The following is a 144,179-nucleotide window of genomic DNA, read 5'->3' on the forward strand; positions in this document are numbered from 1 at the left end:
CAGCAAGCAATTAGGAAGGCAAACGGTATGTTAGCCTTTAATGCGAGGGGAGTTGGAGTATAAGAATAAGGAGGTCTTACTGCAATTATATAGAGCTTAGGTGAGACCACATCTGGAGTACTGTGTAAAATATTTGGTCTCCTTACCTAAGGAAGGATATTCTTGCCATCGAGGGAGTACAACAAAGGTTCACTAGATTGATTCCTGGGATGAGAGGAGTGTCCTATGAGGAGAGATTGAGTAGAATGGGCCTATATTTTCTGGACTTTAGATGAATGAGAGATGATCTCATTGAAGTGTATAAAATTCTTAGATGGCTTGACAGAATAGATGCTGAGAGGCTGTTTCCCCTGGTTGGAGAGTCTAGAACCAGGGGCCATAGTCTCAGGATAAGGGGTCAGCCATTTAAGACTGAGATGAGGAGAAATGTCTTCACTCAGAGGGTTGTGAATCTTTGAAACTGGACATATCTATTCACAACACCAAATTTCTGATTGGTCCCCTTGGATGACAAGATCTGATTGCTGATTGGTCCCCTTGGAGGACAAAACACACCAGCAGTTTTCTGAAATGTGTAATTAGATCCTTCCTGCATAGCTAATCAGTTACTTTGCAAAGTATAATTCAAGCCATTCTGACTGCCTACACTAGGCAGAACAGAGCTCACTTGGAACAGACAGGGCTCACCCTCACCGGTTAAGACCTTCTCCTACACATCCAAACAGGTTTGCGCCCCCACCATCCAAGTTCCTGACCACCCGCAAGTTTCTGACATTCTCCCTTGCTCAAGTGCCTACCCCCACCACCCACCAAGTTCCTGACCCTTCCCCCACCCAAGTTCCTGACCTTCTACCCCCGCCCAAGTTCCTGACGCACCCCCCTACCCAAGTTCCTGACCTTCCCCCCGATTCCCCCCCACCCCCGGGTTCCTAACCTTCTCCCCCTGCCCAAGTTCCTCCCCCGCCCCACCAGGTTCCTGACCTTCCCCCATGCCACCCCTCCATAGACGGGGCATTGTGCATGGGTCACAGATTGTTAACAAGTTTATTGGGTATGAATTCAATAGTGATAGCTTTCCACGAAATCTACCAGATCTAGGGGGAGGAGAGGGAGAACGTGTTGCGGGTGTAAATGTGAGATGGAAGAATGTGATTTGTCTTACCACCTGGATCACATCCTTGCTCTCATCCTCCGCACCCTTTAGACCTGGATCATGTTCTTCACACATCCCCACTGTGCTCTCCATGCTCTTTAATGCCCCCCACCCCGCCCTGCCCCGCCCCAAGTTCCTGACCTCTCCCCTCCCATTCTCTCTCTCTTCGATCCTCTCTCCCCCTCCTTGCTCTCTTTCCTCCTTTCTCTCTCACCCTCTCTCTCTTCCCCTCTCTGATTACCTCTCTCTCCCCCTTTGATCCCCTCTCTCTTCCCCCTCCAATCCCCTCTCTCTTCCCCCCTCTGATCCCCTCTCTCTCTCCCCTCTAATCCCCTCTCTCTCCCCTCTCTGATTCCCTCTCTCTCCCCCCTCCAATCCCTTCTCTCTTCCACCCAACAATGCCCTCTCTCTCCTCCCTCTGATACCTGCTCTCTTCCCTCGGATTCCCTCTTTCTCCCCCTCCAATCCCCTCTTGCACCCCTTCGATTCTTTCTCTCTCCTCCCTCGAATCCCCTCTCTCTCTCTCCCCCTCCGATCCTCTCTTTCTCTCTCCCCTCCAATCCCCTCTTTCTCCCCCTCCAATCCCCTCTTGCTCCCCCCTCCAATTCCCTCTCCCCCCTCCAATCTCCTCTCTCTTTCCCCTCCAATCCCCTATCTCACCCACCTCCAATTTCCTGACTCTCTCTGAAGGCCGTAAAAATGTTTGTATAGATAATAATAGTAATATTCTATGCAAAATATCAAGAGGGTCCTTTGGTATAGTCAGTGATTTTTTAAACGATAACCCTAGTAGCAGGCTCAGGCTCGAGCAGCAGACAAGGCAGGCAACAATGGCAGCAGCTCGAGGCTCGGCAACGTGGTGCGGCAGGCTCCACTTCCGACTTCCTCATATATCGTACTGTGAATGCATGACTAGATCGAGTGTGCATACGCAGAGGGGGACAAAAAGCACTATGCAAATAGTCACTCTATTTGGAATTCTTGGAGGGCTTTGGATGCTTACTCGATGAGTATATTCAAGACTGAGATCGATAGGTTTTTGGGCACAAAGGGAATCAAAGGATATGGGGATAGGGCAGGCAAGTGGAGTTGATGTAAAAGTTCTGCCATGAGGGGCCGTATCATCTACGCCTGCTCCTATTTCTTATATTCTTATTTTCTGCTCTGCTCTAGAGTTTGTTTTACCAAAGTCCTGAGATTTATTTTAGAAATTATGCTTCAGGTTGAACCTCCCTTATCCGGAACCCTCGGGACCTGGCCTGTTCTGGATAAGGGATTTTTCTGGATGAAAGGTGGTCACGTTAAATTGGATGGTACAGATACTGAGTAAGGGGATATCGGGGCTGGCTGGCTTGATGCTGGGAGTGCAGCAGCGAGATCATGGGCCGGGCGCGCGGTGGATCGCGGGGTCACACCAGCGATTGCGGGAGTCGGCAGCGAGGAAGGTCTTCAATTTGTTCATGTCGGAGTTCTGCGCTTGCGCCACCCGGTGGCCAGGGATGGTTCTGGACGAGGGCTGGTTCCGGATAAGGGAGTTCTGGATAAGGGTGGTTCAACCTGTATTAATTAATACAGGTAGCATGTTACTGGACTAGTAATCCAGAGGCATAGACTAATGATCCAGAGGCATGAGTTCAAATCCCACCACAGTAGCTGGAGAATTTAAATTTAATTAATTAAATACATTTCGAATATGAAGCTAGTATAAGTAATAGTGACCATGAAGCTATTGGATTGTCATAAAAACCCATCTGGTTCACTAATGTCCTTCAGGGAAGGAAATCTGCTGTCCTTACCTGGTTTGGGCCTATATGTGACTCCAGACCCACAGCAATGGGGTTGACTCTTAACTGCCCTCTGAAATGGCCCAGCAAGCCACTTATTCATTAAGGTGATTCATCACCTCCTTCTTGAGGGCATTTAGGGACGGGAAATAAATGCTGACCTTGCTGGCGACGCCCACATCCCATGAATGAATTTAAAAAATGACTTTTTATGTAATTTTTAAGACTTTATGTTGTCTTACAGAGCATTAGATTCTTTGGGAGTTTATATTGTTTGCTGCTGTGACCTGTTGAAAGGTGGTATCATTGAATGATCCTCGGCTGTTATTACAGGTCCGACTCTTTACCCAAATAAGTTGCATAAAATGGAACTGGAGTACAGAGCAATGACAGGGAAGAATGGGAGATTAAACAGATGGGTAAAAATGAGAATAGGATGGACCAGAAGAAGAAAGCATGCAGGAAAGAAAAACATCAAGAAGACAGGGAACAGCCAGCAGAAAGTATGTCAGGGAGGGGATACAGCAGGCATGGTGGAGTTGGAAGATAATTATAAAATGTAATTGTTTACCTAGTTGTAGATCAATTATTATTTAAGCATCTCATTACTCATCATCCCTCATCAGATTACTCTGTCAGATAAAGCAGATCTCTCACTTATACCTGCCAAATTTGGCTACTGAATTTAACCTGTATTTTTGAAGAAAATGTCATTTTGGAAGCTGCTGTCAGGCTGCGATCCTCACAGGTAGAAACTGTACCTTTTGGTAGCTGTTGACAGCTCCAGAACTAATGACACATCTGAAATATTAACATTCAAGTACTGACTGGCCGACTGAATTTCTAATATTTGTGTATTTACTTCAGGTTTGATTTATTTTCTTTTGATCTGTTTTTGTGTGAATTTGGGACCTGTTAATTGATGCCAGAAAAGATGTTTTGCTACCTGAATTTGCCTTTTCAGATTCTTACCTTTCAGTGCAAAAGTAACTGGATGAAATTAAATCAGCTAAGAAACATTAAGTTTCAAGTTGGAGTGAAGAAAGATACTTCACAAAAAAATTATGGCTGTAACAGAATTCCTTACAGGACACAAATGAATCACATAAATGTCCTGCGGCTTTACAGTAACAGAGGTTCGTGGAGGTTTACAGTAACAGGATCGTGGAACTGTAAGTCATTTTATGGTGGCTTTACCTGGGGATAGCATTTCTCTATCAGGAGTCTGTTATTCTATCTAATTTCTTTATTATCTGAATTTACCTTTAGGCATTCTGACAAGGCAACTGTCAATCGAGCTACAATGTTTGTTACAAGCCAGTCTCAGGTGGTGCAGAATTGTGAACAGAACTGTCAGCATTACAGAATCTGGAGTATGTTCAATTAACATTCCTTGATTATTTCAGCGAGTTGTTCTTAAGAGTATATAAAGTTATCAGGTAAGGCATAAATTATCTGCCTTCAGCAAAACAAGCAGCTGAAATACAAGCTGAACCTGACAGTGCTTGTCAGTCTTTTATTAGCCACTTTAACCACATACTTGTGAATGCATGCCACTGTTTGCTGAGACTCCAACAACTCATTACCTTTGTGAAACTTCATAGTCAGGACACCTGAGGTAAAAGGTAGTGTGAGAAAAAGACCAAGTTTCCCATCATTAGGCTAGGTGTGAAAATAATAAGCGTCCTTCACTGGTTCATGTTTCAGTTTCTTTATGAAAGAATACGGCATAGAGTTGCAGTGATGTCCAGCATAAAAAGAAAACACACAATACATTAGAGACAGTGTTTAGTGAAATTGGTAAGGGCTCAGATGTCTGGTCCGTGTGTGCATTCCTGTTTGTATAAGGATATATAACCTAGACATTATTGTTGATGACATTAATGGATGAGCACTTAGTGCATTCATGGGATATTCGGCTGTACACTATTTTGAGAAGGTGCGAACCCATCTAAAGTAAATTGATCAATGCTTCCATTAAAATAATGAATAGAGGAGGACAAGCACATAAGTATTTGTCCACTGATATTGAGCAGGAGAGCAGGAGAAACCTTTTTACACAGAGGGCTGTGAGGCTGAGGAACGCGCTACCAGAAATAATGGTTGAAACAGAGACCATGTCAACATTTAAGAATAGGTTAGATAGGTGGTTGAAAGAAAGGTAACTCACTGGTTATGGGACCAGGTGAGCATAAGAGATTAAGTACTGTTTATTTGGAGGTTAATCCCAGTATAGACTGGTTGGGCTGAATGATCTGTGTTGTATATGTAAACTATGGATATACTCTCTGTGTAGTCATTGTGTGGTTGCATAAGATGGAGACTTGTTTACCTGATGTACTATCAATACGGTTTACACTGTGTATATACATACTGGCACCACTATAGGGTACAACTGGTGGAGATCGGGGGTTTCCTGCCCTGATGGAAAGACTGCACATTATGGTGTTTGGAATAAAGGACCAAGGTCACTACAGTTTGAGTACAACACATTGCCTCATGGAGTCATTCATAAGTACATTACAGACATAACAACTGGCGACGAAAATACAGACTTTCACGTGACTATGGCTACCTTTGGCACACTAAAAGACTTTGCAGAGGGTAACAATTGGGATGTTTTCACGGAACGACTCGAGCTATATTTAGTGGCAAACGACCTGGCAGGGGAGATGGATGCATAGGTGGAGAAGCGCAAGGCTATACTGCTGACCAGTTGTGGGCCCGAGATCTACCGCCTCGTCAGGGACTTGCTGGCACCCATGAAGGCCAAGGATAAGACATACGATAAGCTAACTGAGCTAATTCGCGACCAACTAAAACCAAAAGAGAGCATCCTCATGGCCAGGCACAGATTCTACACTCACCACAGACCTGAGGGCCAGGCGATTGCAAAATATGCTGCCGACCTCAGGAGACTTGCGGCACCGTGTGATTTTAGCACGCACCTCAACGAAGCATTGTGAGACATCATCGTTATAGGAATTGGCCACGAGGGCCTCCTTCACAAGCTATTATCTGCCAACACCACAGTCAACCTGCAGAAGGCCATCAGCATCGGTCAGGTTTTCATGACCTCGACCTGCAGCACCAAGCAAATTATTTATTCTGTGGCCTCAAACCCAGCAAGTACTGTACACAAAATGGTGCCTTTCACAGGCAAGACTGTAGAATGTGGCTCTGGTCAGGGCAGAGAGCACAGGCCTCAGGGTCCCAGAACTCAGAGTCCGCCGAGGGGTGCTAATCGAGTAGTACCATGCTGGCATTGTGGAGGAAACAATAGGGCTCACCAGTGTCGGTTTGTTGAGTACGTATGCAAAGCCTGTAACACGAAGGGCCAGCTCCAGCATATGTATAAAAGTAATATGACTCACTGTCTAACAGAGGAATCGGTAGATGACTTTGAATCCAGTGGGGAGTATGATGATTTGGCCAGAGAGGCAGCTCAGCCCCAAGAAGAAGTGTATGGAGTGTATACCTGCACCACCGATTGTCCTCCAGTAAAGATGGAAGTTGAGATAAACGGCGTTCCAGTCTTCATGGAAGTGGACACAGGAGTGAGCCAGTCAGGGATGAGCCAGGATGCCTTTGAAAGGCTATGGAACGAAAAATGACCCGAGCTGGTTCCAGTACAGGAAAAGTTGCGCACCTACATCAAGGAACTGATTCCAGTCCTTGGTAGTGCGGATGTAAGTGTAATCCATAAAGGCGTGGTGCACAAGCTACCTCTGTGGATTGTTGCAGGTGATGGTCCAACGCTACTCGGAAGAAGGTGGATGGGGACGATCCAGTGGAAATGGGAAGACCTCTTCACTCCAGCAATCGATGTCCCCCGTGCTCAGAGGCAGAGCAAAACCTCACCTTCGCTTGGGCCAGGCACAATAGAACAGACCAGCGTAGCACCTGAGACACAGACCATCCATCACGACTGCGTGGCAATGATCTGACCAGAACGACCTACAAGTATCTTCCCGGCTCCAGTGGCAGGACTCCTGGGGAGGAAGATCGAATTCACAGGCACTCTTCCAGCTTTTGTGGCAGAATCGCGGGAGAGAAGGATCAAGGCAGTCGACCACGAGAACAGAGGCAAGATGGCGTCCGTGATGCTGCGAGGGGCAGCGTGGCTGAAAAAAAAGATGGCTGCGGAACTATAACGAGGTGCAACGCTGAGGAACCAACACGTGGTGTCTAACAAAGGATTTGACTGGGGTAAAGCCAGCAGGGTTCTCTTAAAGGAGACCTGCAACCAACTGAACTTAAAGAGACATTGTATGCATGGCAATCAATGTAACGAATCAATTAAGATTGTGAACAAAATGTTGTTGCGAATTGTCGGTACTATTCCTAATGTAAAGAACAAAATGTTGTTGCGAGATGTCGGGAATAGAGCAAATGTAGCAAGCGAACGACCTCAACAGGGTGACACACTGATCTTGATACCATGCCTCAGGTCTATCCCACGCTGCAGGAACCCGATGGCACAATTCGCCATGGACCTGGAAATGAAAATCACGCCAATGCGCGCGTTCGGCCGCCGTTGCCCGCCACAGCGCAGCCCCCAGACCCAGTCGCTACCTCGGCCATGTCCGGGAGTGGAAGGTAAGAACCAACGAGTTCCCCAAACGGGACCTGGAACAGCCAGGTTCCCAACACCGTTAGAGAGCAGGCAGAAGACTCTGCAGCCCTCAAAGGAGGACAGAGAGGCTACACACATCTGTGGCTCTGCCCACCACTAGGCAATGGCAAAGGCCCTGAGTCCTGGCCAGGTAAGCAAATCAAGCCCACCCCGCTAGCAGGGAGCGCAGCATCGCCATCAGACGACTAGGACCCCATCCGGTTGTTCTGGAACTAACGTCCTCGCATACCTGTACTGCTACCTCAGTACTGACCATGACTGAAACATGAATGCAATCCTGGCGCACGACCTTAAAATGTAACGAATGTAAGTCACTAAACCAAGGTGTCACGATACAAACTGAAAAAAAAAAGTTTTTTTCTTCCTTTCTTTGCACTTGTACTGTGTCCGATCCTGCATGTTAATGTAACGGGCCAGCTGTGTGATCTCGCTGTGGGGGGGCGGGATGGAGGGAGGGGGGCGGGTGGCGGGTGGGGAATGGATGTATATAGCCATAGACAAATACATGGATCACACCCTCTGGAACCTCCACTGCATCATCGAACCATCGAATCTGGTAACCACAACCCAACCTTGTGGCAAAAGGACTTGGGGGTTATCAGGAAGAGAGCCAAGTCAAAGCACAGCCAAGGTGCAAGGGCTATTGGCACTTAAGTCTGGGGAGAGCTAAGCCAGAGCACATTGTGCAAAGGTATTTGGCACAAAGGACTTGGGGGAGAGTGATGTTGTATATGCAGATTATGGATGTACTCTCTGTGTAGTCACTATGTGGTTGCATAAGATGGAGACTTGTTTACCTAATGTACTATCGATAAGGTTTACACTGTGTATATACATGCTAGCACCATTAGAGGGTGCAACTGGTGGAGACCGGTGGTTTCCTGCCCAGGTGGCAGGGCCCAGTATAAAAGGCTGCACACCATGCTTGTGCCTCACTCTAGAGTTTGGAATAAAGGACCAAGGTCACTACAGTTTGAGTACAACACATTGCCTCGTGGAGTCATTCATAAGTACATTACGGACACAATAGTCTGTTTTCATGTTGTAATTTCTAGCTTACAGTTCCACAATTCTATTTCTGTAAACCTTCACAAACCTCTGCTACTGTAAAGTCGCAGGACATTTGTGTGATTCAGTTGTGTCCTGTAAGGAATTTTGTTACAGTCACAATTTTTTGTGAAGTATATTTCTTCACTCCAGTTTGAAACTTAAAAGCCATGCTTCTTAGCTTATTTATTTCATCCATTTACTTTTGCACTAAATGATAAAAGTCTTAAAGGGCATAATCACGTAGCAAAACATCTTTCCTGGCATCAGGTAACTGGTTCCAAATTTACAAATAAAAACAAATTAAAAGAAAAAAATCAAACCTGCAATAAATACAGAAAATGTTGGAAATTCACAATCGAGCAGTCAGTAATTCTACGCAATTATTGATAGTTTTGGGTTCAGGTAAATAATTAATACTGATAGAGAATGGGTAAAGGGCTTCACAAACATTTATTGCGTGATTCTCAGATGTTTTAACTAAATGCTAAAATGAGTCCAGGGCAGAATATATGATGCATAGGCTAGTCAGACAATTGTGGAATACTGGGTGATGGAGTGAGAATGTACATTGTTACTTCCTCCCTGCTATATAGGTTGAAATCAAGTCCAGACTGATGGGATAGAGATGTAATGCCTAACAACCAGGGCAGAGGTTGCTGCCCCTGCAGCCTTTCTGCTGCTTTTCTGGCTTCTTGCAACCATGTTTATTCTGAAGAAGCCTCTCTTCAAAGTGTAGCAGAGATCAAAGAAATTTGACAACACCAAGGTGCTGGAATGACCAGATATTGTCAACTAATGGTCAATTGTTTGGGAGCTCTTCGAAACAACCGCCCATCCCTGATTTAAAACACCTTTCGATTGACATTTGATTGACAACTCAGTCTGGAGCAGCTAACCAACTTTAGATAAGTTTCTGTTCAAAATGCATTTTAAAACAGCTCAAGCTTGCATCTGCTTCATGCAAAAAAAACCTATAGAATCCCAAGCCATGACATCATTATAGTTCCTAGTTCCTCCACCATTGGTTCCACATGGTTATTGCCCTTTTTCTGCAAAATGTTGCCTGAATTCTCTAATTTACTCTATAAAACTTAATTTGAATATAAAAATGTTGTGCACAGCAGAAACACTCCCCCAAGCCCGTCATAATTCTAAATCCTGACTCAGATAATATTCACAGCCAATATCATTTTTTTTTTAAATAGGAAGACCAAAACTGCACACAGTGCTCCAAATGTAGTCTCACCAAGACTAGATATAATTAATAACTTATAATCGATACTCCTAACTAAATATTTCTGCTCTCACCTCTTCCCCTCACTCTCAGAACCATGATAGGGTTCCCCTTGTCCTCACCTTCCACCCCACCAGCCTTCACATTTAATGGATCATCCTCTGCCATTTCCACCACCTCCAGTGTGATGCCACCACCAACACATCTCCCCTCCCCTTTCAGCATTCCAAAGGGACAGTTCCCTCCACGACACCCTGGTCCATTTATCAATCACCCCTACTACTCCCTCCCCTTCCCACAGCACCTTCCCGTGCAAGTGCAGAGGATGCATCACCTGCCTTTTTACCTCCTCCCTTCCAGGTGATAAAGCGATTTACGTACTTCTTTTAATTTAGTATATTGTATTCGCCGCTCACGATGTGATCTCCTCTGCATTAGGGAGACCATACACAGATTGGGTGATCGCTTTGTGGAACACCTTCATTCAGTCCGCAAGTGTGACCCTGAGCTTCCTGTCGCTTCTCATTTTGATTCTCCACCCCACTACACTCTGACTCCACCGTTCTCGGCCTCCCCCACTGTTCCAATGAAGCTCAACGGAAGCACGAGGAACAGCATCTCATTTTTCAATTAGGTACTTTGCAACCTTCCAGACTCAACATTGAATTCAACAATTTCAGATCATAACCACTGCTCCTATTTTTTTGGTCAGCAGGCATTGGTAAAGATTCTATTATTGTCATTTACAGCTCCTCTAGATCCACCTTTTGTTTCTTATGTTGTTCCATTACCAACCTTTTACCTGGCATCGTCGTCCCTTTTGTCGTTGTGGCCTAGAAATTGGATATAGCCATGAAACGGGCAGTGTTAAGGTTTAACGATGCTGAGCTCCACCACCTCAAAATGGTTTAGGTAGCATGCCAAATTCGTGCTCACTCCTCATTAACATGATCATAATCTTGATTTCAGCACTACAATTGCTGCTCATTGGCTTACTGCTCAACAGGTGTACCAATATTGGGCCCAATCTAATTCCCAGTCATGTGTGGCACAAGGCTTTATTCAGGGGAAGTGCTAGAACATAAGAACACAAGAAATAGGAGCAGCAGTAGGCCACACAGCCCCTCGAGCCTGCTCCGCCATTCAATACGATCATGGCTGATCCAATTATGGACTCGGGTCCACTTCCCTGCCTGCTCCCCATAACCTCTTATTTCCTTATCGGTTAAGAAACAGTCTAGCTCTGTCTTAAATTTACCCAATGACCCAGCTTCCACAGCTCTCTGAGGCAGCAAATTCCAGAGATTTACAACCGTCTGAGAGAAGAAATTGCTCCTCATCTCAGTTTTAATGGGTGGCCCCTTATTCTAAGATTATGCACCCTAGTTCTAGTCTCCCCTATCAGTGAAAACATCCTCTCTGCATCCACCTTGTCAAGCCCCCTCATAATCTTATACGTTTCAATAAGATCACCTCTCATTCTTCTGAATTCCTATGAGTATAGGCCCAACCTACTCAACCTTTCCTCATAAGTAAACCCCCTCATCTCCAGAACCAACCCAGTGAACCTTCTCTGAACTGCCTCCAAAGCAAATAGATCCTTTCTTAAATATGGAATTATCATTCTTGTTCTTCTTGACCACTCTGCAGCCTTTGACACAGTTGGCCACACAATCTTCCTTGAAGGCCTGTCCTCCAATGTTCAGCTCAGCAGGATTGTCCTCACTTGGTTCCACTCTGCGTTAAGTGATCATAGCCAGAGCATGTCCAGCAATGGTTATTCTTTCCAGCCCTGCATCGTCATCTCGGGAGTCCCTCAAAGAACCATCCTTGGCTCCTTCCTCTAATTGATCTATGTTGGCAACATCAACCACAGACATAGACAATGGAACTTTCAACTTCAGCAGGGTGAAAAACTGGCTGCTGAATCAGCTGCCCTTTACATACCCCGCCCGATTTTTCTTCCATTGAAGTTAATGGGACTACTGTGTATTACCCCTCCACCTAAGTTGAAAGTTCCACCTTGGGTCAGCTCCAAAATGGACACTGATGATACACAGTTCTATCTCTCCACCACCTCTCCGTACCCATCAGCTGTCTCTGTGATAGCAGACTGCTGGTCCAACATCCATTCATGGATGAGCTGTAATTTCCTCAAGCTAAGCATTAGGAAGACTGAAGCTATCATCTGCAGACCCCACCATAAACTTTGTACCTTCACCATTAACTGCCCGTTCTGCCTGGTCGTTGGATGCGGGCTTGAACGGGGCATTTGTGACGTGCTTGATCCCATTGCGGGTCATGAATTCCTTGAATTCAGCACTGGTGAAACACGGACCATTGTCGCTGACTAGGAATCAGGCAGGCTGTGCGTGGCAAACATGAGGTGTAGGCTTTCAATGGTGGCCATGGACGTGCTTACAAACATTATTGCATATTCAATCCATTTTGAGTAAGCATCCAAGACAACCTAGAACATTTTGCCTAGAAATGGGCCCACATAGTCCACGTGGATCCTCGACCACGGTTTGGAGGGCCACGACCACAAACTTAGCGGTGCCTCTCTGGGTGCATTGCTCAGCTGAGAGTAAGTGTTGCACTGGCGCACGCATGACTCTAAATCTGAGTCGATGCCGGGCCACCACACATGGGATCTGGCTATGGCTTTCATCATTACAATGCCTGGGTGGGCGCTGTGCATTTCACAAATGAATATATCTCTGCCTTTCTTGGGCAAGATCACGCGATTACCCGACAACAGACAGTCCACCTGCAGGGACATTTCGTCTTTGCGACTGTGGAACGGCTTAATTGCCTCCTGCATCTCTGCTGGGATGCTGGACCAGCTCCCATGGAGGACACAGTTTTTTTTTACCAAGGACAGTAAAGGATCCTGGCTGGTCCAAGTCCTGATCTGGAGGGCCATTACGGGGGACTTTTCATTTTAGAATGCATCAATTACCATGAGCAAGTCCGCAGGCTGTGCCATTGGTGGGCAATGGTAGCTGACTGAGAGCATCAGCGCAGTTCTCTGTGCCCGATCTGTGGTGGATTACATAGTTGTATGCCGACAACGTGAGTGCCCATCTTTGGATGTGGGCAGAGGCATTGGTGTTAATCCCTTTGCTCTCAGAGAACAGTGATATGAGCAGCTTGTGGTCAGTTTCAAGCTTAAGCTTGAGGCCAAACAAGTATTGGTGCATTTTTTTTACCTTGTAAATGCACGCCAGAGCCTTTTTTTCAAACATGCTGTAGGCCCTTTCGGCCTTGGACAAACTCCTGGATGCATAACCTCCAATTCGTTAGCCTGTTGTAACACACACCCGACCCCGTATGATGACGCATCGCAAGCTATCACTGATCTTTTACAAGGGTTATACAGAACAAGCAGTTTGTTTGAACATAACAGATTTCTGGCTTTCTCAAAGGCAGCCTCTTGTGAATTCTCCCATACCCAGTCATCTCCCTTGCGCAGTAACACATGTAGGGGTTCCAGCAGGGTGCTTAACCAATGTCCTAGGGGGAGTGTTTGCTAGTGCTGTTGGGGAGGAGTTAAACTAATATGCCAGGGGGATGGGAACCAATGCAGGGAGACAGAGGGAAACAAAATGGAGACAAAAGCAAAAGACAGAAAGGAGATGAGTAAAAGTGGAGGGCAGAGAAACCCAAGGCAAAAAACAAAAAGGGCCACTGTACAGCAAAATTCTAAAGGGTCAAAGTGTAATAAAAAGGCAAGCATGAAAGCTCGGTGCCTCAATGCAAGGAGTATTCGGAACCCAGGAGAGGGCTCTGAGCTAGTTAGAGTGGGTGAGAGCTCAGATGAACAGGACCCCAAGAAAGAATGCAAAAGGCAGGAGGCAACAGAGCAGAGTAGCACTGGGGTAAGTGTAAACCATAAGGTGATAGGAAGGGACAATATGTATGAATATAAAGGGGCTGCAGGAGGGGTCAAAGCTAAAAATCATGGTTTAAAAACTAGTATTAAAACACTCTACCTAAACGCACGCAGCATTCGAAATAAAGGAAATGAATTGACGGCACAAATCATTACAAATGGGTATGATTTGGTGGCCATTACAGAAACGTGGTTGCAGGGTGGCCAAGACTGGGAATTAAACATACAGGGGTATCTGACAAATCGGAAAGATAGACAAGAAAGGAAAGGCGGTGGAGTAGCTCTGTTAATATTGGCTCTAATGAACAAAATGTTGAATCATTGTGGGTGGAGATTAGAGATAGTCAGGGGAAAAAGTCACTGGTGGGCGTAGTTTATAGGCCCCCAAAATAATAACTTCACGGTGGGGCGGACAATAATCAAGGGAATGATGGAGGCATGTGAAAAAGGAATGGCAGTAATCATGGGGGATTTTAACCTACATATCGATTGGTCAAATCAAATCGCACGGGGTAGCCTTGAGGAGGAATTCATAGAATGCATACGGGATTGTTTCTTAGAACAGTATGTTACAGAATCTACAAGGGAGCAAGCTATCTTAGATCTGGTCCTGTGTAATGAGACAGGAATAATAAACGATCTCCTAGTAAAAGATCCTCTCGGAATGAGTGATCACAGTATGGTTGAATTTGTAATACAGATTGAGGGTGAGGAAGTAGTGTCTCAAACGAGCGTACTATGCTTAAACAAAGGGGACTACAGTGGAATGAGGGCAGAGTTGGCTAAAGTAGACTGGAAACACAGACTAAACGGTGGCACAATTGAGGAACAGTGGAGGACTTTTAAGGAGCTCTTTCATAGTGCTCAACAAAAATATATTCCAGTGAAAAAGAAGGGCGGTAAGAGAAGGGATAACCAGCCATGGATAACCAAGGAAATAAAGGAGAGTATCAAATTAAAAACCAATGCGTATAAGGTGGCCAAGGTTAGTGGGAAACTAGCAGATTGGGAACATTTTAAACGACAGCAAAGAATGACTAAGAAAGCAATAAAGAAAGGAAAGATAGATTACGAAAGTAAACTTGCGCAAAACATAAAAACAGATAGTAAAAGCTTTTACCAATATATAAAACAGAAAAGAGTGACTAAAGTAAATGTTGGTCCCTTAGAAATGAGAAGGGGGATTTAATAATGGGAAATGTGGAAATGGCTGAGACCTTAAACAATTATTTTGCTTCGGTCTTCACAGTGGAAGACACAAAAACCATGCCAAAAATCGCTGGTCACAGGAATGTGGGAAGGGAGGACCTTGAGATAATCATTATCACTAGGGGGGTAGTGCTGGACAGGCTAATGGGACTCAAGGTAGACAAGTCCCCTGGTCCTGATGAAATGCATCCCAGGATATTAAAAGAGATGGCGGAAGTTATAGCAGATGCATTCGTTATAATCTACCAAAATTCTCTGGACTCTGGGGAGGTACCAGCGGATTGGAAAGCAGCTAATGTAACGCCTCTGTTTAAAAAAGGGGGCAGACAAAAGGCAGGTAACTATAGGCCAGTTAGTTTAACATCTGCAGTGGGGAAAATGCTTGAAGCTATCATTAAGGAAGAAATAGCGGGACATCTAGATAGGAATAGTGCAATCAAACAGACGCAACATGGATTCATGAAGGGGAAATCATGTTTAACTAATTTACTGGAATTCTTTGAGGATATAATGAGCATGGTGGATAGAGGTGTACCGATGGATGTGGTGCATTTAGATTTCCAAAAGGCATTCGATAAGATGCCACACAAAAGGTTACTGCAGAAGATAAAGGTACACGGAGTCAGAGGTAATGTATTAGCATGGATAGAGAATTGGCTGGCTAACAGAAAGCAGAGAGTTGGGATAACTGGGTCCTTTTCTAGTTGGAAATCGGTGGTTCGTGGTGTGCCACAGGGATTGGTGCTGGGACCACAACTGTTTACAATATACATAGATAACCTGGAAGAGGGGACAGAGTGTAGTGTAACAAAATTTGCAGATGACACAAAGATTAGTGGGAAAGCGGGTTGTGTAGAGGAAACAGAGAGGCTGCAAAAAGATTTAGATAGGTTAAGCGAATGGGCTAAGGTTTGGCAGATGGAATACAATGTCAGAAAATGTGAGGTCATCCACCTTGGAAAAAAAAACAGTAAAAGGGAATATTATTTGAATGGGGAGAAATTACAACATGCTGCGGTGCAGAGGGACCTGGGGGTCCTTGTGCATGAATCCCAAAAAGTTAGTTTGCAGGTGCAGCAGGTAATCAGGAAGGCGAATGGAATGTTGGCCTTCATTGCGAGAGGGATGGAGTACAAAAGCAGGGAGGTCCTGCTGCAGCTGTACAGGGTATTGGTGAGGCCGCACCTGGAGTACTGCATGCAGTTTTGGTCACCTTACTAAAGGAAGGATATACTAGCTTTGGAGTGGGTACAGAGACGATTCACTCAGCTGATTCCGGAGATGAGGGGGTTACCTTATGATGATAGATTGAGTAGATTGGGTCTTTACTCGTTGGAGTTCAGAAGGATGAGGGATGATCTTATAGAAACATTTAAAATAATGAAAGGGATAGAGAAGATAGAGGCAGAGAGGTTGTTTCCACTGGTCGGGGAGACTAGAACTAGGGGGCACAGCCTCAAAATACGGGGGAGCCAATTTAAAACTGAGTTGAGAAGGAATTTCTTCTCCCAGAGGGTTGTGAATCTGTGGAATTCTCTGCCCAGGGAAGCAGTTGAGGCTAGCTCATTGAATGTATTCAAATCACAGATAGATAGATTTTTAACCAATAAGGGAATTAAGGGTTATGAGGAGCGGGCGGGTAAGTGGAGCTGAGTCCACGGCCAGATCAGCCATGATCTTGTTGAATGGCGGAGCAGGCTCGAGGGGCTAGATGGCCTACTCCTGTTCCTAATTCTTATGTTCTTACGTAAACTTTTTTACCCAGAGAATTGTGAACCTATGGAATTCTCGACCACAGAAAGTTGTTGAGTCCAGTTTGTTGGATATATTCAAAAGAGTTAGATGTGGCCCTTATGGCTAAAGGGATCAGGGATTATGAAGAGAAGGCAGGAGTGGGGTACTGAAGTTTCATGATCAGCCATAATCATATTGAATGGTGGTGTAGGCTCGAAGGGCAGAATGGCCTGCTCCTGCACCTATTTTCTATGTTTCTGTGTTTCTATGTTTTCCTCACTGGAATATATTTTTCGTTTGAGTTATGAAATATTTCCTTAAATATACATCACTGTTCATCAACCGTCCTACACTTTAATCCATCTTCCCAGTCCACTTTAGCCAAATCTGCCCTCATACCTTTATAGTCTCCTTTATTTAAGCTTAGTACGCTGGTTTGAGATCCAACTTTCTCACCCTCCATCTGAATTTGAAATTCAACTATGCCATTGTCACTCGTTCCAAGGGGATCCTTTACTAGAAGATTGTTTATTAATCCTGTCTCATTACACAGGACCAGATTTAACATAGCCTGCCCCTTGGTTGGTTCCGTTACATACTGCTCAAGGAACCCATCCCTTACTCACTGTATGAACTCTTCCTCAAGTCTACCCTGACCAATTTGATTTGTCCAATCAATATGAAGGTTAAAATCATCCATGATTATTGTTGTTCCATTTTTACAAGGCCCCACTATTTCCTGGTTTATACGCCGACCAACAGAGTTGCTACTGTTAGGGGACCTATAGACTACACCCACCAGTGACTTTTTCCGCCTTATTATTCCTTATCTCCACCCAAACTGTTTCAACATCCTGATCATTTGAGCCAATATCGTTTCTCACTATTGCCTTGATTCCATCCTTTATCAATAGAGCTACCCCACCTCCTTTTCCTTTCTGTCTGTCCTTCAGAATTGTCAAGTACCCCTGAATGTTTAGTTCCCAGTCTTGGTCACCTTGCAACCACGTCTCTGTTATGGTTATCAAATCATACACATTTGTAACTATTTGTGCCGACAGTTCATCTAATTTGTTATGAATGGTGCATGCATTCAGATAAAGAGCTTTTAAAATGTTTTCTTCCCATTTTCTCCTGCTCTGGCCCCACTTTCTGATTCACCTTTATGTTAATACATTCTGTCCCTTCCAGTCACGCTCTGGTTTTCGTTTCCCCCAATTCTACCCTGCTCTATTGCTTTCACTTTGTTTTTTGAGTGTTTAGATTTCTGCTCACCTGACCCCTCCCCCCACCCCTCACTAATTAGTTTAAAGTTCTCGCTGCAGCCCTCGTTATTCAGTTCGCCAGGACCCTAGCCCCAGCACGTTACAAGTGGAGTCCATCCCGATGGAACAGCTCCCTCTTAGCCCAGTACTGGTGTCAGTGCCCCAGGAACCAAATCCCATTTCTACCACATCAGTCTTTGAGCCATGAGTTTAGCTCTCTGATTTTATTTAACCTATGTAAATTTCCTCGTGGCTCAGTTCGTAATCCAGAGATTATTACCATTCTGGTTTTGCTTTTTAATTTGGCTCCTAGCTGCTCATAATCCCTTAGCAGAACCTTTTTGTCTGTCCTATCTATGTCGTTGGTACCCACGTGGACCATGATAACTGGATCTGCCCCCTCCCACTCCAAGTTCCTCTCCAGCCTTGAGGAGATGTCCTTAACCCTGCCACCGGGCAGGCAACACAGCCTTTGGGACTCACGCTCATGGCTGCAGAGAACTGTATCTATCCCCCTAATGATACTGTCCCCTACTACTACAATGTTTCCTTTTACTTCCCCCCGCTTGAATGGCCTCCCGTACCATAGTGCTGTTGTCGGTTTGATCATCCTCCCTGCAGTCCCTGCTCTCGTCCACACAGGGAGTAAGAGCCTCGAACCTGTTGGACAAGAGCAAGGGCCGTGGCTCCTCCATCATTACCTCTTGGATCCCCATACCTTCCTCACTTGTAGTCACACCCTCCTGTCCTTGACCAAGCCAAATCTGAGTTAGTTAACCTAAGGCTGTGACTACCCCCTGGATCACAGTGTCCAGGTAACTCTCCCCCTCCCTGATGTGTCGCAGTGTCTGCAGCTCAGACTCAAACTCATCAATGCGGAACCGAGGTTCCTCGAGCTGCAGACACTTATTGCAGATGTGGTCACTATGGACCTCAATGGTGTCCACCAGCTCCCACACATTGCATCACTGACACATCACCCGTCCTGCCATCTTAATGTATTCTTCTTAGGCTGTCCCTCATATTGAGGATGACTTGCTTCCACCAAAAAGGGATGAGTTCACAGGTGTTTCAATGGACCTAATATTCCAGTCCTGAACTGCATATTGAAGGGTGGAAAATGCCTGTGCGTGGATTTTTTTAACATGTGGTGGCCGTTGCACAGCAGCCACCACACGGTCTTGACAGAGCTAGGTCTTGGTCCAGTGGCAAGGATTAACTAAGACGACTGGAGACCAGCTCTGCTGCATGGACCTATCGCTGTGTGGGCTGGCCCGTGCTGCCCCTGGGTCCTCACCTCTTCTGGGCCCCGAACTCATGCCTTTAATGGGCCCCGATCATGTCACTCTACAATCTCTCACTGCTCCTTCGCCCCTACCTCACCGCTCCTGCTATACCTGCCTACGCTCCAATCAGCGACCTGGATTTTGGTTACATGCAATCCAGTCGCCCTCTTCACAGCCATCGCCCTCCCGGACTGGCTCGCGCTGTACGCTCCTTTTATGCATTGATTCTACAGCACCTCATTGTCAAGGAAGGAGGAAGGAGGAATGACATTTTCTGATGCAGCTCTGGAGGCACTGGTTCTGACTGGGGAGAGGAGATGCTGTCCTCTTTCCACAGACTGCAAGGAAGCCCATGCCACACACCTACCGAAGGATGTGGCAGGAGATTGCCACCATGTGACGGCCAGTACTGTGGTGCCAAAGTCATCCTTCCAGTGCTGAAAGAAGTTTAATGACCATACGAGTAGTCAAGGTGAGTGAAGGATTCAGCAAATGCCACATCCCACCATCTGTACCACAAACCTCACACACTGATCAATGCACCACACCCCCAGCACTCACCTACCAAAAATCTCTATCTATCACCAGCCATAAATCACAATCGTAGCTTCACTTCACCTTCACAACCTTACCACTGCTGCAACCTTGCACACACTGACAGCTATTCAACCAAAACTCACCGAGAGCAGCGGCGAGAGCGGACTTTGTTGGGGACGGAGTGGAGCCAACAAAATAAAGAGCCGAGGAGAGAGAAAATAAAATCGAGGAGTGACATCATAAGACAGCAGGTGATTGGTTGGTGAGTATTACAGCTCCTTTGTTCTCTAGGTTAGGTAAGTGGATTAAATTCAGAACTGGGAGAGTATTAACTATTGGGCCAAAATTGTGGCCTCGCCAAGTGCGTACGACGTCCGCACACACCCAGCGAGGCCTCACAAAAAACGATTCTCAGGACGCGATGCGCATGCGCCGAGAACCGGCTTTTCCGATCTTTCAAAACAGATTCTACGCATCCGCGAAAGAAGGACATCTGCATGGCAGCGATTTGGGCTATTTGTCCAACTCATGCCCATTAAATGTCCTTCAAACTTTTATGTCTGGTAAAAGCAGGCATATAGCTTACTTTTACCAGCGTAACGCTTTTAAAACATAGAAAAATTAAACTTAATCATTCATTTTTATATTAAAAATGCTGTCCATTAAAATAAGTTTATTTTTAACCCTATTAAAACACATTAAAAAAAATTCCAAAAAATATTTTTCTTTCTAAACATTTAATTGCACTTAATTTCAATTAATTTTAAATATGTGAGGTGTTTTTTTTAAATTTATTGTGCTGTGCTTCTTTTTTTTGGGGAGTATTCTCATTGATAGTAATGGGAGCCTGTACAAACGGATAGGCTGGGGGTGGGAGGATTCAGAAAAGAGTAAATTTAAAAGCAGCAAGAGAAATGCCAAGGCTCTGGAGCAGACTAAAGATTTGCATAAAAATAAGCAGAGTGGGTCAGGAAGGGACAAAGAGAGTAACAAAGGTAATAAGGCATCAGTGACTAAGATGACATCAGGGAAGAATATAAATAAATCAAAGCTAAAGGAACCTTCATATCTGAATGTGCGAAGCATTCGCAACAAAATAGATGAATTAATAGCGCAGATAGAAATGAATAGGTTTGATCTAATAGTCATTTCGGAGACATGGTTGCAAAGTGGCCAAGGTTGGGAACTAAATATTCCAGGATACTTAACTTTTAGAACAGATAGGCAAAATGGAAAAGGAGGAGGGATAACCCTGATAATAAAGGGTGGAATAAAGACAGACGAGAGAAAGGCTCTTAGCTCTGAAAATCAAGAAGTAGAATCAGTTTGGGTGGAGCTAAGAAACAGCAAAGGGCAGAAAACATTGGTGGGAGTTGTTTATAGGCTCCCAAACAGTAGTTGTAATGTAAGGCAGAGTATAAATCAGGAAATTAGAAACACATGTAATAAGGGTAATATGGTAATCATGGGGATTTTAATCTACATAAAGACTGGGCAAACCAAATTTGCAGCAATAGGGTAGAGGACGAATCATGGCATGTATACAAGATAGTTTTCGAGATCAGTATGTTGAGGAACCAACTAGGGAATAGGCTATTTTGGATCCAGTATTGTGCAATGAGAAAAGGTTAATTAATAACCTTGTCGTAAAGGGGCCTTTAGGGAAGAGTGGCAATAATATATTGAGTTTGAAAATGATATAGTTGAATCCGAAACTAGGGTCTTAAATCTAAATCAAGGGAACTATGCAGGTAGGAGGGGTGAGTTGGCTAAGGTAGATTGTGAAACTACATTAAAAGGTATGACAGTGGACAAGCAGTAGATAGCATTTAAAGAATTAATACATCATTTACAACAAATATACATTCCTTTTAAGGCACAAACATCCCACAGAAAAAGTGGTCCAACCATGGCTAACAAGAGAAGTTAAAACTAGTATTAGATCGAAGGAAGAGTTTTATGTAACCAAAAAGAGTAGTAAGTCTGAGGATTGGGAGGATTTTAGAATTCAGCAAAGGAAGACCAAGAAATTGAGAAAGAAAGGGAAAATAGAATATGAACATAAAAACAGATTGTAAAAGCTTCTATAGGTATGTTAAAAGGAAAAGATTAGCGAAAATAAATGTGGGTCCCTTACAGTTTGAGACAGGAAAAATTATAATGGGGAATACGGAAATGGCAGAGAAATTAAACACATACTTTGTGTCTGCCTTCACGGAAGAAGATGCAAAAAACTTGCTAGAAATAGTAGAGAACCAAGGTTCTAGCAAGAATGAGGAACTGAAAGAAATTAGTATTAGTAAAAAAATGGTACTGGAGAAATTAATGGGACTGAAAGCCAATAAATCCCATGGACTTGATGGCCTACATCCTAGGATTTTGAAAGAGGTGGCTATAGAAATAGTGGCTTCCAAAATTTAATAGATTCTAGAACGGTTATCGCGGATTGGAAGGTATCAAAAGTAACCCCACAATTTAAGAAAGGAGGGAGAGAGAAATTGGGGAACTACAGACCAGTTAGCCTGACACCAGTAGTAGAGAAAATGCTAGAATCTATTATTAAGGACATGGTAACAGAGCACTTAGTAAAGAATAATAAGATTGGGCAGTGTCAACACGGATTTATGAAAAGGAAATCATGTTTGGCAAATCTGTCCGAGTTTTTTCAGGTTGTAACTAGCAGAATAGATAATAGGGAACGAGTGGATGTGGTGTGTTTGGATTTTCAGAAGGCATTTCATAAGGTGCCACACAAGAGATTATTAAACAACATTAGAGCTCATGGGATTGGGGGTAATATACTAGCATGGATTGTTTAATGGACAGAAAACAGAGTAGGAATAAACGGGTAATTTTCAGGTTGGCAGGCTGTAAGGGGTAACAAGGATCGGTGCTTGGGCCTCAGTTAGTCAAAATATATATCAATGATTTGGATGAGGGGACCAAATGTAATATATCCAAGTTTACTGATGATACAAAGCTAGGTGGGAATGTAAGTTGTGAGGAGGATGCAAAGAGGCTTCAAGGTGATATAGACAGGCTAAGTGAGTGGGCAAGAACATGGCAAATGGAATATAATGTGGAGAAATGTGAAGTTTTGTAGGAAAAATAGAAAAGCAGTGTATTTTATAAATGGTGAGAGATTGGGAAATGTTGGTGTTCAGCGGGACCTGAATGTCCTTGTACACAAGTCACTGAAAGTTAAAATGCAGGTACAGCAAACAATTAAGAATGCAAATGGTATGTTGGCCTTTATTACAAGAGGATTTGAGTATAAGAGTAAAGGCATCTTATTGCAATTATATAGGGCCATGGTGAGACCACACCTGGAGAATTGTGTACAGTTTTGGTCTCTTTGCCTAAGGAAGGATATACTTGCCACAGAGGGAGTGCAAAGAAGGTTCATCAGACTGATTCCTTGGATGGAGGGATTGTCCTATGAGGAGAGATTGAGTAGACTAGGCCGATATTCTCTAGAGTTTAAAGGAATGAGGGGTGATCTCATTGAAATATACAAAATTCTTACAGAGCTTGACAGGATAGATGCAGGGAGGATGTTTCCCCTGGCTGTGGAGTCTAGAACTAGAGTCATAGTCTCAGAATAAGGTGTTGGCCATTTAGGCTAGAGTAGAACAGTAGGCACACACCTGCCATTAGTAGGCAACAGCCATGCAGGGTGGAAGGGACACCATACGTATCACCTTGCCGGGTTGCAAGGTCGCATACTAGTTCTGCTGTAGAGGAGTCAGATAAGGACCTCGCAGGGCCAAGCATCAGAAAAAGGCTGATGGATTTGACAAACCAAATGCTTGGTGCAATTGTCAGCCTGCCTGTAATTTTACAGGATGTGGCTAGGGGATGGAGGAGTCCACCTCCACCTCCATGGCACATGGCTGGTTGCAGAACCTGGAACCCATTCTCTTCAGTGTGGAGAGGCTGGTCAATTCCAGCTAGCAACCTGTGGAGCCTGACATCTGGCAGCGTCTGATGACTGAGGTCGCAGCTTCTACTGCAGTCATTGCAGCTTGCGTGGAACGGCACAGTTTCCATGGAATGACAAAGTGCTGCAATGGAAGTCTAAACAGCTTCCATTACATTATTAGCATCTTCCATGGAATGACAAAGTGTTGCAATAGAAGCTCAGGCAGCTGCCATTGTGGCTTTGGGCTCCTCGGTTGAAAAGGGCTTGCAGAGTGTCTTACCTGCCCAGAGATCACTGGGCAGGCTGAACAGAGGCCCCGAAGTAGTGGCGTGGGAATCACAGAGTAGGTACCTGCTGCCTCTCTCTGGATGCCAGCATTGCTGCTCCATCCCCCACCACCCCACCATTGCCCTTGCAGTTGCCTGACATCCAGCCAGCCCAGACATCACAAGCCCATACTGTGATGGTGCAGTCTGAGGTAAGGCTATCATGGCCGACAGCTTCTCAAGGGCATCGCAGGAGGACATCTAAACTGCCCTCTTCAGATTCTCAGCAGCCATCCAACTCACCTGCAGCTGCCACTCAGGATGCACTTTGTAGAATCATCAGAGTAGGTAAGAGCACTTATAGGATTGCCTGTAAGGGTAAGCACCGGGGTGAATAGTTTAATATTTGTAAGTGCTGTTGGTTGTGTCATGTTTTCATTGTTTTTTTTTGCTCTAGATAAAGATAGGTTATGGTAAGTGGGTAGTGGTTGAATTAATTATCTTTTTTATTGTGTTCTTTATGAGGAAGGATTGAGTGCAGATGATAGACTTCCTGATGGATCCTCAGTCCTCACCGGGCATCCCACAGCACTTTACAGCCAATGAAGCACTTTTTGAAGTGTGGTCACTGTTGTAATGTGGGAAACGTGGCAGCCAATTTGCGCACAGCAAGTTCCCACAAACAGAAATGTGGCAATAGTGCTCCGAAGTTTGATGTTGGAGCACGACTCTCAAAAGCAGTCTTCAATCAGATGGCACCAAGCGTCCCTACCAGCTGCAGGCCATCTACTTGGAACCCTTTGATGCTTCCCCCTGGCTCCCATTATCTTCCTCCTCCTCCTCCTCCTCCTCCTTCGCTTCCTCCTCCTCTTGTGCCTCCTGAGCTGAACCTTCTGACACAATTGCTAGTAGTAATGGCTGGTCTCTCATGGTCACAAGATTGTGGAGTATGCAGCAAGTCAGCACGAATCTGGACACCTTCTCAGCCGAGTATTGCAGGGCATCTTTGGACCGGTGAAGACATGCAAGCCTCTGCTTGAGGACACTAATGGTTTTCTCAATGATATTCCTGGTGGCTGAGTGGCTCTCATTGTATGAGTGCTAAACTGGTGTCTGGAGCTTTCTCAGGGGAGTGATGAGCCATGGCATTAGAAGGTATCCCTTGTCACCAAGTAGCCAGCCATGCACATTGCGTTGAGGCTCAAAGATCTGTGGGACATATGACTGTCTCATTATAAACGCATCCTGGCAACTCCCTGGACAGCAGGCATTCACCTGCCTGATGCACTGCTCGTGGTTGCACATGGAGGGAATGGAATCCCTTCCTGATCCTGAACACCTTTGATTTGCTCGCATGGCCACAGGTGTCCATCAATGGCTCCCTCGACGATGGGAGATCCCGCAATCCTGTTGAATACTAAGGGGGAAAAATTGGTCTCCTTTGCACCTCCCATCAGCAGCTCCGAGGGGCGATAACAGGGTGCTAACGGCTTACCATCTGGGTACGGCAAAATTACTGACGCCCATGAACTTCCATGGTGGGTTAGCGCCGGCACTAAAACTTATTGCCTAGATCTCCTGCGCCCGGAGATCGTGACGTCATCCGGTGCGCAGCACCCCGTTATCGCCCCGGATGTAAAATTTGCTTCCGCCCCTTGCAGCATCGACGGGCATCAACAACGACAGCTGCAGGAGGTATTCTCACCTCAGCTGGCTGCTTGTGGAGCGCTAATTAAAGGTAGGCCAAAATTCTATTATCACCCCAATGTGCTGTTTTTTGAAGTTGGCGATACTGTGATTGAGCAGCCCTACACTTTGTTAGAGTGTTTGGGGCTGCTCTGTGTGTATCACAGATGCCATCGGCGACCATTCCCAGCCATAGCCTCCAATGAGCGCAGCATTGATCCTTCCCTTTAAGGGAAGGAAGGAGCCTGTAAAACCGGCAGCACTGCACAGGACATTGTGCAGTGCTCAGCCGCTACCACTTGCTCCCTTTAGCACGCTACGGGATGTGGTGGCGCTGGATTTAGCGCTCCACTTCCCTCTTGGATCGCTAAACCGGAAGTTCACGCAAAAGTTATCGCCCCCAAATGGGGCGCAACAATTTATAGCCCTAAAGCTCTCTGCCTCTGATCTTCTCTGACAATAGGAAATAATATGTAATCATTCCTCTGAGCGTATAGAGACTCAGTGACCTCTCTTATACTGAAGTACATAGACGATTGTGATATGTGACTGATATCACCTGGCAGTCTGGCAGGTTCCAATAGCATAAAAATGAAGTGTTATTGTGACCTTGACTGCCACAGGCAAGGCAGTCATGACTGTGCTGCGAGGTCTGAGTCTTCCTTCCTCAGGACCAAGAGCTCTGTAACAACCTCCTTGGTAAAGTGCAGCCTCCTCATGCGCTGGTCTTGGGTCATGTGAATGTAGGAGTAGTGCTGTCTGAAGACAGGTGGATAGGGCCTCCTGCTGAGAGCCCTTCTCGACCTCCCTCCTCCAGCAACAGCTCCTCTGCCTGGCCTCATATCCTCCTCCCATTTCTCCTCCAGGCCAAGGGGGACCCCGAGCATGATGCCCATGATCAACCAATCCCTTTCTGCTGGTGACTCCTATAAACTCTCCAGTAAGATGTAGTAGCACAGCACTGATTCTTTTTAGGTGAAGTCCTCAGAGAATTTCAGGAAAAAATGTTGATAGAGTTGGTGAAGTCTTGCCACAGTATCCCAGAAAGTCTCCCGATGTGTATCAAAATTCCTCTTCAAATTCAGTCTCGTCAGTCGATCTCAATCAGCAAGTGAATAGTGAAAGCTGAGCATGGCTTTATGTCGTGCTTTCAATTCTCATCAATGACATCTTTACTCCTGTTCAGCTTGTCGCTGTTAGGAGATGTTGTTAATTGCAGCACTAGTCAGCAAAATGACGTGCAACCTCTTTAATGAGCATTAGGGGCCAACTTACTTGGTAATCAGAGGCTGACTCATCCTTGGCATCCATTCTTAGCGCTTGCTTAAATTCTTTTATCAAGATGGAGTCTTGCGCGAAAGGCGGGCTAACCAGGCGATGAAGCTCAAAATCCCACCTTAGCCACTAAAATGTTGCCTAGGCTCTCTGCACTACTTAAAAGGGAGGTGTTTATTGCAAAGCATCTCATTGTCACTCTGGATGCAGCCATGACTCAACAGGGAAGAAAGAGCGCAAGGAGGTTCTCAGATGCAACACTGGAGACCTTGGTCTTGCGGGTGCACAGGAGGCAGGAGGCCATCCGGGTAGCATACCAGAAGAACAGAAGAACAAAAGAAGTATGAGCAGGAGTAGGCCATTTGGCCCCTTGAGCCTGCTCCACCATTCAAGGAGATAATGGCTGATCTTCTACAGCAACTCCACTTGCCGAAACTATCCCCATATCCTTTGATTCCTTTACTGTACAAAAATCTATCAATCTCTGTCTTGAATATACTCAAAGACTGAGCCTCCACAGCCCTCTGGGGTAGAGAATTCCAAAGATTCACCACCCTCTGAGTAAATAAGTTTCTCCTCATCTCAGTCCTAAATGGCCAACCCCTTATTGTGAGACTGTGACCTGTAGTTCTCGACTCCTCAGCCAGAGGAAACATCCTCCCTCCATCTACCCTGTCAAGCCGTGTACAAATGTTGTATGTTTCAATGAGATCACCTCTCATTCTTCTAAACTCTAGAGATTTTGGCCTAGTTCACAATCTCTCCTCATAGGACAATCCCCCCATCCCAGGAATCAGTCTGATGAACCTTTGTTGCACTACCTCAAAGACAAGTATGTAAGAAGACCAAAACTGTACACAATACTCCAGGTGCGGTCTCACCAGGGCTCTATATAATTGCAGTAAGATGTCTTTACCCTTCTACTCAAATCCTCCTGTAATAAAGGCCAACATACCATGTGATTTCTTAATTGCTTGCTGTACCTGCATGTTAATTTTCAGTGATTTGTGTACAAGGACATCCAGGCCCCTCTGAACACCAAGATTTCCCAATCTCTCACTATTTAAAAAATACTGTTTTTCTATTTTTTCTACTAAAGTGGATAACTTCACATCTCTCCAGATTATATTCCATTTGCCATGTTCTTGCCTTAGCCTGTGAGAAGGCAGAGGAAGGGGATGGCACAAGTCATCAGTGCCACTTGTGTTGTCCTACGACCTGGATCCAGTGCTACAATAGGTTTAATGACCTCACCGAAGTGGTCAAGGTGAAAGAGTGCATCTTCAAATGCCATATACCACCAACTGCACCGTCAGTCTCACACACTGCTCAATTCACCACTCCTCCGTCACTCCATTACCAACAATCTCCAGTAATCATCTCACAATCATAGTTTCACCTCACCCTCATTCACTTACCACTACTGCAAGACTCACACCCACATCTCACACCTTGCGCACACTGCCAGCTATTCAAACATGACAGGCATATCACCCAAATACATTGCACCCACACTCACTGACACATTTCCCTTTTTCTTGCAGGCAAAGGTGGCATATAACTGCCGTGAGAAGCAACAGATGGGTAGAGGGTAAGCCTGTCTTCAGAACCTCACTGAGCTGTAAGAGACAATGCTGGAGATCAGTGGAGGGGCCATCAGTGAGGCCGTGGTGAGTGGAAAGGTTGAAAGCACTGATGAGGATGGTTTTCTCTTACCTAATCCTTCTTCTCACATTTCACTTCCCCCACATCCCACAATCTCTTCTTAATTACAAGGAGCTGATGGTGTAAGCATATTGTTTCCCGCCCCCCACAACCACAACCCGATCCTTGTGCCTTTTTCCTTTCAAATACCCAAGAAGTGTCACCAGTCCAGCCCATTCCCGATGTTGTGAAGGAAGAGAATGAAGGAAAAGAAGAACCACCATCACTTGATCTGAGACTCCCAGCATCAGCTCAAAAAATGGCACTTTAGAGCATAGTATAGAGGCAGCATCTGCATAGAAACATAGAAACATAGAAAATAGGTGCAGGAGTAGGCCATTTGGCCCTTCGAGCCTGCACTGCCATTCAATAAGATCATGACTGATCATTCCCTCAGTACCCCTTTCCTGCTTTCTCTCCATACCCCTTGACCCTCTTAGCCGTAAGGGCCATATCTAACTCAATCTTGAATATATCTAATGAACTGGCATCAACAATTCTCTGCGGCAAGGAATTCCACAGGTTAACAACTCTCTGAGTGAAGAAGTTTCTCCTCATCTCAGTCCTAAGTGGCCTACCCCTTATCCGAAGGCTATGTCCCCTGGTTCTGGACGTCCCCAACATCGAGACCATTCTTCCCGCATCTCACCTGTCCAGTCCCATCAGAATCTTATACGTTTCTATGAGATCCCCTCTCATCCTTCTAAACTCCAGTGAATAAAGGCCCAGTTGATCCAGTCTCTCCTCATATGACAGTCCAGCCATCCCTAGAATCAGTCTGGTGAACCTTCGCTGCACTCCCTCAATAGCAAGAACGTCCTTCCTCAGATTAGGAGACCAAAACTGAACACAATATTCCAGGTGAGGCCTCACTAAGGCCCTGTGCAACTGCAGTAAGACCTCCCTGCTCCTATACTCAAACCTCCTAGCTATGAAGGCCAACATACCATTTGCCTTCTTCACCGCCTGCTGTACCTGCATGCCAACTTTCAATGACTGATGAACCATGACACCCAGGTCTCGTTGCACCTCCCCTTTTCCTAATCTGCCGTCATTCAGATAATATTCTGCCTTCATGTTTTTGCCCCCAAAATGGATAACCTCACACTTATCCACATTATACTGCATCTGCCATGCATTTGCCCACTTACCTAACCTGTCCAAGTCTTCCTGCAGCCTCTTAGCGTCCTCCTCACAGCTCATACCGCCACCCACTTTAGTGTTGTCTGCAAACCTGGAGATATTACACTCAATTTCTTCATCTCAATCATTAATGTATATTGTAAAGAGCTGGGGTCCCAGCACTGAGCCCTGCGGCACACCAGTAGTCACTACCTGCCATTCTGAAAAGGACCCGTTTATCCCGACTCTCTGCTTCCTGTCTGCCAACCAGTTCTCTATCCACGTCAGTACATTACCCCCAATACCATGCGCTTTGATTTTGCACACCAATCTTTTGTACAGGAACTTGTCAAAAGCCTTTTGAAAGTCCAAATACACCACATCTACTGGTTCTCCCTTGTTCACTCTGCTAGTTACATCCTCAAAAACTTCCAGAAGATTCGTCAAGCATGATTTCCCTTTCATAAATCCATGCTGACTTGGACCGATCCTGTCACTAATTTCCAAATGAGCTGCTATTTCATCCTTAATGATTGATTCCAACATTTTCCCCACTACTGATGTCAGGCTAACTGGTCTATAATTACCCGTTTTCTCTCTCCCTCCTTTTTTAAAAAGTGGTGTTACATTCGCTACCCTCCAGTCCATAGGAACTGATCCAGAGTCGATAGACTGTTGGAAAATTATCACCAATGCATCCACTATTTCTCGGGCCACTTCCTTAAGTACTCTGGGATGCAGACTATCAGGCCCAGGGGATTTATCGGCCTTCAATCCCATCAATTTCCCTAACACAATTTCCTGCCTAATAAGGATATCCTTCAGTTCCTCCTTCTCACTGTCCCCTAATACATTTGGAAGGTTATTTGTGTCTTCCTTCGTGAAGACAGAACCAAAGTATTTGTTCAATTGGTCATTTCTTTGTTCCCCATTGTAAATTCACCTGAATCCGACTGCAAGGGACCTACGTTTGTCTTCACTAATCTTTTTCTCTTCACATATTTGTAGAAGTTTTTGCAGTCAGTTTTTATGTTCCCTGCAAGCTTCCTCTCGTACTCTATTTTCCCCCTCTTAATTATACCCTTAGTCCTCCTCTGTTGAATTCTAAATTTCTCCCAATCCTCAGGTTTATTGCTTTTTTTGGTCAATTTATATGCCTCTTTGTTGGTTTTAGCACTATCTTTAATTTCCCTTATTAGGCACGGTTGAGCCACCTTCCCCGTTTTATTTTTTACTCCAGACAGGGATGTGCAATTGCTGAAGTTCATCCATGTGATCTTTAAATGTTTGCCATTGCTTATCCACCATCACCCCTTTAAGTATCCTTTGCCAGTCTATTCTAGCCAATTCACCCCTCATACCGTCGAAATTACCTTTCCTTAAGTTCAGGACCCTAGTTTCCGAATTAACTGTGTCACTCTCCACCTGAATAAAGAATTCTACCATATTATGGTCACTCTTCCACAAGGGGCCTCGCACAACAAGATTGCTAATTAGTCCCTTCTCATTACACGTCACCCAGTCGAGGATGGCCAGCTCTCTAGTTGGTTCCTCGACATATTGGTCTAGAAAACCATCCCTAATACACCCCAGGAAATCCTCCTCCACCGCATTGCTACCAGTTTGTTTAGCCCAATCAATATGTAGATTAAAGTCGCCCATGATAACTGCTATACCTTTATTGCACACATCCCTTATTTCTTGTTTGATGCTGTCCCCAACCTCACTACTACTGTTTGGTGGTCTGTACACAACTCCCACTAGCGTTTTCTGCCCTTTGGTATGCCACAGCTCCACCCATACTGATTCCACATCATCCAGGCTAATGTCCCTCCTTACTATTGCATTAATTTCCTCTTTAACCAGCAACGCCACCCCGCCTCCTTTTCCTCTCTGCCTATCCTTCCTAAATGTTGAATACCCCTGGATATTGAGTTCCCAGCCTTGGTCACCCTGGAGCCATGTCTCCGTGATGCCAATTACATCATATCCGTTAACTGCTGTCTGCGCAGTTAATTCGTCCACTTTATTCCAAATACTCCTCGCTTTGAGGCACAGAGCCTTCAGGTTTGTCTTTTTAACACACTTTGCCCCTTTAGAATTTTGCTATAATGTGGTCCTTTTTGTTTTTTGCCTTGGGTTTCTCTGCCCTCCACTTTTACTTTTGTCCTTTCTATCTTTTGCTTCTGCCTCCATTTTATTTCCCTCTGTCTCCCTGCATAATGGTGATGTCACCGGGCACAATTGGGCTGCAGCCAGGCCAGGGGGAAAGGGTAGCTTGGGTGCCAGCTCCCCAGAGGGCAAGTTTGCACTCGAGTTCTGCTGCACAGGAATCAAATGATGACATTGATGGGGCTGCCTTCAGAAAAAGGGTAATGAGCATGCACACAGAAATGCTTGGTGCAATGGCAAGCCTGCCAGAGACCATCTTGTCAGTGTCAAGGAACATTGAGGAATCCGGATCCAACATTGCATTGTGCCCTGTGCGGAGGTTGTAGCCCATGATTTCCAGGATGGAAATGATGGGCAACTCCATTAGGAAGCTTGTGGACCCAACCATGATGCTGGGTGTGATGGGCAATGTCACAGCTTTGATTGCAGCACAAGTAGAAACGACCCAATGTCTGAGTGCTGCAGTGGAAAATCAGACTTCTCTAATGCAGGCTCAGCTTGCTGCCACACAAGCTCAAACTGATGCCATTGTGGCTGGGTTTACAAGTGCTGAAAGGGGCTTGCAGGGTCTCACAGTAGTCTAGCAATCTGCACTCAAACAGATGGCTTGTAATGCTGAGGTACTGATCCTAGGGAGTGGCTGTGGTTCCATCGAGCAAGAACCTACTGTCCTCTCTCAGGATGATGGCATTCCTACTCCCACCACTGCCACTCCTCCAGTGCCCTTGCTGCTGCCTGTCAGCCAGCCAATCCAGAGTGCTGCCTTCCATGATGAGGTAGTACAGTATACAGTTGGTCCTTCTAGGCCTGGAGCTGCTCTCAGTCATCCTGTAAGACCATCTGCAGACTCCTCCATAGAAGATCAGCAGCCTTCCACCAGCCATGCTGCAGCCACGAGGGTAGCACTGCATAAGAGCAGTGGAGTAGGCAAAGAGACATGAAAGATACACACTAAGGGGATGCATAAGGGTAATGAGTTGACTTTGTTGTGTAGTTTTGCATTAATTCATTTATAAATTATGTTTGGAATGTTTGTTTTGTGGTGGCTCTCATTTCAGCTTTGTGTCTAAGATAACTCTGTAAAGTTCCGTGACAGATGTAAAGGTGGGGAAATGTGAGTAACGGGGATCTGGGGTTTCATTCAGAGGAACCGGATTCTGATGAGGTGTTCATGGACAGCCTATCCAGAATGGTGACCAGCTGCCTATCACCTCCCTTCTTCCTCCTCCTCCTCCTGAGACAGTTGTGGAAGCTGTGGTGATCAGGACTGCACTCTCATGGTGGGCAAAACATGGAGCATACAGCGTTGTGTACTGGAGGGCTCCTTCTGAGTGGTCAAGGCAGCAGAATCATTGTTTTAGCATCCCAACAGTCTGCTCAATGAGGTTCCTCATGGCAGCATGGCACTCATATGATTGCTGGCCACGAGTGATGGGGTTGCCGAGGGGTGTCATCAGGCAGGTGTAGAGTGGATAGCCCTTGTCTCCGAGCAGCCACCCTCGGGAACCACGTCTGGCAAGCTGAGGCGGAAGTTCAGTGGCCATTGATCGAGGTCATTAATGCAGAGCATAAAAAGCACAATAAATACTCCCACATCACACCTGCTTACTAGCCAAAGGGAAAAGCTCTTGCTGAGTGCATTTTAAGCACAGATTTAGGTGTCTACACCAGGTCTTCGCAGACATTTGCAACTTAGTGAACCAAGATCTGCAGCCTAGAGGAGTAGGTGGACTCGCCTTACCAACGGCTGGCAAAGTCACCAGTACCCTCAGCTTCTCCTTCTCAGGCTCAGCAGGAAAGGAATACTGAGGGAATGATCAGCCATGATCTTATTGAATGGTGGTGCAGGCTCGAAGGGCCGAATGGCCTACTCCTGTACCTATTTTCTATGTTTTCTATGTTTCTATGTTTCTATCTGCAACAAACATTTGTGGCATCTCACAGTCGGCTTCCCATAGAGGCATCACCTAAGTAACCAATGCCATGTTTCACAGGTTAACCAATTATATCAACTTTGCCACTCATGAAGCCAGAGTTACAGAGCAGGCGCTCAGCTTAGCCACTCTGGTTGGCTTCCCACGAATGCAGGGCATCATTGACTGCTCACATGTGGCCATGAAGGCAGCCCATCACCATCCAGCAGTGTTTGTGAACCGCAAGGGCTTCCACTCCCTCACTGTGCAGCTGATCTGCAACCATAGGAAGAATGACGTGAATAGCACGTTTAGTGAGTTGGTCTTACCGCAGGTGAAGGGTCTACAGCCAGCTAGGGAATGGAAGATGAGCAGGAAGAGCAGTGCAAGAAAGGTAGTGCAGGGGCCCCTGCGGTCATCCCCCTGCAAAACAGATACACCGTTTTGAGTACTGTTGAGGGGTATGACTCATCAGGGGAGGGCAGCAGCAGCCAAGTTCATGGCACCGTGGCTGGCTCTGCTGCACAGGAGGGCAAGAAAAAGAGTGGGAGAGCGATAGTGATAGGGGATTCGATTGTAAGGGGAATAGATAGGCGTTTCTGCGGCCGCAACCGAGACTCCAGGATGGTATGTTGCCTCCCTGGTGCAAGGGTCAAGGATCTCTTGGAGCGGGTGCAGGACATTCTGAAAAGGGAGGGAGAACAGCCAGTTGTCGTGGTGCACATTGGTACCAACGATATAGGTAAAAAAAGGGATGAGGTCCTACGAGATGAATTTAAGGAGCCAGGAGCTAAATTAAAACGTAGGACCTCAAAAGTAGTAATCTCAGGATTGCTACCAGTGCCACGTGCTAGTCAGAGTAGGAATCGCAGGATAGCTCAGATGAATACATGGCTTGAGCAGTGGTGCAGCAGGGAGGGATTCAAATTCCTGGGGAATTGGAACCGGTTCTGGGGGAGGTGGGACCAGTACAAACCGGATGGTCTGCACCTAGGCAGGACCGGAACCAATGTCCCATGGGGAGTGTTTGCTAGTACTGTTGGGGAGGAGTTAAAGTAATGTGGCAGGGGGATGGGAACCAATGCAGGGAGACAGAGGGAAACAAAAAGGAGACAAAAGCAAAAGACAGAAAGGAGATGAGTAAAAGTGGAGGGCAGAGAAACCCAAGGCAAAAAACAAAAAGGGCCACTGAATGTAAAGGGGCTGCAGGAGGGGTCAAAACTAAAAATCATGGTTTAAAAACTAGTATTAAAACACTCTACCTAAACGCATGCAGCATTCGAAATAAAGTAAATGAGTTGACGGCACAAATCATTACAAATGGGTATGATTTGGTGGCCATTACAGAAACATGGCTGCAGGTTGGCCAAGACTGGGAATTAAACATACAGGGGTATCCTACGATTCGGAAAGATAGACAAGAAGGGAAAGGAGGTGGGGTAGCTCTGTTAATAAAGGATATCAGGGCAGTTGTGAGAGACGATATTGGCTCCAATAAACAAAATGTTGAATCATTGTGGATGGAGATTAGAGATAGTCAGGGGAAAAAGTCACTTGTGGGCGTAGTTTATAGGCCCCCAAATAATAACTCCACGGTGGGGCGGGCAATAATCAATGGAATAATGGAGGCATGTGAAAAAGCAACAGCAGTAATCATGCGGGATTTTAACCTACATATCGATTGGTCAAATCAAATCGCACGGGGTAGCCTGGAGGAGGAATTCATAGAATGCATACGGGATTGTTTCTGAGAACAGTATGTTACAGAACCTACAAGGGAGCAAGCTATCTTAGATCTGGTCCTCTGTAATGAGACAGGAATAATAAACGATCTCATAGTAAAAGATCCTCTCGGAATGAGTGATCACAGTATGGTTGAATTTGTAATACAGATTGAGGGTGAGGAAGTAGTGTCTCAAACGAGCGTACTATGCTTAAACAAAGGGGACTACAGTGGAATGAGGGCAGAGTTGGCTAAAGTAGACTGGAAACACAGACTAAATGGTGGCACAATTGAGGAACAGTGGAGGACTTTTCAGGAGCTCTTTCATAGTGCTCAACAAAAATATATTCCAATGAAAAAGAAGGGCGGTAAGAGAAGGGATAACCAGCCGTAGATAACCAAGGAAATTAAGGAGAGTATCAAATTAAAAACCAATGCGTATAAGGTGGCCAAGGTTAGTGGGAAAATAGAAGATAGGGAAAATTTTAAACGACAGCAAAGAATGACTAAGAAAGCAATAAAGAAAGGAAAGATAGATTACGAAGGTAAAATTGCGCAAAGCATAAAAACGGATAGTAAAAGCTCTTACAGATATATAAAACGGAAAAGAGTGACTAAAGTAAATGTTGGTCCCTTAGAAGATGAGAAGGGGGATTTAATAATGGGAAATGTGGAAATGGCTGAGACCTTAAACAATTATTTTGCTTCGGTCTTCACAGTGGAAGACACAGAAACCATGCCAGAAATTGCTGGTCACAGGAATGTGGGAAGGGAGGACCTGGAGACAATCACTATCACTAGGGGGGTAGTGCTGGACAGACGAATGGGACTCAAGATAGACAAGTCCCCTGGTCCTGATGAAATGCATCCCAGGGTATTAAAAGAGATGGTGGAAGTTATAGCAGATGCATTCGTTATAATCTACCAAAATTCTCTGGACTCTGGGGAGGTACCAGCGGATTGGAAAGCTGCTAATGTAACGCCTCTGTTTAAAAAAGGGGGCAGACAAAAGGCAGGTAACTATAGGCCGGTTAGTTTAACATCTGTAGTGGGTAAAATGCTTGAAACTATCATTAAGGAAGAAATAGCGGGACATCTAGATAGGAATAGTGCAATCAAGCAGACGCAGCATGGATTCATGAAGGGGAAATCATGTTTAACTAATTTACTGGAATTCTTTGAGGATATAACGAGCATGGTGGATAGAGGTGTACCGATGGATGTGGTGTGTTTAGATTTTCAAAAGACATTCGATAAGGTGCCACACAAAAGGTTACTGCAGAAGATAAAGGTACGCGGGGTCAGTGGAAATGTATTAGCATGGATAGAGAATTGGCTGGCTAACAGAAAGCAGAGTCGGGATAAATGTGTCCTTTTTGGGTTGGAAATTCGTGGTTAATGGTGTGCCACAGGGATCGGTGCTGGGACCACAACTGTTTACAATATACATAGATGACCTGGAAGAGGGGACAGAGTGTAGTGCAACAAAATTTGCAGATGACACAAAGATTAGTGGGAAAGCGGGTTGTGTAGAGGACACAGAGAGGCTGCACAGAGATTTAGATAGGTTAAGCGAATGGGCTAAGGTTTGGCAGATGGAATACAATGTCAGAAAGTGTGAGGTCATCCACCTTGGAAAAAAAAACAAAAAAAGGGAATACTATTTGAATGGGGAGAAATTACAACATGCTGCGGTGCAGAGGGACCTGGGGGTCCTTGTGCTTGAATCCCAAAACGTTAGTTTGCAGGTGCAGCAGGTAATCAGGAAGGCGAATGGAATGTTGGCCTTCATTGCGAGAGGGATGGAGTACAAATGCAGGGAGGTCCTTCTGCAACTGTATAGGGTATTGGTGAGGCCGCACCTGGAGTACTGCGTGCAGTTTTGGTTGCCTTACTTAAGGAAGGATATACTGGCTTTGGAGGGGGTACAGAGACGATTCACTAGGCTGATTCCGGAGATGAGGGGGTTACCTTATGATGATAGATTGAGTGGACTGGGTCTTTACTCGTTGGAGTTCAGAAGGATGAGGGGTGATCTTATAGAAACATTTAAAATAATGAAAGGGATAGACAAGATAGATGCAGAGAGGTTGTTTCCACTGGTCGGGGAGACTAGAACTAGGGGACACAGCCTCAAAATTCCGGGGGGGCCAATTTAAAACCGAGTTGAGAAGGAATTTCTTCTCCCAGAGGGTTGTGAATCTGTGGAATTCTCTGCCCAAGGAAGCAGTTGAGGCTAGCTCATTGAATGTATTCAAGTCACAGATAGATAGATTTTTAACCAATAAGGAAATTAAGGGTTATGGGGAGCGGGCGGGTAAGTGGAGCTGAGTCCACGGCCAGATCAGCCATGATCTTGTTGAATGGCAGAGCAGGCTCGAGGGGCTAGATGGCCTACTCCTGTTCCTAATTCTTATGTTCTTATGTTCTTATGTTTATGTTCTGATCATCAAGCATGTTTGCGCCAAATTCCCTGGTAGCTGTCATGACTCTTTCATCCTGCGCTAGTTCACCCTTCCTCAGCTCTTCACACCGCCAAACATACTTACCGGCTGGCTACTTGGAGGCAAGGGCTATCCACTGAAGACGTTGCTAATGATGCACTTGAGGAGGCCACGTACTGAGGCCGAGGAGAGATATAATTAAAGCAACATGTCCACCAGATGTATCATAGAGGAAACAATAGGCATGCTGAAAATGTGCTTCAGATGCCTTGACAGATCTGGAGGAGCCCTTAAGTACGCACCAGCCAAGGTCTCCAGAATCATGGTCATCTGCTGCACAACATAGCGCAGCAGTGAGGATTAGCGCTGCATGAAGAAAAATGCAGAGTGCACAGCCTCTTCAAAGGAGGAGGAGGATGAACATCAGCTGGAAGATGAGGAGGAATAGGAGATACCTGAGGTCCAGATGCCAGCAGCACCTGAAGATATTGCTTCCCAAGAGACCAGGGGTGGCCTCATCATGGCCAGATTTACGTAACTTCCAGCATTACACCAATATGGCTGCCATATGCTGTGTGAGGTTCCCCCTCCCAATCCCCAACAACACCATAAAGCATTCCTACAATGACCAACCCTTCCTTTCACGCTGACCCCCATTGCAGGAGGTAATGTTATGTCTGACCATTCATTCCAACTTACTAAACCACATCCAAAACAGCATACAAAAATGGGCATGACCGGAAATGGTAAAAATAATTTTGTATGTGACATAAGAGTAACGGAACCTTAACAGAAACAGATCATTAAGCACCCATGTGCTTATCCTTATGCATCTACATCTGTGTCATTTTTTATTTACAAGTGCTTCCACGAGGTGCAACCCCTGTGATTCCAGCAGAGGTAGAGACAGGTTGCTCACTTCCCTGCTGCAACTGCATAGACACTCTTGGCGGACGTCCTCTGGATTTTGGAGCCTCTGTTGGCATCACCAAAGTTTGCTCCTCCTGCGACTGACTGTGCAAGGGCAGACTCGGCCATGAGGAGGCATCTGGGGCTCCGACTGAGGGGAGGCAATGGGGGAGAAGTGTGAGAGCATTGAGAGGTGCCCCCACTTCTATGTCCCCTCTCACCATCATCCCTCTCATGGGCCATGAGCACTGCCTTGCTAGCAAGGAGCTGGAGAGGACCCAAGTCTATGTTGACATCACTCCTAGAGAGGAAATCTATGAGCCTCTGTCATCTGTTCTCCATAGATAGCAGGTGCTCCTGTGAGTGGAACATTCGCTGCTCCATGCAGGTACCCATTATTTCCATGGAAGAGCCTACAGTCGCCATCGCTTGCGACACAGTGGTGCTCATTTTGCAGATGGACTTCTCCATTCTCTACATATTTGCAGACATTGCAGTTGCAAAACCTGTCAGAATCTCCTGCACTTCCTCCTGCGCCTCCAGGATCGCATTCTTTCTCGATGGTCCCCGAGGCTCAGCGTCTGCCTGCGGCTGAGCCGAGCTAGGAATGTCCTGCGTCCTCCAGCGAGGAGTCGCCACTGCTATCCCTGTCTCCACCATCTGCTCTTGCTTACTTGTGATTTGTGGAGACATTAGGTGACAACACTGCTCGATTTTGCATTGGATCCACTAAGATGTGCATATCTGTGCAGGTGCTGGCATTTGGTGACAGTGCACACTCAGAGGTTGGAGGCTCCTCTAAGGAGTCATCTTCCTCTTCCAACTGGACAGTGGGGGGTGTTCTTAATGTGCCTGTGGGAGAGTAAAGAGCTGATTTAGAAATGTAATATCAAGAATGGGTAACGATACCATTCTGCACATGATAAACATTCACTGGCTGCTGACCTCAGTCACCATATGAGTGACTGTTGTATGCCATGTGACTGTATGAGATGTAAGTATGTCACCAGGTTGCTGAGAGGTCCCCTTTTCTCAGTCTTCCACCACGAGCTGCTCTACAACTCCTGAGATCTCCAGGGTGATCTCATCTGTTGCTGTCAATGTGGTGAATGAAGGAGGGCCACATTCGGTTCTCTCCCCCTTATTGTGGGCTCTCTTCTCCTGCAAGGAGGGAAAGAAGAGGTGTTTGAGTGAGAGTGATGGCATGAGTATAAGGAATGTGTGGGTTAAATTTGTAGAAAGTGATTTTGAGAGAGTGTGGTGTGAATGCCAAAGTGCCAATGCAAAGTGTCCTCCTTGTGTGTTGTTAGTTGGTATGATTGCATTAGGATGAGGGTGAGTGTCAGTGGTGGTTATTCATATGGGGATGTGAGTATGTAGATAGAGAGAGAGGGATGGGTATACCTGTTGGCATGAGTACAGATGTTCAGAAGCAGGCTTGGGAAGGCAGAGTGATGGGGATGTAAAGACAGGCACAGCAGGATGAAGCTAAGTGTGGCTTTGCACTTACCTTTCCTGATCTCATGAGTTCATTGAATCACTTCTGCCACTGCACCCAGGTCCTCCTCACCACATCCTTGCTGTTGACTTGCTCAGCAATTTGCAGCCAGTCGTTTTTAGTCTCTTGGGGAGGTCTCATGCGCCCATTCAGCAGGAAGATGGCCTCCCTGTGTGCTCTGCCTCTTTCCACAAGAATATGGAGGGAGTTATCTGAGAATCTGGGTGTAGTCCTCTGTGAAGCCATCTGTGCAAGGCTCAGCAATAACTAGATGGTGATATGTACTGCCTGCACACTACTAGATGAACCCTCAAATGTAATGTGGCCAAGGCTGCTTTAAATATCCCTGCCAGAAATAAGTTATCGATGATGACATCAGACCCATACCATTTAATAGGGCCGGGAAACATGCAGGCCTGCCTGAATAGGTGCCATTACGGGAAAGTTGCTCTGAGGAGCGGGATGAAAAGAACAACGTGGTGGGGGTGGGGGGGGGGGGGAGGAGGGGCGCGGTTGGAGCCTGCTGTCTGCGCCAAAAAACGAGGCTGCACCTTCTGCGCATGTGCGGAAAAAAAAGTTATGTTTTTGACAGCGTTCCAATGGACGCACATGCTCAGTACAGCTTGGATTTGGCAATTGGACATTTTTAAAAAGCCAGTTGTGTGTGTGTGAGAAGGAGTGTTGTGTGAGAGCATTGGAAAAATCGTAGCTGGAGCAATACAATATGCAATACGGTGCATGGACCAAGAATTTCTTATAGGAAGAAGTAGAGGCACTAGTTAGTGTGATTGAGAACAGATGGCAGGAGCTGGACACCAGCAGAGGTCACATAAAAGTTCCACCCAAAGAAATGAAGAAACGCTGGAACCAAGTTGCAGAAGATTACTGTGCAATGGTGACCACCATGAGATCTGGAGGCCAGTGTAAAAAGAAGTGTCACGACCATGGTCAAGTAGTTAGTGTAAGTAATATTTTCATTTATTCAATGGAATTGCAATTGTAAATGTGACCATCTGTATATGTCACACCCAGCAGAAAGACACCCTCTCTAAAAAGTTGCATTTTCATCTTTGTAGAGGAAGGTGGCACATAATAAATGGGAAAGAACTCAAACAGGAGGACACCCGACAAATCTGCACCCACTGACACCCTTGGAAGAGAGGGTCACTGCTTTGATGGATCCTGCCTGGAAAAAAGCAATCAGTACTGCACAAGCTGGACCCAACTCGAGGGAGAGAGTAAGTCCTGCAAATTCTTCTTGGTCCTTCAAATCAGCCTGCTGCCTGACTTGCACTATGTGAGCCTACTCATGCCACCCACCCTGCCCCCTCCTCTGCTGCCAACCATTTGACTGTTCTGTTATCTTTTGGAGAACTTGAGGCCAACCCTGACGATGTAGAAGAAGATTCAGACGCGGACGAGCCTGAAGAGGAGAACATCTTCCAATCCAAGAACATGGGGGTGAGGGGCAGGGCGAGGGAATGGAGCTGGATGAAGCTTCCACTGTCATACTGACTTTGGAGGATGTACCGCTCATGGAGGTGACAGCCCCTTCCGTAACGAGTGGTTTCAGTGTTGGTGGGACATTCCATGGCTTCACACCTTCCAAGGTTGCGGGTCCCAGTGGTGGGGTGCAGCGAGGCACACCCAGGGCTCCACCATCCCAGGCTGCGGGTCCCAGTGTTGGGGTGAGAGCCACACCTGTGGGGAGGAGAGGAAGGAGAGCTCGACCGTGTTCTCCTGAGGTGCAGGATCTAATAGATGTAGTTCAGATGATGTCATTGAGTGCGGAGAGCATTGACCTTACCCAATCACTCCTGGATGCCATCAGTGGGGTGAGTGATGAGGTAGCAGGACAGGACTGTTGGGAGAAGTAACGGCAATGACACGAGAAATGAGAACAATATCCTGGACCATCAGTGAGGAAATAGTGGCCATGAGGGTGGGAATGTCAGAGGTAGTGCAAACCACGTCACTGACCATGAGGGAGGGAATGTTGCAGGTAGTTCAGACAGTTTTGCTCAACATGAAGGAGGGAATGTTGCAGGTTGTTAAGACACTGTCAGGGCACATGAGGGACGGCATGTTGGAGTTAGCTGTTGCAATAAGGGAACACGCCCAGACCCCGCGCCCATTGACAGAATCAACTGTCACTCCCACTCCAATCCTCACACCAGCCTCTGAAGAGCCTCAAGCCGGGCCCTCCAACTTGCCACCTGGCGCCTTCCAACTTGCCGCCTGATGTCGTCGGCCCCCCCCTCCCCCTCCCCCTCCCCCTCCCCACGCCCCCCCGCTCAAGAGGTGCGCAGTTCCTGAGATGTTAGAAAGAATAAGCTTGGTACAAAGCCCATGAACACTGCGCCACCGCCTGTGGGCAGGGGTGGTGGCATGTCCAAGACCAAGTGCAGCGGGCAGTCTTAGAATAAGGGGGATGAGAGATGGGTGCAGCCTTTCTTTGCTGTTGTTGTTGTTATTATTATTGTTACTGGTGTAACTTGTCTCAAATTAAAAGTATTTTGTAAGTTATGTAAATTTACAAGTTTATAAGTGATCTTAAAGCTTTTAAGTGATTTTAAAGAGTGATATTAAAGTAAAATTTGATACAAGAATAATTTTATTAAAGTTTAGCACATTGTAAACTCTTGAATAAAATATATTTTACATTAAAACTGAATCATGTTCCATTAACACAACACAACATCACGGAACAGCTCCAAACAGTACACATGTCCATGTGGAATAATTGTCACTGAGCCCTCAGGCATCAGTAAAGCATTCACGGATGATCTGCTGGCGCAAGGCTCAAGCAATCGTTAAAGGGGCACGATGGCTCGCCCTCCTCCGCCGTCATGCTCCGGCCTCAGGCACTTGCATGGTTTCCTCATCCTCGTCCTCCTCCTCCTCCTCCTGCTCATCACCTGCATCTTCCACATCGTCATCATCAGTCACTCTCACCGCAGGTGGGTCTTCCACTACCAGGTGCTGCTGCCTCATGATGACTAAGTTATGCAGCATGCAGCACACAACAATGAACTGACCAACAATATCAGGTGAGTACAACAAGTAGTCTCCAGAATGTTCCAGGAATCGGAAACGCTGTTTCAATATGCCAATGATCCTCTCAATGATGCTGCGTGTCGCAATGTGCGACATGTTGTATTGACGGTCAGCTTCCTTCCGGGTTACGTGTAGGGGCATCATGAGCCAGGTAGCGAGGCCGTACCCTTTGTCTCCCAGTAGCCAGCTCTGCCCTTCTGGCTGCTGCTACTGAAACATAGCAGATATAATGCTGTTTCGTAGGATGAATGCATCATGAGCCCTGCCAGGGTATCTTGCAGCGACCGACATGTTATGATGCATGTCGTCACACACGAGCTGCACACTAATGGAGTGGAAGCCTTTTCTGTTCCTGTACATCTCGGAATCCTTCAAAGGTGCTCGTAAGGCGATGTGGGTACAATCAACACAGCCCTGTACCTTTGGGAAGCCAGCAATTCTTGAGAAGCCCACAGCCCTGTCATGGATTGCTTGGGTGGTCATGGGGAACTTTATGAAGTCATTCCTATGCGCGTAAAGTGCAGCTGTAACCTGGTGAATGGAGACATGTGTTGCATGTTGAGAGATTGCGCACACATCCCCAGTTATAGCTTGAAACGATCTGGAGACATAGAAAGCAGCTGTGACCTTTACTTCAACTGACAAAGCAGTCCTCCTGATGCTTCTAGGTTGCAGGTCTGCTTTGACCAACTCACAGATCTCACTTACAACTTCTTTGCGGAAAAGCAGCCTTCTGATACAGTCTGCATCATTCAGGTGGAGGTACGAATGCCTCTCTCGATATACCCAGGGTTGGTAAGGCCTCCTGCCCAGCACTCTATGGGCTCTGATATTCCTGATGCGATGAAGTCGAATCAATTGTCTCCTACATAGCACTATGATGCAGAAGGTTCGCACAAGGTATGGCATTGTCAGAATTTCCCCCATATTTAAATTTAACCTTTGAAAGAAGCTCAAAATGTCAGGAAAGCAGGCAGCACAGGTTTGCAGTTCTCGCTCTCCAGGTCTGTATGGACCACACCCAAAGGTCTTGTGACTTCTCTCTCTCTCCCCACCCCCCGCCCCCCTCATTGCACTCTTCAGTGTAGAAGGTACCTCGCTCCCTGGGCTCCAAGCCTTCCGATCGGCATCTCGTTCTCTCTCTCTCCTCCCCACCCCACCACGGCTTGTTTTGTAGCCAAGCCCTGAGCCACTGTGTCCGGGCGCGGGGCCGATTCTGCCGGCCAAAGCTACGACCCTCCTGTCCTGCTTCAAGACGTGGTCGCGTGTGAGTGAGTAAAAAAAATGAGAAGTTCTGAAATCCAACAAATTTACACTTCTACAGGTAAAAAAAAGTTGAACCTTATTATTGGTATTGACAGTGTTCTTGACTCCCTCCAAAATCTTCGATTTAAAAACAATGGCGTCTATCAACGCCGATTTGTTACTAGAAGGTTTCTCGGGAGTGGCCAGATATGCTGACCTAAGAGAAAAAAATGTTGGCCAAACTGCGAACAATTGAAAAAACCGGCACAGACATGAGGGAACAAAAAAATAACATAAAAAAAACTGGCCTAGAAAACTCGTAACTAAGTCAGTTACACCAGCGCAGATCGCAGGGGGAAAACTTAAAAAAAAAATACGCAAAAAAAAACGGCGCACGCCAAAAAAACAGCGCAAATGAACGGGGAAAATTGAGCCCTATATCTTGAACTCTATTCTGCACGCTGATCGCTCTTTGTGTAAAGAAGAACTTCATAATATCGGTCCTAAAATTATCCTTTACTGGTTTGTGTCTGTGTCCTTTTCTGCTCAATTGCCTAATCTTATTATTTCATAAGTAATACAGATGATCAGAAATGTGAGATTTCACCAGCAATGCAAGAAGCCAAGGAACTGTGCCCGAGAGAAAATTATAATGTTTAACTAAAGTGTAATGCTCTTCTTCAATCTACCAATACCTAACTAGATGTCTTTTAGTCTTGTGTAATGATTATGTAAATCTGCATTGATCACTGCTTTGTATTGCACCGTGTGAACACTCACACAACTGAAATTTCAAACTGGGATACTTACCACTTCATACAAATCATGAGAGCTACTTTTAAAATGTCCTTTGGTGGCAAAGACTGACATTGAAACTGCAATGGGCCACATAGTCCAGATGAACACAGACTGACAGTACTGCCAGTTACTGTTTAGTGTTGTAGAGAAACATGACGAATCCCAGATGAATATGGAATTTTAGCAAGAAGTGAATGTAGAAATCTGGCCAAACATACACTTTCAAATATGTCCTCATCTCAAAACACAGCTGGAAGCAGCCTCTAGCCAGCCTCAAGGCAAACTATTATCACAGCTCTGACATTCACATTTATTTAAATGACGGATATCTTTACAACTCTGCATTTTACACTGACATGACAGTGACAAAATATATCATCTCGTGGATTCATTATTTGTTTTTTAATTACAAGGAGAATCTTCAGCAGTTTCTACTAAAGTATCAGTTTTCTAACTTGAAATGGCAGGATATATTTTATCAGCAGAAAATTCCTACAAAATTCACACTTCTGAAGAGAGAGGAAATAAGATGTTGCTAGCTAATTTAAAGACTAGAAGTTCTGTGCTTGCATGTGCAGATGATACTAAAATGTAGGCATAAGTTTTTGTAGCATTGCTTTTTTTTATTCGTTCATGGGTTTGGGCATCACTGGCAAGGCCAGCATTTATAGCCCATCCCTAATTGCCCTCGAGAAGGTGGTGGTGAGCTTCATTCTTGAACCACTGTTGTCCAAGTGGTGAAAGTACTCCTACAGTGCTCTGAGGGAGGAGGTTCCAGAATTTTGACCCAGTGATGATGAAGGAAAGAAAGAGACACATGGGGCTAGACTTTCCACTTTGCTGACTATCGCCCCAAAAATGTGCCATGTTCCAGCCTTCGCGATGTGTCAGCCTTACTGAGCGCTGGCACATTGCCCAGTTTTTGGACCGCGATTTTCGCCTCAGCGATAACCCAGCGATGTGAAATGGGTGAAGCGATAGACCAGCACTGCTATGTGGTCCCAGCGATAGTCCAGCGATGTGGAAGGCAAAAGCTTCCCCAGCAACGGCCCTCTGCGCATGTGTGTTTTTTTTTCTGGACAGCTTTTCCCACGTTTCCATAAAGACAAAGGGAGGGGTTGGAGCGAGAGAGAGAGAGACAGAGAGAGAGAGAGAGAGAGAGGAAACATAGAGAAAGAGAGGAGGAAAGCAGAGTGAGAGATCAGAAGGAGTACTGAATCAAATCAAAAATTTGCAGAGTGAGAGATCAGAAGGAGTACAGAATCAAATCGAAATGTCTGAATCAGAGCACAATGTGCAGGATGTGGAGGGGGGGCAGAAAACGAGCTAAGCCTTTCTCTGGTGAGGCTAACAAGGCCCTGGTCACTGAGGTGCACTCCCGGTGGGGCCTATTAACCTATTAACCAGGGGTGGGCATGGGAAACCTGCACCCCGGGTGCACCGCAAGTTGTGGGCAGAGATTGCTGACGTCGTCTCCTCGGTGTCCCACGAGGCCAGGGGATCAGACCAGTGCTGGAAGCGTTGGAACAGCTTTGTCGCTGCAGCAAGAGTAAATTGTTTTTTATATTGTAATGATGCCAGTTCTATTTATAATTATAAATCTCCTGGATTGAATGTAAGTTTGTTATTAATACATATATTCCCTGCTAAGATCTGGCCAGGGCAATGAACCCTTGCCCTTTTGAAAAGTCTCTGTGGCTGCAGAGTGGGACACTTTTGTATATTAGCTTCAGTCATTGCCGACTTCAATGGAGATTGTAGTCGAGAGAGATATTTGTGTCATTCATTAGCTCCTAAATCTGATCTTTGTTACAATCATGCATAAATTGTGGATAAAAACCCTATTAGCATATAAAGTTGGAAACTGTTATCTTTCCATAATCGCACCGATAGCTTATGCCATGCTCTTTGCACGTTTGCAGAGGAAGATATCTAACAACAGGGCACAGCAGAGGTGCACTGGAGGTGGCCCTGCTCTTATTCAACCACTTACTGACCTTGAGGAGTGTGCGACGGCTCTTGTTGGGAGCCACAGTCGCTCGGCCACCACCCGTGGTGCTGAATAGCCATGGAGCCCTCGGATGTGTCACGTGAGTAATGTGTCAAGCAGTGTTAAAGTAGTGTGATGTCATTTAGTTACAATATACGAATGTACGCTCCCCATAATCACTCTGTCTATCTCCGACTGATCCAGCCTCCACAGCTCTCTGTCACTCAATTCCAAATAGATGTACTATCACATGTACTAACATATGATGCATTATTATGTAACATCTCTTGGTCTCATTTATTGTAGTAGTGAAGATCCTGCTTCGTATGCCAGTGCAGCATGAAAATGTGTACCTTTACATTCTAATAAGCTCAATAAGCTCAATTGTGTTTTGCAGATCCTACAACGCCTCTGCACATAGAGGCAAGAGCTGAACCTGTACCCTCACAGACTCAGGTGGTCCTCACGGGTGGAGAGGAGGAGGAGGAAGAAGATGATCAGGCCCAGGCCAGATCCACATCAGAGCTGGAAGCTGATACTGAGGAGGAGGATGCACCTAGCATGTCAGCTGTTGGCCATAATGTCATCATCTTTGACTGAAGATGCAGCGGGACCAAGCGGCATGCAGCTGACGACACCAAGGCGCACATTGGTGCCCTTGCATACTCCACGGAGGTCGAGTCAGTGAGTAGAGCACACGCCTACCCTGGCCAATCGCATGGAGGGCTTGACTCAACTGTGCAAGGAGATCATTGCGATAAGTCGCGACCATCTCCAGGCATTTGTGACTTTCCTGGAGGCCTTTTCCCGGGTGTCACAGCAGACGCTTGTGGAGATGCGTGAGCAGACCGCTGCCACCAATGCCTTGCGGCATGCATTGCTGGTGGAACACGGCGCTGCACCTGAACGTGCCGTGATGCAAGTGGGTCAGGAGGAAGCACTTCCTTCTGACTCGGAAGGCGATTCCCCTGCTTCGCCTTCCCCTCCTACACCCCCCCACCCCAACAGTGCTACCATCTCCCCCACCATGCCAGGAAGTCTTGCCATTGCCAGCTACACGCCCGCGACGTCTCGGTGCCAACCGCGGACCAAATTGGGCGGTCAGGGTTAAAATACGAGGTGGAAGAGAATCTGGAGGGAAACGTGGCTGCAGATGCTGACATATTATTGTTATTGATTGTTATTGTTGTTGTTGTACTGTTGGGGTGTGGTTTGGGGGGGTTGTGTGGGTGGGTTGTTATTAAAATAAATATATTTTGTTAGTTTAATAACAAAATGTTATGACAATTTACTGTGCATTGTCTTCTAATGACGTAAGTTATGGAAAAACTGTTGTAAAACAATGGCCAGGCCAGACAGGCAAGGATGAAACATAACTCAACACAAACGCAACCATTGTTTTGTGTTAACCGTAACTGTAACTGTGACTGTCCACAATATAAGTTCATGCAAAGCGTTCATTTATGAGCTGCTGACGCAACAGTTCTGCAGCCACGTAACTCCCATGGGATTTTTCCAGTCTTGCGGTGTGGGAGGGGAGGGGAGGCATGGGTGCATGGGTTCATCGCCAGGCTGATTGTCCTCCCCGAGGTGCTCACCAGCCTCCTCCTCCTCCTCCTCCTCCTGCTCCTCGTCATCTGCCTCTTCTGCCTCCAGTCCTTCTTGAGGTAGACCGGCAGCCCCATCTGGCTATTGTTGTCCTCTCCTTATATCTAGGTTATGTAACATGCAACACACCACATTAAACTCAGCGACCTGGTCAGGATGGTACTGTAGGCTGCCTCCAGAGTGGTCCAGGCATCTGAAGCACTGCTTGAGCACTTCAATTGTCTTTTTGATGATGTTGCATGTAGCTATGTGGCTTTCGTTGGACTGCTTCTCGGCTTCAGTAAGAGGATTACGCAGGGGGGTCATGAGACAGCTAGCAAGACCATATCCTTTATCCCCAGCATCCAACCATGACCTTGTGGCTGACTGTCAAACAGGTCAGAGACAGCGCTCTCACGCTCTCTCATCATGGATGCTGCCTAGAAAATTAGCATTAACTGCCATGGTAATTTGGTTGTAATCAACAACGAGCTGCACAGTCAGGGAGTGGAATCCCTTTCGGTTACGAAACTCCTCCGGGTTCTGTAGAGGTGCTTTCAAGGCGATGTACATGCAGTCCATTGCTCGCTGCACCTGGGGGAAGTTTGCTATTCTCGAGAAATCCAAAGCCTTCCCGTTCTTTGCCTCCCTGGTCATAGGGAAGCTTATAAAGTCCATCCTGCGAGCGTAAAGGGCTTGAGTCACCTGTTGAATGGAACAGTGTGTGGCGTACTGAGAGTTACCACAGATGTCACCAGCTGAAGCCTGAAAGGAGCCCGATGCCTAGAAGGATAGTGCCACAGTAACCTTGACCTCAACGGGCAGTGCAGTACTGATGGTGCTGGTAGGCTGCAGATCCCCCTTGATGAGCTGGCATATCTCATCAATGACTTCCTTTTGAAAGTGCAGCCTCCGAAGGCACGCATTATCAAACAAGTTGAGGTAAGATTGCTTTTCCCTGTAAGGTCGTCGGCTGTACGGTCTCCTCCTACGTACATGCATTAGTCTGCAACCTCTTCGATTGGCCCCTTCACTAAACTCTTCACTTAACTCAAGCTCAGACGCCAACAGTTGTGCACTTACAAGTAATGGTAGAGAAGCTACAGCCCCCATCACTATAATCACTATAACTTTTACTATTACTTTCACTGTTGATCTAAATGCCCTTTCTACTACTAAACTGTTTTTTCTGCTAAAGTAAATGCAAATATAATTATAATTATAAATATAAGTTTACATTTGAGTGGATCTACCTGTAAAAGACGCTTAAATAACTCACAAATTATAAGCCCTCTTGTTTTAGTAGCCACCTCTCTTCCTCCGACGTTCAAAATGTCATCCGTAGTGCCGAGTTCTGTGAGGAAGGACTGGGAAAAGCAACTATTCTCCAGCGATGTTCTCGGTGAGCGATCAGCCTGGCAATTTGCCGGCGATGTGCCGAAAGTTGCACCCGGCGATGTGCGGGCGATCACCTCAGCGATTACCTCGGCGATATGAGCCGAAAGTTGGGGGGACAATTTTCCGGCAATGCTACTGCCTAACTTTCTAACTGCCCATTTTCAGTCAAAATGGGCAATAGCAGGCCAATTTAGATGATATATGGACACTAGCCCAGCAATGTGAAGTGGAAAGTCTAGCCCTTGGATTTATATAACGCCTTTCACGACCAGCGGCGCTTTATAACTTTTGTAATGTGGGAAACACGGCAGCCAATTTGTGCACAAGCAAGCTCCCACAAACAGCAATGTGATAATGACTAAATAATCTGGGTTTTTTTCTTATGTTGATTGAGGGATAAATATTGGCCAGGACACCAGAGATAACTCCCCTACTCTTCTTCGAAATAGTGCCATGGGATCTTTTACATCCTCCTGAGAGAGTAGTCGGGGCCTTGATTTAATGTCTAATCTAAAAGATGGCACCTCCGACAGTGCAGTGCTCCCTCAGCACTGCACTGGAGTGTCAGCCTAGATTCATTTTTGTGCTCTAGTCACTGGAGTGGATCTTGAACCCACAACCTTCTGACTCAGAGGTGAGGGTGCCAACCACTGAGCCACAGCTGAAATTATGGCAATATATTTCCAAGTCAGGATGGTGTGTGACTTGGAGGGGAACTTGGAGGTGGTGGTGTTCCCATGCGTCTGCTGCCCTTGTCCTTCTAGATGGTAGAGGTCACGGGTTTGGGAGGTGCTAACGAAGAAGCTTTGGTGAGTTGCTGCAGTGCCCCTTGTAGATGGTGTATACTACAGCCACAGTTTGCTGGTGATGGATGGAGTGAATGTTTAAGATGGTGGATGGAGTTCCAATCAAGCAGGATGCTTTGTCCTGGATGGTGTCAAGCTTCTTGAGTGTTGCTGGAACTGCACTCATCCAGTCATGTGGAGAGTATTCCTTCACACTCCTGCCTTGTAGATGGTGGAAAGGCTTTGCGGAGTCAGGAGGAGAAGCACTCACCACAGAATATCCAGCCTCTGACCTGCTCTTGTAGTCACAGAAGTTATGTGGTTGGTCCAGTTAAGTTTCTGGTCAATGTTGATGTTGGGGGATTCGGTGATTGTAATGCCATTGAATGTCAAGGGGCAGTAGTTAGACACTCCCTTGTTGGAGATAGTCGTTGTTTGGCACTTGTCTGCCGTGAACATTACTTGCAACTGAATGCCATCCAGGTCTTGCTGCTTGCAGGCATGGACTGCTTCATTATCTGAGGAGTTGTGAATGGGACTGAACACTGTACAATCATCAGCATACATCCCCACTTCTGATCCTATGATGGAGGGAACATCATTGATGAAGCAGCTAAACATGGTTGGGCCTAGGACACTGCCATTAAGAATATGGAATATTTGATAGATCAAAAGGCAGAGGTGCATTATTTTGGTTAACGTTTAGTTTGTTGACTATGGAAGTCAATTGGGGGAGTTATGTATTACAGAACTCTGCAGTGCAGCCTCTCAACACTCAAGACAACAGCCTGGATCATGAGTTTTGTGTGACTGCAGGAGCAGAGTGATAATTGTAACTTTTTCATGGCAGCAGTTGACAACTTTGCAAGGTGGCCATGTGACCAGATATTGCCACTTTTGCTCATTCAAATTTTATTTAAAAGAACAGCAGAACACAAGCAACCAAAAATGAACAAGTCAAATGTGTAAAAAAATATTAAATTATGTAAACCGGAGGAGGCAGTAGACCTGGGTGAGATCTGAGTGGGAGCAGAGCGAGAGTGGGAGCGGCGATAAAAGGAGCGCAAAGTGCAGGACTGAGACTGGAGGAGGGAGCGGACCTGGGCAAGATCTGAGCAGGAGCAGAGCGCGAGCAACTCAACAGAGGCAGAATTCAAATGCGTTACGTCAGAGTAGAAAAAGTGACGTCGGCACAAGGGAAGGAGCTGATTGGTGAGTAACTGGTGAGTGATATTTTCTTATTTTAAGTTTATTTCTGCTAAGTTAGTTCATAGTCTATAAAATAGAGGGAAAGAGCTGATTGGTGGGTGGCTGATGAATGTTTTTTGTCAAGTTTTAAGTTTATTCTTAGTCTATTAGATGCAAGGCAGGGTAGCTCAGTCCCATGGAGTACACATCCTGTGCCATGTGGGAAGTCCTGAATGCTTCACGTAGCCTGGATGACCACATGTGCAGGAAGTATTACCAGATACAGCTTGAGCGGCAGCTGGAGTCACTGCGGTATATTCGTGAGTCCGAGAACTTCGTGGTAAACACGTTTCTAGAGATGTCCAACCCACAGTTTAAGAGTGTGCAGGCAGAGAGGAAGTGGGTGATTGCCAAACAGAAGAGGAGGACCAAGCAGGATGTGCAAGAATCCCCTGGGTGCATCTCGCTCTCCAACCGGTACTCTGTTCTGAGTACAGGTGGGGGCGATGGTTCCTCTGGGGAGTGCAGCTAGGGCCAGGTCCACGGCACCACCGGTGGTTTAGCTGCACAAGGGTGGAGGAAGAAGAATGGAAGAGCAATAGTGGTAGGGGATTCGATAGTTAGGGGAGCAGACAGGCGTTTCTGCGGCCGCAGACGTGACTCCAGGATGGTGTGTTGCTACCCTGGTGCAAGGGTCAAGGATGTCACTGAGCGGCTGCAGGGTATTCTGGGGGGGAGGATGAACAACCAGAGGTTGTGGTCCATATCGGGACCAATGGCATAGGTAGAAAGAGGGATGAAGTCTTGTAGGCAGATTTAAGGAGCTAGGAGAGAGATTTAAAACTAGGACCTCAAAGGTAGTAATCTCTGGATTACTCTTGGAGCCACGTGCTAGTGAGTACAGAAATAGATGGATAGGACAGATGAATGTGTGACTGTAAGGATGGTGCAAAAGGGAGGGTTTTATATTCCTGAGCCATTGGGACTGTTTCTGGGGGAGGTGGGACCTGTACAAGCCACATGGGTTGCACATCAACAGAGCTGGGACTAATATCCTCGCCGGGGGTGGGGGGGTGGGGGTGCAAGGGGGTTGCTAGTGCTGTTGGGAAGGGTTTAAACTAGCTTGGCAGGGGGATGGGAACCTGAGAATAGATTCAGTAGGGAAAGAAGCAAAGCTGGAATTGGAAAGCAAAAAGGTAGAAAGTGAATTTGGAAGACAGAGGAAACATAGGCTAAAAATTAGACAACTAGGAAGTTTGGCAGTGCTAAATGGTATATACTTCAATGCAAGGAGCATAGGGAATAAGGCAGATGAGTTGGGATCACAGACAGACACTTGGAAGTATGATAGCTATTACTGAAACATGGCTGAAAGAAGAGCAGGTATAGCAGCTCAACATTCCTAGTTACAGGGTTTTCAGACAAGATAGAGAGGGGGTAAAAAAGTAGGGGGCTCACAGAATTGATTAAATAAATAATTACAGCTGTGAGGAGGGATGATATGTTGGAACGATCATCAAATGAGGCCATATGGGTCGAATTGAAGAACAAAAAAGAGACAATCACAACACTGGGAATGTACTATAGACCCCCAAACAGTCAGAGGGAGATAGAAGAGCAAATATGCAGGCAAATTTCTGAGAAGTGCAAAAACTATAGGGCAGCAATAGTAGGGGATTTCAACTACCTTAATATTAACTGGATAAAATTAGTGTGAAAGGTATAGAAGGTTCAGAATTTCTTAAATGCATTCAGGAGAACATTTTTTAGCCAGGATGTAGCAAGAGAAACAAGGGAGGGGACAGTTCTGGACCTAGTTCTATGGAATGAAGCTGGGCAGATGGAACGTGTATAAGTAGGAGAGCATTTTGGTGCGAGTGATCATAATTCAGTTAGATTATAGGGTAGTTATGGAAAAGGACAAAGATAGACCAGGAATAAAAGTTCTCAATTGGGATAAGCCAATTTTGATAAGCTGAGATGTGATTTAGCCAAAGTGGACTGGAAACAGCTACTTGAAGGTAAATCAGTGTCGGAACAGTGGGAGACATTCAAGGAGGAGATCCGGAGCAAGTATTTTCCCTTAGAGAAAAAGGGTGGGACTAACAAATGTAGAGCCCCCTGGATGTCAAGGGACACACAGGGTAGATTAAAGAAAAAAAGGGAAGCTTATGTTAGATACCAAGAACTAAATACTGCAGAAACACTAGATGAGTATAGACAGGGCAGGGGTGAAATGAAAAAGGAAATTAGGAAAGCAAAGAGAGAGCATGAAAAAATGTTGGCAAGTAAAATCACGGAAAATCCAAAGATGCTTTATAGATACATTAAAAGCAAGAGGATAACTAAAGAAAGAGTAGAGACCATAAAGGTAATCTGTTTGTGGAGGCGGAAGACATGGGTATGGTTCTTAATGAATACTTTCTGTCTGTTTTCACAAAAGAAAGGGGTGATGCAGACCTTGCAATCAGGGAGGAGGATTGTGAAATAATAGATAAGAACATAAGAACATAAGAAATAGAAGCAGGAGTCGGTCACTTGGCCCCTCGAGTCTGCTCTGTCATTCAGTAAGATTATGGCTCATCTGATCATGGACTCAGTTCCACTTCCCTGCCCGCTCCCCATAACCCTTTACTCCCTTATCGCTCAAAAATCTGTCTATCTCCACCTTAAATATATTCAATGACCCAGTCTCCATCGCTCTCTGGGGCAGAGAGTTCCATAGATTTACAACCCTTTAAGAGAAGAAATTTCTCCTCATCTCAGCTACATATTGCCTATTGTGAATTGTGTTTTCTTTGAATTGTGGAATGTGTCTTGTAATAGTTGATGCATAATTTACACAAATGACAGTGTGAAAAAACTACCTCATGTAACATCCTGTTGTTTAACGTCATAAAGGGATAATGTGAAAATATTGAATTTTTTTGCAGTTTACATAAATTTGAACATGTTAATGAAGCACTCTAATGTTTGAATGTATCAGCATTTTCTTTGCAATCACTAGCTACGCAGAATTGTGTGTTATGTTTTTAACCTGCATAATGGCAGTGAATGTTCATTAAGTCTGGGCGTATTAATCCCCTATGTCCCCTAGTTTTAGTTTCGCCTATGAGTGGAAATATCCTCTCTGCCTCCACCTTGTCGAGCCCCCTCATTATCTTAAAAGTTTCAATAAGGTCACCTCTTATTCTTCTGAACTCCAATGTGTATAGGCCCAAACTACTCAACCTATCCTCATAAGTCAACCCCCTCATCTCCGGAATCAACCTAGTGAACGTTCTCTGAACAGCCTCCAACACTTCCTTAAAGACAGAGACCAAAACTGTATGCAGTACTCCAGGTGTGGCCTCACCAATACCCTGTACAGTTGTAGCAGGACTTCTCTGCTTTTATACTGTATCCCCCTTGCAATAAAGGCCAATATTCCATTTGCCTTCCTGATTACTTGCTGTACCTGCATACTAACTTTTTGTTTTATGCACAAGGACACCCAGGTCTCTCTGTATTGCAGCACTTTGCAATTTTTCTTCATTGAAATTATAATTTGCTTTTCCATTATTTCTGCCAAAGTGGATAATCTCACATTTTCCAACATTATACTCCATCTGCCAAATTTTTGCCCACTCACTAAGCCTGTCTATATCCTTTTGCAGATTTTTTGTGTCCTCCTCACAATTTGCTTTCCCACCTATCTTTGTATCATCAGCAAACTTGGCTACCTTACACTCGGTCCCTTCATCCAAGTCATAATATAGATTGTAAATAGTAATTGGTAGAAGGTTTAAAGGGGAGTTGAGGGGAAATTTCTTCACCCAGAGGGTGGGAGGTGGGGGGGAGGGGTCTGGAACTCACTGCCTGAAAGGGTGATAGAGGCAGAAACCCTCATCACGTTTTTAAAGTACTTGCTTGTGCACTTTAATTGCCTTAACCTACAGGGCTACGGACCAATAACTGGAACTTGAAATTAGGCTAGATAGCTCTTTGTTGCCCGATACAGACACAATGAGCCGAAATGGCCTCCTTCCATTATGTAAATTTCTATGATTCTATGATCAGGAAAGTAAATCAAAAAGGAATCCCTGTACCAGCTAAATTCAAGCCTTTTATCCATAATCTTCAATGCCATAAAACTGCATACAGAACATAATTACCACATGCAACAGCATTGTACTTCCTGAATATAAGGTAGGTACATAATGGGGCAAAATCCTCTCCAACTGAAATGGGGTGCATTCACCAATTTCCTTGGGAATTTACCGCCCCAATTGTTGATCGATGTTTCGAGGGATTTTGCCCTCTTTTTTAATATTTCTCCGGCGGGGCAGTGAAGTCGGGCTGCATCGGTGTGGAAGTTGGTGGGGAGCGGGGAGGAAGACGGGCGAACTCATGAGCACTGCACTGACCATGTCACGTCTCGCTGACGCATCACCCTTCAGTTAAAGGGGAGGACTGCTGCGAGCTCTGTAGAGACTTCAGTAGTGTCCATTGGACCACCGTGGAGGTTTCGGCCGGGCTAGTGGTCCCGTACCCAAGAGGGGTGTCGGGCTGCCAGTTGGTGGCCCGGCCGAATCCATGGCTACCATTATTGGGCCAACTTTGGAGTCGGCCGACAATTAAAATAAAATGCTGGCCGTGGCAATGCACCCTCCCCTTAAAGGGCGGATGCGCCACCCCGCCACAAGCAACTTCCCGCCGGGGAAAGCTGTCGGGGGCACCGACCGGCAGCCACTCCATTCCTGCGGGGCAATTTCCCACGGGGCAATTTCCCTCGCAGGGCAGGAAGTGGGTCGTTGCCGGTCGGTAAGGGTTCGGCGCCTGCCCAACAGGGCGGGAATATGGGCGGGGCGGACACGTCCACCGTCACAAAAATAAAGGAGGACAATTTTGCAAATGTTGGCACCTCCACCCCAACTGAGCGATTGGTGCTTTCTGACTGGTCTTTAAAAAAGGTGCAATTTTAGCCCCATATGTCTTTAATTGTATTTATTTTGAAGCTTATAAACTACTAAAATCAATTACCCCTTGTGTAACTGAAAGACTGTTTGGATTCTGATGTGATTCACATTTAAACAAGTGATCTCAACCAGACATAACATACTAATAACTTTATCAGTTATTTCTTAGCCAGATCTACCCATTCATTTATTGTAGAATCACATCAGGAGTCAGGACCATTGTGATATCCTATATGAAATGAATATTAGCCATCTCTGTCTAATTCCCACTAGGTGCTAGTTCACAGAATTAACCTACTCTTATGCATTTCAATAATAATAATTATAATTATAAAAAACAAGGCTCTAAATAGCAAAAGATGCAGGACTCACATTTAGATCTCTTTGTGCTGATGCATTGCTCAATTAAATGCTATCTATTTCATACTAACGTGAAGCGAGCATTCTGCTAAACAATTACAGACATGCTTACATGGAAATAAGAAGATATTGAGAAGTATCACTCAGACTGCTGAAAGGCAACTGATTGTGTGCTTGTTGAAGAAATAGGTCTCAGAAATGTATATTTTACACATTTGCAGAAAAACACTTCAGAAGATATATGTTGATTGTGTACCTTATTGGTAATAATTGCTAATACCCCTCAGCTTTCAGTGAATAAATATATCACCCAGGTAAACTATCAAGATTTACTGAAATACTGATCCATTTTAAGTGATGTTGCAATAAGACACCTAAGGGCCGATTTCCTAATACACTGACAGGAAAGACACCCCATTGACAGCATGCATTCATAAAATAAGCCCTAAGGGTCTTATAATTCCTATTTTGACAAAAAAAATGGGAGATACTTTTTTTTCCAAAATTAACAAAACACTAACAACACCACAAGAACACACAGCTTTGAAATGTTTAACTTCTAAGGATTCTAAGAAGGGGAAAGATTTGCAGCGCTATGAGGAAAGAACACAGGGGACTAATTGGATAGCTCTTTCAAAGAGCCGGCACAGGCACGATGGGCCAAATGGTCTCCTTTTATGATGTATCATTCTATTAATCTAGTGCATTTTTATTAGAAGCATTGAAGAATATTAGGCAATCACAATACAGCTGTAATAATGATCCTAAATGCATCTCAAGCTGATGATAAACCACCTTAACCAGTATAAATATTGAAAAGTTCATTAATCCAGTCGTGGAGAGTGCAATATTTGGTGCAAATTATTGAATAGCAAATGACAAAAATCAGATTTTAGGACAAGGCCTTGCAAGTGCTGGTAACCTCTGGAGAGAAGAATGTCAGGCCCCTGGAGCAGCTGTCTAGAATCAGCTATGCAATCTTTGCAGCTGTGATTGTATCCAGCACAGTGATATATGGCATAACTATAAATGATACCTGACACCAGCATTTCATAATAAAGCTTCTGTTCTTGCTGAGCTTGAAGGCATCTATCTCAGTTAGCTAGCTTTTCAAAGTGCTTGCTGTACCCCAGTGTAAGTGATTTGATTGACATCAGAACTTAAACTTGACACAGTAACAGATATTTCTTTCTCTCTGTTGCTTCTTTTGTCATTACATTTTATTTCTAACTTTTCTCTTTTTTTTCAACTCTTCAATTTATTATCAAACTGAGCCCCTTTTTTCCTGTCATGCATGTGTTGATTGTATTTTCATATTATAAAACTCAAATAAACATGTGTAGTTACCTTTTGAAGTAATTGCGATATCTAATATGCAGTTGCTGCTATGGAAGCATGCCTGTACAAATGTCAGTAGCTATTATACATCAAACATTATCTCATAGTGCCTTGCTAAATCTTTCAAGCCAGAACTTGTTATCAACTGCCAAATGCAATTCTGAGCTGCCAAGTTAAACAACAGCATTTATATCAAAAATACATTTCCGAAAGTGTTTTACTTTGATATGCCTTCCAGGGGCCACAAACAAAAGTAGTCGGCACTATCGGTGTATTAATTTAACAAATTTTGTTTCTGAAATTGATCCACAGTTGATAGTGCAGAAATCATTTTAACCAGGTTTGCTTTTAGTTTTCATTTAAATGTTACTGTTATTTATTTAACTCTTTCTGCTGTGGCTGAGTGGGTAGCACTCTCGCCTCTGAGTCAGAAAGGTTGTGGATTCAAGTCCCACTCCAGGAACATGTAGTACAGAAAATCTAAGCTGACACTCCAGTGCGGTGCTGAGGGAGTGCTGCACTGTTGGAGGTGCCGTCTTTCGGATGAGACGTTAAACCAAGGCCCCGTCTGCTCTCTCAGGTGGACGTAAAAGATCCCATGGCACTATTTCGAAGAAGAGCAGTGGAGTTATCCCCAGTGTCCTGGCCAATATGTATCCCTCAATCAACATCACAAAAACAGATTATCTGGTCATTATCACGTTGCTGTTTGTGGGAGCTTGCTTGTATGCAAGTTGGCTGCCGCGTTTCCTACATTACAATAGTGACTACACTCCAAAAGCACGTCATTGGCTGTAAAGTGTTTTGAGACATCCAGTGGTCGTGAAAGTGGTTATATAAAATCCTAGTCTTTCATTCTTTCTATATTTTTCCGACAACATTTTCCTTATTCTACTTCTGCTGGGATCTGTTCATTGTGTTCAGACCCTGGCAGTGCAGGCATTAACAGCCAGTTGACAAGGGTAAAAATGAATGAAATTATTTAGGTACCTTATATCTTATTGATAAAAAAAATAGCATTAGCTTACATATAACTGCAAGAAACAGGATCCAGGATGATTATTTAACTACATTACATAATATTGATTATCAATTTGGTTATTTGTAAAAAATATGGTTCTATGCTTACATCATGAATTCAATAGAAGCTTCTTGTGGCTAATACCTACCTAATGCTATAAAAATGAACCTGAATAAAGATGATGTATAGAGAATGCAATATATATGATTCTATCACCAATCACCCCTCGCCCAAATGTATAGAACTGTGTAACTATGTATAACCTTCACTACATACACCTTCAACTATGTGAAATGTGTACTGAAGTATATAGTCTGTATGAGTCAGATGTCAATTTCCTATGCAAATTATTAAAAAAAATGTAAAAAGACCTTCAGTAAATAAATTAATGTAATAAATTCTAGTTTCTATGATAATGTGCCATTTTTTCTCAATGGGTTTCTTATCCAAGTGTCAATGCAGGTTGTATCAGTTAATATTGCTCAATGTTCAGGCAGTATGAATTGGGCTTCATTGAGGGAAAATAACAACAACAATTTTATTTATTAATGTCATAAAATGTTCCAAGACGTTTCACAGCAGTGTTTTAAGATAAAACAAATAACTTTGACATCAAGCTACATAAGAAGAAATTACGGCAGATGACCAAAAGCTTGGCCAACGAGGTAGATTTTAAGGAGCATCTTAAAGGAAGAAAGAGAGGTAGAGAGGTGGAGAGGTTTAGGGAGGGAGTTCCAGAGCCTGGGGCAGCTGAAGGCACGGCCACCAATGATCAGGCTTGCTTAAGAGGGCAGAATTTGAGAAGCACAGATATCTCGGGGGGGTTGTGAGGCTGAAGGAGATTACAGAGTTAGGGAGGAGCGAGGCTCTGGAGGAATTTTTAAATAAGGATGAGAATTTTGAAATCGAGGCATTGCTTAACCGGGATCCAATGTAGGTCGGCGAGCACAGGGGTGATGGGTGAGCGGTACTTGGTGCGAGTTAGAACACAGGCTACTGAGTTTTGGATGACCTTAAATTTACGCAGGGCAGAATGTGGGAGGCCAGCTCGGAGTACCTTGGAGTAGTCAAGTCTAGAGTTAACAAAGGCATAGATGAGGGTTTCAGGAGCAGATGAGCTGAGGCAGGGGTGGAGACAGGCAATGTTACAGAGGTGGAAATAAGCGGTCTTAGTTATGCCGTGGATATGTGGGCAGAAGCTCATTTCAGGGTCAAATATGACACCAAGGTTGCGAACAATTGTTCAGCCTCAGATAGAGGCTAGGGAGAGGGATGGAGTCAATGACTAGGGAACGTAGTTTGTGGCGGGGACCAAAGACAATGGCTTTGGTCTTCCCAAGGTTCACTCGGTTGATTTCTGAGTTGAAGGGGTTGACTTATGAAGAAAGGTTGAGAAGGTTGGGCCTGTACTCACTGGAGTTCAGAAGAATGAGAGGTGATCTTATTGAAACATATAAAATAATGAGGGGGCTCGACAAGGTAGATGCAGGGAGGATGTTTCCACTCATGGAGGAATCTAGAACTAGGGGCATAGTTTCAGAATAAGGGGTCACCCATTTAAAACTGAGATGAGGAGGAATTTCTTCTCTCAGAGGGTTGTAAATCTGTGGAATTCTCTGCCCCAGAGAGCTGTGGAAGCTGGGTCATTGAATATATTCAAGCTGGAGATAGACACATTTTTGAGCAATAAGGGAGTAAAGGGTTATGGGGAGCGGGCAGGGCTAGTGGAGCTAAGCCCATGATCAGGTATGCTATCATCTTAATGAATGGCAGAGCAGGCTTGATGGGCCAAATGGCCTACTCCTGCTCCTATTTCTTATGTTCTTAATTTAATAAAGGCAGGAAGTCAAACAGACAGAAAGGAGATAGGTAGACCAAAACTGAGGAATAGATAAAGAGAATGACCAGATCAGGCAGAGAGAGACAAATAAAATAAACCGAGACAAAGAGGTAGAGAGACAGACGAAGAAAGAAAAAAAAGAGAGAAAATTATATACAGGCAACTCTCGATTATCCACACACGGATGCAATGGGAAACCGTTGTAATGGCATTTAAAATTCCGTGTGTGTGACGTCACTTTGAAACTCTGATGTTCCTTTCGAATGTTGAGCCTTGCTTTTAAGTGCTCTGCCTTGCCTCAGCTTCCGCTGTTGCTCGCACACAGTTCCACTGCCTCTGTCGAGCCTGCACTTGCTGCCCTGCTTTTAAGCGCTCTGCCTTGCCTCAGCTCTCGCTGCTGCTCGCACACAGGTCCACTGCCTCTCATAATTCATTAAAATGCCATGAACAGTTACAGGAAGTAATCAACAAGCCAAATGGTCTTTAGATCTAGAGGACTAGAATTCAAGGATTAGATGATACGCTAGAGCTATTGGTTAGAGCACACCTGCAGTACTGTAAGCATTAACTGTAATGTCAACTCGCTCTAACGGAGAAATCGTTTACCCGGCATAGCCCAATCCCCGATAGTTTTTCTCTATCTTCACCTTAACACATTATCCTATTCATGACTATAGTCTAAAATCGATTCATAATGTTTAAATGCTTGGGAGGCATATGCTTGTGTATAAACAATGACAAGTACAGGAGAATGTAAGATTTAATAGATAGAAGCTTCAAGGGAATGATCATTAACAACAGGTTTTTCAATGAAGTTCACATTATTCAAATGACTTAAACAGTCCTTATTTTAAAAATCTTAGCAGATCCAAAATCCCCTTTGACTTTGCTGATCTCACTGTTACTTGTGTGCAACAATTTTGGCTTGCAAGCTAAACACTAGTGATGGGACTGACCATTCAAAAATATATAATATGCCTGTATAAAATGTATGTCGATAGCCATTAAAGACACAAAACTGATTTGGGCTCTGGGATTAGTGCATGTGAAAATGTTGTTAACCTGTGTGGTCTGAAGTCAGTAATCATCTTTGGCCATTACACATATGCATGGAAAAGCTTCTTTACCAAAATCAATATTGCAACAACACTGTTTGAAATACTGTCACTGTTAAAGAATAGTTTGGATATAAGCAGGGTATAATGATGTACTAGAGTGGGTTTCAGAAGCATGAAACTTTAATAATTCAGAGCCAATTAAATCAACACGATTGACAAAGTATTATTTACTGGAGTAGATTAACACTTGTTATTTTTATTGTGTTACGATAACACAAAAAGTCTTCAGTCTTCAATAAAATTATTGATTATAGAACAAATCTTGGTTTCCCCCATCTATTTTAATCAAGTAGAACAGATCTGCTTATAATTGCTGTGCCACATCTAGTTTTTCTTAATGCGCAAGATTAAAAACTGAGGTGGCTCGCATATGTAAGTGGTATTTTATGCTTGGCATGATATTCATTCAAAGTGTCAGGAGGGCATCATGCACCAGTCAAAGGTGATGGGACTGTCCTTACATAATGGGAAAGGAAATCATTGCAACAGCTTTGTATTAAAGTATACGACTAGTTATTTGGTTTTAATGACACAAGGCAAAACTACTAACAATTATTTTAGCCTTAAACATAAATTGTGTAATTACTAACCATTATTTTTGTAAATAAAATACTGTGAAATGATTATATATTTATGGTCAGGTTACTGGGTCCATCACTATTTGATTAATTTACAGTTTAAGTATTGCTCCTAATTTTGAGTAAGGTAATTGGAACAGTTACTGGTTGATTAATTGACTTTTTAAGTATTGCTCCAAAACACCAGGAGCACTGCCACAGCTCATCTCTCCCAATCCCAGCTGCCTGCTCCTACTTCTGACAACTAAGATTAATGCTGTGTAGATGTGCACTCAACACCTCTAGGCTCTCACACTACTGCCAACAGAGATCATAATTTAGAATTATCAGCGATCAGACCTACATAACATTTTCCTGCAATTGTCTAATCTAGTCATTATGGCCAAAATATTACAATTTGTTTTTGCTAAAGGGAAGGTCATTTAATAAGAGCTAAATATACTCTATCTACATTGAAACAAAAGTATAATTAAAACATTTTTAATAACCTATCGAAAGAAAAAAATATATAATGTATATCTTTATATATCTTATGAAAAATCTTACATTGAATGTTTTTTGGATTTACATTTGGATGCCTCTATTGTCTACATATCTTATTGTCTGTTACATTTTTTGTCATATTTTTTGTCAACTTCTTCCATTGTAAATTCCTATGTACACATTTCCTATTCAATTTTCCAGTGCCACCTTTCACCATCACAGATTGCTGATGAACCAGTTGAACCATTCAATGTGCCTTTCTTTATAGAAAATGGTCTGCTATTTTTTTCATCAGTAACTGAAATTTAAAGGGCTGGATTTTAGGCTGATTTGCACCCCATTTAGCACTTCAGCGGGGCAAAAAAATAGTTTTGGGGGGCGTGAAAGGAGGCGCACAACATTTTGCGCCCTGGTGGAACTTTCGCCAATGGTTTAGTGGCGGTGCTAAAACTTATCGCCCCACCGCTGTTTTGACCATTGGAATGGCGTAAATCGTCGTGCATTGCTGCGCTAGCACCCTGGGCAGAACTTTTAAGCATTTCGCCAGATTTAGCATCCGCCCGAGAACCCGCCCAGAAAAACCAGGCAGACCCAGAGCGCACCAGGCGCTAACAGCGCCATGTTGAAAGCAGAGGAGAAAGCTGCAGTTGTGAGTGATTAAAAGGATTGGGAGAAGAACGCTGCATTACTGCATACCTTTCATTATGATGTTTATGTGAGTTTCTAGTTTGTTTTATAAAAGGCATTGGTGCATCTATCCTCCCAATGGATTTTCAGGATCTTGCGGAGGCAGCGATGGTGGTACTTCTCCAGTGCTTTGTGGTGTCTACTGTAAGCGGTTTTGATCCTAGCCCAATTGCTAGATGGATGGTTCGAAAATTCTATACCTGGGGATTATTATTCAGAGTGTAAATGGAATAAGTCATGGACAGGAATGCTTTGGTGAAAAATCATACTTATATTTATTTAGTCTAACATACACTGGCTAAAACATGCACTACTAAATGAAAATCATTGTCTCTGTGGAGAATAAGATCCAGGTTACAAACAACATACATACAGTACAAAACTGAGGACTGGTAACATGCAGTAATTCCCTTGTTGCCATGGTGGATTCTAACTCCACCCCTACCAACGAATTACCCAGTCGCAGGCCCTTCGCCTGGATAAACCAAACAAGCTTCCTCCCCAGAACAGCCCCGAAAAACTTCACTTCTGAGAAAACCCTAAGCCCTTACACCTCACCCAGCTCGTCTGGGATATCTGATTACCGGCTTGGGACACTCGCGACCATGCTCACCACCACACACAGTCGGTCTCGATCGTTCAGCTCAGCTGTGGGAAGTCACTGCCTGGAGGCCATACCCTGTGAGGGTTATGCGGTTCTCTGCCTCAGCGGCTTCTTCTGCGGAACTGCGGCTTCCTCCTCTGGTACTTCTTGTTACGTCGAGAGCGAGAGGGAGAGGGGTAGCGAAATGGTGGAAAAGAGGCTATCTTTATAGGAGTCTTGCTACCCCTATCTTTCCCGCCAATCTTTAAAACTCTTTTGTTTCTAAGCACTCCAATGCTTAGTCAGTGATGGACCATCAGACCCATGTGTATTAGACTAATGGCCCGGAGTCTGGGAAATATCTCGGTCTATGTGTTGGGAAAAAAAACTGGCTCCTCTTTGGCTGGCCAGGCTACTGGGTACATTGTTCTGCTTCTCTTCTGAGATGGAGGTGAGAGGTGCTTTTGCATATGGCCCCCTTCCTTTAGCTAGGATTGGCGGGTGAACCCGTACAGTCTGGATGACTGACAGTTCTTTTGTCACAGCCAACTGCCATGTGATCTCTCTGCACAGAGTGATCCATCACAGGGAAAAATACTCTAGAAAAATCCCATAAAGTCCACAAAATATTCTCGACTGAGTCCATTCTTTAAACAGAGACTTTGCGATCTCTTCTCTACTATATATAGTCCATGTCTCTGAGCCATATAGGAGGACAGATATCATTACTGCCCTGTAGACCATATGCTTGTTGCCAGATTTGAGGTCCTGGTCTTCAAACACTCTCTTCCTCAGGCAACCAAAGGCTGCGCTGGCACACTGAAGGCAGTGTTGAACCTCGTCGTCGATGTATGCCCTTGCAGATAGTAGGCTCCCGAGGTATGGAAAATGGTCCACATTGTCCAAGGTCACGCTATCTATTTTGATGCCAGGGGGGCAGTGCTGTGTGGCGGGGTCAGGTTGGTGGAGGACCTCAGTGTTCTCGGCCAGGGCAACATCCCCAGCATCGAAGCACTGACCACACTCAACCAGCTCCGTTGGGTGGGCCACATCATCTGCATGCCCGACATGAGACTCCCTAAGCAAGCGCTCTACTCGAAACTCCTACACGGCAAGCGAGCCCTAGAGAGGGCAGAGGAAACATTTCAAGGACGCCCTCAAAGCCTCCTTGATAAAGTGCAATATCCCCACCGGCACCTGGGAATCCCTGGCCCAAGATGCTTAGTGGAGGAAGAGCATCCGGGAGAGCGTTGAACACCTTGAGTCTCATTGCCGAGAGCATGCAGAAACCAAGCGCAGACAACGGAAGGAGCGTGCGGCAAACCAGACTCCCCACTCACCCTTTCCTTCAACCACTGTCTGTCCCACCTGTGACAGAAACTGTAATTCCTGTGCTGGGCCTGTACAGTCACCTGAGAACTCACTTTTTGAGTGGAAGCAAGTCTTCCTCGATTTCGAGGGATTGCCTATGATGATGATGATGATTATAAAGGACATTTGAAGACATTTTAAAAGATGGGGCCATGCTAAGTCATCTTCCTTGTAATTCTGGCTGCTATATTCATACGACTTCAAGCTGGAAGAAGGCTTATTGTTGATCATTTGCAACATAATCGAAGAGGTCGCAGATGTATGGGGAGGAGGCCTTACCCCCCACGACTTTACAGGGAACATCACTCATACCTCCAGCTCTCTGAGGCACAGTGTGTTAGAAGACTGCGCTTCTGAAAAGAGGTGGTCACAGAGATATGCCAGCTCACACATGCGGACCTACAGCCTACCAGCAACAACAGGACGGCACTGCCCGTCAAGGTGAAGGTGACTGTGGCACGTGCCTTCTGTGCCTCCAGCTCCTTTCAGGCATCAGTGGGGGACATATGCTCCATCTCGCACCACGCTACACATTGTTGCATTCGCTAGGTGACTAATGCACTGTACGCACGCAGAATGGACTTCATAAACTTCCCAATGACCAGGGAGACCCAAAATGAGAGGGCTGTAGGTTTTGGATGCTTTGCTGGTTTCCCCAAGGTTCAGGGCACCCTTGACTGTATGCATGTCGTCCTGTGAGCATCTTTATAGAATGCAGAGGTTTTCCAAAACCAAAAGGGATTCCACTCAATGAACGTACAGATCGTCTGCGACCATACTTAGCGCATCATGACAGCCAATGCCCAATATCCAGGGAGCATCCATGATGCTTTTCTCTTGCGTGAGAGCAGTGTCTCATGTATGTTCCAGCATCAACCACAAGGCCAGAACTGGATGCTCGGGGACAAAGGTTACGCCTCACCACCTGGCTTACGACCCCCCTCTGGAACCCTCAGACAGAAGGCGAGCATCACTATTATGAGAGCCATGCAGTCACACATAACATCATCGAACAGACAATTGGAGTGCTCAAGCAGCGCTTCTGATGCCTGGACTACTCTGGAGGCTACCTTTAATACTCCCCTCAGCTCATAGTTCTTTGTGGTATGCTCCATGCTATACAACTTAGCCATCATGAGGGGACAGGAATTGCCAATGGAGATTGCAGGACCATCTCAGGAGAAAAGGGCGGAGGAGGAGGAGAAAGATGAGGAAGAGGAGCCTGGCAAAGATCCCATGCAACCACCACCACCACCATCACAACCACAGGGGAGGCATTGTGGAAATTTTACCGCTGCAAAAGCCTTACATCGGCAGCTCATAATTGATGCTTTGTTTGAGCATTGCCTGGCCACTCTACCCCACCATGTTGAATATACCCCCTCTTAGTCTGCAAATGAGATACGACACAGGAATGGTTCAGGTGAACAAAAAAATAGATTAAACATTGTAACATTGTAAACTTTGTAACTTTCATTGTGAGCTTAAATAAAATAAAATAAAATAAAATGAGCTGCATGCAGCAGTGTGATAATTCTACAAAATTCAGAACATAATCCAGTGTGATACTGTAACATAATCTGTAACATAATATTGTAATATAAAACATACGATGAATTCAGCATCAACAACATAATGCAACAAAATCATATCCTGCCCTACTATTTTCCCTCCTTCCCCTTAACACCCTCCCTTGATTGCTGTTCCTATCCAAAGTGGCACCAAGATGGCATGCAGTAAGGCTGCCAGAGCGCTGCTGTGTTGGGGAAAAGACAATGGAGACACCGTCTGGGGATGCACTGCAACAATTCATGGCATGGAAGGCCCGGCTTCTGACTGGCTAGCCTCTTCATTGGCGTCGCCAGTCACAGGTAGTTTGGGTGTGACAGTGGGGAACTCAGAGAGTATAGCGGCAGGCATGGACTGCATCACCTGCCCAAGCTAAAACAGAGCTTGAGCTTGTGATGCGCCATATTCTGCAAGGGTTCGCGCCACAATCTCCGGGACTCCACTGTCACTGCTGGAGGCCACCAGCCTCGTGTGGGCATTGATGGCCTCGCTGGTATCACGGCTCTCACTTACAATCTGCGACCCTACCTCTGTAATGGTCACTTTCAGACTGTCAATGCTCGCGGGAATCCTACCCAAGACATCAAGGAGATGATGGCTGATCTGAATGACCTCCATGGACATTCTCACTGTTGTGTATCAGTAAAGCATGCACTCCCATGTTCTGCCACCCAGGGAAAGCATCCCCTGTAGTCCCAAGGGATCCCAGCATCCCTTGGGAGAACTGTATATAAGCCGGCCCCTGAGACCTGTTCCTCACTCTGGAGTGTCTTAATAAAGACTGAGGTCACTGTTACTTTAACCTCCCTGTGTGCAGTCTCATCTGTGTTAGGAACACAATAACTGAAAACGAGTATACGAATCCAACACAAAGCTGCTGCAAACTGTGGACATCCTGGAGAAGTTCTCGGAGGGTGAGGACTGGGAAGCCTATGTCAAACGGCTAGACCAGTACTTTGTAGCCAACGAGCTGGACGGTGAAGGAAGCGCTGCAAAAAGGAGAGCGGTCCTCCTCACGGTCTGCGGGGCACCGGCCGACAGCCTCATGAAGAATCTTCTGCTCCAGTGAAACCCACAGATACGTTGTATGAGGAGCTGTGTACACTGGTTCGGGAGCAGGGAGGAAGAGAGAGAGAGTGCTGATGGCGAGGTATCGGTTCTACACGTGCCAGCGATCTGAAGGTGAGGAAGTGGCGAGCTACGTCGCCGAGCTAAGGCAACTTGCAGGACAATGTGAGTCAGATGCTCAAAGACTTTTTTGTACTGGGCATTGGCCTATGAAAACTTTTGACTGTAGAGACACCGACCCTCATAAGGCCATTGCGATAGCACAGGCATTTATGTCCAGCAGTGATAACACCAAACAAATCTCTCAGCACACAAGAGCTAGCAATGTTCATAAATTAACTGGAACTGTGTTTGCGAGCCGAATTGCACAGGGCAGAAACCACGAGTCTGTAACTGCCAGCAGGCCTCAGGTGACCCAGATGATTCAGAGTCCGCAACAAAAGATGAATGCAAGGCAATTCACACCTTGTTGGCGTTGTGAAGGCTTCCATTCAGCCTATTCATGCTGCTTCAAAGGGTATGTTTGTAAGAGCTGTGGAACAATGGGGCACCTCCAACTAGCTGCAAGCTCTACAAAACCTGCTAACCACCACGTGGCAGAGAAAGATCGGTCCATGGTGGATCAAAGTAATTTCAAGCCTCAAAAAGAGGAGGCAGATGCTGAAGTACATGGGGTGCACACATTTTCGACGAAATGTCCACCTATAATGCTAAATGTAAAATTGAATGGCTTACCCGTAGCCATGGAACTGGACACTGGCACTAGCCAATCCATCATGAGTAAAAAGATGTTTGAGAGACTGTGGTGCAACAAGGCACTCAGACCAGCCCTGAGCCCCATCCACACGAAACTGAGAATGTACACCAAAGAGCTCATCACTGTCCTGGACAGCGCCATGGTCAAGGTCACCTGTGCACGAACTATCACTCTGGATTGTCCCGGGCGATGGCCCCACACTGCTTGGAAGTTGCTGGCTGGGCAAAATCCGCTGGAACTGGGATGACATCCAAGCACTATCACATGTCGATGAGGCCTCATGTAGCCAGGTTCGTAAAAATTTCCTTCCCTTTTTGATCCAGGCATTGGAAACTTTTCCGGGGTGAATGTGCGGATCCACTTGGTCCCAGAGGCACGACCCATTCACCACAAGGTGTGAGCGGTACCTCACAGGATGAGGGAGAATCAAGCTGGACAGGCTGCAATGCGAGGGCATCATCTCCTCAGTGGAATTCAGCGAGTGGGCCAGCCGGATTGTTCCAGTACTCAAAAGTGATGGCACGGTCAGGATTTGCGGCGATTATAAAGTAACTATTAATCGTTTCTCGCTACAGGACCAATACCCGCTACCTAAGGCAAATGACCTATTTGCGACGCTGGCAGGAGGCAAGACGTTCACCAAGCTCGACATGATGCAGGAGCTGGAGGAGTCTTCGAAGGGTCTCACCTGCATCAACACGCACAAGGGACTGTTCATCTACAACAGATGCCCGTTTGGAATTCGGTCGGCTGCGGCGATCTTCCAGAGAAACATGGGGAGCCTACTCAAGTCGGTACCACGCACGGTGGTTTTTCAGGATGACATATTGGCCACGGGTCGGGACACCGTTGAGTACCTACAAAACCTGGAGGAGGTCCTCCAGTGACTGGATCGCATAGGGCTGCGGCTGAAGGGGTCGAAATGCGTCTTCATGGCAACAGAAGTGGAGATTTTGGGGAGAAAGATCATCGTGGACGGCATTCGGCCCACAGATGCCAAGAAAGAGGCTATCAGGAACGTGCCCAGGCCACAGAACGTCACGGAGCTGCGGTCATTCCTGGGACTCCTCAACTATTTTGGTAACTTCCTACCGGGGTTAAGCACCCTCTTAAAGCCCCTACATGTGTTATTGAGTAAATGTGAGAACTGGGTATGGGGAAAAAAACAAGTAATTGCTTTTGAGAAAGCCAGAAACATTTTATGTTCCAAAAAGTTGCTTGTATTGTATAACCCGTGTAAAAGACTTGTGCTAGCATGTGATGCATCATCGTACAGAGTTGGGTGTGTATTACAACAAGCTAGCATTGCGGGGAAGTTGCAACCTGTCACCTATGCCTCAAGGAGCTTGTCTAAGGCCGAGAGGGCCTACAACATGATTGAGAAAGAGGCATTAGCGTGTGTGTTCAGGGTAAAGAAAATGCATCAGTACCAGTTTGGCCTCAAATTTGAGCTGGAAACCGATCACAAGCCCCTCATATCCCTGTTCGCTGAAAACATGGGGATAAATACTAATGCCTCAGCCTGCATACGAAGATGGGCACTCGCGCTATCAGTATATAACTATACCACCCGCCACAGGGCAGGCACCGAGAACTATGCGGATGCTCTCAGTCGGCTACCATTGCCCACCACGGGGGTGGAAATGGTGCAGCCTGCAAACTTGTTGATGGTGGCGCAGCCCGCAGACTTGATGATGATCATGGAAGCATTTGAAAATGATAAATCACCTGTCACGGCCCGCCAGATTAGGACTTGGACCAGCCAAGATCCTCTGCTGTCCCTAGTACAAAACTGTGTACTGCATGGGAGCTGGGCCAGCATCCCCGTTGAAATGCAAGAGCTAATCAAGCCATTCCAACGGCGAAAGGACGAGCTGTCCATTCAGGCAGACTGCCTGTTGTGGGGTAACTGCATAGTGCTACCCAAAAAGTGCAGGGAGACGTTCATCTCGGTTCTCCACAGCACACACCCGGGTATAGTAATGATGAAAGTGATAGCCAGATCCCACGTGCGGTGGTCCGGTATCGATTCTGAGTTAGAGTCCTGTGTACATCAATGCAGCGTGTGTGCTCAGTTGAGCAACGCGCCCAGAAAGGCACCACTAAGTTTGTGGTCCTGGCCCTCCAGACCATGGTCGAGGATCCATGTCGACTATGTGGGCCCGTTTCTCGGTAAAATGTTCCTGGTGGTGGTGGATGCTTTTTCAAAATGGATTGAATGTGAAATAATATCGGGAAGCACCGCCACCGCCACGATTGAAAGCCTGAGGGCCATGTTTGCCATCCATGGCCTGCATGACACACTGGTCAGTGACAATGGGCCATGTTTCACCAGTGCCGAATTTAAAGAATTCATGACCCGCAATGGGATCAAACATGTCACCTCGGCCCCCTTTAAACCAACCTCCAATGGGCAGGCAGAGCGAGCAGTACAAACAATTAAATAGAGCCTTAAACGTGTCACTGAAGGCTCACTCCAAACCCGCCTGTCCCGAGTACTGCTCAGCTACCGCACGAGACCCCACTCGCTCACAGGGGTGCCCCCGGCTGAGCTACTCATGAAAAGGACACTTAAAACCAGACTCTCGCTGGTTCACCCCAACCTGCATGATCAGATAGAGAGCAGGCAGCAGCAGCAAAATGTAAACGATGGTCGCGCCACTGTGTCACGGAAAATTGATCTGAATGACCCTGTGTATGTGCTAAACTATGGACATGGTCCCAAGTGGATCGCGGGCACGGTGATAGCTAAAGAAGGGAGTACGGTGTTTGTAGTCAAACTAGACAATGGGCAAATTTGCAGAAAGCACGTGGACCAAATGAGGCTGCGGTTCACAGACTGCCCTGAACAACCCACAGCAGACACCACCTTTTCCGAGTCCACAACACACACCCAGAGAATGAACGACACCACCCCGGACCAGCAAAGTGAACCCATCACGCCCAACAGCCCAGCAAGGCCAGGCTCACCCAGCAGCCCTGCAGGGCCAACAACACGCCAGCCCACCGAGGGCATAGCCAACACACCAGAACAGATATTTGTACCAAGGTGATCCACCAGGGAAAGAAAGGCTCCCGACCACCCCACCTTGTAAATAGTTTTCACTTTGACTTTTGGGGGGAGTGATGATGTATATCTGTAAAGCATGCACTCCCATGTTCCACCACCAGGGAGAGCATCCCCTGTAGTCCTAAGGGATCCCAGCATTCCTTGGGAGCACTGTATATAAGCCGGCCCCTAAGGCCTGTTCCTCACTCTGGAGTGTCTTATTAAAGACTGAGGTCACTGTTACTTTAACCTGCCTGTGTGCAGTCTCATCTGTATTCGGAACACAATACCCACCATGTCCAGTTCCATATCTGCCTGTCTGTCAGTAGACCAAATTTGCCGACTCACCCTCTGGAGAGATGGCATGCGGGATTCAACCCCAGCACTGCGTTGCTGTATAACACTGGTCCCAGGAGCCTCGGATTTGTTGAACCCCGAGAATGTCACGTCATCCTCAGAAGAGCTCAGATGGTGGAGCAGGGGTCGAATGATGCTGCGCCGGATGCTGCGCTGAAGTCGGCTCATCTGTATCTAATATGTCCTTACTATACAGTATAAATGCACACGAGGCCCATACTTGAGAGAAGCTCACTCTGTGACCAGTAACCTTTATTAGCCAGCATTGAAGTGATGAAGGTGGGTGGAGCTTACCCTTTTCTACCTGAAAGTCCAGGTTAGGAGTGTCTCCCACAAGTTCACCACCTAGTGGTCAATGTTCTCATGGTGCACAACATATTTATACATGGGTTACAATGACAGTTGAATACATGACATCACCTCCCCCCAAAGTCTTATTGGGATCACAGGTTAAGTCTCTCTGGTGGTTTATGCTCCCTTGTGGAGCGCCTGAGTTGGGGCTCCGGTTGTTGGGCACTGGCCTGAGTGTCTGCTGTTTGCGGTGCCTCAGGCCTGTCCGGACTGCCCACAGTGGCTGGGCTCTCCTCCACTTGGTTCCGGTGTTCGGTCACCTGTGGAGGAGTGAACTCTACATCATGTTCGTCCTCTGCTTCTTCTATGGGGTTGCTGAACCTCATTTTTGTTTGATCCATGTGTTTGCGACAGATTTGTCGATTGGTAAGTTTAACTACCAAAACCCTATTCTCCTCTTTGGCAATCACAGTGCCTGTGAGCCATTTAGGCCCTGCAGCGTAGTTGAGGACAAAGACAGGGTCATTGCCATCAATACATCGCGCCCTCACATTCCCGTCATGGTAGTCACATTGTGACTGGCGCCTGCTCTCAACAATTTCTTCATTGTTGGGGTGTATAAGGGATAACCTGGTTTTGAGCGTCCTTTTCATTAGCAGCTCTGCGGGTGGGAACCCTGTGAGCGAGTGTAGTCGGGATTTATTGGCCAACAGGAGGCGTGATAAGCAGCTTTATAGGGAACCCCTGTTTGATTATCTGCACTGCTCGTTCCGCCTGGCTGTTTGAGGCCGGCTTGAACGGTGCCGTTCTGACATGGTTGATACCATTTCCTGCCATGAAGTCCTGGAATTCGATGCTTGTAAAGCACGGGCCATTGTCGCTGACCAAGACGTCCGGTAGACCATGGGCGGCGAACATTGCCCATAGACTTTCTACCATGGCAGAGGATGTGCTTGAATTGAGAATGTCACACTCGATCCATTTGGAGTAGGCGTCTACTACAACCAAAAACATTTTTCCCATGAAAGGACCTGCGTAATCCACATGGATGCGTGACCATGGCTTGGCGGGCCAGTACCAGGGGCTAAGGGAGGCTTCCCTGGACGCATTGCCCAGCTGGGCACACGTGTTGCACCTGCGAACACAAAATTCCAGGTCTACATCTATCCCTGGCCACAAAATGTGTGACCTGGCAATTGCCTTCATCATGACAATGCCCGGGTGCTCATCGTGGAGTTCTCGGATGAACATCTCTCTGCCCATCTGGGGCATGACTACTCGGTTTCCCCATAGTCGGCAATCGGCCTGAATTGAGAGTTCATCCTTGCACCTGTGAAATGATTTGAATTCCTCAGGGCATGCTCCGTACATGGCTGCCCAGTCTCCATTCAGGACACATTTCTTGACTAAAGACAGTAGCGGGTCTCTATTTGTCCAGACTTTGATCTGACGGGCTGTCATGGGTGAGCCTTCGCTTTCGAAAGCTTCAACAGCCATGACCATCTCAGCAGCATGCTCAGTTGCCCTCTCGGTGGTGGCGAGTGGGAGCCTGCTGAGTGCATCGGCGCAGTTTTCAGTGCCCGGTCTGTGCCAAATTGTATAGTCATAGGCGGCTAACGTGAGTGCCCACCTCTGTATGCGGGCCGATGCGTTTGCATTTATGGCCTTGTTGTCGGCCAAAAGAGACGTTAGGGGTTTGTAATCTGTCTCCAAATTTCCTGCCAAGCAGGTACTGGTGCATTTTTTTACAGCATATACACATGCAAGCAGTTCCTTTTCTACCATCCCGTAGCCCTGTTCTGCCTGGGACAGACTTCTGGAGGCATAAGCTACCAGCTGTAATTGACCCTTGGCATTAACATGCTGCAATACATACCCGACCCCAAAGGACGACACATCGCACGTTAAAACAAGTTTCTTACATAGGTCATATAGCGTTAACAGATTGTTGCAGCATAACAAATTTCGTGCTCTATCAAAAGCCTTTTCCTGGATGTCACCCCAGACCCATTCGCGACCTTTGCGTTGGAGCACGTGTAGCAGCTCTAACAACGTGCTCCATTTGGAAGAAAGTTATCAAAATAGTTCAGGAGCCCCAGGAACGAACGCAGCTCCTTCGTGTTATGGGGTCTGGGTGCTCTCTGGATCACTTCTGTTTTGGACGCAGTAGATCTGATCCCGTCTGCTGCTACCCTCATCCCCAGGAATTCTATCTCTGGAGCTAGGAAGATGCAGTTCGCCTTTTTCAGTCGCAGACCTACCTGGTCCAGTCTGCGTAGCACCTCCTCCAGGTTTTGGAGGTGTTCTTCAGTATCACAACCTGTGATGAGGATGTCATCTTGAAAAACCACTGTCCTTGGAATCGACTTGAGGAGGCTTTCCATATTTCGTTGAAAGATCGCGGCAGCCGAGTGAATTCCAAACGGACATCTGTTGTACTCAAACAACCACTTGTGTGTCGTGATGGTGGTCAGCTTCTTCGACTCACTCACCAGCTCCTGGGTCATGGAAGCTGAGGTCAGGTCCAATTTTGAAAAAAGTTTGCCACCGGATAGCATCGCAAAGAGGTCCTCTGCTCTCGGTAGCGGGTACTGGTCTTGGAGTGACACCCGATTGATGGTGGCCTTGTAATCACCACATATCCTGACCGACCCATCCGCCTTGAGCACCGGCACAATTGGGCTCGCTCAGTCACTGAATTCGACTGGTGAGATGATGCCTTCCCTCAGCAGGCGGTCCAATTCGCCTTCTATCTTTGCCCGCATCACGTACGGCACCGCTCTGGCCTTCTGGTGTACTGGCCTGGCATCCGGGTTTATGTGAATCACTACCTTGGTCCTCATGAAAGTGCCAATGCCGAGTTGAAATAGTGAGTGAAATTTGTCCAGGACCTGTGAGCATGATATTCGCTCCACAGAGGAAATTGCATTGACATCGCCCCATTTCCAGTTCATGACAGCAAGCCAACTCCTCCCCAGCAGTGCAGGACCATCTGCCGGGATAATCCAGAGTGGCAACCTGTTCTCCGAATCTTTGTGGGTCACGACTACCGTGGCGCTGCCTCGCACCGGAATGATCTTCTTTGTATATGTCCGTAGCTGTGCGTCAATTGGCAATAATTTTGGACTCCTGGCCTTGGACGCCCAAATTTGTTGAACTGTTTGATACTCATCAGGAACTGGCTGGCCCCAGTGTCTAGCTCCATTGATACTGGGATGCCATTGAGGAGCATTTTCATCATTATCGGTGGCGTCCTGGTGTATGAACTGTATATGTGCTCCACATGAACTCGCTGAACTTCAGCTTCCAGCGATTTCCCCCAGTGTCCATTTGGCCTCGTAGAGCTTACATCAGGCCCGTCCTCCTCGTATATTAACCTGGCTGCAGGCTTCCTGCACATACGTGCCAAGTGACTGCTGACGTTGCAGTTTCTGCAGGTATATTGCTGATACCTGCAAGCTCTGGCTGTGTGTTTGCCTCCACACATCCAGCATGAGCCATTGTTGGAAACAAAAGGTCCATTACCAGTCAATCATCTCTGACTGACTCTGTAACTGTCCTTAAGCGTACCATTGACAGGTGTTGATGGCCCCATTATTGGCCGCATTGTCCCTTGCGATGGTATGAATCGCCGTTCAGCTAGCCATTGTCTCTGTTGAATTCCCCCTTTGGGTTCGACTACATGCTCGGGCATGTCCGATTGCCCCTGTCTGCCTGAAGAACTGTGTGCCACGTTAACCATGTTGACTCCCTGTCCATTTGCTGCATTTAAACCAAGATTTTTGTCAAACATCATTCTAGTCTCTTCCTCCCCTGAGATAAATGTCTGGGCCATCAAAGCCGCCGTTTCCAGGGTCAAGTCTTTGGTCTCAATCAGTTTCCTGAAAACCCCAGCGTGTCCGATGCCCTCAATAAAAAAGTCTCGCAGCATCTCTGCTCTGCATGCATCTGGGAACTTACATAGGCTCGCCAGTCGCTGGAGGTTTGCCACGAAGTCTGGAACGCTTTGCCCTTCTCGCCGCCGGTGCGTGTAAAATCGGTGTCTCGCCATGTGCATGCTGCTCGCCGGTTTAAAGTGTTCCCCGATCAACTTACTGAGCTCTTCAAAAGTCTTGTCCACCGGCTTCTCTGGCGCTAGAAGATCCTTCATCAGAGAGTACATCCTGGATCCACAAAACGTCAGGAGATGAGCCCTGCATTTGTCGGCCGAATCCTGTCCCAGCCAATCCTTAGTGACGAAACTTTGCTCTAGTCTCTCAATAAAATCGTCCCAATCATCACCAATACAGTACCTCTCGTCTGTGCTGCGAGTGGCCATGCTCGCGTGGTTTAATTCCCAGTTTCTCATCGGCAATAATATGTCCTTACTATACAGTATAAATGCACATGAGGCCCATACTTGAAAGAAGCTCACTCTGTGACCAGTAACCTTTATTAGCCAGCACTGAAGTGATGAGGGTGGGTGGAGCTTCCCCTTTTATACCTGAAAGTCCAGGTTAGGAGTGTTTCCCACAAGTTCACCACCTAGTGGTCAATGTTCTCACGGTGTACAACATGTTTACACATGGGTTACAATGACAGTTGAATACATGACAGTATCCTCCACTTCCTTCTCCTCCAGACGATGGCCTGATGTGGAATGGCCCTTTGAGGGATGCTGCACCTATGACTGGTCATCTGGAAGTAGAAATCAACAGACAAATGGTTAGCATCAGGGGAGGGGGCAGGTGACATGAGGAAGGTCACATAGCACCGGCTCATTTGAAGGACCGCCATTATATGCAGTTCAGAGACACTGCATGATATTGCCCCACCCCAGTCCACAGAAACTGCATGATATTGCCCCAGCCCTAGTCCAGAGACACTGCAGGACATTGCCCTAACCTATCCCAGGCAGTGTGCAGGACATTGCCCCAACCTATCCCAGGGAGTGTGCAGGACTTACCTTCAGTATCCGAATGGGGGTCAGCAACCCCAGTGGAAGCTGCCCAACCTGTGACGCTGATGAGGCCTACCACTTTGTCCTCGCTGTCAGTGAGTGGCAGGGTATGAGGCGGACTGCCGCCGGTCCGCACCTGCTTGTGGCGATTATGAGACTTCATTGCCTGCAAAGGTGAAAATCGGAATAGTTACAAGAGGGTCCATCTGCTCTTGTGGCACAGATAGCCACCAAAGCACTTACACCATACTATCTGAACGTAACACAATCCTCTGTTTAATGGCCTTGGAAGTTGCACGTGGTTCATCAGGAGGACATCGAAGTGGGGAACCATCTTATGTGACCTCAAAACGCAATCTTAATAATGTGTAAAGATTATTCATGGCAAATAGGGTGCCGAACTCAGCCTACCTATGTGTCATGCATTTTACGAGGCACCAACAGTATGAGAACAACTAGTGTGTCAGATTTATAATTGAAGTAATGAAGGAGTGCATGAATTAAAATTGTACCCACTCTGATGACCCTTGTCAAATGATTATACTTCTTTCGGCACTGTGTGGGAGTCCTGACCACAGTGTCTGAGGCAAAGACTTCCTCTGCTTTCTCCCTCCAAATCCTTTTAGATTTCCAAGACAGTGGTCTAGAACCACACCGAAGATACAACTCCTACCATCTTCTTTCCACAGCCCCACTAGAGCTCCATTAGCCTCGTGGCTGAATCGCCTGGCCGCTGTCTGGAATGGTTGTCCTCTATGACCAAAATCCAAATGTAAAATAGTTGATTCAACACTGGTTGTATTGTGCATGGCCTCATGAAGAATCTGCTCACTCCAGCGAAACCCACGGAGAGATCGTACGACGATTTGTGCACAGTGGTCCGAGAGCATTTGAACCCGAAGGAAAGCGTTCTGATGGCGAGGTATCGGTTCTACACCTACAAAAGGTCTGAAGACCAGGAAGTGGCGAGTTATGTCGCCGAGCTAAGACGCCTTGCAGGACATTGCAAATTTGAAAGACATTTGGAACACATGCTCAGAGACTTTTTCATACTTGGCATTGGCCACGAAAGCATGCTTCTCAAACTTTTGACTGTAGAGACCCCAACCTTGAGTAAGGCCATAGCGATAGCCTAGGCGTTCATTGCCACCAGTGACAATACTAAGCAAACTCTCAGCACACGTGGTGCTACAAGTACTGTGAACAAAGTGATGTTGTTTTCGAATCGTAACATACAGGGCAGGTCACACATGCTTGCAGCTGCATGTCCGCAGATGTCTCAGAGTCTACCATCAAGGGTGATGAATGCAAGGCCATTAACACCTTGTTGGCGCTGAGGGGGTGATCATCATTTCCATTCATGCCGATTCAAAGGGTATGTTTGCAAGGGCTGTGGAACAATGGGACACCTCCAACATATGTACAGGCGAGCTGCTAATCCTGCTAAACCTGCAAACCACTCTGTTGCAGAGGAGGACAGACCAACGGAGGATTACGACGAACCAGAACCTCAGACCGAGGAGGCAGAGCTAAATGGGGTGCACACATTCACCACAAATTGTCCCCCGATAATGCTGAATGTTGAACTAAATGGATTCCCGGTGTCAATGGAGCTGGACACGGGCACCAGCCAGTCCATCATGGGCAAAAAGACTTTCGAAAGATTGTGGTGCAACAAGGCCTCAAGGCCAGACTTAACTCTAATTCGTATGAAACTAAAAACTTTCACGAAAGAACTGATTCCCGTAATCGGCAATGCTACCGTAAAGGTCTCCTACGATGGAGCAGTGCACAAGCTACCACTCTGGGTGGTACCAGGCGATGGTCCCACGCTGCTCGGCAGGAGCTGGCTGCGAAAGATACGCTGGAACTGGGATGACACTTCGTGTGCTCAGGTCTCAAACAAGTTTCCTTCGCTGTTTGAACCAGGCATCGGGAAATTCCAAGGAGCAAAAGTGAAGATCCACCGAATTCTGGGGGCACGACCCATTCATCACAAGGCGAGAGCAGTACTGTACATGATGAGAGAAAAGGTAGAGATCGAGCTAGACCGGCTGCAACGAGAGGGCATCATTTCACCGATCGAGTTCAACAAGTGGGCCAGCCCGATCGTTCCTGTCCTCAAAGGAGACGGCACCATCAGAATCTGGGGGATTATAAAGTAACTGTCAATCGTTTCTCCCTGCATGACCAATACCCACTACCAAAGGCCAACGACCTCTTTGCAATGCTGGCGGGAGGAAAGACGTTCACGAAGCTGGATCTGACTTCAGCCTACATGACACAGGAACTGGAGGAATCATCGAAGGGCCTCACCTGCATCAACACGCACAAAGGTCTTTTTATTTATAACAGATGCCCGTTTGGAATTCGATTAGCAGCGGCGATATTCCAGAGAACCATGTAAAGCCTACTGAAGTCAGGCCCACACACCGTGGTCTTCCAGGATGACATCTTGGCCACAGGTCGGAACACAGCCGAGCATCTGCAGAACGTGGAGGAGGTTCTTAGTCGACTCAACCGCGTGGGGCTCAGGTTAAAATGCTCAAAGTGTGATTTCCTGGCGCCTGAAGTGGAATTTTTGAGAAGGAGGATTGTGGCGGATGGGATCAGGCCCACCAACGCAAAGACGGAGGCAATCGAGAACGTACCGAGGCCACAGAACATGATGGAGCTGCGATCGTTTCTGGGACTCCTGAACTACTTTGGTAACTTCTTACCGGGTCTCAGCACACTGTTAGAACCACTGTATGTCTTACTATGGAAAGGGGACGAATGGGTTTGGGGAAAAAGCCAAGAAAATGCCTTTGTAAAAGCGAGAAAATTGTTATGCTCAAACAAATTGCTTGTGTTGTATGCTCCATGTGATGCGTCGTCATATGGCGTCGGCTGTGTATTGCAACAAGCTAATGATTTCGGGAAACTGCAAACGGTTGCGTATGCATCCAGAAATCTGTCTAAGGCTGAGAGAGCCTACAGCATGATTGAGAAAGAAGCATTTGCGTGTGTCGATGGGGTAAAGAAAATGCATCAATACCTGTTTGGGCTAAAATTCCAATTGGAAACTGACCATAAGCCCATCATATCCCTGTTTTCCGAGAGCAAAGTGATAAATACTAACGCATTGGCCTGCATCCAGAGATGGGCGCTCATGTTGTCTGCATACCATCCTCCACAGGCCAGGCACAGAAAACTGAGCCGATGATCTCAGCAGACTGCCATTGCCCACCACGGGGGTGGAAATGGCGCGGCCTGCAGATTTAGCCATTGTTATGGAAGCATTTGAGAGTGAGCAATCACCCGTCACTGCCCGGCAGATCAAAACCTGGACGAGCCAGGACCCCTTGTTATGCCTAATCAAAAGTTGTGTGCTTCATGGGAGCTGGTCCAGTGTCCCAGTGGAAGTGCAGGAAGAGATAAAGTCGTTCCAGCGGCGCAAAGGTGAAATGTCTATAAGGCAGACTGCCTTCTGTGGGGCAATCGCGTAGTGGTTCCCAAGAAGGGCAGAGACACCTTCATCAATGACCTCCACAGTACCCACCCAGGCATCGTAATGATGAAAGCGATAGCCAGATCCCACGTGTGGTGGTCCAGTATCAATGCGGACTTAGAGTCCTGCTTTCACAGATATAATACATGTTCGCAGTTAAGCACTGTACCCAGGGAGGCGACGCTAAGTTTAGGGTCTTGGCCCACCAAACTGTGGTCTAAGGTGCATGTCAACTATGCAGGCCCGTTCTTGGTTAAAATGTTCCTTGTGGTTGTAGACGCGCATTCCAAGTGAACTGAAAGTGAGATAATGTCGGCTAGCACGTCCGCTGCCACTACTGAAAGCCTACGGGCCATGTTTGCCAAACACGGCCTACCCAATGTCTTGGTGAGCGACAACGGGCCATGTTTTACCAGTGCTGAGTTCAAAGAATTCATGACCCGTAACGGGATCAATCATGTCACATCTGCCCCGTTTAAACCAGCGTCCAATGGTCAGGTAGAGAGAGCAGTGCAAACCATCAAGCAAGGCTTGAAAAGGGTAACCGAAAGCTCGCTGCAGACTCGCCTATCCCGAGTCCTGCTTAACTACCGCACGAGACCCCACTCACTCATGGGATTCCACCTGCTGAACTGCTCATGAAAAAGGCACTTCAGACAAGGCTCTTGTTAGTTCACCCTGATCTACATGAACAGGTAGAGAGCAGGCAGCTTCAACAAAGTACATACCATGATAGCGCAAATGTGTCACGCAAGATTGAAATCAATGATCCTGTATTTGTATTGAATTATGGACAAGGTCACAAGTGACTTCCCGGCACTGTCGTGGCCAAAGAGGGGAGCAGGGTATTTTGGGTCAAACTTTCAAATGGACTCATTCACCGGAAACACTTGGACCAAACCAAACTCAGATTCACGAACTATCCTGAGCAACCCACCTTGGACCCTGCCTTTTTTGATCCCCCAACATACACACCAGTGGCAACCGGCACCACGGTTGACCACAAAGCAGAACCCATCATCCACAGCAGCCCAGAAGGACCCAACACACCAGGCAGCCCAGCAAGTTCAGCTGCCCAGCAGCCCAGCGAGTGCCCAACAAATGATTCAACAACACCAGCTTTCACACCATGATGATCAACCAGGGCAAGAAGGGCCCTATTTCGACTCACATTGTAAATAGTTACACTATTGACTTTTGTGGGGGAGTGTTGTTATATCTGTAAACTTGTAATTACTCTGCACAGCCACCAGAGAGCTCATCCCCTGGAGTCCCACGGGATCCCATAATCCCTTGGGAGCATAGGTATTTAATGAGACCTCACAGGTAGGAGAGGCACTCTCAGGACCTGCACTTTACTTTGAGCTCACAGTGTTCAGCTGACTCTTTCTCCATACACAACAGGCGCCAAGGTATAGATCCATCTAGGCCCTGATGCATGCTCGGGCGGTTCCGCACATGGTGAAGGAGAAAGTCGAGATCGAACTAGACAGACTTCAACATGAAGGAATCATATCGCCAGTCGAGTTCAACGAGTGGGCCAGTCCAATTGTTCCGGTGTTGAAAAGCGATGGCACGGTCAGAATCTGTGGAGACGACAAGGTAACGATTAACCGAGTCTCACTACAGGGCCAGTACCCGCTGCCCAAGGCAGATGACTTGTGCAATGTTGGCAGGGGGGAAGTCGTTCACCAAGTTGGACCTAACCTCTGCCTACATGACACAGGAGCTGACTGAATCTTCGAAAAGATTGACGTGCATCAACACGCACAAAGGACTGTTTATATACCACAGGTGCCCTTTCGGGATTCGCTCGGCTGCAGCCATTTTCCAGAGAAACATGGAGGGTTTGCTGAAATCGGTTCCGCGCACCGTTGTGTTTTAAGACGACATCCTGATCACTGGTCGTGACACCATCGAACACCGACACAACCTGGAAGAGATTCTATGTCGCCTAGGCAGATTGGGACTCAGGCTGAAACACTCCAAGTATGTTTTCCTGGCGCCAGAAGCCGAATTTTTGTGGAGAAAGATTGCAGCAGATGGCGTCAGGCCCACGGACTCAAAGACAGAGGCCATCAAGAATGCACCCAGACCACAGAATGTGACGGAGCTGCATTCATTCCTGGGACTCCTCAACCATTTAGGAAACTTTCTACCCGGGTTGAGCACGTTGTTAGAGCCTTTGCACATGTTGCTACATAAGGGTGATGACTGGATTTGGGGCAAATCTCTTTGCGAAGGCCAAGAACCTGTTATGTTCAAATAAGTTACTTGTACACTATGACCCATGTAAACGTTTAGTGCTAGCTTGTGATGCCTCATCGTACAGGGTCGACTGTGTGTTACAGCAAGCCAATGTATCGGGCAACCTCCAACCAGTTGCATATGCATCTAGAAGTCTGTTTCAGGCTGAGAGAGCCTATAGTGTATGGTCGAGAAAGAGATGTTAGCATGTGTATATGGGATTAAATGCACCAATACCTATTTGGACTTCGATTTGAGATTGAAACTGACCACATGCCGCTCATTTCACTGTTTACAGAGAGCAAAATGTATAAACAACAATGCTTCATCCCGCATCCAAAGATGGGCACTAACATTATCCGCTTATGACTATATTGTCCGCCACAGACCAGGCATTGAAAACTGTGCCGATGCTCTCAGCCAGCTACCATTACCCACCACCGGGGTTGAAATGGCGCAGCCCGCAGACTTGCTATTGGTCATGGATGCTTTTGAGAGTGAAGGATCACCCATCACGGCTCACCAGATCAGGACCTGGACCAGCCAGGATCCAGTGCTATCATTAGTAAAGAGTTGCATCCTAAATGGGAACTAGTCGGCCGCTCCCAGGGAAATGCAAGATGAAATTAAGCCGTTTCACCGACACAAAGATGAAATGTCCATCCAGTCGAATTGTCTCTTATGGGGTAATTGCGTGGTTTTGCCATAAAAAGGCAGGGAAACTTTTATACGCGACCTACACAGTACCCACCCAGGCATTGTCATGATGAAGGCAATTGCCAGGTCGCATATTTGGTGGAGTGGCATTGACTCGGACTTGGAGTCATGCGTGCATCAGTGCAACACTTGCTCACAATTGAGCAATGCACCAAGGGCAGGTCCACTGAGTCGGTGGTCATGGCCCTCCAAACCGAGTTCCAGGATCCATGTAAGTTTTGCCGGCCCCTTTCTTGGAAATATGTTTTTAGTATTAGTGGATGCTTACTCCAAATAGATTGAATGTGTAATCATGTCATCCAGCATGTCCACAGCCACCATTGAAAACCTCCGGGCCATGATCTTCACCCATGGTTTGCCCGATGTCCTTGTCAGCAACAATGGACTGTGTTTCACCAGTTCGGAAATCAACGAGTTTATGACCCGCAAAGGCACGAAACATGTCAGGTCTGCTCTGTTCAAACCCGCGTCGAACGGTCAAGCGGAGCGGGCAGTCCAAACAATCAAGCAGAGCATGAAATGCGTGACGGACGGCTCCTTGAAGACCCGCTTGTACCGAAGACTTTGGGGGTGGGGGGGGTGCGGAGTGATGTTATGTATGTAATACTTGCCACCAGAGGGCACGACTATTGGAATCCTAATGGTCACCTGCACACATGTGCAGGGCCAGTATAAAAGGTTGGCTGCCATGTTGTTTAGGCACTCTGGAGTTGTAATAAAGAAGACTAAGATCACACTAAGTTCAGCTCACAGTACTCAGCCTCGTGGAGTTCTTCTATACATAACATTAGTGGTAGGGGACAGTGTAGTTAGGGGGATAGATAAGTTTCTCTGCAGCCGGGAGCGTGAGTCCTGAAGGCTGTGTTGCCTGCCCGGTGCCAGGGTTAAGGACACCTCCTCTGGGCTTCAGAGGAAATTGGAATGAGAGGGGGAAGATCCAGTTGTTGTGGTCCACGTGTGTACCAATGACATAGATATGAAAAAGAAAGAGGTTCTACTGAGGGTTTATGAGCAGCTAGGGGGCAAATTAAAAAGCAGAACCTCAAAGGTAATAATCTCTGGATTACTACCTGAGCCACGAGCAAACTTGCATAGGGTAAATAAGATCAGAGAGTTAAACACGTGGCTCAAAGACTGGTGTGGGAGAAATGAGTTTCGGTTTGTGGGACACTGGTACCAGTACTGAGGTAAGAGGGAGGTATTCCGTTTGGACGGGCTCCACTTAGACTGTGCTGGGACAAGGGTCCTGGCAAATCAAATAACTAGGGCTGTAGAGAGGGCTTTAAACTAATTAGTGGGGGTGGGGAGGATTCAGGTGAGCGAAAATTTTAAATGTCAAAGTATAAGGAGAAGGCAATAGATCAAGGTAGCACTGGGGGAAATGAAAACCAGAGCATGCCAGGAAGGGACAGAATGTATAAACATAAAGTGGGGTCAAGCATGAAAAAATGGTCAAAAAACAAAGTTAAAAGCTCCTGATCTGAATGCACGTCGCATTCGTAGCAAAATAGATGAGTTGACGGCACAAATAGATACAAATGGGTATGATCTGATAGTCATTACGGAGCTGTGGTTGCATGGTGATCAGGACTGGGAACTAAATATTCAGGGGTATTTGACAGTTCAGAAAGATAGAAAGAAAGGAAAAGGAGATGGAGTAGCACTGTTAATAAAGGATGCGATCAGTGCGTTAGTGAGATACGATATTGGCTCAGAAGATCAAGATGTTGAATCAGTTTGGAGATAAGGAATAATAAGGGGAAAAAGTTGCTGTTGGGCATAGTCTATAGGCCCCCTAATTGTAGCTACACTGTTGAACGGAGTATAAATCAAGAAATAATGGAGGCTTGTAATAAATAAACGGCTATAATCATGGGCGATTTTAACCTTCGTATTGATTGGACAAAGCAAATTGGCCAGGGTAGCCTTTAGGAAGAGTTCATAGAGAGTATCTGGGATAGTTTCCTTGAACAGTACGTTGGGGAATCAACCAGGGAGCAGGCTATCTTAGATCTGGTACTGTGTAATGAGACAGGATTAATAAATTATCTCATAGTAAAGGATCCTCTAGGAATGAGTGACCATAACATCGTTGAATTTTAAATTTAGTTGGAGGGTGAGAAAGTTGGTTCTCAAACCAGCGTCCTAAGCTTAAATAAAGGAAACTACAAAGTTTGAGGGCAGAGTTGGCTAAAATGGACTTGGAAAATAGATTAAAGTATGGGACGGTTGATGAGCAGTGGCAGACATCTAAGGAGATATTTCATAACTCGCAAAAAAAATATATCCCAATGAGAAGGAAAGACTGTAAGAGAAGGGATAACCATTTGATGCTAACGAAGGAAAGAAAGAATGATATCAAATTGAAAACAAGGGCATACATTGTGGCCAAGACTAATGGGAGGCGAGAAGATTGGGAAACTTTTAAAAGCCAGCAAAGAATGACTAAAAAAATGAAAAAGACAGGGAAGATGGATTATGAAAGTAAACTAGCACGAAATATAAAAAGCATATCGTAAGAGTTTCTACAGGTACATAAAAAGGACAAGAGTGGCTAAAGTAAATGTTGGTCCCCTGGAGGATGAGACTGGGGAATTAATAATGGAGAATAGGGAAATGGCAGAGACATTAAACAAATATTTTGTGTCGGTCTTCAAGACACAAGACACTAAAAACATCCCAATAGTGGATAATCAGGTGGCTATAGGGAGGGAGGAACTTAATATAATCACTATCACTAATGAAGTAGTACTCGGTAAAATATTGGGACTTAAGGCAGACAAGTCCCCTGAATCTGATGGCTTACATCCTAGGGTCATAAAAGAAGTGGCTGCAGAGATAGTGGATGCATTGGTTCTAATCTACCAAAATTTCCTGGATTCTGGGGTGGTCCCAGCGGATTGGAATACTGCAAATGTAACACCCCTACTTAAAAAAGGAGGCAGACAAAAAGCAGGGAACAACAGACCAGTTAGCCTAACATCTGTCGTTGGAAAAATGCTGGAGTCCATTATTAAGGAAGTAGTAGTGGGACATTTGGAAAAGCATAATTCAATCAAGCAGAGTCAGCATGGTTTTATGAAAGGGAAAATCATGTTTGACAAATTTGCTGGAGTTCTTTGAGAATTGAACGAGTAGGATGGATAAGGGGGAACCAGTGGATGTGGTGTATTTGGATTTCCAGAAGGCATTCGATAAGATGCCACATAAAAGGTTGCTGCACAAGATAAAAGTTCACGGGGTTGGGGGTAATATATTAGCATGAATAGAGGATTGGCTAACTAACAGAAAACAGAGAGTCGGGATAAATGGTTAATTTTGTGGTTGGCAAACTGATTAGTGGGGTGTCGCAGGGATCGGTGCTGGGTCCTCAACTATTTACAATCTAGTTTAATGACTTGGATGAAGGGACCGAGTGTAATGTAGCCAAGTTTGCTGATGATACAAAGATGGGTGGGAAAGCAAATTGTGAGGAGGACACAAACAATCTGCAAAAGAATATAGACAGGCTAAGTGAGTGAGCAAAAATGTGGGAAAATGTGAGGTTATCTACTTTCGCAGAAAAAATAGAAAAGCAAATTATAATTTAAGTGGAGAAAAATTGCAAAGTGCTGCAGTACAGTGAGACTTGGGGGTCCTTGTGCATGAAACACAAAAAGGTCGTATGCACGTACAACAAATAATCAGGAAGGCAAATAGAATGCTGGTCTTTGTTGCAAGGAGGATAGAGTATAACAGCAGAGAAGTCCTGCTGCAACTGTACGGGGTATTGGTTCGGCCACACCAAGAGTACTGCGTACAGTTTTGGTCTCCGTATTTAAGGAAGCATATACTTGTATTCGAGGCTGTTCAGAGAAGGTTCACTAGCTTGATTCTGGAGATGAGGGGGTTGACTTTTGAAAATAGGTTGAGTAGCCTGACACTCCCAGTGCCGTATTGAGGGAGTGCTGCACTCTCAGAGGTTAAGTCTTGCAGATGAAATGTTAAACTGTCCTGTCTGCTCTCTTAAGTGGTGAAAAAGATCTCATCACACTATTTTGAAGAAGAGCAGAGGAGTTATCCTTGGTGTCCTGGCCAATATTTATCCCTCAATCAATATCATTAAAGAAAGACAGATGATCTGGTCATTTTCACATTGCTGTTTTTGACAGCTAGTTGTGGAAAAATTAGATGTTGTGTTTCTTTACGTTACAACAGTCACTACACTTGAAGAAAAGTATGTAATTGACTGTATAGTACTTTGGGATGTTCTGAGGTTGTGATAGGCATTATGTAAATGCAAATCTTTCTTTCATTTCCAGCTGCATTTTTTCTTACAATTCCCACTTGCAGGAAACCCCTGCTATCAACTCTCTAGGCTGAACCCTCAGTTCAGGCCCTGCTGCCTTAATCTCACAGCTCCACTTGGGTTTTTTTTCAAAGGTTATGGCCTGCTGAAGGAAACATAACTGAAGCCTGTCCGATTCATCGGCCTCACTCCCCTCCCTAATTTCTGGGTCTGACTCAGGGAAACCCTACTGCTGCCTGACCAGTTCACATGCTCTGCTCGCTGACCTGGGCCCACTTATCAAATCTTACTTTAAGCCTTAACTTCTGGGCCCAATTTAGGAGAAATTCCACAGTCACTTGACCCATTCCAAGTCCTGGCCTTTTATTAATCAAATGCCCCAATCTTAATGCCTACACAATGCAAATGGATAGTGCAGTAATGGGACTTTATTTAAAAAAGATCAACACTGGGAATATAATGTAACTATTTATCAATTTATTTTAAGATTTGTGTCATTTATTTTTAAAAGACCAGCAGGGAGGGAATACAACTTAAGGCCATTTATTTATTTAAGACTGAAAGAAATAACCATTTATTCATTTTAAGATTGAGCTGATTTAGTTATATATCATCCTAATCTTAAGGGCTAGAGATTGCATTCCCAATACTGGCCTTTAATAAATAAATTGCCCTGATAACATGAAAAAACACTCCTGTCCTTAAAAGAGCATGTCCTCTGACCTGCTGAGAACATGCAGGCCTGCAAGTAATATATTAAAAGTCTCATATAATGCATCCCTTCACACACTTTCTGTAACACTTCATGCAGCATTTCGCAGTCATACTTAATCCTAGTTAAATGTATCTAACCTAAATGAATGTATTGCATCAATTTAATGAGATTATGAACTCAAATCAACAGAAATTTATGTTTCCACCAGGTAAGTAAAACTACAACAAAATTTCACTTGGCACATTTATCCATGACTTTAGATCCTTAGATACAGGAGTGACTCATATACTTATTGTTATGTATGTAAACATTGTAACTGTGTAAGACTTGCCACCAGAGGGCACAACTGTTGGAGGCCCAAGGGTCACCTGCACACCTCATGCAAGGGAGTATAAAAGGCTGTCTGCCATGCTGCTTAGGCACTCTGGAGTTGTATTAAAGAGACTGAAGTCACCAGTTTTAGCTCACAGTACTCAGTCTTGTGGAGTTCTTCCATACTTAACAATTGGCGACGAGTAACAGATTACCAACTTTCACGCAGTCATGGCTGCCATTGGTATTTTAGAGAGATTTGTAGAGGGTGATGATTGGGACGTCTTCGTTGAGCGTCTCGACCAGTACTTCGTGGCCAACGAGCTGGATGGGGACAATAAAGCGATCAAGCGCAGGGCGATTCTCCTCACCGTGTGTGGGTCCACAATATACGGCCTCATCAAGAATCTGCTAGCACCAGAGAAACCAGGGGACAAGACATATACAGAGTTGTGTACGCTGGTTCGGAACCACCTCAAGCTGAAGGAGAGCGTTTTAATGGCCAGGTATCATTTCTACTCACACAACCACTCCAAGGGCCAAGACGTGGCGAGTTATTTCATCAACCTGAGATGCCTTGCAGGAACTTGTGAATTTGCTGGATTTTTGGGGGAAATGCTGCGGGTCTTTTTTATGCTTGGTATCGGCCATGAGGTCATTCTTTGCAAGCTGCTGTCCGCTGAATCCCTAGACCTGAGCAAGGCCATCACGATAGCCCAGGCATTCATATTCCTGAGCGATAATACCAGACAGATATCTTCCCAGCCTCAAAGCTCATTGGCAAGTACTGTGCATAAAATAACGTTGCTAGCAGGCAGAACTGCATATGGCAAGGCTTAAACATCTGCAGCTGCAAGACCTAGGATGACTCAGAGTCCGCCATCAGGCGTGAATGCAAATCCATTAGCACCATGTTGGCGCGGCGGGTGTAATCATCGAGCACATCAATGTCAATTCAAGCACTATGTGTGCAAAGGCTGCGATACAATGGGGCACCTCCAGCGAATGCGCAAGATTGCTGTGACCCACCACGTGGCAGAGTCGGCAGAGGATGATTGATCCGGCGTGGATCACGCAGAACAAACAAGAGAGGCAACTCAACCCGAGGAAGAAGTTTATGGGGTACACACCTTCACCACCAAGAGCCCTCCTATCATGCTGAAAGTCAAATTGAATGGTATTCCGGTATTAATGGAGTTGGACATGGGAGCAAGTCAGTCAATTATGAGCCAAAAGGCTTTTGAGAAAGTGTGGGGCAACAAGGCACAAAGGCCCAAACTGAGCCCGATTCAGACAAAGCTGCGCATCTACACCAAAGAGCTCATACCAGTTATGGGCAGTGTGGCAGTTAAGGTATCTAACGATGGAGCTGTGCATGATGTATCACTGTGGATTGTACCGGGTGATGGCCCAACGCTGTTCGGCAGAAGCTGGCTGGGAAAGATTCGATGGAACTCAGACGACATCAAAGCACTATCTTCAGTGGATGATGCCTCGTGCGCCCAAGTGCTGAGCAAGTTTCCGTCGCTATTTGAACCAGGCATCGGCAACTTCACAGGCGCCAAGGTGCAGATCCATCAAGCCCCCAATGCAAGGCCTGTTCATCACAAGGCTCGAGCGGTTCCATATATGATGAGGGAGAAAGTCGAGATCGAACAGGACAGACTTCAACGAGAGGGAATCATATTGCCAGTCGAGTTCAACGAGTGGGCCAGTCCGATTGTTCCGGTGTTGAAAAGCGATGGCACGGTCAGAATCTGTGGAGACTACAAGGTAACGATCAACCGAGTATCTTTACAAGACCAGTACCCGCTACCCAAAGCGGATGACCTGTTCGCAACGTTAGCCGGGGGGGGAAGTCGTTCACCAAGTTGGACCTAACCTCCGCCTACATGACACAGGAGCTGGCTGAATCTTCGAAAAGATTGACATGCATCAACACGCACAAAGGACTGTTTATATACCACATGTGTCCTTTTGGGATTCGCTCGGCTGCTGCCATCTTCTACGGGAACATGGAGAGTCTGCTGAAATCGGTTCCGCGCACCGTTGTGTTTCAAGATGACATCCTGATCACTGGTCGTGACACCACCAAACACCTGCACAACCTAGAAGAGGTTCTAAGTCGACTAGACAGAGTGGGACTCAGGCTGAAATGCTCCAAGTGTGTTTTCCTGATGCCAGAGGTCGAATTTTTGGGGAGAAAGATTGCGGCAGACGACAGCAGACCCACGGACTCAAAGACAGAGGCCATCAAGAATGCACCCAGACCACAGAATGTGATGGAGCTGCGTTCGTTCCTGGGACTCCTCAACTATTTTGGTAACTTTCTACCTGGGTTAAGCACTTTGCTGGAACCAATGCACATGTTGCTACGTAAGGGTGATGACTGGGTTTGAGGTAAATCCCAAGAGACAGCCTTTGAGAAGGCCAGAAACCTACTTTGTTCTAATAAGTTACTTGTACTGTATGACCCATGTAAACAATTAGTGCTAGTTTGTGATGCGTCTTCATACGGGGTCGGCTGTGTGTTACAGCAAACCAATGTATTGGGCAAACTTCAACCGGTTGCATATGCATCTAGATGTCTGTATAAGACTGAAAGAGCCAACAGTATGGTCAAGAAAGAGGCCTTAGCATGTGTATATGAACCAATACCTATTTGGACTTTAGATTGAGCTTGAAACCGACCACAAACCACTCATTTCGCTGTTTTGAGAAAGCAAAGATATAAACACCAATGTTTCGTCCCGCATTCAAAGATGGGCACTAACATTGTCCGCCTATGACTATGTTATGCGCCACAGACCAGGCACGGAGAACTGTGCTGATGCCCTCGGTCGGCTACCATTGCCCACTACCAGGGTGGAAATGGCGCAGCCCGCAGACTTGCTTCTGGTCATGGATGTTTTTGAGAGCAAGGGGTCACCCGTCACTGCTCGCCAGATCAGGACCTGGACCAGCCAGGATCCTGTGCTATCACTTGTAAAAAGTTGCGTCCTCAATGGGAGCTGGTCGGCCGTTACCGGGGAAATGCAAGATGAAATTAAGCCGTTTCACCGACGCAAAGCTGAAATGTCCATCCAGTCAGATTGTCTCTTATGGGGTAATCATGTGGTTTTCCAAAAAAAGGCAGGGAAACGTTTATACGTGACCTATACAATACCCACCCAGGCATAGTCATGATTAAGGCTATAACCAGGTCGCATGTTTGGTGACCCGGCATTGACTCGGACTTAGTCATGTGTACACCAGTGCAACACATGCTCACAATTGAGCAATGCACCAAGGGAGGCTCCATTGAGTCTGTGGTCATGTCCCTCCAAACCGTGGTCCAGGATCCACGCAGATATTCTGGCCCCTTTCTCGGAAAGATGTTTTTAGTTGTAGTGGACGCTTACTCTAAAGGGATTGAATGTGTAATCATGTCATCCAGCACATCCACTGCCACCATTGAAAGCCTCCGGGCTATGTTCGCCACCCATGGCTTGCCCGACGTCCTTGTCAGTGACAATGGACCGTGTTTCACCAGCTCGGAATTCAATGAGTTTATGACCCGCAATGGCACCAAGCATGTCAGGTCTGCCTCATTTAAGCCCACATCCAATGGTCAAGTGGAACAGGCAGTCCAAACTATGAAGCAGAGCTTGAAACGCATGACGGAAGGCTCCTTGCAGACCCGCTTATCTCAGGTTCTGCTCAGCTACCGAACGCGACCCCACTTGCTCAATGGGGTTCCCTCTGCAGAATTGTTAATGAAGAGAGCACTCAAAACCAGGCTCTCACTAGTCCACCCGGATCTAAATGATCATGTCGAAAGCCGGCGTCACCGGCAAAACATGTACCACGATCGTGCGGCGATATTGCGTGACATTGATGTTAACGACCCTGTGTTTGCCCTTAATTACGGTCATGGTCCTAAATGGGTCACTGGCACTGTCTTGGCCAAGGAGGGGAATAGAGTGTTTATAGTCAAACTATTGAATGGACAAACATGCAGAAAGCATTTGGATCAGACCAAACTGCGGTTCACCGACAACCAGGAACAACCTGAAGAGGGCATCACCATCATCGACCCACCAACACACACCCAACCAGCAATTGACCTCGCTGTCAATCAAGAGGATGAACCCATCATTCCCAACAGTCCTGTCAGACCAACCGCGCCACAGTGCAGCAATGGTCCAAACAACTCACCCATGCCAGAGTTTGAACTCAGATGATCAACCAGGGAGCGTAGGGCCCCGGATCATCTCAACTTGTAAATAATTTGTATCAAAGACTTTTGGGGGGAGTGATATTATGTATGTAAACATTGTAACTGTGTAAGACTTGCCACCAGAGGATGCAACTGTTGGAGGCCCAAGCGTGACCTGCACACCTCGTGCATGGGAGTATAAAAGGTTGTCTGCCATGCTGCTTAGGCACTCTGGAGTTGTATAAATGAGATGACGGTCACCTCAGTTTTAGCTCACAGTACTTGTGGAGTTCTTCCATACTTAACTCTTATAACTTTTACCAAAAGTGACGATAAAATTGGGAATTGGCTTACACAGAGATGCAACTTACACACTGGGCTTTATGGTATGTCCTTCAGCAAGCATCACTCTTCTGATAATTCACCATTAAGTGGTACAAGATCATACTTTCGAATGTGACACATCCCTCGTTTAAAATTGCAGCTAAGAAACACAATCCATTACTGGAATAGGTCAGAGAAAGCGTTCTGTTCACTCACTGCAGGTGTCCCAGTGAATTGGTGTCATTCTCAAGCTCCTGTGAATGCAACATTTGTTTAAGCTATTCATACTTTATTGTAAAGGTATCAGGTTCTGTGTTACCTCAGGAATAACGTGCAAACATTGTCATCCTTGCCTTGCCATTCTATGGTACAACAGCCCATTGTAAAATTTTAGGATGAAGATTTGAAGGAGCAGAAATTGGCTCCCTGCCTGAAACAGGGCGCACGCACCCCATTTCAATGGTTTTTACCGCAGCTATGTTTGAGGTCACCTCTTGAGCGAAATTCCTCTCTTGGTTGTTTTTTTTCTTCGGATCTGGAAATCGCTCCTATTGGGGGCGGTGATTACATCAGAGGGGCAGATACATGGCGGTGGCAAAACCTGAGGGGTGGAAGTTGGGTACAGTGCGTAGTGACCGACACAATTACGTCATCACGGCACCACGTCACCACGGTTCTCCCCTTCACTTAAAGGGGAGAGCCGTCGCGATTTTAAAACTTCGGCCCACTACTCCACCAGAGTGGGCTTCAGCCGGGTCAGCAGCCTGGCAACCAAGAAGGGGTGCCAGAATGCCTGTTGGCGGCCTGGCCAAACCCGGGGACATAATTGTCGGGCCGACATGGCAGTCGGCCGACAAACAAAAACATGGCAGCCGTAGCAGTGTGCCCTTCCCTTTAAGGGAAGCCGCACTGGCATTGCAGAAGGCCACATCCTCACTGGACCACCGGGAAAAAACAAGTTTTGGCTCCGTCAGGCAGGCCAAAGATTTTCAGAGGGGAATGTCGCTGTCGGGGTTGATCGGCGGAGCGCATGGTGATGACAAGACTGATTGGCAACAGCAGAGCGAAGGGGGGGGGCGGCAGCGCCAGGAAATCTTGGAAGGGCAATTGGGCTATCAGCAGCCATTCCACGAAAAGTCAACAGCCACTCCACTCTGCAGTGTGGTGCTGATTTGTGGTGGTAACAGGCCTTAAGAAGAGGGGCAATTTCGGCCCCGAAGACTCCAAACTTAATACGTATTTTTCTAAGCAAGATATAAATAACTATCAGTATTGTGCTACATAGAAACATAGAAAATAGGTGCAGGAGTAGGCCATTCAGCCCTTCGAGCCTGCACCACCATTCAATAAGATCATGGCTGATCTTTCACCTCAGTACCCCTTTCCTGCTTTCTCTCCATACCCCTTGATCCCGTTAGCCATAAGGGCCATATCCAACTTCCTCTTGAACATATCCAATGAACTGGCATCAACAACTCTCTGTGGTAGGGAATTCCACAGTTTTTACAACTCTCTGAGTGCAGAAGTTTCTCCTCATCTCAGTCCTAAATGGTTTACCCCTTATCGTTAGACTATGTCCACTGGTTCTGGACTTCCCCAACATTGGGAACATTCTTCCTGCATCTAACCTGTCCAGTCCCGTCAGAATTTTATATGTTTCTATGAGATCCCCACTCATCCTTCAAAACTCCAATGAATAAAGGCCCAGTCGATCCAGTCTATCCTTATATGTCAGTCTAGCCATCCCGGGAATCAGTCTGGTGAACCTTCACTGTACTCTCTCAATAGCAAGAATGTCCTTCCTCAGATTAGGAGACCAAAACTGAACACAATATTCCAAGTGAGGCCTCACTAAGGCCCTGTACAACTGCAGTAGGACCTCGGTACTCCTATACTCAAATCCTCTAGCTATGAAGGCCAACATACCATTTGCCTTCTTCACCGCCTGCTGTACCTACATGCCAACCTTCAATGACTGATGTACCATGACACCCAGCTCTCATTGCACCTCCCCTTTTCCTAATCTGCCGCCATTCAGATAATATTCTGCCTTTGTGTTTTTGCCACCAAAGTGGATAACCTCACATTTATCCACGTTGTACTGCATTTGCCATGCGTTTGCCCACTCATCCTAACCTGTCCAAGTCACCCTGCAGCCTTTTAGCATCCTTCTCACAGCTCACACTGCCACCCAGCTTAGTGTTATCTGCAAACTTGGAGATATTACACTCAATTCCTTCATCTAAATCATTAATGTATATTGTAAATAGCTGGGGTCCCAGCACTGAACCCTGTGGCACTCCACTAGTCACTGCCTGCCATTCTGAAAAGGATCCGTTTGTCCCGACTCTCTGCTTCCTGTCTGCCAATCAGTTCTCTATCCACGTCAGTACATTACCCCCAATACCATGTGCTTTAATTTTGCACACCAATCTCTTGTGCGGGACCTTATCAAAAGCCTTTTGAAAGTCCAAATACACCACATCCACTGGTTCTCCCCTGTCCACTCTACCAGTTACATCATCAAAAAATTCTAGAAGATTTGTCAAGCATGATTTCCCTTTCATAAATCCATGCTGACTTGGACCGATTCTGTCACTGCTTTCCAAATGCGCTGCTATTTCATCTTTAATAATTGATTCCAACATTTTCCCCACTACTAATGTCAGGCTAACCGGTCTATAATTACCCATTTTCGCTCTCCCTCCTTTCTTAAAAAGTGGAGTTACATTAGCTACCTTCCAGTCCATAGGAACTGTTGTCTAGTCATCATTTTTATGTTTTCGATCTTTACACAGGTATTACACCATATTAGCAGCCTCTATATTTCACTTTTAAATATTCAATTTCTCCCAACTTTGAAGATGACATGAAACCATGTAATGAAGCATTAGGTTTGGGTAACATGGGGAAGTAGCACCAGCACGTGCTTTCACACGTGGTAGGATGTGGATTGGGGTCCATCATTTTTAACATGTTGAGTTTCTGACTTCGGTTATACCTTTAGGAGTGGATTGAGGTCAGTTACTTTTCCACAGAGGAAAATCAATGGAAGAGTTACCTTGCTCCACTCTCCAACTTCTCCTAGCTGTTTGCTCTGTTGTCCAAAACTCTGCTGCCTGTATCCTAACTTGCACCAAGTCCCACTCACCCATCGCACCTGTGCTCGCTGACCTATATTGGCTGCCAGTCCAGTAGCCCCTCGATTTCAAAATTCTCATATTTGCTTTTCAAATGCTTCCATGGCCTCACCCTTCCATATCTCTGTAACCTCCTGCATCTCGACAACCTTCCAAGATTTCTGTGCTGCTCTAAATTTGGCCTCTTGCCCATCCCCGATTACTTTTGATTCACCATTGGTGGCCTTGCCTTCAGCTGCCTCGGCCCTAACTCTCTCCGCCTCTTTATCTCTCTCTCTCGCCTCACAGTATCAGCTGTGGCTCAGTGGGTAGCACCCTTGTCTCTGAGTCAGAAAGTTGTGGGTTCAAGTCCCACTCCAGGGACTTGAGCACATAAATCTAGGTTGGCATTCCAGTGCAGTAGTGAAGAAGTGTTGCACTGTCGGAGGTGCTGCCTTTCGGATGAGATGTTAAACTGAGGCCCTGTCTGCTCTCTCAGGTGGATGTAAAAGATCCCATGGCACAATTTCATAGAAGAGCAGTAGAGTTGTCCCTGGTGTCCTGACCAATATCTATCCCTCAATCAACATAACAAAAACAGTTTATCTGGTCATTATCACATTGCTGTTTGTGGGAGCTTGCTGTGTGCAAATTAGCTGCCGCATTTCCCACATTACAACTTTGTTGGCTATAAAGTGCTTTGAGAATCTGGTGGTTGTGAAAGGCACTATATAAATGCAAGTCTTTCTTTCTTTCTTTAAATCACTTCTTAAAATCTACCTCTTTGACCAAGCTTTTGGTCACCTATCCTTATATCTTTTTATATGGCTCAGTGTCAAATTTTATCTGATAACGCTCCTGTGAAGTGCCTTGGGACATTTTACTGCATTAAATGCCTGAGAGGAGATTACTTCCAGCCACCTTGGCTAAGGAATAACGCATGACCCAGTGAGATCTAAAATGAAGGGGAATAAAATAACTTACAAAAAATAGGAATCAAACAAAGGAACGGGTTAGTTTTCAGGAAGTAATATTGGGTATAAATGTAACATAGCCTTAGGTTTAGAGTAAGTGATTTGTGCACCTGCAGCGAGAAAACTCATTTTTGCATTTCTTGTCATGTGCTGAGATACAAAAACATAGCAGATTATGGAAGGACCTCATAAAATGATTCCTTTAAGGGTATCATGTCCTAAACAAGAAAATGTCAGTATTCAGAGTTTTATCTTGATAGCCCTAAAACCTTGGGAAACAGAGCAGCAAAATACAAGCAAAATGTTCAAACTTTCAATGTTAGCAGTTATAGTTGAAACGTTGGATATTTTCCAAGGTAAACATTTTCAACAGATTTAAAGAAGAGTTAGGAAATGTGCATGGTTGTGATGAACCAAATAAGTATCGGTTGCATGTGACTGGAACTGCCCCAAATCTTCCAAAATAAAGATTAGGAAAACATCTGAGGAATGTGCCCTGCACACAGCTGCTGTGGGCCAAATTCTTAGAGGAAGAAACTGACATTCGCTAACGCAATAGAAATGAGTCAAATTTGCCCACTTGTCCTCATTCACCTGATTGTTCTTGAAATCCAAAATGATGTGCTCTTTAGATTCGTTGAGCTGCAGTATGTGGACGTTGCCTGCGTCTGTGCACATTCAGAGGCTGAACCCCAGGATATAGTCAATGTATTCACTGAGGCATATGAAAGCATGGGCCTTACGCTTAACATCTGTAAGACAAAGGTCCTCCACCAGCCTGTCACCGCCGCACAGCATTGCCCTCCAATCATCAAGATCCACGGTGCGGCCCTGGACAATGTGGACCATTTCTCATATCTCGGGAGCCTCTATCAACAAAGGCAGACATTGATGCGGAGATTCAGCATCGCCTCCAGTGCGCCAGTGCAGCTTCGGCCGTCTGAGGAAAAGAGTGTTTGAAGACCAGGCCCTCAAATCTACCACCAAGCTCATGGTCTACAGGGCTGTAGTAATACCCGCCCTCCTGTATGGATCTGAGGCATGGACGATGTATAGAAGGCACCTCAAGTCGCTGGAGATATATCACCAACGATGTCTCCGCAAGATCCTGCAAATCCCCTGGGAGGACAGGCGCACCAACATCAGTGCCCTTGACCAGGCTAACATCCCCAGTATTGAAGTACTGACCACACTCGATCAGCTTTGCTGGGCAGGCCACATAGTTCGCATGCCAGATACGAGACTCCCTAAGCACATGCTTTATGCAGAGCTCCTTTATGGTAAACGGGCCAAAGAAGGACAGCGGAAACGTTATAAGGACACCCTCAAAGCCTTCCTGGTAAAGTGCGACATCACCACTAACACCTGGGAGACCCTGGCCGAAGACCACCCGAGGTGGAGAAAGTACATCCGGAAAGGCGTTGAGCTCTGCGAGTCTTAACGCAAAGAGCATGAAGAGGCCAAGCGCAGGCAGCGGAAAGAGCACGCGGCAAACCAGCCCCACCAACCCCTTCCCTCGACAAATGTCTGTCCCACCTGTAACAGGGTCTGTGGCTCTCGTATCGGACTGTTCAGCCATCAAAGAACTTGATACATCCTTACTATACAGTATAAATGCACACGAGGCCCATGCTTGAGAGGTCAGTCTGTGACCTGTCCTTTATTCCATAGCACTCAAGTGATGAAGGTGGGTGGAGCTTCCCCTTTTATACCTGAAGGTCCAGGTTAGGAGTATCTCCCAAAAGTTCACCACCTAGTGGTCATTGTTCTCACAGTGTACAAATTGTCAGTTTATTCATGGGTTACAATGCTGGTTGAATACATGACATCACCTCCCCCGCAAAGTCTTATTGGTATCACAGGTTGAGTCTCTCTTGTAGAGCGCCTGAGTTGGGGCTCCGGTTGTTGGGCGCTGGTCTGAGTGTCTTCTATTTGCGGTGCCTCAGGCCTGTCCGGACTGCCCACAGTGATTGGGCTCTCCTCCCTTTGGTTCCAGTGTTCGGTCACCTGTGGTGGAGAGAACTCGATATCGTCTTCTTCCTCTGCTTCTTCTATGGGGTTGCTGAACCTCCTTTTTGTTTGATCCACGTGTTTGCGGCAGATTTGTCCATTGGTAAGTTTAACTACCGGAATCCTATTCCCCTCTTTTGCAATCACGGTGCCTGCGAGCCATTTGGGCCCTGCAACGTAGTTGAGGACAAAGGCAGGGTCATTTACATCAATACATCGCGCCTCGCATTCCTGTCATGGTAGTAACATTGTGACTGGCGTCTGCTCTCAACAATTTCTTTCATGTTGGGGTGTATAAGGGATAACCTGGTTTTGAGCGTCCTTTTCATTAGCAGCTCTGCGGGTGGAACCCCTGTGAGCGAGTGTGGTCGGGATCTGTAGGCCAACAGTAAGCGTGATAAGCGGCTTTGTAGGGAACCCCCTTGGATTCTGAGCATCCCCTGTTTGATTATCTGCACTGCTTGTTCTGCTTGGCCGTTTGAGGCCGACTTGAACGGTGCCGTTCTGACATGGTTAATTCCATTACCTGCCATGAAGTCCTGGAATTCAGTGCTTGTGAAGCACGGGCTATTGTCGCTGACCAAGATATCCGGTAGACCGTGAGCGGCGAACATTGCCCGTAGACTTTCTACTGTGGCAGAGGATGTGCTTGAATTTAAAATGTCACACTCGATCCATTTGGGTTGGGCATCTACAACAACCGAAAACATTTTTCCCATGAAAGGATCTGCGTAGTCCACATGGATGCGTGACCAAGGCTTGGCGGGCCAGGACCAGGGGCTAAGGGGGGCTTCCCTGGGCAAATTGCCCAGCTGGGCACACGTGTTGCACCTGCGAACACAAAGTTCCAGATCTGCGCCTATCCCCGGCCACCAAACGTGTGACCTGGCAATTGCCTTCATCATGATAATGCCCGGGTGCTCATTGTGGAGTTCTCTGATGAACACCTCTTTACCATCTGGGGCATGACTACGCGGTTTCCCCACAGTAGGCAATTAGCCTGAATCGAGAGTTCATCCCTGCGCCTGTTAAATGGTTTAAATTCTCAGGGCATGCCCCGTACGTGGCTGCCCAGTCTCCATTCAGGACACATTTCTTGACTAAAGACAATAGCGGGTCTCTATTTGTCCAGACTTTGATCTGACAGGCTGTCACAGGTGAGCCTTCGCTTCCGAAAGCTTCAACAGCCATGACCATCTCAGCAGCATGCTTGGTATCCCCCTCAGTGGTGGCTAGTGGGAGCCTGCTGAGTGCATCGGCGCAGTTTTCGGTGCCCGGTCTGTGCCGAATTGTATAGTCATAGGCGGCTAACGTGAGTGCCCACCTCTGTATGCGGGCTGATGTGTTTGCATTTAAGGCCTTGTTTTCGGCCAAAAGGGACGTTAGGGGTTTGTGATCTGTCTCCAGCTCAAATTTCCTGCCAAACAGGTATTGGTGCATTTTCTTTAACCGCATAGACACATGCAAGCGCCTCCTTTTCTACCATCCCGTAGCCCCTTTCTGCCTGGGACAGACTTCTGGAGACATAAGCTACCAGCTGTAACTGACCCTTGGCATTGGCATGTTGCAACACACACCTGACACCATGGGACGACACATCGTACGTTAAAACAAGTTTCTTACATGGGTCATATAGCGTTAACAGATTGTTGCAGCATAACAAATTGCGTGCTCTATTAAAAGCCCATTCCTGGCTGTCCCCCCAGACCCATTCGCGACCTTTGCGTAGGAGCACATGTAGCGGCTCTAGCAGCATGCTCAATTTGGGAAGAAAATTACAAAAATAGTTCAGGAGCCCCAGGAACGAACGCAGCTCCGTCGTGTTATGGCGTGTGGGTGCTCTCTGGATCGCTTCCGTCTTCGACGCAGTAGGGCTGATCCCGTCTGCTGCTACTCTCATCCCCAGGAATTCTACCTCTGGAGCTAGGAAGACGCACTTCGCCTTTTTTAGTCGCAGACCTACCTGGTCCAGTCTGCGTCGCACCTCCTCCAGGTTGTGGAGGTGTTCTTCAGTATCGCAACCCGTGGTGAGGATGTCGTCTTGAAAAACCACCATCCCTGGAATCGACTTGAGGAGGCTTTCCATATTTCGTTGGAAGATCGCGGCGGCCGAGCGAATCACGAACGGACATCTGTTGTACTCAAACAACTGCTTGTGTGTCGTGATGGTGGTCAGCTTCTTCGACTCACTCGCCAGCTCCTGGGTCATGTAAGCTGAGGTCAGGTCCAATTTTGAAAAAAGTTTGCCACCGGATAGCATCGCAAAGAGGTCCTCCGCTCTCGGTAGCGGGTACTGGTCTTGGAGTGACACCCGATTAATGGTGGCCTTGTAATCACCACATATCCTGACCGACCCATCCGCCTTGGTGGAGGACCTTTGTCTTATGGATGTCTAGCATAAGGCCCATGCTGTCGTATGCCTCAATAAATACGCTGACTATGACTTGGAGTTCAGCCTCTGTATGTGCATAGACGCAGGTGTCGTCCATGTACTGTAGCTCGATGACAGACATTGGGGTGGTATTGGATCTGGCCTAGAGTAGGCGAAGGTTGAACAGGTTCCCACTGGTTCTGTAGTTTAGTTCCACTCCAGTGGGGAGCTTGTTGACTGTGAGGTGGAGCATGGCAGTGAGGAAGATTGATAAGAGGATTGGGGCGATGACACAGCCTTGTTTCACCCGGGTCCAGACGTGGATTGGTTCTGTAATGGATCCATTGGTAAGGATCATGGCCTGCATGTCGTCGTGGAGCAGACGGAGGATGGTGATGAACTTTTGGGGGCATCCGAAATGGAGGAGGACGCTGTATAGATCCTCACGGTTGACAGTGCCAAAAGCTTTTACAAGGTCGAAGAAGGCCATGTATAAGGGCTGGTGCTGTTCCCTGCATTTTTTCTGCAGCTGTCGTGCTGTAAAAATCATGTCAAAGACAAACGGATATAGACAAGTTAAGTGAGTGGGCAATAAGGAGGCAAATGGAGTATAATGTGGGGAATGTGAGGTTATTCAATTTGGTAGGAAGAATAGAAAAACAGAATATGATTTAAATGGTGAGAAACTATTATATGTTGGTGTTCAGAAAGATTTCGGTGTCCTTATACAGGAAACACAGACGGGGAAAAATTTGTGCACCCAAGTTAATGGCCGTCGAAAATGGTCGCAGCAATACCATTGAAAAATTGGCTCTGGAGTTTGGTGATATGGAGCACAGCACCAACTTACCATGCAACACCCTCCTGGTGGTGCTAATAGAGGCCTCTCATCTGAAGTTCCCGTCCAAAGTCGGCATTGCTGCTTCTTACAACCTCTGGGAGCGAGGCTGTGGGGGTTGCAAGGCATTGTGGGCATTTAAAGGGACTATGAATTAAAGGGACAATGCATTCAAAACTAATAAAAATTATAATCAAGTGAAAACATGCCATTTTCAGCCCTTACTGTCTTTCAAAATAACCCCAAATGGCAGTCTTTAGCTCTTAAGACTGTAAGAGAAGGGATAACCATCTATGGCTAAATAAGGAAATAAGGGAGGGTATCAAATTGAAAACAAAGGCATACAATATGGCCAAGACTAGTGGGAGGCCAGAGGATTGGGAAATTTTTAAAAGCCAGCAGAGCACGACTAAAAAAAATGATTGAGAGGGAAGATAGATTATGAAAGTAAATTAGCACAAAATGTAAAAACAGATAGTAAGAGGTACATAAAAAAGAAGAGTGGCTAAAGTAAATGTTGGTCTGCTGAAGGATGAGACTGGGGAATTAATAATGGAGAACGGGGAAATGACAGAGACATTGAACAAATATTTTGGATCGGTTTTCACGAAGACACTAAAAACATCCCAATAATGGATAATTAATGGGCTATAGGGAGGGAGGAACTTAATACAATCACTATCACTAATGAAGTAGTACGAGGTAAAATATTGGGACTAAAGGCGGACAAGTCCCCTGGACTTGATGGCTTACATCCTAGGGTCTTAAGCGAAGTGACTACAGAGATAGTGGATGCATTGGTTGTAATCTACCAAAATTCCTTGGATTCTGGAGCAATCCCAGCAGATTGGAATACCGCAAATGTAATGCCCCTATTTAAAAAAGGAGGCAGACAAAAAGCAGGAAACTATAGACCAGTAGCCTAGCATCTGTTGTTGGGAAAATGCTGGAGTCCATTATTAAGGAAGCAGTAGCAGGACATTTGGAAAAGCATGATTCAATCAAGCAGAGTCAGCATGGTTTTATGAAAGGGAAATCATGTTTGACAAATTTGCTGGAGTTCTTTGAGGACGTACCGATTAGGTTGGATAAGGGGGAACGGGTGGATGTGGTGTATTTGGATTTACAGAAGGCATTCGATAAGGTGCCACATAAGAAGTTACTGCACAAGATAAAAGCTCAAGGGGTTGGGGGTAATATATTAGCATAGATAGAGGATTGGCTAACTAACAGAAAACAGAGAGTCGGGATGAATGGGTCATTTTCCGGTTGGCAAACAGTGACTAGTGGGCTGCCGCAGGGATCGGTGCTGGATCCTCAACTATTTACAATCTATATTAATGATTTGGATGAAGGGACTGAGTGTAATGTAGCCAAGTTTGCTGATGATAGAAAGATGGATGGGAAAGCAAATTGTGAGGAGGACACAAACAAAGGGCTATAGACAGGCTAATTGAGTGGTCAAAAAATTGGCAGATGATGTATAATGTGGGAAAATGTGAGGTTATCCATTTTGGCAGAAATAATAGAAAAGCAAATTATAATTTAAATGGAGAAAAATTGCAAAATGCTGCCGTACAGGGAGATCTGGGGGTCCTTGTGCATGAAACACAAAAAGTTAATATGCAGGTACAGCAAGTAATCAGGAAAGCAAATGGAATGTTGACCTTTATTGCAAGGGGGATAGAGTATAAAAGCAGAGAAGTCCTGCTACAACTGTACAGGGGATTAGTGAGGCCACACCTGGAGTATTGCGTAGAGTTTTGGTCTCCATATTTAAGGAAGGATATCCTTGCATTGGAGGCTGTTCAGAGAAAGTTCACTAGGTTGATTCCGGAGATGAGGGGGTTGATTTATGAAAATAGGTTCAGTAGGTTGGGCCTATACACATTGGAGTTCAGAAGAATAAGAGGTGACCTTATTGAAACTTACAAGATAATGAGGGGGCTCAACAAGGTGGAGGCAGAGAGGATATTTCCACTCATAGGGGAAATTAAAACTAGGAGACATAGTCTTAGAATAAGGGGCCGCCCATTTAAAACTGAGACGAGGAGAAATTTCTTCTCTGAGGGTTGTAAATCTATGGAAATCTCTGCCCCAGAGAGCTGTGGAGGCTGGGTTATTGAATATATTTAAGGCGGAGATAGACAGATTTTTGAGCGATAAGTGAGTAAAGAGTTATGGGGAGCGGGCAGGGATGTGGAGCTGAGTCCATGATCAGAGCAGCCATGGTCTTATTAAAAGGCAGAGCAGGCTCGAGTTGTCAAATGGCCTACTCCTGCTCCTATTTCTTATGTTCTTACGTTCTTAAAGCTGAATTGTCTTCCACACCTGAAGGATTTTAACCTCCATATTGATTGGACAAATTAAATTGGTCAGGGTAGCCTTGAGGAAGAGTTCATAGAGTACATAGGGACAGGTTCCTGGAACAGTATGTAACGGTACCAACCAGGGGGCAGGCTATCTTAGATCCAGTCCTGTGTAATGAGACAGGATTAATAACAATCTCCTAGTAAAGGATCCTCTCGGAATGAGTGATCATAGCATGATTGAAATTCAATTACAGATGAAGGGTGAGAAAGTTGGATCCCTAACCAGCGTACTAAGCTTAAATGAAGGAGACTATGACGTTATGAGGGCAGAGTTGGGTAAAGTGGACTGGGAAAGTAGACTAAAGTGTAGGGTGGTTGATGAAGAGTGGTGTACATTTAAGGAGATATTTCACAACTCTCAAGAAAAATATATTCCAGTGAGGAGGAAAGGGTGTAAGAGAATAGATAGCCATCCATGGCTAACTAAAGAAATAAAGGACGGTCTCCATTAAAAACAAAGGCATACAAAGTGGCCAAAACTGGTTGGCGGTCAGAAGACTGGGAAGCTTTTAAAAGCCAGCAAAGAATGACTAAAAAACTGATTAAGAAAGGGAAGATAGACCATGAAAGTAAACGAGCACAAAATATGAAAACAGATAGCAAGAGTTTCTATAGGTATATAAAAAGGAAAAGGGTGGCTGAAGTAAATGTTGGTCCCCTAGAGGACGAAAGCGGAGAACTAGTAATAGGGAACATGGAGATGGCAGAAACTCTGAACAAATATTTTATATCAATCTTTACGGTAGAGGACACTCACAATATTCCAACAGTGGATAGTCAAGGGGCTATAGGGGGAGAGGAACGTAACACAATCACAATCACTAAGGAGGTGGTACTCAGTAAGATAATGGGACTAAAGGCAGATAAATCCCCTGGACCGGATGGCTAGCGGCCTAGGGTCTTAAGAGAAGTAGCGGCGGGGATTATGGATGCATTGGTTGTAATTTACCAAAATTCCCTGGATTCTGGGGAGGTCCCAGCAGATTGGAAAATTGCAAATACAATGCCCATAAGTAAAAAAGGAGGCAGACAAAAAGCAGGAAACTATGGACCAGTTAGCCTAACATCTGTGGTTGGGAAATGTTGGAGTCCATTATTAAAGAAGCAGTAGCAGGACATTTGGATAAGTAAAATTCGGTCAGGAAAGTCAGCACGGATTTATGAAGGTGAAATCATGTTTGACAAATTTGCTGGAGTTCTTTGAGGATGTACCGAACAGGGTGGATAAAGGGGAACCAGTGGATGTGGTGGTATTTGGACTTCCAAAAGGCATTTGACAAGGTGCCACATCTAGGATTACTGCACAAGATAAAAGTTCACAGGGTTGGGGGTAATATATTAGCATGGATAGAGGATTGGCTAACTAACAGAGAACAGAGAGTCAGGATAAATGGTTCATTCTCTGGTTGGCAACCAGTAACTAGTGGGGTGCCGCAGGGATCGGTGCTTGGACCCGAACTATTTACAATCTCTATTAACGACTTGGAAGAAGGGACTGAGTATAACGTAGCCAAGTTTGCTGACGATACAAAGATGGGAGGAAAAGCAATGTGTGAGGAGGAGACACAAAATCTGAAAAAGGACATAGACAGGCTAAGTGAGTGGGCAAAAATTTGGCAGGTGGAGTATAATGAAAGTGTGAGGTCATGCAGTTTGGCAGAAAAAAATCAAAGAGCAAGTTATTATTTAAATGGATAAAGATTGCAAAGTGCTGCAGTACAGCAGGACCTGGGGGTACTTGTGCATGAAACACAAAAGGATAGTATGCAGGTACAGCAAGTGATCAGGAAGGCCAATGGTATCTTGGCCTTTATTGTAAAGGAGATGGACTATAACAGCAGGGAAGTCTTGCTACAGCTATACAAGGTATTGGTGAGGCCACAACTGGAATACTGCGTGCAGTTTTGGTTTTCATATTTACGAAAGGATATACTTGCTTTGGAGGCAGTTCAGAGAAGGTTCACGAGGTTAATTCCGAGGATGAGGGGGTTGACTTATGAGGAAAGGTTGAGTAGGTTGGGCCTCTACTCATTGGAAGTCAGAAGAATGAGAGGTGAGCTTATCGAAACGTATAAGATTATGAGGATGCTTGACAAGGTGGATGCAGAGAATATGTTTCCACTGATGGGGGAGACTAGAACTAGAGGGCATGACTTTAGAATAAGGGGCCACCCATTTAAAACAGAGATGAGGAGGAATTTCTTCTCAGAGGGTTGTAAATCTGTGGAATTTGCTGCCTCAGAGAGCTGTGGAAGCTGCGACATTGAAAACATTTAAGGCAGATATAGACAGTTTCTTAAAAGAGACTGGGATAAGGGGTTATGGGGAGCGGGCGCGGAAGTGCAGCTGAGTCCATGATCAGATCAGCCATGATCTTATTGAATGGCGGAGCTGGCTTGAGGGGCCATATGGCCTACTCCTGTTCCTATTTCTTGTGTACTTATGTTCTTATGAAATGGTAAAAGTGCTTCAATGTTAACACAAATGGCTCAGCAAGCCAGGGAAGGGGGACTAAAGGTCTCATACGCAGCACTGTAGCTTTGTGCAGAGAGGTCAAGTGAGGTCCTCTACCCATTGGGACAGGAGGCCCTCCAGTAACAATGATGTGGGACTACATCACCGAGGACATCACTGCCAGCAGTCTTGCCCCACTACCTGCCTCCAGTGCCGACAGAAGCTTCATGACCTCACACCATTGGTCAAGTTCAGTGAATGTATCTTCAAAAGTCGTCTCCTACCAACTGCCTCACTAGCTTCACTCACTGCTCAGTGCAAGACTCCCCCCGCCCCATCACTCACCTATCAACAAGCTGTATCAACCTCACCTTGCCCCCTTGGAGGAGACTGTGCAGGCCATTCTTGGCAGAGGCATGACAGAGCCCTTGGCCAGCAGCAGAGCTGAAAGGATACAAGGTGCTGGTAACCTCACTCGTTATCCTCCTTCTTGCATATATCTTTTGCTTTCCGTCCTCCCCTCACCACAATTTGCACCACTGTACCTTCCTCATTTTACATACCCAAGAAATGCAGCCTGCCAAGCCAATGTTTGACCAAGGCAGAAAGAAAGACTTTATAGAGCACCTTTCATGGTCATCGGATGTCTCAAGGTGCTTAACAGCCAATGAAGTACATTTGGAGTGTAGTCACTGTTGTAATGTAGTAACGAAGGAAGAAGGAAGAAGAAGGAAAGAAGAAGGAAGAAGGAGGAGATTGAGATTGATAAAACATTCATTCGATTTCACACTCCCAGCCACCAGCTCCTCAAGGTCGACCAGCAAGGCCATTTGCAGTCTCCCCCACTGAAAGTCAGCAGCCTTCCACCAGCCATACTGCAGCCACTGGGGTAGCACAGGGTAACATCAGTACGATAGACAAAGACATGCACAAGACAGTCACTAAGAGAATGCATATCGGTGATGAGTTGATTTCTTGATGTCATATTGGATGGATCGATGTGTAAAGTTGAATTGGAAAGTTTGCTTTGTGGTGGCTTTTATTTCAGCATTGTGGGCAAGAGGACAGTGTGAAGTTAAGGTGTGGGACTAATATTCAAAGGGAAATTGGGATTGTGGTCATTGGTACCACAGGCAGATGATTTCATCCCAGATATCCCGGTCAGAAAGGGGCTATCTGGCTTGCATCCTTCCTTCTTCTCCATCTTGCTCTTCCCTCTGTGAGTGGATGTTGTAAATCTAAAATGACAGCATAAAAAGCTGGAAATATTCAGCTTGTCAGACAGCATCTCGAACTGAGACATGAAAACTGTATCTCTCTCCACGGTTGTTGCCTGACCTGCAGAGTATTTGCAGCATTTTCTGTCTCCTCATAGGCCTTCTTTTACCATCCAATGCCTTGCAAGCATCCAGCAGCATCCCCTACACACTGAAAAACCTTTTCACATCTATTGCAGCCAGCCACTACTTCAATAAAATTAAAAAAAACAGTCCAAAAGCTTAAATACCAACTTACCTGAAAGATGTGTCTGTCCCTTTAAGAGGTGCTGACACCACTCTCAGCCTGGTTGCAAACTGGGTTTACCTGGTGTGCCTAGCACCCAGCGCTGAATTCAGCGCTAGGGTTGAAGTTCAGAGTGGTGACGTTAAGTTGCCATTGGACACCGATTTACGTCATCATGCCACCATTTTGTTCCAGAGAGTTGCTAGTTACCGGCAGTGAAAGGGAGGGGGGAAAATGATGGCCGCCACGGGACCCACCACCAGCTGGCAAAAGAGCGGCGGCAGCCATTTCCTTGCCATTTCATGGCGCTACAGAGTGGCGCTAAGCAGATGAATTTCTAGCCCTCAGTTAGCATGCAGGTACACAAGTAATTAGGAAGTCAAATGGCGTGTTAGCATTTATTGCAAGGGGGTTGGAGTACAAGAGTAAGGAAGTCTTCCTACAATTGTATAAGGCCTTGGTGAGACCACACTTAACAGTTTTATTCTTCTTATCTGAGGAAGCATATACCTGCCTTTGAGGCTCTGCAATGAAGGTTCACTAGACTGATTTATAGAAACATAGAAACATAGAAAATAGGTGCAGGAGTAGACCATTCAACCCTTCGAGCCTGCACCACCATTCCATATGATCATGGCTGACCATGCAACTTCAGTACCCCATTTCTGCTTTCTCTCCATACCCCTTGATCCCTTTAGCTGTAAGGGCCACATCTAACTCCCTTTTGAATATATCTAACGAACTGGCCTCAACAACTTTCTGTGGTCGAGAATTCCACAGGTTCACAATTCTCTGAGTGAAGAAGTTTCTCCTCATCTCGGTCCTAAATAGCTTATCCCTTATCCTTAGATTGTGACCCCTGGTTCTGGACTTTCCCAACATCGGGAAAATTCTTCCTGCATCTAACCTGTCCAATCCCGTCAGAATTTTATATGTTTCTCTGAGATCCCCTCTCATTCTTCTGAATTCCAGTGAATATAAGCCTAGTCGATCCAGTCTTTCTTCATATGTCAGTCCTGCCATCCCGGGAATCAGTCTGGTGAACCTTCGCTGCACTCCCTCAATAGCAAGAATGTCCTTACTCAGATTAGGATACCAAACTGTACACAATATTCAAGGTGTGGCCTCACCAAGGCCCTGTACAACTGCAGTAAGACCTCCCTGCTCCTATACTCAAATCATCTCGCTATGAAGGCCAACACTCCATTTGCCTTCTTCACCACCTGCTGTACCTGCATGCAAACTTTCAATGACTGATGTACCATGACACCCAGGTCTCGTTGCACCTCCCCTTTTCTTAATCTGTTACCATTCAGATAATATTCTGCCTTCATGTTTTTGCCACTAAAGTGGATAACCTCACATTTATCCACATTATACTGCATCTGCCATGTATTTGCCCACTCACCTAACCTGTCCAAGCCACCCTGCAGCCTCTTAGCATCCTCCTCACAACTCACACTGCCACCCAGCTTAGTGTCATTTGCAAACTTGGAGATATTACATTCAATTCCTTCGTCTAAATTATTAATGTATATTGTAAATAGCTAGGGTCCCAGCACTGAACCTTGCAGTACCCCACTAGTCACTGCCTGCCATTCTGAAAAGGACCCGTTTATTCCTACTCTTTGCTTCCTGTCTGCGAACCAGTTCTCTATCGACGTCAATACATTACCCCCAATACCATGTACTTTAATTTTGCAAAATAATCCCTCTTCCTGGGATGAGAGGCTTGTCCTGTGAGGAGTGATTTACTCGATTGGGTCTATACTCTCTGGAGTTTAGAAGAATGAGTAGTGATCTCATTGAATCATATATAATTCTGAGTGGGATTGACAAGGTAGAAGCTGAGAGATTGTTTCTCCTGGCTGGAGAGTCTAGAACTAGGGGGCATAGTCTCAGGATAAGGGGTCGGCCATTTAGGACTGAGATGAGGAGGAATATCTTCACTCAGAGGGTTGTGAATCTTTTGAATTCTCTACTCCAAAGGGTTGTGGATGCTGAATCATTGAGTCTATTGAAGGCCGAGATAGATAGATTTTTGGACCCTTGGGGAATCAAGGGATTTGGAGATCAGGCAGGAAATTGGAGTTGAGGTCTAAGATCAGCCATGATCTTATTGAGTAGCGGAGTAGACTAGAGGGGCCATACAGCTTACTCCTGCTCCTAATTCTTATGTTCTTATAACATATCAGTTACTGGGACAGCTCAGAAAACACTATTGTGATCTGCCGTCTGAATGGCAACAACATTAACCCCAAAAACGTATTTATTTTTTGACAAAGGACCATTTATGCTATGAGTAATTTATATAGAATTAAAAATATCATGATTAAATGTAGAAATAATTCCTACAACCCATGCAGCATTAAATATGATCAATCTTGCATTCAGTTCTGCTTCCACCTTTTCTAAAAATAAAAATAATGTGACTCTAACTAATAAAAAGGCAATATATTGCAGAGGCTGAAAATCTGAAGTAAAAACAAAAAATGCTGGAAATGTCCAGCAGGTCAGCCAGCAAATGTGAAGTGAGAATCAGAGTTAATGTTTCAGGTCCGTGACCTTTCATCAGAACTGGAAAAGGTTACAAATGGTAACAGGTTTTAAGCAAGTACAGAGGCTGGGAAAGGTGGGGGTTGGGGGGAGAAAGAACAGAAGTGAAATTCTGTGATTGGGTGCAAGGCAGGAGTGATTAAAAGACAAAAGGAATGATGGCGTAGGGCAAAAGTGGGTTGTAATGGGACAATAAAGAAACAAAAGATGTGTCTAGATGAGCTGTAAATGGCAATAACAGAATCATTACCAGCACCTACTGTCCGAAAAAATGGGAGCAGTGGTTATGATCTGAAATTGTTAATCTTGATGTTGAGTCCAGAAGATTGTAAAGTATCTGATCGAAAGCTGAGGTGCTGCTTCTCGAACTTGTGTTGAGCTTCATGGGAACAGTATAGGAGGCCGAGGACAGAGAGGTCAGAGTGGTAGTTGGGTGGGGACTTAAAATGAGAAATGATTGGTACCTCAGGGTTATGCTTGCAGACTAAACGGTAGTGTTCCACAAAGTGATCACCCAATCTGCGTTTGGTCTCCCCCAATATAGAGGAGACCACATTGTGAGCAGCGAATACAGTGCACTAAATTAGATGTGGCACAGCAATTATTCTCGCTGTCATGATCGGCAAGCCCCCACACCCTTCACCACACTTTGATCGTTCCCTCCCAATTGCTAGGCGCTACCCCGCTCTCCGGCCCGCCCACCCCGCCCACCAAGCCCCGATCTTTCCGGTTGCCAGCGACCTCGGCGCCCCGGGATTTCCAGGTTCCCCCCCCACACAATCTTGTTCCCCCGCAGCCCCCACCTCCGTAAATATTAGAGCCATTGTTCCTTCGTTGCTCTACTAAATAAATACAAATATATTGCGGTTATAAATTGTTCATGCCAATGTTTGAATGTGTTTACTTGCCTATACAACCCAAATCCCTGTTCTACCAGAGTGAGAAAATGTGCCCATTTGACATAATTCTCTCTCTCTTTCTCCCTCTGTCTCTCTGTCTTTCTCTGTGTCTCTCTCTAGTTTGCCCCTTCATCTCAGCTAGCCTCTAACCAGCTGAGCTAAGGTCAAACACAGGTTGGACTGGTGAAAGGTGGTTGTCACTTCACCACCTGAGACACAAGGCAACCAGATTCCTGAGTGCTTTTATCTTATTTATATTAGTGAGTGTAAGTGTATACAGATGACAGGAAGAAAACAGCTCTAAGTTCATGACATTTTACAATGCTGCAAATGGCAGCATAGGATTTCTTTTAAATACACAAGGCCTATTGTATTGATTTTTTTACTATTTAGTACAGTTTTATGCTATATTCACAGTAGGGCTAAACTGATAACAATGCTGTCAGTCTTGCTGGTATCATAGGATATTGGAAAAATGAGACAAAAATCTTGAGATACCACAAGCTTTGCATTCAGCTGTTGATGAGTTGATTGTAATCCAAATACTGACTTATCCTTTTCTTTAATTATTCAGATTCTTTTCAGTATCTCACTCTGGTACTGTGTCTGATCTGCTTTTAAAGGTAATGGCAAAAAGTAATGCCAGCCCAACCACAACCAAAAGACTACAAATAGACTTGGCAAGATTGTTTGTATTTACCACATTATACCACTACCAGGAATTGTTCCATGGCTCATTCAATCATACGTACATAACAAGTGGGGGAAACCTCCAGGGTGAAATTGGTCTTTGGCAATAGCAGAAAACAGGCAACAGGGAATTTACAGCCCAGTTTAAAGTCAGTGGAATAGAAAATCAGACGGGGGTGGGTGTGAAGCAAACTTTGCTATCGTCTGTTTTGTGCTGCTGCTGAAGACCAATTTCACCCTCTTTATGTTTTAAGAGTACTGAAGTAACTTATTCTAGATGACTGAATATTTCTTAATCCCGATCTGTAATGCAGTTAGTCTTCGCGATTATTTCATTTTCCCTCTGTTAGAGGTTCTGTTCTCTGTGGTTAGAATTATTAACGAGGAAATGAAAGATCCTCCACTGATTTGACTTTGTTGTTCTACAAATACCTTTTAGAATGGTATGTCATTCATTGTTTATGTAACAATATAGACCACACAGTAATCTTATTGTTGACACAACTGCTTAATGCTGGTTAAAATGTCCCATTACATACACAGATCTAAAAGAACTCTGCAAACATTAGCTGATGGTTGCAAAAAATCCTCCCGAGTTTATTCACTTTAAACATGTTACACATCACCAATTCCAGTTGTCATGCATTGGTGGTAATTTTTTTCAGAATGTACAACTTTCAGTTACTGGAGGGCTCAATTTTCCCCAATGCCGTTTTTTAGCGTATTGGTTTTTTTGACCCTGACTACGCCAAAAAATAACTAACAAGTTTCCCCATTCTATTTTTTGAGACTGGCACTGCGCAGCCTGTCCTTTAGCTTCAGGGGGTTAAGTCTAATGTCTGCGCTGAAAAAACGATGCTTCCCCTCCCGCTTCTGCGGATGGCCAGGGAAAAAAGGACACTTTTGGCGTGACTGCTGTGGGCGCGCATGCCCAGTACAGCTCCCCGTCTGCTTTCGGCCATTTTTAAAGAACCAGTTGTGTGTGAGAACTTTATTTCTTATTAGAAAAATCGAGACTGCAATACAAGATGCAACACGGTTCCAGGACCATGAATTTCTTACAGGATGAAGTGGAGGCACTACTTACTGTAATTGAGGCCAGATGGCGCGAGCTGCAGGTCACATAAAAATTTCACCAAAAGAAATGAAGCAACGCTGGAACCAACTTGCAGAAGATTACTGTGCAATAATGACCACCCCGAGGTCTGGAGGCTAGTGCAAACAGAAATGGCAGGATCTTGGTCAAGTAGTTAGTGTAAGTAATATTTTCATTTATTCAAAGGAATTGCAACTGTAAATATGACCATCTGTATGTCACACCCAACAGAAAGACACCCTCACTAAAAAGTAATATTTTCATCTTTGCATAGGAAGGTGGCACACGACAAAAGGGAAAGAACTCGAACAGGAGGAGGCCCTGCAAATCTGCACCCACTGACACCCTTGGAAGAGAGGGTCGCTGCTTTGATGGGTACTGCCTGGAGAAAAGTAACCACCACTGCACAAGCTGGGTCCACACTCGAGGAAGAGGGTAAGTCCTGCAAATTCCACAGTCTGGCTTTGCTAAATGTTAAGTACTGTGTGGGCTAGCCATGCTTCGGTTCATGGGGAAGTCTCCGTCAGCTACACTTCGGTTGATGCAATGTGCTATCATTAATTGTGGTCCTTCAAATGAGCCTGCTGCCTGCGCTGTGTGAGCCTACTCATGCCAACCTGCCTCCTCCTTTGCTGCTAACCATTTGTCTGTTCTGTTATATTTTGCAGTATTGAGGTCAACCCTGACAAGGCTGAAGCAGATGCAGAAGAATATTCAGACGCGGACGAGCCTGAAGAGGAGAACATCTTACAATCCCACTGTTGAGTATAGAGCAAGAGTCAGACAGAACACTGTGAGCTCAAAGTAAAGTGTGAGCTTAGTCTTTTATTGCAGGTTTCCAGAGTGCCTCTCCAAATTGTGAAGCCTCCTTAAATACCTATGCTATCAAGGGATTATGGGATCCCTTGGGACTCCAGGGGATGAGCCCTCTGGTGGCTGTACAGAGTAAATACAAGTCCACATATATAACAACACTGCCCCCCCCGCAAAGTCAATAGTGTAACTATTACAATGTGAGTCGATCTAAGGCCTTTCTTGCCCCTGGTTGATCATCTCGGTGTGGAAGCTGGTGTTGTTGAATCATTTGTTGGGCCCTCGCTGGGCTGCTGTGCAGCTGGCCTTCATGGGCTGCCTGGTGTGTTGGGCCCTGCTATGGATGATGGGTTCTGCTTCGTGGTCAACCGTGGTGCCGGTTACTACTGGTGTGTATGTTGGGGGATCAAAAAAGGAAGGCTCCAAGGTGGGTTGCTCAGGATAGTCCGTGAATCTGAGTTTGATTTAGTCCAAGTATTTCCGGTGAATGAGTCCATTTGAAAGTTTGACCTGAAACACCCTGCTCCCCTCTTTGGCCACGACAGTGCTGGGAAGCCACTTGGGACCTTGCCCATAATTTAATACAAATATATGATCATTGATTTCAATCTCGCATGACACATTTGCTCTATCATGGTATGCACTTTGTTGAAGCCGCCTGTTCTCTACCTGTTCATGTAAATCAGGGTGAATTAACGAGAGCCTTGTCTTAAATGCTTTTTCATGAGCAGTTCAGCAGGTGGGATCCCAGTGAGGGAGTGGGGTCTCGTGCTAAGCAGGACTCGGGATAGGCGAGTCTCTTCATTTACCCTCTTCAAGTCTTGCTTGATGATTTGCACTGCTCTCTCTGCCTGACCATTGGACTGGTTTAAACGGGGCAGATGGAACATGTTTGATCCCGTAACAGGTCATGAATTCTTTGAACTCAGCATTGGTAAAACATGGCCCGTTGTCGCTCACCAGGACATCGTGTAAGCCGTGAGTGGCAAACATGGCCCGCAGGCTTTCAGTAGTGGCAGCGAACATGCTAGCCGACATTATCTCACATTCAATCCACTTGGAGTACGCGTCTACAACCACAAGGAATATTTTACCCAAGAACGGGCCTGCATAGTCGATGTGTACCCTAGACCACGGTTTGGAGGGCCAAGACCATAAACTTAGCGGCGTCTACCTGAGTACATTACTTAACTGCGAGCATGTATTACATCTGTGAACGCAAGACTCTAAGTCCACATCGATACCGGGCCACCACACGTGGGATCTGGCTATCACTTTCATCATTACGATGCCTGGGTTGGTAATGGGGAGGTCATTGATGAAGGTGTCTCTGCCCTTCTTGGGGACCACTACTCGATTGCCCTACAGGAGGTTGTCTGCCTGTATAGGCATTTCATCTTTGCGCCGCTGGAACGGCTTTATCTCTTCCTGCATTTCCACTGGGACACTGGACCAGCTCCGGTGAAGCACACAACTTTTGACTAGAGATAATAAGGAGTCCTGGCTTGTCCAGGTTTTGATCTGCCGGGCAGAGACGGGTGATTGCTCACTCTCAAATGCTTCCATAACCATGGCTAGATCTGCGGGCTGCGCCATTTCCACCTCCGTGAGTGCATCGGCGCAGATTTCTGTGCCTGGCCTGTGGCGGATGGCGTAGTTGTATGTGGACAACGTGAGCGCCCATCTCTGGATGCGGGCCGATGCATTGGTATTTATCCGTTTACTCTCGGAAAACAGGGATATAAGTGGCTTATGGTCAGTTTCCAATTCGAAGTTTAGCCCAAACAGGTATTGATGCATTTTCTTTACCCCATAGACACATGCTAATGCTTCTTTTTCAATCATGCTGTAGGCTCTCTCAGCCTTAGACAGACTCCTGGATGCATAAGCAACTGGTTGCAGTTTCCCAAAATCATTAGCTTGTTGCAATACACATCCGACGCCATATGACAATGCATCACATGCTAGTACCAAACGCTTACATGGATCATACAACACAAGCAATTTGTTTGAGCATAACAATTTCCTCACTTTCACTAAGGCATTTTCTTGGCTTTTGCCCAACACCCATTCACCCCCTTTTCGTACTAAGACATGCAGTGGTTCTAGCAGTGTGTTGAGACCCGGTAAGTAGTTACCAAAGTAGTTCAAGAATCCCAGAACTGCAGCTCTGTCACGTTCTGTGGCCTCGGTGTGTTCTCGACTGCCTCCGTCTTCGCATTGGTGGGCTTGATGTAGTCCGCCGCAATCCTCCTTCCCAAGAACGCCACTTCAGGTGCCAGGAAAACGCACTTCGAGCGTTTTAACCTGAGCCCCACACGGTTGAGTCGACTAAGAACCTCCTCCAGGTTCTGCAGGTGCTCAACTGTGGTTCTGACCTGTGACCAAGATGTCGTCCTGGAAGACCACAGTGTGTGGGACCGACTTCAGTAAACTTTCCATGTTTCTCTGGAATATCGCTGCCGCTGATCGGATTCCAAACGGATATCTGTTATTAACAAAAAGACCTTTGTGCGTGTTGATGCAGGTGAGGGCCTTCGATGATTCCTCCAGTTCCTGCGTCATGTAGGCTGAAGTTAGATCCAGCTTCGTGAACGTCTTTCCTCCTGCCAGCGTTACAAAGGGGTCGTCGGCCTTTGGTAATGGGTATTGCTCCTGCAGGGAGAAACGATTGATAGTTACTTTGTAATCGCTACAGATTCTGACGGTGCTGTCTCCCTTGAGGACTGGGACAATAGGACTGGCCAACTTGCTGAATTCGATCGGTGAAATGATGCCCCCTCTTTGCGGCCAGTCCAGCTCAATCTCTACCCTTTCTCTCATCATGTACGGTACTGCTCTCGCCTTGTGATGGATGGGTCGCGCCCCCAGAATTAGGGGTTCTGAACTTTTGCTCCTTGGAATTTCCAGATGCCTGGTTCAAACAGTGAAAGAAATTTGTTTAAGACTTGGGCACACGAAGTGTCGTCAGCAGGGGATAGTGCTCGGACGTCATCCCAGTTCCAGCGTATCTTTCCTAGCCAGCTCCTGCCGAGCAGCATGGTACCATTGCCCGGTACCATCCAGGGTGGTAGCTTCAGCAAATGTACATCCTGTCTGGAGTAAAAATAAAACTGGGAAGGTGGCTCAACCATGGCTAACAAAGGAAATTAAGCATAGTGTTAAAGCCAAGGAAGAGGCATATAAATTGGCTAGAAAAAGCAGCAAACCTGAGGACTGGAGAAATTTAGAATTCAACAGAGGAGGACTAAGGGTTTAATTAAGAGGGGGAAAATAGAGTACGAGAGGAAGCTTGCAGGGAACATAAAAACTGACTGCAAAAGCTTCTATAAATATGTGAAGAGTAAAAGATTAGTGAAGACAAACGTAGGTCCCTTGCAGTCGGATTCAGGTGAAATTATAATGGGGAACAAAGAAATGGCAGACCAATTGAACCAATACTTCGGTTCTGTCTTCACGAAGGAAGATACAAATAACCTTCCGAAAGTACTAGGGGACAGTGGGTCGAGTGAGAAGGAGGAACTGAAGGATATCCTTATTAGGCAGGAAATTGTGTTAGGGAAATTGATGGGATTGAAGGCCGATAAATCCCCGGGGCCTGATAGTCTGCATCTCAGAGTGCTCAAGGAAGTGGCCCTAGAAATAGTGGATGCATTGGTGATCATTTTCCAACAGTCTTTCGACTCTGGATCTGTTCCCATGGACTAGAGGGTAGCTAATGTAACACCATTTTTTTTAAAAGGAGGGAGAGAGAAAACGGGTAATTATAGATCGGTTAGCTTGTCATCAGTAGTGGGGAAAATGTTGGAATCAGTCATGAAGGATGAAATAGCAGCGCATTTGGAAAGCAGTGACACGATCGGACCAAGTCAGCATGGATTTATGAAAGGGAAATCATGCTTGACGAATCTTCTGGAATTTTTTGAGGATGTAACTAGCAGAGCGGACAAGCGAGAACCAGTGGATGTGGTGTATTTGGACTTTCAAAAGGCTTTTGACAAGGTCCTGCACAAGAGATTGTTGTGCAAAATCAAAGCGCATGGTATTGGGGTAATATACTGATGTGGATAGGGAACTGGTTGGCAGACAGGAAGCAGAGAGTCAGGATAAACAGGTCCTTTTCAGAATGGCAGGCAGTGACTAGTGGAGTGCTGCAGGGCTCAGTGCTGGGACCTCAGCTCTTTACAGTATACATTAACGATTTGGATGAAGGAATAGAGTTTACAGATGACACTAAACTGGGTGGCGGTGTGAGCTGTGAGGAGGAAGCTAAGAGGCTGCAGGGTGACTTGGACAGGTTAGGTGAGTGGGTAAATACATGGCAGATGCAGTATAATGTGGATAAATGTGCGGTTATCCATTTTGGGGGCAAAAACACGAAGGCAGAATATTATCTGAATGGCGGCAGACTAGGAAAAGGGGAGGTGCAATGAGACCTGGGTGTCATGGTTCATCAGTCACTCAAAGTGGGCACGCAGGTATAGCAGGCGGTGAAGAAGACAAATGGTATGTTGGCCTTCATAGCTAGGGGATTTGAATATAGAGGCAAGGAGGTCTTAATTCAGCTGTACAGGGCCTTAGTGAGAACTCACCTGGAATATTGTGTTCAGTTTTGGTCCCCTAGTCTGAGGAAGGACGTTCTTGCTATTGAGGGAGTGCAGCGAAGGTTCACCAGACTGATTCCAGGGATGGCTGGGCTGTCATATGAGGAGAGACTGGATCAACTGTGCCTTTATTCACTGGAGTTTAGAAGGATGAGAGGGGATCTCAGAGAAACATATAAGATTCTGACGGGACTGGACAGGTTAGATGCGGGAAGAATGTTCCCGATGTTGGGGAAGTCCAGAACCAGGGGACATATTCTTAGGATAAGGGGTAGGCCATTTAGGACTGAGATGAGGAGAAACTTCTTCACTCAGAGAGTTGTTAACCTGTAGAATTCCCTGCCACAGAGAGTTGTTGATGCCAATTCACTGGTTATATTCAAGAGGGAGTTAGATATGGCTCTTACGGTTAAGGGGATCAAGGGGTATGGAGAGAAAGCAGGAAAGGGGTACTAAAGGAATGATCAGCCATGATCTTATTGAATGGCGGTGCAAGCTCGAAGGGCCAAATGGCCTACTCCTGCGCCTATTTTCTATGTTTCTATGTTTCTATGTTTGTGGACCGCTCAATCGTAGGAGACCATTAAAGTAACACTGCAGATTACAGGCATCAGTTCTTTTGTGTAAGTTCTTAGTTTCGTGTGAACTGGAGTTAAGACTGGCCTTGAGGCCTTGTTGCACCACAACCTTTCGAAAGTCTTTTTGCCCATGATGGACTGGCTCACACCCGTGTCCAGCTCCATTGACACCGGGAGTCCATTCAGAAACATAGAAACATAGAAACATAGAAAATAGGTGCAGGAGTAGGCCATTCGGCCCTTCGAGCCTGTACCACCATTCAATGAGTTCATGGCTGAACATGCAACTTCAGTACCCCATTCCTGCTTTCTCGCCATACCCCTTGATCCCCCTAGTAGTAAGGACCTCATCTAACTCCTTTTTGAAAATATTTAGTGACTTGGCCCCAACAACTTTCTGTGGTAGAGAATTCCACAGGTTCACCACTCTCTGTGTGAAGAAGCTTCTCCTCATCTCGGTCCTAAATGGCTTACCCCTTATCCTTAGACTGTGACCCCTGGTTCTGGACTTCCCCAACATTGGGATCATTCATTCTGAATCTAACCTGTCTAAACCCATCAGAATTTTAAACGTTTCTATGAGATCCCCTCTCATTCTTCTGAACTCCAGTGAATACAAGCCCAGTTGATCCAATCTTTCTTGATATGTCAGTCCTGCCATTCCAGGAGTCAGTCTGGTGAACCTTCGCTGCACTCCCTCAATAGCAAGAATGTCCTTCCTCAAGTTAGGAGACCAAAACTGTACACAATACTCCAGGTGTGGCCTCACCAAGGCCCTGTGCAACTGTAGTAACACCTCTCTGCCCCTGTACTCAAGTCCCCTCGCTATGAAGGCCAACATGCCATTTGCTTTCTTAACCGCCTGCTGTACCTGCATGCCAACCTTCAATGACTGATGTACCATGACACCCAGGTCTCGTTGCACCTCCCCTTTTCCTAATCTGTCACCATTCAGATAATAGTCTGTCTCTCTGTTTTTACCACCAAAATGGATAACCTCACATTTATCCATATTATACTTCATCTGCCATGCATTTGCCCACTCACCTAACCTATCCAAGTCGCTCTGCAGCCTCTTAGCTTCCTCCTCACAAGGGATAATGGGATCCCTTGGGACTCCATGGGGATGAGCCCTCTGGTGGTTGTACAGAGTAAATACAAGTCCACATGTATAATACCTACCTTTCAGACCAAGAGCATGGGAGTGAGGGTGAGGGGAGGGGTAGGTAATGGATGAAGCCCACACTGTTGTACTCACTCTGGAGGAGGTGCAGTTGCCACCCATTGAGGTGCCAGGTCCTTTCCTGAGTGGTATGAGTGTTGGGACATTGCATGGTTTTTCATAGTCCAAGGCTGCGGGTCCTACTGGGATGCAGCGAGCCATACCCAGGTGAGGAGGGGAAGAAGAGCTCGACAGTGCTCTCCTGAGGTGCAGGACCGAACAGATGTGGTATAGATGATGGCAATCAGTGCAGAGAGCATTGACCTTACACGATCACTCCTGGACACTATCAGTGAAGTGGGTGATGAGGTATCGGGACTGTCGGGAGAAGTAACTCTCACGAGAAATGAGAACACTGCTTGGGCACATGAGGGAGGGAATGTCTTCGGCAGCGGATACAATGTCGGTGCGCATGAGGGAGTGAATGTCGCAGGTAGCTGATGCACTGTCCGTGAACATGAGGGAGGAAATGTTGCAGGTAGTTGAGACACTGTCAGCGCACATGAGGGAGTGAATGTCGGAGTCAGCTGCTGCAATAAGGGAGCACGCCCAGACCCCATTGATAGAATCAACTGCCACTCTCACTCCAATCCCCAGACCAGCCTCTGAAGGGGCCCAAGTCAGGCCTTCTACATTACCGCTTGCCCCCATCCCCCCATCAAGAATTGCGCATTACCCGAGATGTTCGAAAGAATAAGCTTGGTACCAATCCAAGAAATGCTGCGCCATCGCCTGCGGGCAGGGGTGAAGTCACCAAGACCAAGCACAGCGGGCGGTCTTAGAATAAAGTGGAGGCGAGATGGGTGCAGCCTTTCTTTACTGCTGTTGTTCTTCTTATTATTGTTGTTGTTATTGTTGTAACTGTTCCAAATTAAAAGTTTTTTATAAGTTATGTAAATTTACAAGTTTAAAAGTTTGCAAGTGAACTTAAAGTTTTTAAAGGCTAGACTTTCCTGAAGCCCCTCAATGCCTGATTGCCTGCCCAGAAAAACTGCTAATGTTTGGTAAGTAACGCTGGCGAAAATTTGTACTTTTATGTTTAAACTAATTAAAATTAATTGGCCGGCGAGAAAATGGGCCTTATACCATTATTCTCGGCGGTTTTCTCGGAGGTTAAGGGGAACTAAGTAAAACGGGTGTTTTTTTAAAAATTTAATCCGAGGCTGTGGTTGGGCCTAGGGAGGGAAGGAAACTTTAAAAAAATTTCACTCAAATAAAAGTTAGAAAGCAGTCCCAAGACACTTTTACACATAATCGGCGTTTTAAAATGTAAAAAAAAATAAAGAACCTTTAACTTACCTTTCTTTGCAGAACACTCACCTACCGCTATGTTTAAGCAGCTTTTACATAAGAACATAAGAACAAAAGAAATAGGAACAGGAGTAGGTCATACGGCCTCTCGAGCCTGCTCCGCCATTCAATAAGATCATGGCTGATCTGATCATGGATTCAGCTCCACTTTCCCGCCCGTTCCTCAAAACCCCTTATCCCCTTATCGTTTAAGAAGCTGTCTATTTCTGTCTTAAGTTTATTCAATGTCCCAGCTTCCACAGCTCTCTGAGGCAGCGAATTCCACAGATTTACAACCCTCTGAGAGAAGAAATTTCTCCTCATCTCTGTTTTAAATTGGCGGCCCCTTATTCTAAGATCGTGCCCTCTAGTTCTAGTCTCCCCCATCAGTGGAAACATCCTCTCTGCATCCACTTTCCAACACTTTCCAACATTATACTCCATCTGCCAAATTTTTGCCCACTCACTTAGCCTGTCGATGTCTTTTTGCAGATTTTTTGTGTCCTCCTCACACATTGCTTTTCCTCCCATCTTTGTATCGTCAGCAAACTTGACTATGTTACTCTCAGTCCCTTCTTCCAAGTTGTTTATCTAGATTGTAAATAGTTGGGGTCCCAGCACTGATCCCTGTGGCACGCCACTAGTTACTGGTTGCCAACCAGAGAATGAACCATTTGTCCCGACTCTCTGTTCACTGTTAGTTAGCCAATCCTCTATCCATGCTAATATATTACCCCCAACCCCGTGAACTTTTATCATGTGCAGCAACCTTTTATGTGGCACCTTGTCTTGGGGTTCCCTCAGCGATCTGGACGGGCTTCCGTTGAGGCCAAACTTACGCCCTGCTGATTTTTCGGCAGTGCACATCGCCGGTTTGGTCCCAGCGGCCTTTTCAGATTTGGGCGATACCACTAAAAGAATATTGAGGAAACTTTCGCCGGGCAGAAAAAGAGTTGTATCACCGAGAAAACCGTCGAGAACCCGCCAAAAATGACAGGAAAGTTTAGCCCGAAGTGATCTTAGAGTTTATAAGTGATGTTAAAGTTTGCAAGTGATCGTAACTGAAAACTTTAAAGTTTGATACAAGAATATTTTTATTAAAGTTAAGTTAAGTACAAACAAGTGTTTGTTAAACTTTTGAATGAAATATATTTTGAATTATAACTGAATCATTTCCATTATTTGTTCTATTATTAACACAACATTTTGAAGTAAAGAAAAATAATTTCCATTATTTGTTCCATTAACACAACACAACATTATGGAACAGGTCCAAACAGTAAACATGGTCCATTTGGAATAGTTGCCGCTGAGCCTTCAGGCAGCAAAGCGTGCACGGATGAACTTCTGGTGCAATACTCAAGCAATCATTAAAAGAGCATGATGGCCCACCCTCTTCCATTGTTGTGCTCTGGGTTCAGGTATTTGCATGGCTTCCTCATCCTCATTGCATTGCATCCTCATCCTCATCAACATTGAAGGTTGGCATGCAGGTACAGCAGGCGGTTAAGAAAGCAAATGGCATGTTGGCCTTCATAGCGAGGGGATTTGAATACAGGGGCAGGGAGGTGTTGCTACAGTTGTACAGGGCCTTGGTGAGGCCACACCTGGAGTATTGTGTACAGTTTTGGTCTCCTAACTTGAGTTCTTCTGAACTCCAGTGAATACAAGCCCAATTGATCCAATCTTTCTTGATAGGTCAGTCCCGCCATCCCGGGAATCAGTCTGGTGAACCTTCGCTGCACTCCCTCAATAGCAAGAATGTTCCCAATGTTGGGGAAGTCCAGAACCAGGGGTCACAGTCTGAGGATAAGGGGTAAGCCATTTAGGACCGAGATGAGGAGAAACTTCTTCACCCAGAGAGTGGTGAACCTGTGGAATTCTCTACCACAGAAAGTAGTTGAGGCCAATTCACTAAATATATTCAAAAGGGAGTTAGATGAAGTCCTTACTACTCGGGGGATCAAGGGTTATGGCGAGAAAGCAGGAAGGGGGTACTGAAGTTTCATGTTCAGCCATGAACTCATTGAATGGCGGTGCAGGCTAGAAGGGCTGAATGGCCTGCTCCTGCACCTATTTTCTATGTTTCTATGTTTCTATGTTTCCTCCTCCTCCTCCTCGTCATCTGCAACTTCCTCCTCATCATCCACTACTCTCACCTCAGGTGGTCTTCTACTACCAGCTGCTGCTGCCTCATGATGGCTATGTTCTGCAGCATACAGCACACAACAGTGAACTGACCAACAATCTCAGGGCAGTATTGCAAGTAGCCTCCGGAATGGTCCAGGCATTGGAAACTCTATTATGCTGCGTGTCGCAATGAGCGACATGTTATATTCCCGGTCAGCTTCTGTCCGGGTTACGCGTAGGGGCATCATGAGCCAGGTGGCGAGGCCGTAACCTTTGTCTTCCAGCAGCCAGCTCTGCCCTTATGGCTGCTGCTGCTGAAACATGACAGACATAGCACTCTCACATAGGATGAACGCATCATGAGTGCTTCCAGGATACCTTGCATCGATTGACATGACGCAGTGCATGTCATCACACACGAGCTGTACATTAATGGAGTGGAAGCCTTTTCCGTTCCTGTACATCTTGGAATCCTCCAAAGGTGCTTGCAAGACGATTTGGGCACAATCAATGCAGCCCTGTACCTTTGGGAAGCCAGCAATCCATGAGAAGCCCACAGCCCTTTCACAAATTGCCTGAGCGGTCATGGGGAATTTTATGTAGTCATTTCTCCGGGCGTATAGTGCAGCAGTCACCTGCCGAATGCAGATATGTGTTGCATGTTGAGAAATGCGCACACATCTTCACTTTGTGACCTGGAATGATTCAAATGCATAGAATGAAATTGCAGCTGTAACCTTCACTTCAATTGACAAAGCAGTCCTCCTGACGCTTCTAGGTTGCCGGTCTGCTTTTACTAACTCACAGATCTTGGTGACAACTATTTTGTTGTGTACTTTAATCAAGTGCCCCCTGATTAAAGGGGGGGATCACACTCCAAAACCTTTTCAGGTGCCCCCTTGTTTTTTTTTCTGAGGGCACCAAAACACAAATTATACAAGTGCCCCCGGCTAAAAGGGGGGGGGACACTAAAACCAACAAACATAGACAAATTAACCTTTACACAAGTGGTTCAAATTAAAATTTGGTTGCCAGGGGTGATGATGTGATGCACTCCAGTCCCTCTGGCACCCACCTCTCGCGGAAGGCCGCGAGCGTACCGGTGGACATCGCGTGCCCCATCTCCAGGAACACCCTGGCTCGAATGTGACCGCGGAAGAGAGGCAGGCAGTCGGGCTGAACGACCCCCTCAACCGCCCACTGCCTGGACCGGCTGATAGCACCCTTGGCCATGCCCAGGAACAGCAGATCTCGGTTACAACTTCTTTGCGGAAACCCAGCCTTCTCACACAGTCTGCATCAGTCAGGTGCAGGTATGAACACCTGTTTCGATATACCCAACATGGCTAAGGCCTCCTGCCCATCATCCTATGTGTTCTGAGGTTCCTCATGCGATGATGTCGAATCAATCGTCTCCTCTGCAGTACCATCATGCAGAATGCTTGCACGAGTTTGGCATTGTCAATATTGCCCCATGCTTAAATTGTACCTTTGCAAGATGCTCAAAACAGCAGGACAAGCTTCTTTGTTCTCTCCCTCCCCAAGGTCAGCGCCCTAGTATGGACCACACCCAGGTCTGTGCATGCGCAATAGGTTTGTTTAGAACAGGAAGCTAGGCATTCAAACGAGGACATTTGGGGCAACAAAGTCTAATGCAATTGTTTAATTTTAGATTATTTTCAAAGTACCACCCCACCCTCAACCGAACATCATCTCACCAAGCTTGAGGGTCAGCTGGCAGAATTGCTTCCTTGCCCGGACACTGGGGCTCGGCAAACATTCCCCCCCCCATACTCTCCCCTGGGCTTCTTTTGATGCTGCTGCGTAGTGTAAGGGTTCTCATCCCTTCAGTTCGGCTTCCACACCCCGCCACCCCCCGCACCAACCCAGGGATTCTTTTGAAGCTGAGCCCAGAGCCCCTGTGTCCAGATGAGGGATCGATTCTGCCAGCCGATGCTCCCACCCTTGTGGCCGGTTTGGAGACAATCGGTGGTGGCATGGCACTTTGAAAAAAATCCAAAATTAAAGAAATGCATTAGACTTCAATTTTATGCATTTTAAGTTTGAAAATATTAAGCTTCATGATGTATATTTAATGTGTTCATGACTCCCTCCTAAACTTCGTACAAAAACAATAGCGTCGTTCTGCGCCGATTTTTTAATGTGCGCTGGTTTTTCTTAAGTGCCAGAAGATATTTTGGGGAGTTGTCACATCCGCCATCCTCGGGAAAGATGTAAGTTGGCCAAACTTGCATAAATGTGAAAAATTGCCGCAGACATCAGGTTATGCCCACTATGAGTTGGGCAGCGCGAGTCCGGGGTCAGTGAGGCCTATAAAGGCTCGTCGGAGGAGGAGTTCGGGCAGTTGGGCAGCGCGAGTCCGGGGTTGGTGAGGCCTATAAAGGCTCGTCGGAGGAGGAGTTCAGGCAGTTGGGCAGCGCGAGTCCGGGGTCGGAGAGGCCTATAAAGGCTCGTCGGAGGAGGAGTTCGGGCAGTTGGGCAGCGCGAGTCCGGGGTCGGAGAGGCCTATAAAGGCTCGTCGGAGGAGGAGTTCGGGCAGTTGGGCAGCGCGAGTCCGGGGTCAGTGAGGCCTATAAAGGCTCGTCGGAGGAGGAGTTCGGGCAGTTGGGCAGCGCGAGTCCGGGGTCAGTGAGGCCTATAAAGGCTCGTCGGAGGAGGAGTTCGGGCAGTTGGGCAGCGCGAGTCCGGGGTCGGAGAGGCCTGTAAAGGCTCGTCGGAGGAGGAGTTCGGGCAGTTGGGCAGCGCGAGTCCGGGGTCGGAGAGGCCTATAAAGGCTCGTCGGAGGAGGAGTTCGGGAAGTTGGGCAGCGCGAGTCCGGGGTCAGTGAGGCCTATAAAGGCTCGTCGGAGGAGGAGTTCGGGCAGTTGGGCAGCGCGAGTCCGGGGTTGGTGAGGCCTATAAAGGCTCGTCGGAGGAGGAGTTCAGGCAGTTGGGCAGCGCGAGTCCGGGGTCGGAGAGGCCTATAAAGGCTCGTCGGAGGAGGAGTTCGGGCAGTTGGGCAGCGCGAGTCCGGGGTCGGAGAGGCCTGTAAAGGCTCGTCGGAGGAGGAGTTCGGGCAGTTGGGCAGCGCGAGTCCGGGGTCGGAGAGGCCTATAAAGGCTCGTCGGAGGAGGAGTTCGGGCAGTTGGGCAGCGCGAGTCCGGGGTCAGTGAGGCCTATAAAGGCTCGTCGGAGGAGGAGTTCGGGAAGTTGGGCAGCGCGAGTCCGGGGTCAGTGAGGCCTATAAAGGCTCGTCGGTGGAGGAGTTCGGGCAGTTGGGCAGCGCGAGTCCGGGGTCAGTGAGGCCTATAAAGGCTCGTCGGAGGAGGAATTCGGGCAGTTGGGCAGCGCGAGTCCGGGGTCGGAGAGGCCTGTAAAGGCTCGTCGGAGGAGGAGTTCGGGCAGTTGGGCAGCGCGAGTCCGGGGTCGGAGAGGCCTATAAAGGCTCGTCGGAGGAGGAGTTCGGGCAGTTGGGCAGCGCGAGTCCGGGGTCGGAGAGGCGGGGCTTGTACAGCTGCAGCAGGGAGGCGAAATAGAAGTAGAGAGAAATCAAAAGGTGACGTCACAGCCAGGGTGGTAAGTGATTGGCTGGTGATTGGTAAGCAGTTTTTCTTTTTCTTTTATCAGTAAGTAACCTTTAGCATTGTTGTTGACAATTTAAGAGTATCTAAGGATTAAGTCATGGCAGGAGAGCTCGGACACATGTTATGCTCCTCCTGTACTATGTGGGAAGTCAGGGACGCTTCCGGTGTCCCTGACAACTACGTATGCGGGAAGTGTGTCCGCCTCCAGCTCCTGACGGACCATGTTGCGGAGCTGGAGCTGCGGGTGGATTCACCCTGGAGCATGCACAATGCTGATATTGACGTGAATAGCATGCGTAGCGAGTTGGTCGTACCGCAGGTAAAGGGTCCACAGCCAGATAGGGAATGGAAGACCAATAGGAAGAGCAGTGCAAGGAAGGTAGTGCAGAGGTCCCCTGCGGTCATCCACCTGCAAAACAGATACACAGCTTTGGGTACTGTTGAGGGGGATGACTCATCAGGGGAGAGCAGCAGCAGCCAAGTTCATGTCACCATGGCTGGCTCTGCTGCACAGGAGGGCAGAAAAAAGAGTGGGAGAGCGATAGTGATAGGGGATTCAATTGTAAGGGGAATAGATAGGCGTTTCTGCGGCCGCAACCGAGACTCCAGGATGGTATGTTGCCTCCCTGGTGCAAGGGTCAAGGATGTCTCGGAGTGGGTGCAGGACATTCTGAAAAGGGAGGGAGAACAGCCAGTTGTCGTGATGCATATAGGTACCAACGACAGAGGTAAAAAATGGCATGAGGTCCTACGAGACGAATTCAGGAAGCTAGGAGTTAAATTAAAAAGTAGGACCTCAAAAGTAGTATTCTCAGGATTGCTACCAGTGCCACGTGCTAGTCAGAGTAGGAATTGCAGGATAGCTCAGATGAATACGTGGCTTGACGAGAAGTGCAGAAGGGAGGGATTCAAATTCCTGGGACATTGGAACCAGTTCTGGGGGAGGTGGGACCTGTACAAACCGGACGGACTGCACCTGGGCAGGATCGGAACCAATGTCCTAGCGGGAGTGTTTGCTAGTGCTGTAGGGCAGGAGTTAAACTAATATGGCAGGGGGATGGGAATCTATGCAGGGAGACAGAGGGAAATAGAAGGGGGGGCAGAAGCAAAAGATAGAAAGGAGAATAGTAAAAGTGCAGGGCAGAGAAACCCAAGACAAAAAGCAAAAATGGCCACAGTACATCAAGATTCAAAAGGGGCAACGTGTGTTAAAAAGACAAGTCTGAAGGCTCTGTGCCTCAATGCGAGGAGTATTCGGAATAAAGTGGATGAATTAACTGTGCAGATAGCAGTTAACGGATACGATGTGATTGGCATCACGGAGACATGGCTCCAGTGTGACCAAGGCTGGGAACTCAACATCCAAGGGTATTCAGCATTTAGGAAAGATAGACAGAAAACAAAAGGAGGCGGGGTGGTGTTGCTGGTTAAAGAGGAAATCAATGCACTTGTAAGGAAGGACAATAGCCTGGATGATGTGGAATCGGTACGGGTAGAGCTGTGGAATTCCAAAGGACCGAAAACGCGAGTGGGAGTTGTGTATAGACCATCAAATAGTAGTAGTGAGGTTGGGGAAAGCATCAAACAAGAAATAAGAGATGTGTGCAATAAAGGTACAGCAGTAATCATGGGCAGCTTTAATCTACATATTGATTGGGCTAACCTAACTGGTAGCAATGTGGTGGAGGAGGATTTCCTGGAGTGTATTAGGGATGGTTTTCTAGACCAATATGTCGAGGAACCAACCAGGGAGCTGGCCATCCTGGTCTGGGTGATGTGTAATGAGAAGGTACTAATTGGCAATCTTGTGCGAGGCCCCTTGGGGAAAAGTGACTCTAATATGGTAGAATTCCTTATTAAGATGGAGAGTGACAAAGTTAATTCGGAAACTAGGGTCCTGAATCTAAGGAAAGGTAACTTTGCCGGTATGAGGCGTGAATTGGTGAGAATAGACTGACAGAGGATACTTAAAGGGTTCACGGTGGATAAGCAATGGCAAACATTTAAAGATCACATGGATGAACTTCAGCAATTGTACATCCCTGTCTGGAGTAAAAATAAAACGCGGAAAGTGGCACAACCATGGCTAACAAGGGAAATTAAGGATAGTGTTAAAACCAAGGAAGTGGCATATAAATTGGCTAGAAAAAGCAACAAACCTGAGGACTGGGGAAATTTAGAATTCAACAGAGGAGGACTAAGGGTTTAATTAAGAGGGGGAAAATAGAGTACGAGAGGAAGCTTGCAGGGAACATAAAAAGTGATTGCAAAAGCTTCTATAAATATGTGAAGAGAAAGAGATTAGTAAAGACAAACATAGGTTCCTTGCAGTCAGATTCAGGTGAATTTATAATGGGGAACAAAGAAATGGCAGACTAATTGAACCAATACTTCGGTTCTGTCTTCACAAACGAAGATACAAATAACCTTCCGAATGTACTAGGGGACAGTGGGTCTAGTGAGAAGGAGGAACTGAAAAATATCCTTATTAGGCAGGAAATTGTGTTAGGGAAATTGATGGGATTAAAGGCCGATAAATCCCTGGGGCCTGATAGTCTGCATCCCAGAGTACTTAAAGAAGTGGCCCTAGAAATAGTGGATGCATTGGTGATCATTTTCCAACAGTCTTTCGACTCTGGATCAGTTCCTATGGACTGGAGGGTAGCTAATGTAACATCACTTTTTAAAAAGAGAGAGAAAACGGGTAATTATAGACCAGTATCCTGAGATCAGTAGTGGGGAAAATGTTGGAATCAATCATTAAGGATGAAATAGCAATGCATTTGGAAAGCAGTGACAGGATTGGACCAAGTCAGCATGGATTTATGAAAGGGAAATCATGCTTGACGAATCTTCTGGAATTTTTTGAGGATGAAACTAGCAGAGTGGACAAGCGAGAACCAGTGGATGTGGTGTATTTGGACTTTCAAAAGGCTTTTGGTGTGCAAAATCAAAGCGCATGGTATTGGGGGTAATGTACTGGCGTGGATAGAGAACTGGTTCACAGACAGGAAGCAGAGAGTTGGGATAAACGGGTTCTTTTCAGAATGGCAGGCAGTGACTAGTGGGGTGCTGCAGGGCTCAGTGCTGGGACCTCAGCTCTTTACAATATACATTAACGATTTGGATGAAGGAATAGAGTGTAATATCTCCAAGTTTGCAGATTACACTAAACTGGTGGCGGTGTGAGCTGTGAGGAGGACGTTAAGAGGCTGCAGGGTGACTTGGACAGGTTAGGTGAGTGGGCAAATGCATGGCAGATGCAGTATAATGTGGATAAATGTGGGGTTATCCATTTTGGGGGCAAAAACACGAAGGCAGAATATTATCTGAATGGTGGCAGATTAGGAAAAGGGGAGGTGCTACGAGACCTGGGTGTCATGGTTCATCAGTCACTGAAAGTGGGCACGCAGGTACAGCAGGCGGTGAAGAAGGCAAATGGTATGTTGGCCTTCATAGCTAGGGGATTTGAATAGAGAAGCAGGGAGGTCTTAATGCAGCTGTACATGGCCTTAGTGAGGCCTCACCTGGAATATTGTGTTCAGTTTTGATCTCCTACTCTGAGGAAGGACATTCCTGCTATTGAGGAAGTGTAGCGAACATAAGAACATAAGAATTAACAACAGAAGTAGGCCATCGAGCCCCTCAAGCCTGCTCCACCATTCAACAAGATCTTGGCTGATCTGGCCGTGGACTCAGCTCCACTTACCCGCCCACTCCCCATAACCCTAATTCCCTTATTGGTTAAAAATCTATCTATCTGTGATTTGAATACATTCAATGAGCTAGACTCAACTGCTTCCTTGGGCAGAGAATTCCACAGATTCACAACCCTCTGCGGGAAGAAATTCCTTTTCAACTCGGTTTTAAATTGGCTCCCCCGTATTTTGAGGCTGTGCCCCCTAGTTCTAGTCTCCCCGACCAGTGGAAAAAACTTCTCTGCCTCTATCTTGTCTATCCCTTTCATTATTTTAAATGTTTTTATAAGATCACCCCTCATCCTTCTGAACTCCAACGAGTAAAGACCCAGTCTACTCAATCTATCATCATAAGGTAACCCTCTCATCTCCGGAATAAGCCGAGTGAATCATCTCTGTACCCCCACCAAAGCTGGTATATCCTTGATAAGTAAGGTGACCAAAACTGCATGCAGTACTCCAGGTGCGGCCTCACCAATACCCTGTACAGTTGCAGCAGGACCTCCCTGCTTTTGTACTCCATCCCTCTCGCAATGAAGGCCAACATTCCATTCGCCTTCCTGATTACCTGCTGCACCTGCAAAATAACATTTTGGGATTCATGCACAAGAATCCTCAGGTCCCTCTGCACCGCAGCATGTTGTAATTTCTCCCCATTCAAATAATATTCCCTTTTACTGTTTTTTTTCCCAAGGTGGATGACCTCACATTTTCCGACATTGTCTTCCATCTGCCAAACCTAAGCCCATTCGCTTAACCTATCTAAATCTCTTTGCAGCCTCTCTGTGTCCTCTACACAACCCGCTTTCCCACTAATCTTTGTGTCATCTGCAAATTTTGTTACACGACACTCTGTCCCCTCTTCCAGGTCATCTATGTATATTGTAAACAGTTGTGGTCCCAGCACCGATCCCTATGGCACACTACTAACCACCGCTTTCCAACCCGAAAAGGATCCATTTATCCCGACTCTCTGCTTTCTGTTAGCCAGCCAATTCTCTATCCACGCTAATACATTTCCTCTGACTCCGCGTACCTTTATCTTCTGCAGTAACCTTTTGTGTGGCACCTTATCGAATGCCTTTTGGAAATCTAAATACACCACATCCATCGGTAGACCTCTATCCACCATGCTCGTTATATCCTCAAAGAATTCCAGTAAATTAGTTAAACATGATTTCCCCTTCATGAATCCATGTTGCGTCTGCTTGATTGCACTATTCCTATCTAGATGTTCCGCTATTTCTTCCTTAATGATAGCTTCAAGCATTTTCCCCACTACAGATGTTAAACTAACCGGCCTATAGTTACCTGCCTTTGGTCTGCCCCCTTTTTTAAACAGAGGCGTTACATTAGCTGCTTTCCAATCCGTTGGTACCTCCCCAGAGTCCAGAGAATTTTGGTAGATTATAACGAATGCATCTGCTATAACTTCCGCCATCTCTTTTAATACCCTGGGATGCATTTCATCCGGACCAGGGGACTTGTTTATCTTGAGTCCCATTAGCCTATCCAGCACTACCCCCCCTCGTGATAGTGATTATCTCAAGGTCCTCCCTTCCCACATTTCCGTGACTAGCAATTTTTGGCATGGTTTTTGTGTCTTCCACTGTGAAGACCGAAGCAAAATCATTGTTTAAGGTCTCAGCCATTTCCACATTTCCCATTATTAAATCCCCCTTCTCATCTTCTAAGGGACCAATATTTACTTTAGTCACTCTTTTCCGTTTTATATATCGGTAAAAGCTTTTATGATGTTTTTATGTTTTGCGCAAGTTTACTTTTGTAATCTATCTTTCCTTTCTTTATTGCTTTCTTAATTATTCTTTGCTGTCGTTTAAAGTTTTCCCAATCTTCTAGTTTCCCACTAACCTTGGCCACCTTATACGCATTGGTTTTTAATTTGATACTCTCCTTTATTTCCTTGGTTATCCACAGCTGGTTATTCCTTCTCTTACTGCCCTTCTTTTTCACTGGAATATATTTTTGTTGAGCACTATGAAAGAGCTCCTTAAAAGTCCTCCACTGTTCCTCAATTGTGCCACCATTTAGTCTGTGTTTCCAGTCTACTTTAGCCAACTCTGCCCTCATTCCACTGTAGTCCCCTTTGTTTAAGCATAGTACGCTCGTTTGAGACACTACTTCCTCACCCTCAATCTGTATTACAAATTCAACCATACTGTGATCACTCATTCCGAAAGGATCTTTTACTAGGAGATCGTTTATTATTCCTGTCTCATTACACAGGACCAGATCTAAGATAGCTTGCTTTGTTGTAGGTTCTGTACCATACTGTTCTCAGAAACAATCCCGTATGCATTCTATGAATTCCTCCTCAAGATTACCTCATGCGATTTGATTTGACCAATCGATATGTAGGTTAAAATCCCCCATGATTACTGCCGTTCCTTTTTCACATGCCTCCATTATTCCCTTGATTATTGCCTGCCCCACCGTGAAGTTATTATTTGAGGGTCTATAAACTACGCCCACCAGTGACCTTTTTTCCCTTACTATCTCTAATCTCCACCCACAATGATTCAACATTTTGTTCATTAGAACCAATATCGTCTCTCACAACTGCCCTGATATCATCCTTTATTAACAGAGCTACCCCACCTCCTTTCCCTTCTTGTCTATCTTTCCGAATTGTCAGATACCCCTGTATGTTTAATTCCCAGTCTTGGCCCCCCTGCAACCACGTTTCTGTAATGGCCACCAAATCATACCCATTTGTAATGATTTGTGCCGTCAACTCATTTACTTTATTTCGAATGCTGCGTGCGTTTCGGTAGGGTTTTTTAATACTAGTTTTTAAACCATGATTTTTAGTTTTGACCCCTCCTGCAGACCCTTTATATTCATATATATTGTCCCTTCCTATCACCTTGTGGTTTACACTTACCCCAGTGCTACTTTGCTCTGTTGCCTCCTGCCTTTTGCATTCTTTCTTGGGGTCCTGTTCATCTGAGCTCTCACCCACTCTAACTAGCTCAGAGCCCTCTCCTGGGTTCCGAATACTCCTTGCATTGAGGCACCGAGCTTTCATGCTTGCCTTTTTATTATATTTTGACCCTTTAGAATTTTGCTGTACAGTGGCCCTTTTTGTTTTTTGCCTTGGGTTTCTCTGCCCTCCACTTTTACTCATCTCCTTTCTGTCTTTTGCTTTTGTCTCCATTTTGTTTCCCTCTGTCTCCCTGCATTGGTTCACATCCCCCTGCCATATTAGTGTAACTCCTTCCCAACAGCACTAGCAAACACTCCCCCTAGGACATTGGTTCCAGTCCAGTCCTGCCCAGGTGCAGACTGTCCGGTTGTACTGGTCCCACCTCCCCCAGATCCGGTTCCAATGCCCCAGGAATTTGAATCCCTCCCTGCTGCACCACTGCTCAAGCCACGTATTCATCTGAGCTATCCTGTGATTCCTACTCTGACTAGCTTGTGGCACTGGTAGCAATCCCGAGATTACTACTGGCGAAGGTTCACCAGACTGATTCCAGGGATGGCTGGGCTGGCATATGAGGAGAGACTGGATCAACTGGGCCTTTATACACTGACGTTTCGAAGGATAAGAGGGGATCTCAGAGAAACATATAAGATTCTGATGGGACTGGACAGGTTAGATGCGGGAAGAAAGTTCCCGATATTGGGGAAGTCCAGAACCAGGGGACATGGTCTTAGGATATGGGGTAGGCCATTTAGGACTGAGATGAGGAAAAAGTTCTTCACTCAGAGAGTTGTTAAACTGTGGAATTCCCTGCCGCAGAGAGTTATTGATGCCAGTTCATTGGATCTATTCAAGAGGGAGTTAGATATGGCCCTTATGGTTGGGGTGATCAAGGGATATGGAGAGAAAGCGGGAGGGGGTTGCTGAGGGAGTGATCAGCCATGATCTTGTTGAATGGCAGTGCAGGCTCGAAGGGCAAAATGGCCTACTCCTGCACCTATTTTCTATGTTTCTATGTTTCTTGACACAAAAAAACTTTAAAAAATTGTAGCTGAGCTGCGCTGGCGCACTATCTTTGAGGAAACTCGGATATTATAATTTAGGCCAAAAAAGCAGCGCGCGCGCCAAAAAATGGTGCAGATAATTGGGGAAAATTGAGCCCCTCTGTGTCTTTAGTGTCGAAAAACACTAGGAAATTGAGTTAATGGTGAAGGTACAAAGTTTATGGTGGGGTCTGCAGATGATAGCTTCAGTCTTCCTAATGCTTAGCTTGAGGAAATTACAGCTCATCCATGAATGGATGTTGGACCAGCAGTCTGCTATCACAGAGACAGCTGACGGGTACGGAGAGGTGGTGGAGAGATAGAACTGTGTATCATTAGTGTCCATTTTGGATCTGACCCAAGGTGGAACTTTCAACTTAGGTGGAGGGGTAATACACAGTAGTCCCATTAACTTCAATGGAAGAAAAATCGGGCGGGGTATGTAAAGGGCAGCTGATTCAGCAGCCAGTTTTTCACCCTGCTGAAGTTGAAAGTTCCATTGTCTATGTCTGTGGTTGATGTTGCCAACATAGATCAGTTAGAGGAAGGAGCCAAGGATGGTTCTTTGAGGGTCTCCCGAGATGACGATGCAGGGCTGGAAAGAATAACCATTGCTGGACATGCTCTGGCTATGATCACTTAATGCAGAGTGGAACCAAGTGAGGACAATCCTGCTGAGCTGAACATTGGAGGACAGGCCTTCAAGGAAGATTGTGTGGCCAACTGTGTCAAAGGCTGCAGAGTGGTCAAGAAGAACAAGAATGATAATTCACCATGGTCACAATCACAGAAAATGCTATCCATGATTTTGGCTAAGGCTGTTTGGGTACTGTGAGAGGAGTGGAAACCTGATGGGACGCATTCAAACAAGGAGTTGGTGGGAGGCGAATAGGAAGGTTTGAGATGGGGTGGTTCTTCTACATGAGTAAATTGTTATACGTTGTTGTAAGTTTAATTCTGCATTTACGACAAAAATCGTTGCATGCTGCTAAAACCTCATGGATGTATCTACAATATAACTACTAAGTTAAATTCCAGTATTGAATGTGTTTTGCAATTACTTTGAATTGCTCTTGATCAATTCAATACAATGGTCTATGTTTTTATTCAAAAAAGTTAACCATTTGCTGATATTATAATTTGAGCTATCTGAATAGCAATATGTTAACTCTTGCAGTAAGTAGGATAAACATGAGTAGAATCAAACCAGAGCAGATTTGTGATTACATCTCAATATGGTGATGATTGTAAAGACTGCAATATGTGATTGGTCAGCTGGAGTTATAATAAAATATCTAAGAAGGACATCAGGAGCAGTGCTGTGCATATTGCTGCAGGACTGAGTCAGCTCTACCTGTTGTACATTAATAGCACGCAGCAAAGTAAAAAAAGTAATTGTGTTTGTTAAATTTTGTGATGATTGCATGTTTTTCCTCATAAGGAGTCTCACTCCACTTTGCACGTTTTTCAGGTCAGGCCCTGACTCCGATTTAGGCTGCACCTACACTGTAGCTGCAGCATTGATGCAAAGTCCAAACCACTTTGACTTATGCTATGGTTGTATTATACATGCACCTTGAGTGTACTGATTTAACAACAGAATGTCATGAGAACATAAGAACAAAAGTATTAGGAACAGGAGTAGGCCATCTAGCCCCTCGCGCCTGCTCCGTCATTCAACAAGATCAAGGCTGATCTGGCCATGGACTCAGCTCCACTTACGCGCCCACTCCCCGTAACCCTTAATTCCCTTATTGGTTAAAAATCTATCTATCTGTGACTTGAATACATTCAATGAGCTAGCCTCAACTGCTTCCTTGGGCAGAGAATTCCACAGATTCACAACCCTCTGGGAGAAGAAATTCCTTCTCAACTCGGTTTTAAATTGGCTCCCCCGTATTTTGAGGCTGTGTCCCCTAGTTCTAGTCTCCCCTACCAGTGGAAACAACCTCTCTGCCTCTATCTTGTCTATCCCTTTCATTATTTTAAATGTTTCTATAAGATCACCCCTCATCCTTCTGAACTCCAACGAGTAAAGACCCAGTCTACTCAATCTATCATCATAAGGTAACCCCCTCATCTCCGGAATCAGCCTAGTGAATCGTCTCTGTACCCCCTCCAAAGCCAGTATATCCTTCCTTAAGTAAGGTGACCAAAACTGCACGCAGTACTCCAGGTGCGGCCTCACCAATACCCTGTACAGTTGCAGCAGGACCTCCCTGCTTTTGTACTCCATCCCTCTCGCAATGAAGGCCAACATTCCATTCACCTTCCTGATTACCTGCTGCACCTGCAAACTAACTTTTTGGGATTCATGCACAAGGACCCCCAGGTCCCTCTGCACCTCAGCGTGTTGTAATTTCTCCCCATTCAAATAGTATTCCCTTTTACTGTTTTTTTTCCCAAGGTGGATGACCTCACACTTTCCGACATTGTATTCCATCTGCCAAACCTTAGCCCATTCGCTTAACTGATCTAAATCTCTTTGCAGCCTCTCTGTGTCCTCTACACAACCCGCTTTCCCACTAATCTTTGTGTCATCTGCAAATTTTGTTACACTACACTCTGTCCCCTATTCCAGGTCATCTATGTATATTGTAAACAGTTGTGGACCCAGCACCGATCCCTGTGGCACACCACTAACCACCGATTTCCAACCCGAAAAGGACCCATTTATCCTGACTCTCTGCTTTCTGTTCACCAGCCAATTCTCTATCCATGCTAATACATTTCCTCTGACGCCGCATACCTCTATCTTCTGCAGTAACCTTTTGTGTGGCACCTTATCGAATGCCTTTTGGAAATCTAAATACACCACATCCATCGGTATACCTCTATGAGCCTCTTCCTAGTGGGGTAATTTAAATTGTGTTCCTTGCAATGTTGTACAAGTATACATTGTTCACTAATTTACTGGACAGGAAGGAGATAATAATAGGATGTGTGGGTCCTGCATGTGTGGATTCTTGGTGGACTGAATGTCCTTTTTTGCATTCCTACTTTCCTATGACATATTCTATGATCTAGACTCATGGCAAGCTTCTCATCTCTGCAGTGCTGATCTTTTCAATGACAATCTCTTCGGGCATGACTTTGCAATAAGGGAGGAGGAGTGTGAAACATAGTGAGACAGTAAGTATTAAGGGGCTTAGCAGCTTTGAAAGTGGATAAGTCCCCAGGCCCAGATGAAATGTATCCCAGGCTGTTAAGAGAAGCAAAAGGGGAAATAGCAGAGGCTCTGACTTTCATTTTCCAATCCTCTCTGGCTACAGGTGCGATGCCAGAGGACTGGAGGACTGCTAAAGTTGTATCTTTGTTTAAAGAGGGAGAAAGGGATAGACTGAGTAATTACAGGCCAGTCAGCCTAATCTCGATGGTGGGAAAATTATTGGAAAAAATCCTGAGGGACAGGATAAATCTTCATTTAGAAAGACATGGATTAATCAAGGACAGTCAGCATGGATTTGTCATGGGAAGGTCGTGTCTGACTAACTTGATTGAATTTTTTGAGGAGGTAACAGGAGGGTCAATGAGGACAGTGCATATGATGCTGTGTATATGGATTTTAGCAAAGCTTTAGCTAAGGTCCCACATGGCAGAATGGTCAAGAAAGTAATAGCCCATGGGATCCAGGGCAAAGTGGCAAGTTGGATCCAAAATTGGCTCAGAGGCAGGAAGCAAAGGGTAATGGTTTATGAGTACTTTTGTGACTGGAAGGATGTATCCAGTGGGGTTCTGCAGGGCTCAGTGCTGGGTCCCGTGTTTTTTGTGGTATATATTAATGACTTGGGGACCGACTTTGGTGGCTGCCCATTTCTCAGTGGGAGGTCCGCTTTTGGTGCCCCCTGCTGCTGGGTCCCGTTGGGAGCCGCTTTGGTTGGCATTGTGTGGGCGGCAGCGGGAGCAGCAGTTGGTGGGTGGGAGCGGGTGGGAGTGGGATTCGGTGGCAAACATCATGAGAATGCATCAGGTGGAGACCTCTCCACTCGGATATTTTCAGAGGGCCTCCACTGCGCATGCACGAGATTTCAGCATTTTTTTTATAGTTTTGGGGATGGGACCTGTAGCCCTTTTGTGGCCCTTGCATGCTAATTGAGGAAGTGCTCATGGCCATAAAAGGAGAGCACTTAATTGCACCTGTGAGGGGAGAGGAGAGAGAGGAGACAGGAGACAGGAGACAGGAGACACAGAAAAGAGGAGGCAGAGGATACAGAGAAGAGAGGCGAGAGAGGTAAGCGGAGAGAGAGGAGAGAGAGGAGAGAGAGAGGAGAGGGGAGAGAGAGGGGAGAAAGGAGAGAGAGAGGAGAGAGTTAAAGGTTAGAGAGCAGAGGTGACATTGGAGAGGGGCCACTCTGAGCTAGACTCTTGAGCAGCCATTCCCCTCATCATAGAGGATGAGTGGGCAGAAAGCATCAATGAAGACTGGCAAAACCAAGCCCAGAGCTCCGTAGTTCAATGAGCAGGAGTTGGAGGAGCTAGTGACAGAGGTGAAGCGCAGGTACAGCAAACTTACCCAGGATGGTCGTGGCAAGCATCCACCAGCCAAATACCGACGTCTTTGGATGGACATAGGTCAGATGGTCAGTGCAGTGGAGCGGGATGGGGACCAATGCCGCAAACGGTGGAATGATTTGGTGGTGACAGCTAAAGTGAGCACAAATTTTTTTATCCCCTCCTGTCCAAGGCCAAAAGGTATGTGTGCGCGAAGTGTGCGTGGGGGACATGAGCAAAGGGGATAAAGGCTGCAACGTTTCTTTGTGCCGAGAAAACAAGCAGCCAAACAAGCAAGCCTGAGTGTGACCGGAGGGGGCCCAGAAGATGTGGTCCAATTCACCAAGCTGGAGGAGCTTGCATTGGCATTAGTGGGTCATCGCCGCATTCCAACCATAAAAGTTTCTGCAGATCCGGTGCTACCGCAGGGTAAGGTTACACTCATCTCTGGTGTCAGTGACGCGCATGGCATGAAAGTACATGCAATGTTAAGGCACTCGCTGTTGAATGAACACTTTGTCACCCATTATTGGTGTGGACATGTAGAGATGGAATTCTTGCTGGCATAATGTCAGGCAGAAATTTTGTCCTCGACTTGCAAATGCTGAGTCGGACACCACTGATCTGGAGAAACCATCGACCTCCGGCCTTCAAAGATGCCGTCACACCCCAGCATCTCCCACCCCGACGTTCTCCACACCTGAGGAAACCGGATCCTTTCTGCACCCACAGCCCACATCACCCATGTCCACCGCTCCCACCTCCACCACCCAGGGCCAGGAGGTAGAGGAGAGAGAGGAGGGAGAAGGGCCCATGTTTGTGCCCCTTCACCTGGAGGATCCGGAAGCGGCTGACATGAGCCCCCTGCCAAGTCAGCCAAGTGTCTGCAGAACCTCAGCGTGGGCTCAGATTTCCTGGGGTTTCCAACAGACTCAACTCAAGCAAGCTCAAGCAAGCACAGAGGCTGTGGCTCAAAGGGAAGCAAGGCCCCACCACCCAGCAGCAGCAAGCAATCACCTGCGGATGCAGCACGGCTCGCTCTAATGAACCAGGTGGTGCAGCTATCAACCACCGGTGTGGAAGTAGGCCGTGAGATGCTGCAGACCATGGCTGGGATAGCTACCAGCATCACTACATTCACCCAGCAGCATGATCAAAGGATGGAGCGCCTCCTCACAGTGTTGGAGGGCACAACAGAAAGCGTCGAGGCCATAAGGCAGGAGATTGCTTCTGAACACGTGCTGCAAGCCCTTGACCCCACATCCTCAAGGCAGACACATGCGGAGGAGCCGGAGATCCCGGCGCCTTCGGTCCTGCGCCCTACGTTCTCACCGATAATCACACATCTGCACAGATCCCGCTGCCCTCCTGCACAACCTCCTGAACCAGAGGCAGTGAGGGGCAGGGGAGGGCCACACCGTCATGTAGACGTGGGGAGGAAGAGGTAATCGGGCATCGCTGCAAGGGGGGGGAAGAGAGGGGGTGGTGCCGGGTAGAGGGGTGGGTGTTTCTTCCTCATCTAAATGTCTGTATATGTCAAAATGTTATGTAACGTTTGTCATTGTGCACTTGTAAATACACTCACATTGTTGACCCTTTGTTCATGCGTGTGTCATTTTAATGTCATATGTATGTTGCGTTGCGCCAACCATACATCTGTCCCTCAGGTCATCTGCTTCAGCAGGAATATCTCCCCATCCACATCTGACTGCAGTGTATAATGGGTCCTGTCATCAGGCCGTCGCAAGACGACAATGAATGCAGGAAGGCTGCC

This window comes from Pristiophorus japonicus, chromosome 5, assembly GCF_044704955.1.
Source record: "Pristiophorus japonicus isolate sPriJap1 chromosome 5, sPriJap1.hap1, whole genome shotgun sequence".
Taxonomy (NCBI): domain Eukaryota; kingdom Metazoa; phylum Chordata; class Chondrichthyes; family Pristiophoridae; genus Pristiophorus; species Pristiophorus japonicus.